The sequence below is a fragment of the Lissotriton helveticus genome, chromosome 6, assembly GCF_964261635.1.
Source record: "Lissotriton helveticus chromosome 6, aLisHel1.1, whole genome shotgun sequence".
In the NCBI taxonomy this organism is placed as follows: Eukaryota; Metazoa; Chordata; class Amphibia; order Caudata; family Salamandridae; genus Lissotriton; species Lissotriton helveticus.
Genome location: NC_136067.1, coordinates 190,960,090 through 191,104,268, shown reverse-complemented (window position 1 = coordinate 191,104,268; position 144,179 = coordinate 190,960,090).

Genomic DNA, 144,179 nt, shown 5'->3' with positions numbered 1-144,179 from the left:
AACAACCACAAGTGCTATCTGCTACGGCAAATGTACAACCAAAGTCCAAAAAACAAAATTGGCCTCAGAAACAGAAACAGGGGAAGCAACAGCAGCAAACGCAGGAATCTTATCCTGCAACACAAGTCCCTGCGCCAGCTGAGAAAGTTTATGATTTGCGCGATCGCACGATGATTAAATCACCTGATCGATTTCAGGTTGCTGATCAACGCTCTCCTCGTTCCTTTCAGGACTCATCGGCCCAGAAGACCGGTGGAGGAGGAGGCGGACGGGGACGTGGTGGCCAACAGGGACGTGGCCAGCCCCGCCAGACAGAAGGCGCATGGAAGCAGGAGGATTCTACGCCTAAGAGACCGCAGTTTGCGAAAAAGAAAGTCGCAGCCTTAACAGCGCATCGATATGCCACAGATAGTGAGAACGCGGCTTCGGAATCTGACGTGGGCTCTGACCTTGCTGGACAGCGCGGCGGAGATAACCATAGTCAGAGAGGCGCTGCGTCCACTACTGAGGGTGACAGCGACTGATGTCTACGTTGTGATAGAAACAGCGGATACGAGACTTGCTCCCCCTGAAAGACTTTATGAAATTGTCCTGTTAATTGAAGGGGACATACAGCGTACCGTTAAAGGTGTATTTTGGGAAAATCTGTCTTCTACATATGATATTTTACTTTCGGAGGCTGACTGGCCCCCACCTTTTGTGCTCGCGGCGCCGCGAGGGGAGGAGGTGATCCTCCCCAGTTTCGCGAACACTGTCTCGAAAGAGCATGCGCAGCATTTTGCAGAAGAGTGGGCTCGAGCTCTCGCGCCGGCTCTGTACCGTAACCAATGTGGTTGGGATAAATTGTCGCCTTGCCACGAAATTCCGTTGCAGTCTCAGCCGCAGCCTCAACCTCAATATCCCATTAGGCGTGAAGCAAAATCTTCCGTCGCGGAAATCCTTGAACAATTGGAATATCAGGGAGTTATTGAAACGTGTGTGTCACCGATGAATAATCCCCTTTTTACTGTGAACAAACCTGACGGATCATATCGTTTGGTTTTGGATTACCGGCATTTAAACTCGCATTGCCGTAACTGTGCAGTACAGAATACTCACGGCTCTGCCCTTGTGTATAGTCTCGTGCGTAAGCGTTTCAAGACAACGCTTGACATATCCAACGGTTTTTATGCCCACAGATTGGACAGCTTTAGCTCCCAATGGACCAGTTTTACGAGCGCTGGAGTCCAAAAACAATTCCGGCGTCTTCCAATGGGCTATAAGAATAGTCCTGGTATATTTACCGCTCGCATTGTCTCTATTCTGGAGGCACTCGACCCTGATGCTTTTTCGTATGTGGATGACATATATCTCACAGACGACGATATTTGGGAGCATCTATGTCGTGTAAATTCTGTTGTTTGTAACTTCGCTGACATGGGTTACAAATTTAACTTTGCAAAATCGCACATTGCTGAACACACAGTGTTGTTTTTGGGCTATGAGCTCAACAATGAAGGTAGAGGTTTGGCTCCTCACTTCTTAGAGAAGTGCGCACAATTGCGCGCTCCTACAACACTGAAAAAATTACAATCTTTACTGGGCTTTTTGAATTTCGGAAGGACATACATTCCGGAATATGCCCAGCGTATCAAGCCGTTGTATGCATTAATACAACCTACTTTCTCAAAATCATGCTGGCTGCCTGAGCATTCAGCCATTTTGCAATCCTTGCAGGCTGATCTGCTCGCTTCTAAATATTTACTGACTCGTGATAACCACACCAACCTGGTAATAAGAATAATTCCTGGGACAGTGGGTTTCACGTACCTCACTTTTAATGAAGGAGACACAGTACCTATTGCTTACAAGTCACACTTGTACACTTCGGCTGAATTGCGATTTCCCACTGTGGAAAAGGTTTTAACTGCTGTACAGATGGCGATTCTTAAAGAACGAGCTCTGTCACAGGGGAAGCGCATGTTAGTGGTAACACCCTGTCCTCATTTGGAGGCAGTCACGAAAGCCAGTGTACCAAATTCTAAAGCTTTGCACCCACGGTGGATTCAATGGGCAGCGTCATTGACGTCCACGGATGTCACGTTTATTTTTGACGCCTCTTTACGGTCGCAAGAGTACTTGCAGTATGAGTTCGTTCATCCTGCTCCTCTGGCTATGCGACCTTTGGAGGACTTCCATTGCATCATTTACACTGATGGGTCGGCGCAGGTTGCGCAAGGCTCTAAACATGCCTACGTTTCCGCATGCGCTATTGTGGTTGGTGCTATGTTGAACGATGAATTCATTTCCAGGGAGGTACACACGTTGCCCCTGGGAGATTGCACTGCACAATTGGCTGAGCTTCGTGCTCTTTTACTAGCGTTGGAGTACGCAGATCAAAGTGTTACTACTCTGATTGTAAGTGATTCTTACTACTGTGTCCAGTCTTACAATGAGAACTTGTTCTTTTGGATTCAAAATGATTTTCATGATTCCAAGGGTAGCACAATAAAACATAAAATGATCTGGGTTCGAGTGGCAGAGCTTAAGGCTATGTTGCCACTCGTTTATGTGATTCATACTCTCGGTCATCAGCGCGTGGGAGTACACGCTGTTGGCAATTCGCTTGCTGATGAAGCGGCGAAATCAGCAGTATCTACATACTTAGTTGCAGCGGTTACTAGATCGAAAACCAAGATTGATAGCGACATCTTGGCGGCAGTTGCTGCCTCTGAGAAGGGAAGTAAACATCCTGCGGGATTCCCTTCGAAGTACAAATACCACTTAAGTCCCGAAAAGGTTCCTTTTGTGACAATTCCTGACGTTGGGGAACGGCTGATTCCCAACTCGGATCGCAGAGCAGACTTGATTACAGCGGCACATGAAGGTGTGGCGTCTGCGCATGCGGGCGTCTCGGCCACTGTAGCTCAATTACAACTACGTTTCTGGTGGCGGGGACTGTACAAACAGACGCGTGATTATGTCCTTCTTTGCGACATATGCCAGCAGATTAAACCTTCAACTGCTACGCGTCCGCCACAGACTCAGTTGTACATTTCTAATAAACCACTAGGTTGTGTTTATTTAGATCACTGCGGTCCTTTTTCCTCTGATACTGCGTATAAGTACATCTTAGTAGCAGTTGACTCATGCACACGCTTTGTGTGGGTATGGCCACATCGCAGCGCTGATTCACGGACTGTCATTAGAGATTTGCGTATCTTTATAGGGATTTTTGCCTGTGGTACCTTCCATTCGGATCAGGGTCCGGCTTTCGCCTCTAAGGCGTATAAGGATGCCATGACTTCGTTGGGGGTCCAAGTCAAGTTTTCGTCTCCCTACAGACCTGAGGGTAACAGTGTAGTTGAGCGAATGAACCGTGATTTAAAGCAATCTTTGACAGCCCGAGTTATAGGCACTGGCAGAAACTGGCTGGCTCACCTCTATGGCGTGCAGCGTGCTCTTAATAATCTCCCTAGAAGGTCTCTGGGTGGGCGGACCCCATATGAAATGCTCTTTGGCATCAAGATGTACGTCCCTGACCTTGACGGTCTAGACTGTGTGGTTCGCGCCATTAGCTTTGACGCAGATGAACATTGCAATGTTTTACAGAATCTACAAAAGACCAGAGACAGTCTTGCAAAGGAACATTTGCCCTCCACGTCGGATGATGCGTTGCAGATGCCGGTAGTTGGCTGGCTACCCCGAGTTGGCGAACTGGTTCGAGAGAAGATCGATAACAAGAAAGAATTTGGTCCTTCCTATCGAGCTCCGGTTCCAGTCCTTGGAGTGAAGGGCACAAGAACAGTCATTTTACCACCACTTCCTGGTCGTAAGGAAAACAGGTTTATTTCAATTGACAATGTCAAGATACACAGAGTGGCCGATTCTTCTTAGCATGACACCGGCTGTTTCCTGTCCTTCCATTGTGAGAAATTCAGTTATGCCCACTGCTTCTAATATTGAACCTGAAGTGGCCATCGAATTACCTGCTGTTTCCAGTCCGTTATTAAATAATTTACCCGGAATTAACATTGATGAGATAGACTATACCTACCCCACTGATTTGTCCATGCCTGACCTGCAAGCACGTTTAGCCACGGAATCCAGATTTTCATTTGACTCTGCTTCCCTTGCCTCGAAGAAACCCTCTCGAATTGCAGTTTATGCTAGCCTGTTTAAAAAACATTTTTTGATTCCCCCTTGGACATACATTTGGCTGGTCCTTTTTTCAGTTTACCTTTTTATGTCAATTGGTTTTGTGTTTTATTTTTTTCGAATCATCAATGGACACTATGTCGAGGAAAGAACATGCATTACTCATTTAAATGGAACTTTGGCCCCGCTTTCCTCGTCACATTCTACACACAGATTTAAAAGAGACTTGACTTTGGTTAACATCACAGCATGGCCTGTCCTTGATGGAATCGTGTGGGATGCAGTTCGGTTTCAGATTCATGGCCCAACGGAAGTCGTTAATGTCCCTAATGTACTTAGAGTGAATATGGGGGATGTGGTGAAACAAAACATTCGTTCTGATGACTGGGATGTCAATGCTGTAGAAAGTTTATTTTCTGATTTGCAATACTATGCTGCATTTGATGCTGAGGATTTATATTTAGAATCTGCTAATTATGGTGAATTATTTTGTTACCAACATTATGGCAATCACTTCTTACACAAAACATCATCCAGAAGGGATACTGTTAACTTTACTCAGTGGGAACATTGCCCAGCGCCTCATCAGGGGAGTTCTGAAACATTTCTGAGAAAGTATACTTACTTCACTGACTTTAATCAGTCCAATCCCGAGTCCTTTTATTTTAAGTTTCGAAATATGCCAATGTCCAAGGTTAGACTTACCGATACTAAATTGTTATATTCGAAGTCCTTCCTTGATCAATTAGTTACTGGAGGCTATGAGTTATGGAAGGATACAATAGACCTTAAATCAGTTTGGGGTTCAAAGGCCTGGCATGTACAAGGCACTGAGGCTTTGCACCGTGCATGTCTCATCCCGAATCATATGCTGTTTCTGAATGAAACAATTTCCCAGACCACATGCTTTGGATTGGCTACGTCTAAAAAATTAAACGCTCCTTCTTTCCCGGAGTTGGAGGAATATGATGGTTGGAGTAATTTTACTCAGTTGTCCATTAGAGAATTACAGACTCTACTTCTTAATTCCTCCTTTAACATTTCCAGTGTGAATCCTAAGGGTTGGCTGCTTTGGCACCGTAGTGCTGATTCTTGCCAACATAGATTTTTGAATTTAACTGACAGTTTTAAAACTGTTAGATCTGATCCCCGTTTTGACTTAGGTCATACTGTCACCTCGTATTCTGTAGGCAAATTGTGTCAAAACTGGCTGAAACATTCTACTTTACCTGCGGTTAAGAATCACCTTTCTAAACTAAATGCAGACGTGGACTTGAATGATTTCATTAAAGGCCCGGCTATTGGCAGGTCGAAAAGGTGGTTATATGGGGTTTACAATGAAATTTGGAAGCTATCACAGATTGAGGCTGCTACACGCCTTAGGGCTATTGATCAAGCAAATCTTGAGAAAGTGCTTGCAGTTGTTGACAATAGCATTAATGTGCTTTCCTCTAGAATTTATACATTGGATAATATTGTGTCGTCAGTCGTCGATATATTACATGATGAAGTGTCAGTATTATACCATGGTCAAAATCAATTACGATCAATCATGCAGTTTGCATGGACCCTTCAAACACTAAAAATGGGTAAAGTTCCCTGGGGGTACATGAACGTTTCTTCTTTATTTGCACCGTTTAATTTGACTGACAAACAACGCTTACTTTCAATGCGTGATGCTTCCTTTTCTATGTTACATATTGAAAGGTTAGAATCTTTACCTTTTTCCGTGGCTGAAGCCACTGCTGCAACGTGGCTTATCCACGGTTTAATAACGCTGCCTTTTGCTTTATATAAGTTTTCAAATTGCATGAAATATGTACCCATAGGTCGTTATGAACCTTTAGGTAGCGGTTTCCTTCATGAAGTCTGGTCACTCCCATACACATACAGATGTTTTAAGGATGACCAGGAAGTTTATCTGACAGGGGAGGAGTGCACTGAGACGCCAGATCATTCTTTAATGTGTAGACACATACAGTTACACGGTTCATGCAACAAGGACCGACCGAATATGGCTTGCGTTTTACAAGGCACGCCAGTTCCTGCTGTCATCCCCACGTTTAAATTATTAGAGAATGGTAGTTATTTAATGCTCAATAATGAAAACTGTTGTGGGTTAATTAAAGGTATAGCTTTCATAGTAACAGTAAGTGAGCGGGTTATTTGCTGCAGAAATTTGCTTTATCCTCCCACACGTGAACATAGGGAGTCTTCCATCTGGCCACAGATACCAACCTTGGGAGCAGAATTCAGCGGCATGGCAAGAATAAGGGCTCTTTTGTCCCAGAAAGAGGTGGCCTTGAGCTTGGCCCGTGAAACTTTCGTGCTTTACATTGCAAACACCCGTACAGAGGTTCAGGCTCTTTTGAATACTGATTTGCCTTTGCATTTCGGAGCGATGGTTCGAACTATCTTTAACGCATCCTCCACAAAAGGCCTTGCACATTTTTTTAAAGTTGTTAGCAGTGGTCTCGTGACTTCCTTTGAAAAGATTTTTGGAGTCATCCCTGCTTTCTTCCATTCTATTTTTTCATCCTTGTTTGGAGGGTTCCCATTTTTACTTGCATTAGCAGCTGGCGCGCTAGTGGTTTTTTGTCTGTTTAAATATGGATGTCCTTCCTGTGCAAGACCCCGCGCAACAGCTACTGACGCGGTTTCGCAACCGCATACTTGAATATTATGGCACACTGCCGTTGGCGACATTGAGCACTGCATATGGATTATCTTTTCGATTCTCCTACTTCACCTGTGTCCAGCCTGTATTTCACTGCCTGACCTGTGATTTCCATTGGGCCATTGATTTGTGTCTCTGCGGACCGGTTTCTCATGACGTTGATTTTAATCAGCTGATGAGTCCTATCATTGCTCACGAGTTGGTTTGTTCTGACGAGAGGATTATGGCCTTAGCAGTGGCGCATGGACTAATGGGTCCCTGGGATATATTGTCGGCAGCACAGACTTTCTTGGAACTAAGTTTTCTTGAAAACCCACCGAGCTGTCCTCTGATGGTTATAGAGGATCCGGTGCTGGGAGAACACGTATGTTCCTTTCATCTTTTAAATTGGATGGCTGAACTATTTTCGGATGAGGACAGTGAATTCCTATTAGAGGCAGTTGCTGCTTACTTTTCATATACAGTTTTATCATAGACACTGCCTCGGATTGACGCGCTGATTAATAGCATTTCATTGATTTTATTGACTTATTTGTCAAGAAATTTTTTATTTTACTTGCCTATTGGCTTGAGCCACGTTATATTTTTGGGCTATTTTTTAGCATTACTTTTTAAAGTTTAGTTTCGATTCATGCTCGTTTACTGTTGAGTTCTGCTCTCATGTGATGGCACTTCTGTTGTCATATTTAGTCCGTTCTCGGATCATGGGGGGGTGTCATATAGCTCCTGTATATCCTTATATCATGTTAAGTTAGCATATGTACATTTGAGGTTTAAACGCCATTTTTCTTTCTTGCAACTTCTGCACACGACACTTAATTGTTGACTTAGCTTTCAACCTAGTAGTTTGCCGTGGTGTATGTGAGAATAATATGTTATTGCTCTGATATCAGCTTTGCTTAATAAACTATGTCTGCACGAAGAGTGCTGAAGTTTCAGGAACAACACGATATGGAATTGTTATGAGGTCTGATCTCCACGCCTTCATAGTCATAACACAAGTGCAGCCTTTGCCAACTCTGGCTTCAGGCGGGATTGATATTGCTTTGCACGAGGCACATAGAACACACTTGATGCGGTGCACATGCAGAGAGAGCTGGTGTATGCTGATGTGAATCCTTCATGCTAGGACACTAAGGTATGGGCCCGCCCTAAAACAACCCAAAGAGACCTTCTTAGCTAATAATATAATATATGTGTTAGGGAGGGTGAGACATAAGTGTTGTTAACTCTTATTCATTACAGTATGTTGACATGCTGTCACCATTCGCCTTTTATGTCTTAGTAACTATGCTGGTAATTTTGCTACTGATAATAAGTATACTTGTATTATCTAAGATACTGCGCCTGAGAAGACGGCATTAGTAAATAAACATTTCAAATGCACATGTGTCTTCTTTACTCCATGTTCTGGTTTGTAATGATAACATAACGAAAGAGTGTTCATGAGTTCCACGTACCCTGAGGTACAGTAAGTTCATGTTCTGGTTTGTCTAAACATTGGGAGTTTGATATGTCCAATGAGACACTGTAGCTAGCTCGGTAAGGGGTGAGTGGGGTACTAAGGTGTGTTTTGGGTCACCCTAATTCGCCGAGGTTCCACTCCTCTGTGCACAGTTCTGTGTGAGAACAGAAACCCTGCGACACTGCTTCTGTCAAGCATTTACAGTGACACCATAAAGCCCCACTGGCGACGTTATGTTTTGACTGCTGATGGTAATAGCGCATTAAACTGATAGCTATATCATTTCCACGTCGTCTTAGATACAATTTAGAATTCTTTGTCACACGCTAAGGGTTTCTTTATTATTTATATTTGTTGATCTCTTTCAAAAAACAAAAGGAGATAAATGGAGTGGTTTATGAAACAGTAATGAGGTTTGTTCCAAATCACAATGCAGTGGGAAATTAAACAACACAGGGAAAGATTATTTCAGAAAGAACTGTGATGTTACCAGACGACCCAATAGGGGGATATCCTATATTAGCACAGTTTACATGGTGCAACTTGTAAAGATCCACAACACTGCAGTTGTTATAAATGTAAGAGCACCCCAACAAATGAACAAGATGATCCAAGTCCCGGCTCAACTGTATTTGAGTGGAACTACAACAATAAAATATAAAATGTCACATTGATACTGCCAAGAAATGAGAACTAAAGAGAACATATACACTTCAACACACTTCCTTTGTAGAATGCGACTTGACTGAGATTCAATATTCTAACATCCTCATCTTTAATTGCACCGTGAAACACTTTCAAGGCATTGTGTGGATCAGAAACGTTTGCGATTCCTCTGGATCTTGTCGGATCTTTTATTGCAACCACATCTCCTGCTCTAAAGTCATAACTTGCAACAGCCTTGCAATTTATTTTCCAATTTGCCACACATCTTCGTTCTCTGGTTGCACCATTGGCAATTTCCTGGTGATTGCTGTTTTCCATAACCAAAAACACCCAACCTAGATAAAGTTCTGTATCTCCTTTTCCCTCTGAATAATTCAAATGGTTACTTTCCTTTGGTTGAATGAGGATCAAATATGTAGGCATACAAAAAGTTCATCAATTCTTCCTTACAATTTCTGTCTGCACTTCCCTCCAATTGTAAGAACACTTTTAGAACCCTATTAAAACTTTTTTTAATTAAATTGTGGGCTCTTGTCAGTGAGGATACAATTGGGTATTCTTTCTCTACTGAACATTTTTTTAAAGAAATCGGTAATACTCTTAGTTTTAATACTACCTACAATCCTTATTTCAGCCAATTGAGAAAACTGATCCACGAGAGCCCAAAAATATCTGCTTGATCTCTCACCATTTAAAGGGCACTCAATGTCTAAAGCAACAATCTAGCAAGGTCTATTGGGCATTTTTCTACACTCCTCAGGTGGATTCCTCACTTTGTAAACCTTACCAATGCTCAACCAATTTTGACAGTCGCTAACCAATCTTTCAGCTTGAGTATTCATTCCAAGTCACCAATAGTTCAATCTAACTCTTGACTTGGTTTTGCTTATTCCTTGATGCCCTTCGTGTCCTAGCTTCATAACTTTCTCCTTAGTGCAACAGGTACTACCAACCTACCTCCACATAATATAGTGTCTCCACCAGGACACAAACCATGTCTCACCTTCCAAAACACATCCATCCCTGTGACTTTCTGTCTTGGTTCCCATCCTTTCACCATAGCTTCACCCATCTTTTGTAACACATAATCATCATGAAATCCATCCTTGTAGTGAAATTGCTCCTTCTATCACACTATACACTTTGACTTGTTCATCATGTTCATATTTGTCTTCCTCGACATCCAATCCAAGTCTTGAAAGACAAACCACAACAGTATTGCTGGGACAAGGGACATAACAGATGGCAAAACAATATTCCTGCAGCCCTACTATACATCCACCTGATGCACATGGAGACAGCATCAAGCCCTTTCTTACTTAAAACTTCCAACAAGCGCTCATGACAAAAAAAAACTGGTAATATTTTGATCTCACACAAAGTTCCGCAATTTCTTATTGGCTCTAAAGGTACTCCCTATTTCACAGAAGAGTAATTAGCATCTGCCCCATACACGGGTCTGGGAATATGGGTTATGGTCCTATGCTCTTCCTCCACTTCGTTTTTCTTCAACATAGCACCCAGACCTACCGCACTTGCATCTGTCATAACAAAAGAATGTTGAGATGGATCAAAACACTAAGGGCCTACCTTTATGACCAAAATCCTGGGTTTGACTTCTGACCGCTTTATTCCGATTACGGTGGTCGGATTTCAAACCGGCCGGTCATTCCGGCTGGCTTCCGATGGGCTCAAAAGCCCGTTGGCCAGTCGGAACCGCCACCATAATCCCATAAGGACGGCATTTCCTGTCGGAAAGTGACTTTGGGGGCCCCAAGCAGGGCCCCACTTCTTCAGCAGCCTCTAGCTGGGGGTCGAGGGGACACCTATGGTGACCCCCAGTAAATGTAAATGAGGTGCCTGCCACACGGTGCAGGGATTTACAGTGACTCCCCTTTCTCTATGGGAGCTTGTCCTGCGGCCAGTTTCCGACCACCTCACAAGCTCCCATGGGGAAATGGGAGTCTGTGACCGCTCCATGTGCGTTTGCATCGTAATTGCGGTTTCGCCGAACTGAGGTTGGACAGTCTTGAAACTTCAGGGAAGTCGGTCGGAAGAACCGCCGACTGACATCCTAATTAGAGCCTAAGTTATTGAAACATTCTCTATTTTTCAGGAAACAACATCACAACGCAGTCATTACAATGCACTACCATTACAACTCGGGTGTTACAACGCAATTGCATTTACATTGCATGCCTTTACAACACAGGCACTACAATGCATGTCACTACAGCGCATGCCATTACAATGCATACCATTACAACGCATGCCATTACAACGCATTATAAGGTACGTAATGGATTTTTTATTTCTCGGGTGGGTATGAGTTTTGGGGTACATGGGAATAGGAATTTTTACCCCTACACTATCCAAATCTTACGTCACTGTTACTCTAAAAGTATTTTGGGTTATAATGGTATGCTCTGTAATGGTATGCATTGTAATGGAATGCGTTGTAAATGTAGTTTCTAAAAATGCATTGTGATGGCATGCGTTGTAAAATCATGCGTTGTAATGGATGTTGCGATGTAAAAACTGCGTTGTAAATGTTTGCTTTGTAACATGTCCTATTCCTATTTTTCTTCACACTGATGAACTCTCTCTCGCACACTTCAGTCCACAGAAGCTGCTTCAGTTTTTTTAGTAACCCTCTCATATTGATAGTCGTAGAAGCCAAATTTGAAAAGATGTTTGCATGGAGCTCTAAAATTCAAGAACTAATTTGTTCATTTGAAGGATACTATGACTGCAATTCACCAAATACATGTTTTCTTTATTTATTTTCCTTTAAATAAATGCCTAATACTGGAATGTGTCCACGCATGAGTCATCTGTTAACCTGCTGAGTTAGACAGGATGTCTTTTCTCTGTCCAGATCTCTACAGCACTTATGAATGAGCATTGGACTCAAAGAACTATCGGCCAGATCTAGAGTTTGAAGGTCAGCACTCCATCAGGGTATCAAAGAACGTTAATCCACCACCCTGACAAACTACCGCCTGCCAAATTTAAAGATCACTGCTAGCCCAACAGTGATGTCTGTACCATGACAGTAACTTTCATTAGGGCAGTTCCTGTAAAGGTACAAAATGTTTGGTTACCAGCAAAACCTGTTGCACACCAATGGAAACAGTACAAACAGATGTCTCAATGGACATATAAAAGTTCAGTAATCCTTTTCTGTAGAAAAAAGAAGACGAAGGATAGTACGACTCCTCTTTTATTGTTGTGGATAGCCAGCCGACACATGTTTCGTCGTAAAGTGGTACAATACTTTAACGACTCCTCAGGGCTGTAGTTGAGAGGTACAATGCCACAGGTCGCTTAGCCGGTGATAGTTCCAACCCGGCCCGCTCGAGACCAGGTAACGTGATTTTCGATCGTAGTGTTAATTAGTTCAATCACGATCTAATTCGCGTCAAATTGGCTAGTCAATTGAGTGTAGGTAGTCTTGGTTGTTTTCTCTGATAAAGTTTCATGAGTAGATAGGACAGCAAATCACGCGGCTGTAGAGTATGTTCAAGCTTAAAAGCGGGTGTCCCGAATCACGGGAGAGAAGCCGACAGGATGGGTGCTCCTGGGCTGTAGTTCCGGGTGCGGACAAAATGTTTAGTTGGCCACAGCTGTCTGTTAGATGGCTGTTCACCAAACTTTTGTGATTTATTTTTTCAAAAACAAACTCCCAAAGTTGGAGTTTGTTATTAAAAACCAAAAAGATAATGATTTTCTAGATGTGGATGATGTCATTATTTATTTTTTCTGTCCCTAAACTCCAGGTTTTACTGGGCAGTGATGGACTGAAAAAGGGTACATCTAGCTGTTCACTCTCAAGAGGGTGTGCTGTGTAATGCCAATCCTCTAACGGCCCCTACTACATTGGTCTGTCGAAGGAAGCTTTCTACTGATGGAGCCAAAGAGGGCCACATCAACAGTAAGTAAATGGACCTCCCAATCCTAAATAAGATGGGCAGACCATCAGTTTGGTTTTTGCAAGAGAGTACGCTGTCTGTCAAACTCTAAACCACACCCAATTTTTCAAAATAATCAAACTTAATCTACTCTTCTTTGTGGCAATTCAAAATATCTGCATTCTGAGAGATACAGAATGCTACATCCATCCTCTGCCTAGTGGAACCTCATGAGTAACCACATCAATATGATGGTTTTTAACCATTCTGAATCCTCTTGTGTAGATGTCAGCATCAGGTAAACTTGGCCATCACCAACTAGGCAGCCTGCAGTGGACTTGTAACCAAAACTCAAAAGTTAGCAGTCTCTTAAGGTAATGTACCTGATATCTCCTGGGACCACAGACAATAACAATCATGTGCAACAATTCAAACATATACACTGGTTCTCATGTAAGAATGCACATGTTTGCTTACACACACATTTTCACAAAAGCATACACAATACACCTATGCTCCAGCCATCCCTACAAACTTTTACCCCTCATTAACATATATCTGCAGCACAGTGATAGTGCCTTTTTGTGCATTCCTTGTCCACAGACGTAAAGCAGGCCTTGCATCCTAAGGACTCAGTCATGCATTATAGGCAGCATTCAAGTGCAGCTGAGTGGGGGTTTATGCAGTCTCCGCTGTTGCTGACACTAGCATTCAAGCATGGTGTATTGCAGTAGCTTGAAGTTGCAGCCAGCTCGGTACCAACATTGTTTTCTTTGGCCTAGTTTTCATAAGTTTCCCAGACGAATTATGGAGCTGACTATGACCCCACCATGTCCCATCTTGTCACACTCAGGGCAAAGGCCAGGCAGGAGCTCTGGTTTCTGACCAAATTATGACAAAATGTGAAGAGAGCTGTTTAGGCTATAACTCATCAATGAACCTAACTTGTCCTGCCTCTAAAAAGCTGTAAAAGAGTGAAGTCAAAGCAGTGCTTAATTTAGTCAAAGAATGAGTGCCGATGCCCAAAGCTCTGCTCAGAAGCCCATGGCTGGTGCAATTAAATGTAGGTGGCTTAATACCAAGACGGTGTAGTCTTGAATCCACCTCATGCCTCTTTAATCCACTACCAGATACTCCGAGCCTCTTTATCTCACTCTTGCTGGTTCCTGTTTTCTCCATTATGACCGACCGTTTTTCCATCTTCTCCTTTTGTCGTCTTTCTGCTTTGTTTGTTTTCCCTCTCTGGCTCTCAGTAAATGTCTGAAGCAGAAAAATAAGTGCTGGTCTTGATAAAGGAGTGCATTGGGCCCCTACTGGCAACCACTGACTCAAATTAAGCACTGAATCAGAGCCTGGTCAGGGATCATGGCCTATCCTCCTGCCTGAGGCAAGGAAGACCAGTCTTGTCTCCAAAGTGAGTCTGAAATTAAGAACATGGAACTTACATCCATCAGAGAGAATCAGAGATCTGCACAAGAGTGCCCACTCTGTGCATTTGCTGCTCTGGTTGTGACACAGCATCACTTTACTGAATGATTATTGCCTTTACTCTGATCACACGAGTGAACTAAATCCAGAAAAGTTTCAAATTAGGCTGAAATCGGAATAGTATTGCTTGTGTTTCCATTCAGAGGGGACATGGCTTGGCTCTTTAGGCTGGACTGATTCAACTGAAGAAGAACCAAAGCTAATTTGTCTATAGTTAGTTAGTCACTGTATGGAGTGATGTCTTGAAATGAATACCCTCTTGACTGCCAGTGACTGAGACTTTTTGAAAGCATTTCACCAATCACCTGTTAGGTTTTTTGGTTTTCTCAATGCTAAAACAGGGGAACATAATTAATTTATGTCTGCACCTGTTGAAATTGGGCTATTCAATTCCCAAGGAATTCCGGATGAAAATCGCAAATTTCCGAAAGGGTTACAGAGAGATCTCTTTACCTATTAATACGTAAATATATGGGTTGAGATGTAGATCTCGGCTTGAACATACTTTTACGTTTTTAGTATTCTTGGAAGCTGAGCCCTAGCCATCCCTACGTTTCCAAAGGTACTTTTGGGAAAGTCATGTCTCCATTCCTGCAGGATCTTTTTTCAGCTATACAGAGTTCTAAATCACGTAGGAATTTGCACATAAGAAATGGGGCCACCTTTGCAAATGAAAATGTTTTTATTTAAATTTTAATTTCTTATATCGCGCTGGACTCAATCCCGTAAGGGTATCTCCGCGCTTTGCCAGCCAGAACATTAACAGAGTCAATGAGATATATTAATAGGACTGAGATGCTTCCTGGAAGAGGAGAGTTTTTAATGCCTTTCTAAAGGACAGATGGTTGGTGGTCATTCTCACATCTGTTGGAAGTCTATTTCATAAAGCAGGGCCAACTGAGGAGAATGCTCGGTCTCCCTGTCTGGATTTTTTTGTTGCAGGGGGTTTTAGGAGAGCTTGGTTACTTGAGCGGAGTGACCGGCTGGGTTGATACAGCTCAAGTGATTGAGAGAAGTATTTAGGACTATCCCCATATAAGCATTTGTGGACCGTACAGCATATCTTGAAACTGATGCGCTGCCGTATAGGGAGCCAATGCAGCTCGTCCAACAAGGGCTTAGAGGTAGTCCTTGCCGGTGCACTCATGACCAGTCTAGCCGCAGTATTCTGGACTACCTGCAAACGGCCTACTGCATCTGCATTTGCTAACGTCAGCAGGCCGTTGCAGTAGTCCAGGCGGCTAGTAACCAGGGCCTGTACGAGTGTCTTCCTATAGGTGTCAGGAAGATACGGGAAGACTCGTCTTAGAAGGCCAATGGTGTGAAAGCACAATCCTGCAATGTGGTTGGTGTGTTCCCTAAGGGTCAATTTTTGATCAATTTTTACCCCTAGATTTTTAACGTGTGGCTTTGATGTTGGAACTGGACCCAGATCCAGCGGCCACCAATCCGGAGACCAAAGAAGATTTGCTCTGCCGAAGAGCATAACCTCTGTTTTTGCAACGTTACATTGGAGGCAGTTTGCGGCCATCCAATGTGACACTGCCCTCATACCCTCAGCAAAGTTTTCCTTGACTTTAGGACCAAGGGAGCTGAAAGGGTAGAGGAGCTGGGTGTCATCAGCGTAGGAAACCGGTGTGAACCCATACTTCCGCACAATCTCAGCAAGGAGGGCCACATATACATTAAACAATGTAGGGCTAAGGCATGAGCCCTGTGGCACCCCCTTCGTGAGCACCTTCGAGGTGGAACGGTAGGGGCCCAGGCTAATAGATTGCAACCTCCCGGAAAGGAAGCTCTCCAGCCAGGATAATGCTAAGCCTCCAATCCCCACTGCCTGCAAACGGCTGAGGAGGATGTTATGAGACACGGTATCAAAGGCCGCGGACAGGTCCAACAGCACTAGAATCATGGAACCCCCTCTATCCTGTGACATTTTGATCTTATCAGTCACCGAGAGGAGGGCCGATTCAGTGCTGTGGTTGGGCCTGAACCCAGATTGTGATTGGTCCAGGCCCCCTGTCGCCTCGATAAAGCTGGAAATGATAGTGTTGACGTGTTTCTCAGCCAGTTTGCTAATAAAAGGGAGGAGGGAAATAGGGCGGAGGTTGGAGAGCTCTGACCAAGATAGGGTGGTGTTTTTGCGTATGGGGTTCACTACCGCTTCTTTCCAGGGTTGTGGAAGTTGTCCTTCGGCAAAGGAGAGATTCATTAGTTTTTGAATAGTGGGGCCTAGAGATTCCGTCAGGGGGAAATCATTTTAGCAGGAATCAAATCAGTGGGAGAGCCGGTCTTCATTTTACTAATAAGTATAGTCAAATCTTGTAGAGTTATTTCTGGAATTACATGAAGGGTATTCCCAAGGGTCACCGTTGGGGGAATTTCAGAGGCCTCAGTCTCCAACGGACCTGAGACTATCATGATTTTCTTATATATCCCCTCAATTTTATCTTCGAAAAACTGGGAAATTTTATTGCAAAGATCTTGGGTAAAAATATCCGGGCTCTCACAAATTACTGGGTTAGTGAAGGCCTGTATGATTTTAAATAGCTCTCGGGTAGAATTGCCTGCCTCTGTAATTTGGGAGGTAAGACTGGTTTTCCTCGCTTTTTTAATGTTTTTATAATAAGTGGTCATAGCTACCAAATATCGGTCCTTGTCTTCCCCCTTACGTGTCCGTCTCCAACGTTTCTCCAACTTCCTACACCCCTGCTTTTCTGCTTTGAGGGCCTCAGTGTACCATGTTTCCCTCTTAGCTATGGTTGGCTGTTTAATAGTTTTCTGAGGAGTCAGTGTGTTAATGGCTGTCATCAGTGTAGAGTTAAATTTGGAGAGGGATGTCTCAATGTCATCCGAGTTTAAAAGTACTGGCTGCTTCCAGACTTGTGTAAAACTGGCAGGAGTGACTTTATGCCATGGTCTGCGTTTGATGGGCTGCGTAATAGGGTGATTAGTAGGTTCAGGTAAATGTAGAAAAGAAAAATCTAACATTTTATGATCAGACCAGTAGATGTATTTAGGGGGATGACAATAAACGTTAGGGAGGGAAGTAAAAATTAAGTCCAAGGTGTGGCCACTTGTTGGGGTGGGACCATTGTAACGAAGGTGAAGACCCAGCAGAGCAAGATCTGTCAAAAGTGCTTTTGTATCAAGATGGTCTACAGCATCAATATGAAAGTTAAAATCTCCGAGTAAGATAAAGTTTTCATTAGTTTTCATGTAAGGAGCTAAAAGTTCAGTCAAGGCTAGGGAAAACTCAGCATTAGGTCCGGGTGGGCGGTATACTAGTGCCCCTTTCCAGTGTACCTTAGGGCTAGCTTTTAGGTGAAAGATCACTACTTCCATGGTGGGTAGCATTACTTGTTCTAGAACCCTAATATTCAGAGTGTCTTTATATATAATGGCGATCCCGCCTCCTACTTTCTCAGGCCGGTCCTGGCGAAGAATTTTATACCCCATAGGTATTCCTAAGGTGATAGTGGGGATAGTGTGGGGTTTAAGCCAGGTTTCAGTTATGAAACAAATCTCAGGTTTGATGCTGTGTATAGAGTCCCAAAGTTGTATATGATGTTTTGGGAGGGACCTTACATTTAATAAAAAACTTTTCCAGCCTTTTGGAATGTCTAAATTATCGCTGGGGCACCCAACTATAATGTTGGAGTGGGCAGCTTGAAACCCACATAAAATGCAGGAAAATGGCCCTTCGGGGCATACTGACAATCTGTTGGTGCATCTGTGTTTGCCCTGGGGTTGTAGGGCAAGGAGGGCATGTGATGAATACCTGATACAAGGGGCGGTTGTAGGCCCGTCCATGATACAAAAGCAGCAGAGTGGCGGGCCCCTGGCCCAGTTCTGTCGCGGACGGGCACAGACGGGCAGCTCTGTGGCGGGGCTGCGCGCGATCGCTGCGCGCTCAAAGAGGTGCGAGGGCTAAATAGCCCTGCGTGCAGCCACTAGAGCACTAACCGCTCCTAGTGGGACCGGAAGTGGTGTGAATGCCTATCACCCCCTTGCTAGACCGGGAGGTGGGAGGCAGCTACCAGCGCTTCTACCACGAAAAGGAGTGTGTCCTGAAGCGAGTGTTGTTGCGGTGAGGTGCGGGGAAATGCGGACTTTCGATTTCAATTTTAAAAATAAGGCACAATGTTAAATCACACACAATTTTAAAATAGTTGTAAAACGAACTATCGCAGTGTCATCTAATCACATTAGACTAGGAGCAAGTCTGACCAGCAAGCGGTATGGAGACACTGCCACCGTCTCCTCCCGCAGCGAGCTCCTCCGGTGCTCCGCCTAAATAGCCCTGCGTGCAGCCACTAGAGCGCTAACCGCTCCTAGTGGGACCGGAAGTGGTGTGAATGCCTATCACCCCCTTGCTAGACCGGGAGGTGGGAGGCAGCTACCAGCGCTTCTACCATGAAAAGGAGTGTGTCCTGAAGCGAGTGTTGTTGCGGTGAGGTGCGGGGAAATGCGGACTTTCGATTTCAATTTTAAAAATAAGGCACAATGTTAAATCACACACAATTTTAAAATAGTTGTAAAACGAACTATCTCAGTGTCATCTAATCACATTAGACTAGGAGCAAGTCTGACCAGCAGGCGGTATGGAGACACTGCCACCGTCTCCTCCCGCAGCGAGCTCCTCCGGTGCTCCGCCTAAATAGCCCTGCGTGCAGCCACTAGAGCGCTAACCGCTCCTAGTGGGACTGGAAGTGGTGTGAATGCCTATCACCCCCTTGCTAGACCGGGAGGTGGGAGGCAGCTACCAGCGCTTCTACCACGAAAAGGAGTGTGTCCTGAAGCGAGTGTTGTTGCGGTGAGGTGCGGGGAAATGCGGACTTTCGATTTCAATTTTAAAAATAAGGCACAATGTTAAATCACACACAATTTTAAAATAGTTGTAAAACGAGCTATCGCAGTGTCATCTAATCACATTAGACTAGGAGCAAGTCTGACCAGCAAGCGGTATGGAGACACTGCCACCGTCTCCTTTGCTTTTTTCTCTGCAAGGAACATATTTTTCCCTTGAGAAAGGTTTACCTCTGCATCCAAATCAAATCTTGGAGAAGTTGGAAGAGACAAAATGAGTGAATTTATTCAAAAAGAATTTCACGTTAATACATCAGGGATGTAGGAAATTGGGTTTTTGATTGAGAGGGGAGAAGACGCTACTCAAGCAGCAACCACAATGCCTTTCAGGGTGAACCACAAAGGTCACTAAATTAACTTATGCTTTACCCTCTGGTAACTTGGCACAAACGCAGGCAGGCTTAACATAGAGGAAATGTGTAAAGTATTTATGCAGCACACAAACAGAAATAAAGTGAAAATACAACAGAAGAAAACTCCCAAAACAATTTAGAAAATTAGAGTACATTTTACTTAATAATATGACACCAAAACGAATTAAATCCAATGAGTGAAAGAACTGGAGTTGTTAATGCCAAAAGCATTTAGTGAAAAATATCACCTAAAAGAGGCAGAGTCAAAAGTTATGGCCAATCACGGTGGAGTGCAGTTCGGATACACAAGGTGGATTGAGCCCTGTCTCCGCTTACCTTTCGACTTAGAAGAATTTTCAAGAAAAAGACTCTGAGGAGGAAAAGTTCAGCGTAGCAAGGTGACTGGTGGTGTCTGAGGAGGAGGCATCTTTGGCAGGGAGCCGCTGGTCAAAATCGTAGTGAAGAATTCTATTTTGGAACTCCGCCAATTTTCTGAAAGTCGAAAGTCTTTAATGGTATGAAGCTGCAGGCTGCAGACAATGAGGGCTCTACGAGGCCGGATACCCTCCCTGAGATTTCCAGCTGAACAAGATTTGCTGCTGTAGAGAAGAAGGTAGAGGGAGCCACTGCAAAGTCAGGCCAACCGGCGATGCACCCTGGGTGGATCAGCGAGCATGTAGGTCCTAGTCTCCTGTCAGTTTTCTGGCCATGTTTTAGTGGAAAATTTTCCAAATCCCATATTTCAAATTTCGACTGTTTGGGCACAGACAGCACCACTTCAAAGAGTCTAGGTTTGGATAAGCACCATTTGGAGTGCAGGACTCACTTCAAGCAGGGTGCAGGTGCAGGGTTCAAGGATGTTGGAGCTTGTTGTGTCCTTTTAGCTTAAACAGGAGGCCAACCACCTAGCCCATAGAGTCACTTAGGTAATCCTGGGTTCAAGCAGTAATCCAGGCCTTAAGCAGTAGGGCAGTCCTTAGGTAGTAGAAGGGCAGTCCTCATTGGTACAAAACAGGCCACAAACAGCAGGGAAGCCTCTTGAATACAAAGAAGTCCTTCTGAATGTCCTCTGCACATCCAGGTATGAACTGAATAGTTGGTCTGAAGTTCCAATTTGTATACCTTGTACCACCCTTTGAAGTGGGAGAACCTTCTAGATTATCATTCCACCTGGTGGCGGAAATGTCTTTCCTTCCCCTGCTCAGGTTCCAAGTGGTCTAAAAGAATGGTTTCAAGTTCCTTTACGAGCGTGCTGGAGACAACCCTTTAAAATGTAAGTGTGGCAGGCGACAGTTCCACCCCACATATCCTGGCAGGATGACCCATCTTGCTAGCACCTGCTCCCCCTTTGTCTCACTGTCTGGGGGTAATACACATAGTCCAGCTGCCAACTATTCGCAGTCAAGTGACCTAGTACACGGGGTAGACATACAAAATCTTTAGGACAAGAAAATGTCAACTTTCTGAAACGGGCATTTTCAGAATTGTGTCTTAAAATCTGACTTTACCATTAAAGAGGATTTTAAATTGCAATTCTTAAGAGAACAAACATGATATTACTACCTGTTACCAATCAAACGTTAGCACTCATTAAGTGTAATTAGGTGACTTAATGTTATTCCTTGGGAGAGGTGGCCATCCAGTAGTGAAAAACTAATTTGTGAGTTTTTCACTACCAGGATATGTGAAACTTAAAAACACATATCCAACCTTTGACATGCAATGGACCATGCTATTGACTGTTTAGGGCATATCTTAGGGGTGGTTCATATATATTAAAAAGGGAGGTTTTTGGCCTGGCAAAAAGTTTATTTTGCCAGGTCGAATTGGCTGTTTGAAACTGCACACAGGTTTCAATGGCAGTCCCGAGACATGTTTTAAAGGGCTACTTAACTGGATGGCTCAATAAGGTGCTGCTAATCCACGAGTAGCATTTAATTTACAGGCCCTGGACACAAGTTGTGCCAATTTACTAGGGACTTGTAAGTAAATTAAACTTGCTAATTGGGTGTAAGCCAATATTACCATCTTTAAAGGAGTGTACACAAGCACTTTTGCGCTGGTTGGCAGTCGTAAAGCGCACAGAATCCTACAGCCAACATAAACAAATTTCAGCAAACCGGAGGGAATCAGGCAAAATGTTTGGGAAAAGGCTGTCAGGTCTAACAGGGAAACAAGATGAACATATCTAAAATATTTTTGATTCTTAGATGCTCTTTAGTATTTAAAACATTGGATAACCTACATTTTATCATGAGGTTAACTCAGAATTTGCACTAGTTATTTCTATTTTCTTTTTCCACTCAATTTCAGCTGAACAAATAAAGACACACATTTTACTCCTTTCTCATTTAAGGTGAACATTTCTTATGGAGGATGAAAAGATGTTTTTTTTGTCCTTGATGAAGATTTTACAAAGTGAAACCCTGTATTATCTGTTTCTCCTTTGAGGCCAAGAGTCAAAATCACAAAATACAGCTGCACATTTGTGGGATGCAAAATGGTCTGTGCGAGAGGTCATCGTTCATGACCTGTAGGTGTGCCTTAGGGATAGCACAGCCTCCATTCACAGTCCTTGCGTATGCATTCTGTGGTTGTCCCTGGGGTCCCCCCCAATCTTATGTCTATGAGCCATGTGGGTAGGGTGGTAGCATTCACAGACTTCAGCAGACGCCTTTCCTTTACCTATACCACTCAAATCTTAAAAGGTCAGTGCAGTGCTTAAATTGTAAAAGAAAAATGAGTGCCGGGGCACAAGAATTCAGAAGGCAGCTTCCTGCACTGGCAGATATTATGGTTGCTGTATTCTAAGGATGTCTACTCTTACTTTAACTTCTTGCATCTTTCAACCATAACTCTACACTCCTGTCCCTTTATGTCACTCTTGTGGGTTCTTTTCATACCTGCTTTCTCTCTTTATCACCGTTTCCCATCTTTGTCTTCCTCCTTTTCTGACTTTCACTCTCTTATTCTGTGCGCCACATGTGCACACATACATATTTTAGGGGTGCAACAGAGTGTCCTTTTGGCAACCTTGCAACCTTGAAATTGCATTCTCAATTTGCGATTCTCTAATTGGTAATCGCAAATTGAGAAAGTCTTCCCATTCATTCCTATGGGCCTCCTAGCCCATAGGAATGAATGGAAAAGTATTCCTTATTTGTGAATCTCAATTTGCGATTTGCAAATAAGGAATATGTAGGATTCGCAAAATATTTAGCGAATCCTACATACATTTTGCGATTCTCTAATTGTGATTCTCTAAAAATCGCAATTTGAGAATCGCAAAAGTCTTTTTGATACATTTCCCCCCTGACCCCAAAATGAGTGCCAGTGAGCCCATCATGCAACCACTCACTCAAATTAGGCACCGGGCCAGTGTATTCACATTAGGAGCAGTAGGAACAATAGAGTACATGGAAATTGTGATCCTGGCTTCAGACATTTATGGCTCCCTATTAAGACTGTACGTCCTCCACTGCCAGCCTTGCACCACAGTGGTACGTGTGTAGGGTAGTGGGATGTGAATAGATGCATAACTCACCACAGCTCAGCATCTGCCCCACCTCTGGCCCTTCACTTTATCACCTGAGGAACTAGTAGGAATAACAACTCGAACTGGGAACAGGTTAAAATGTTGCCATTGTGTAGATTTATTGAATAACCCAGCGCCCATTTGAAAAATTTACTTTAGTTTTAAATATGTCCACTTAATATGCTAAATTGTGATATGCTAATACATTCCATAATCATATTCGAGAAATGGTAATACATCTTTTTTTGTCTAACCCAGTCACTTTTTATTGGATGCAGAAGCATTACAGAGTAATACATCTTTAGGTATAAAATGCTTGAGGTAGGCTCTCTGCATTCACCATGATTGCTTAGTCATGTGACTGTTTATTTCGCACCGGTGTGGGTGGAGTGTATTATTAAGATACGGGGTTTTGGACCAGGCATACCATGATGCTGAGCCCGCCTCCCCATCATCCTTTCCTAAGTGCTGCATTGTCTATGGATCCCGCTTGCACCGATGACCCAGATGCTGAAGAGGATTTCTCCTCGGATGCTGCGGATGCAGGCTCTGCCACTCATGGTCACTACACAGCTGTGGCTTAATCCATTCTGGCATGTGCTCTGCAAATAGCCCTTCCAAGGTCAAGCAATGACACTGGTAATGCATAGATATGCATTTGAACTAAGCGGGTGCACATTAGGGATGCTATTTACGGTGGGGGGGGGTTGGGTGGGTTTTACAGGATCACCACATTCCAATGACATTTTTCTCTGTATGTTTACTCTTCTAGGGCAATTACCAACGTTTCTCCTCTTTTACTGCATGAGCCTAGTGCACCCCCAGATCATTCACCCCCCCATGCATGAAGTCTAAAATAACCACAGGGCTATTTAGTGTAATTCTGACCCGAAGAGTATTTTAGAAGGGTGGGCTTAACCGGTGTAATAGTCACTAACGTAAGTACATGTAATTTCCGCATAAGTACTCAAAATTATGCGTAATTGTGTGAGATGCGTAATACAGAATTTAGTGCTATTTTCTTCAGTCAACAATAGGCCCGAGGATGCATTAAGAGCAAAGATAATAGAACTAAATGCTACAGGACACGAACAGCTGTAGCCAGCAGTCGGTCGCTGGCCTGTAGTTCATTTTTTCTGTGTTCATGCGATTTTGATTTTTGCCCCAAATTACTCCTAATTACTCAAGCGGGCGTAATTTGGGTGATTTAGCATCACAAGGGTAATGCAAAATTACGGAAATTACTCTGATTGCTCCGGCGTAATTAAAATCCCCAGATTCGAGCTCCACCGCCCTATCCGTTAGGCCAACTCCTCTCCCCATTTATCAGATTTATCTGTTTGTCATTGACCAAGTTCATTAAAATAGTTTAGGATGTTTTCTAAGGTAATCCATGATTTACCCACTCGTTGAAGTAATGGATTAGTTAGTGATCATTTATTTAATAAGTTCCAGATATTTGTATTTTGTATTTATTAGGCACAGGCTATCACCAGAGAGCATCTAGCCAATAATGTTAATACGGTTCACATGACACCAGAGGTTATAGTGTAATGATAACTTTTATATCTGCTGCACAGAAGGGAACAGCTAATGGCCTAATTACAAATTTGGCGGTCCACAGGTCCGACTGCCGTATTATAACGGCGGCGGTCTTACCTCATTAGGACCGCCACAACTGCCAGGGATCAACGATCCCTGGCTATGGCGAGGTAGTCTAAGGCCATAATGTGCTTTGTGGTGCCTGTGAGGCACCGCTTAGCATACTACGAGTTGGCTGTCAGCTACACATTTCATGGCTGTGAAGCCTCCTATTGCCTGGGGCCTTTGGGATGAATGCAGGGGGTCACATGATGTGCCCCCTGTTTGCATGCACCACCCTTTTCCAGCACTGCATGGACTTTACAGTTTGTAATCTGACGGGCGGCCGGCGGTCTACTTTGGTGGTGCGGGGCAGTGGTGTGCAGCTCTGCTGCCGCACTACCAAAGATGATATCAGGCCCTAAGTCTTCAGTTGTTTTCTGAACCGCATGAAAGATGTTTCTCTCAGTATGATCATGAGGACGTCCTCTAGGAACATATCCTGAGATTGATACATAACAAATAAAGGCTATAATGATGTAGGTATTCCTATGCCACAGTCTTTAGCGTTTATTTCACCATGAATTGAATTTGATGCATCACAACACAACTTACATCAGGTTAGCCACAAACGCACCAACTGCTAGAAACAGCTTATCAGGACATATCACCAGTAATGTCAGAAGCACCTATTTGTAATGAGCACCACTCTAACCATAATACACTGCATTAGGGTTAGCATGATTTGGAATCCATCAGAGTTCAAATAGAGGCGGCAGACCCAACTTTTCACAAAGTCATGCAGGGCATAAATAACTGACGTTGTCCTTTACTCCACCCACTAACCTTCAGCCAGCAATTACACTTTGTCAGATGATGGGAAGTCCTTGTTCCTGAAGTCTGAAATGCATAGGAACCATCGGCTATAGCCAGAACCACAGTATCTAAGCTTCAGGAGACTCGTGATAACTAAACTGTTGTTGGTTACCTTTGCCGACAAATCCGTGGGGTAAGTGGGGTGACTCAGTACCATCACCTAAGTGATCACATTTCACCTTGAGGTAGATACCTTGTGCCCGTAAGCTATGATCACCATTCACCTCTATGTAGAATTGAGTTCTAAGCAGATCAAACAATGTGTTCTTTTTAATTCTCTTTAATAAATAAATACACAAATAAATACATAAATATAGTTTCAGGAGATGGAGACACACCCATATAAACATTGGCAGTACAAATATTTGCTGATTTGTTTCAAGAAGCATTTCGAAATTAATTAAATTGCACCTTGATAATTGCATACCAGCAGGTAGCTGTCCGCCCAATCATGACAATTTGAATTACAAAACCCAACAAGGGGCAACCCTGTATTCATATGATCTTGGTTAGCAGACAAAGCTAAATACAGGGACTCCTCCTGCTATGGCCTGGGGCGCATCATGGGCATATTAGCGCTTTTGCTTGGAGTTACTAGTGCCCTGCAGCTGTTCTCCAAAGCAGCCATCCAGACTCACAGAGATCAATGCTATTGCGGGCTGACGTAGAGGGCTACGTGCAAACGTCCTTGACCTTTGTCCTGATGAAGATTCTGTCAAGTTTTTTTTACTGCAATCGAAATGTCAATGTAACTAGTGTTTTAGACTGTACTCTCACCAGATCGATTTTTATGTTACTATTACTATATTTTACAACCTATCCTGAATATTGATACCAACAGTCAAAATATTGTTGTCACTGTTTCTGTCCTGTATGTTTACACACTCTCAACACAGGTGAACTGTACCAACACTTCTGTCACAATTCTATAGCAAAAAATGTACTACTCTGTATATAAATTGTTGGTTCTATATAATGTTTTGGTCCATTCTTAAAACCAGATGGCTCCTATCTATTTGACTGAAAAGCTTACTAAACATATTCCTTCTCGCACACTGCGTTCGGAAGGGAAAGGCTTACTTGTGGTTCCCCGTATCAAACTAGCCAGACTAGGAGGCAAATCTTTCACTTAAATGGCTCCCACGCTATGGAACGCTATGGAACCAGCTGCCTCTGGATCTTCGCCTGATTACCAACTATTTGGCTTTTAGGAAAAAGCTTAAGACTCATCTTTTCTAGCTTCGTTCCCTTATGTGCTGCACCACCTTAGTCCTCAGCGCGGAGATACCCCATGTGGGGTGATTCATGCGCTTTATAAATGCTAAAATAAAATAAAATAAAAAAATAAAGTATAGTTGTGGTCAGTACTGTTTCCATAATCAAAACTCTTGGCTTTATTGGTGGCATTCATGCCCTTAGTTGGTATATTTAATATTCCTCAAAAGTATAAATGCATTATAAATTAATACAAGCAAACTCTCTAATGACCATACCGAAAATTTGTAATTAGTCTCGAAAAGGCACTAAATACTGGTTGGGTTTCTTTCTAAATGAAACTAATGTATTATATATGATAACTGATGACAAACTGAAATAAAATTCATTTGGAAATACTTTATGCATCAATTCAACAAATACTTGAATTGTTACTTTTTAGTAGGGAGTTGATCCTCTACAGTACAATGATATAGTATACTAGTCGGTGACCGTTCAGCCCTGCAGTACCACCACAAAAAAAAACAAAAGGGGTCACGCATCCTTTTGGACTAAACATAGGAGACAGTAACTTGTCAAAATTCAATGATATTTGGCCAATATCCAGGTTCTTTGGAAACTGCTGAAAAATGTGCATATTTCTAGTGTTTTAATGGGTCGGGTGTTTTTGATGGGTAAGACTGGAGTTTTGTCCCACATTGTTTTCAATATTTACTTAATTTGCCCCTTGGTATTTTAATTTGTAATAATGACACAATTCAAGCAAGGTGAAAACATTCATACCGGACCAGTGCAGCAAAATTCCAAACATTTCTACATTGTATTGAACTTTTGCAAATCTATTGTTTTTATCTTTGTACGTGAAATCAATGGACTTCTTTCACCTACCCAGAGAACTAACCCTCCCTGAAACAAACAGTCTTGTTGTTTTCCTTCAATAAGCGACAGATGCCTCGAGAGTGCATTTCCTCTCTTCCGTGGTCGCCGGTTGGAGATGCTCAGACCTGCAGTGAGATGAAGGCAATGCTTGCTCTGCAGACACTGCAACTCTGGACAGCTTTAGCATCCTTAATGTGGTGTTTGGGATGATCTGGGCCGCTCTCCTCCCCCGCTGACTTCATTTAGGATAAACCCGAGCTACGGTTGTTCTAGTTTGAGGCTAGCTCAGTGGGGCGACTGGACGCTCCCCGCCCCAGGCGCAACATATGCTGCTTCCCATCACTTTAATAGGCATTAGTTCCGCAGACAGCACTGGTCAAATGTACATTATTCACAATCGCTTTAATGCAAATACGCAAGGTTGCAGGAGAAAATATGTCACAAAGGACCATCTCCTCTGCTCCCATCGGAAGAGCAGTCTATACATCATTCCCTTTACCGCTGCAGAGGTGCACATTTTTGTATTATTAGTATTTGTAACCATTTTACAGTCACAGAAAATGTGTGGCTCACTCCACCGCTTTAAACTGTAGGCCTTGGACACGTGAAATATAGGCAGACGCTATAATTAAAATTAGGTTAATAGCCCTGATGAAAATTCCTGTTGACCACTTACAAATGTTTTTTTTTTCAGTCGAACTGCTGATTAATTCTTGACCTACAGTTGAGAGTATTGCAGTTGCTTTCAGGGACAGCTTACAAGTAATTATCGGTGTCCAAGTTGTCTTTTGGCTTCAGCATGAACCGTCGGTAACTGGTAAACTGATATTTTCACTGATGCATTCGTATGTAGACGTTATGGTTGTAATATTTAAATATATTATATAAATAAATATATATGTGCGTGTGTGTGTGTATATATATATATCTGTATATATTAAGCCTGGGCTGGGAACTCCGTTCGCAGACTTTTGGAGTCTTTCGCATTCCGCGCAGCTTGTGGAGTTATGAAAAACTCGCTCGCGCTCGCCTACGGTAAGTTGCAGAGAGCGAGTGAGGAAAATCCAACACTTGACCACTTCCCAGCGAGATTTCTCAACACGAGCGGTCGCAGATGGGGGCTACCACTCGCGCTGAGAAACCTTCTGTTCGCTTTGAGGAAGCTGCCGTTCGAGTAGAACTTCTACTTGAGTGGCAGAAAGAAGGAGTACCACTGGGTAGTTATAATTACGATTGCTTTTCTATAGACCTGGTGGTTTTTGGTTTTCTAATAACGTTGGTGCCATGCAATGCTGTTGTTTTGGTCCCTCAGGTGGGACACGGCGCTCTCCATGTAGGTGGTGCTTGTCCCCTGGCAGGGCCAAGCGCTTACTATTTTCTCCTCCTCGCACTAAATACGATTAATTAGAAATGCACTCACAGGGAATCTGCTGCAATTTCCTTTATTGTGCAAAAACCGGTTACAATACCGAATGCATTTCGGTCCTCTTCTCGGACCCTGATCACGGGATGTACAACATTTTACCTCGGGCATCATTTATTTCCACTACTCAATTCACTTCCTGTTCTGCCCCATTGCATACTGGAACATTTAGTCTTGGAAATATTTTAAAGTGACAATGTGCATTTTCTACAGGATATAACAACCTCTAATTTAAAATGGCAAGGTGATTATGTGCAAATATTATTAAAATTTAAAATTTTACAAAATAATGTTTTTTGTTTTTGAGGCATCATTCTACATCCATCCTAGTTCTCGGTATATGCCTTCATGTTTCCTTTATATTTATTTTCTATTATGGCTAATGTGCTCCATTTAATTTTGTAGCCCTCTAGTGAGCTGGGTTCTTGCCATTCTAAATTTATTTATTTATTTCTACTTTAGGTTGAAACTCCATTGTTGTTTTTGCAGCACTTGCTGCATATTCTGGAATGTTAAAGTCATTCTCCACATTGTTTATAGCTTGCAGTATAATTTTTAGCTCTCCAGTGAGCAGAGTCATATATATCTATGTTTTCATGAAGTTCAGTGTTCTCCTTTTCACGCAAGACATCATAGTGTGTACCCTCAAATGGGTGAAGTATGGCTTGATTTAGCACCAATCTCACTGCACACACTAATTTTATGTTTTTCACAGAACGCAGTATTTTCACCAGTAGCGGCTGCTACCGGCCAGGGGTGGTGGGAGGGCAGAGGTAGGGGAGGCAAATTATAATAAAAAAATGCACTTACCTCTTCTCCGTCGACCACGGCCACCATCTCTTAATTCTCTGTACTCCTCTCTACTCGGTAGGAAGCACCCAGCCTGCCAGAATCCCCAGAAACACAACACTGCCTTAGCAGCATTGTGATTGGGCTGAGCGCTGTGGTTCGGCACTCAGATAGGAACTGGCAGACTCTGTTTGTTCTCCACCCAGGCTGTAATGTAGACAGAGTGGAGAACATGCAAAGTGCGCATGACGCTTGGCTGGCCCAAGTAGGCCAGCCAAAGGGTCATGCGTACTCTAGGTGCAACCACCACTCCTTCCTCTGTGACGCACAGGCAGCCCAGGCCTGCCCCCCTGGCTTCAGCTGCAAGCTGAATGCAAAAAACAAAATGAAAATAACAAACGTTATTATCATTTTAGTTTTTGCATTCACCTTGCAGCTGAAGCAGTGGGGCGACCTTAACGGAGGAGCGGTCACTGCGTTTCACAGAAATCTAAAAGTTCAAATGTCCTTGGAATTCTTTACAAGAGTTTTTGTTGACCCCCCTAAAAAAAATGACATTTTCCTGACCATATTTTTCATGTTTGGCAATATATACTTTACAGTTCGTACAAATGCACATAAAGTTCCTCATCCTGATTTAAACCATTTGGGGTAAAATTTCTCATAGATAATAAATACCTTGATTCTTTCTGTCACACAAGTTTTTCACGATTGCCACCTCTTGCTAATGCTCAGATTTGTTCAATGCAATACCAAAGGGGTTGATGGATGGAGCGTTTGAGCAAATCAAACACTCACCCCAGTCAACTGATCTGGGTTCAATCCATGATCATTCTTTGGCTCACTCCACCACCCCAGTTCAGACATGGCCATATGCAAATCAGTCTGACCCTGTGCCTCATGGGAACAGTCCAGCCCGAACTGCCAAGGCATGTCTTCTCTGGACCGGAACCAAGCATCCTGGGACCGGTTTCGGGTTCATAACCCTCATCAGCAAGGCTATCTTGAAACCAGTGGCAAAGTTAGCAAGGGACCCACGTCAGGGCATACCCTGACAACTTAGGGCGAACAAAGCGATACCGAAGGGGATGATGGACAGAGCGTTTGAGCAAATCAAACACTCACCCCCAGTCAACTGATCTGGGTTCAATCTGTAGGAGAGTAGGGTCTGCTTCCTATGGTTACCCCCACTTTTTGCTGTGATCCTCTGGTTTTTCGACTTTAGTGTGGCTGTGGACCTGCTAACCAGGCTCACAGCTCAGCTGTTCTCTCTCTAAATTGATACCATGTACTTTAGGTACATACCAGATTGGTTACTGGGTCACCCTTGTGAGCCCCTGTATAGTGTACCATAGGTACCCAGGGCATAGGTGCACCCTAGGTCTACCAGGGACTGCGGCATGTATTGTGCCACCCCTGGTTTGCCTTCAAAACTGACACCATAGGTCTGTTCTTACAGCCTGGGTAAGGCGGTGTAATCACCCCTTACTTAGATATAGTATACCTATATCTATATACATATATAGACACAAATACACCTATAAGCCACTCCTATGGCAGACCTCGACAATCCTTGAGGTAGAGTGCTTGGTTTTATGTGAGAGGGTGCCCTAGCATGAACCGAGTCCCTCTGCAGCTTTCAGAACCATCTCCTTATAGCTGTTCTATGATATAGCCATACCAGATACTCTTAAGTGCATTATAATCCTCGCGGTTAATGCTAACTTTGGTTTGGCTTTATCAAAACATGTTGTGTAAGGTGTCAAACACTTTGTAATACTACCCCCCTGCCAGTCCTGGCAGCCGGGGTAGCATATAAATAACAAAACGGTATTGGAGGGCTAAAGGGACATTTAAAGACCAGTCTAAGTTCTATCCCCTCGAAGGAACAACATGAACTACAAACAAACTTAGAGGTCTAAATCAGAAACCTAATCTGAAATTCAGATTAGGTTTCTGATTTAGACCTCTAAGTTTGTTTGCAGCAGGGGTAGCATTCCACTCTTCTAGAGGGAAAAGACATGTAGTTACTGCTTTACCCGGTTAAAGTTAAACAGAGCCTCAGCATCACAAAATGGATGCTGCTACCACAGACACGAGTCTGCCCTCCTGCTGCTGGACGAAACTCCGGCAGGGGAGGCCTGGACAATAGGTTTCCTGTCCAGGGATGTGCTGGCACCTCCCCAGACAGGCTCCTAGTGTATTGGGGCAGGGAGGGCAGCATTCAGTGAATGCTTTCCAGACACTGCCTGGGACACACAACGTGCTCCATGCATTTCACAGTTCAAACCGGTTGCTGGGGCACTCAGACCCAGCTCTGGCGTGAAACTGGAAAAAGGGGAAGGGGTGTAACCACCCCCACTCCAGGTCCACCCATAGGAGGGACCTTAGAGTTAGTCCAACCCCTAAACTTACTATAAGTATAGAACTCCAGTCCCTAGGACTTTAGATTACCCTGGACGAAACTCGGCAACATATATCCTGGACCTTCGACATTCCATTTCGACTGGAAGACGGAAGAAATCTCCCTTGTGGTCAAGGAGTGACTACCCTGTTCAAACAGGCACCAACAGCATCTTTGCTGGTCTGCAGTTATGAGGCTCCCGCCGGATCCTGAAGAATCTGTGACACAGGACATGGACTTCCAGACATCTCTGACCTCAACCTTCGCTCCCAGCAAAGCTGAAACCCGTGGCGGACACGAGAGACGTGTGACCGGAACTCCTGGACATCCTGCATTTTGCTACCTGCACCAGCTTCTCAAGGTATCCCATAGTTGTGCATAGGGGTGCTTGAAGCCCCAGCCCCGAGCACCTTTTGCACTGAAGCTTAGAGGCCCACACTCTACGAGTGTCCCGTGGGCCCGCTTTGTGCATTTCAGCTCAATGTGTCTTTGCGGTTCCTAGTCCATTGGCTAGTGAGCCCCCAAGAAGACCAACCTTTGATTTAACTTGTTTTTCTGGTTGCTCCAGGCTTGCTCCAACTTCCCTGCAAAGGAGAAGTTCCACAGACCTTGCTGGTCTGCACCGAAGCTAATTTCAACATGCTGCATGGGTTGCGTTTGCCTAGGTTTGTTGGGTTCAATCTGATACCGACACTGCAGTCAACTAGATCCTTTGTGGTACAGCTCAAATCCAGCTCCTGGTTGTCGTCGACACCTCCTGGACCTCGTGGCTGAAGAGACAAACTTCACCTTTTCACCTGAAATCACCCGACATCTGGTGGCATCTTTCTATCCCCGCCTTGGTCACCGGCTTGTGGCCCAGACTCTGTCTCCTCTGCTTTCTGGTTCTTCACATCTCAGATCCACCCTTGGATCCACCCAGACACTTTTCCTCTGGTAGCCTGCAGCACTTCTTTGCAGCTCTCCATTTGAATCGACGGCGAATCCCGACACAAAAAGACACCTATGAACCTGGCTTCCCTGGGTGAGGTAACACGAGTACTCCGGTGCTCCCGTGGATATTGACTCTCCAAATGTCCTGGTCTAAAAGGGTTCCATCGGAGTTCACCTCCTTGTACACTTATTCTTTAAAATTGTAACTTGTTTGCTCTCCATAGAAAGTCAATGGTAACCCCCGGCTGTGTTTAGACACTGCACATGTCTCCCGTGGGCCTCCTACATCCTAACCTTTGGTTGTCCTGAGTAGCCCCAGCGATTCCACAGGCCCCAGGCCTGTTTTCTATTCCTCACGTGGTTCTTATACCACTATTTTAGTATATGGTTTGTGAGGCCCCTAGGGCAAAACGTATCCTGTGCAACTTATCGTATGCTAATTAAGTTCCTTGTATTGTACTTTTACCTCTGGCCTCATAAAGAGTGCAGAGGGGTTGTGTTTAGAATAAATACATATATATTTGATATATAACTTGTGTTGTGTGCTTTCATTTGGTACTCAAGAGATTATTGGTACTCAAGAGATTATAAATGGTAAAACAACTTGCTTAACTCGTCTCCAAGTCTCAGCCTGAAGGCTGCTCCCCACAGCTACCACCAGGATAGCTTTCTATAAGGTTGACTTTATAACCTACCATCAATAAGGGTCTATTAGACTGGTGCAAGGTGCCCACTAGAATAGTGGACATCATATACCAGACTAACATCTCACATAATCCATCATCATTCTTTAGCTCACTCCACCACCCCAGTTCAGACATGGCCATATTTAAAACAGTATGACCCTGTGCCTCATGGGAACAGTCCAGCCCAAACTGCCAAGCCATGTCTTCTCTGGACCGGAAACAAGCATTCTGGGACCGGTTTTGGGTTCATAACCCTCATCAGCCAGGCTATCTTGAATCCAGTGGCAAAGTGAGCAAGGGACCCACGTCTGGGCATACCCTGCCAACTTAGGGTGAACAAAGCGATACTAAAGGGGATGATGGAGGGAGTGTTTGAACAAATCAAACACTCACCCCCAGTCAACTGATCTGGGGGTAAGACCCATTGTTATCATTTCCATTAGCAATTCATTATGTCTGTGGAACTGGATATTCTTTTTTTCCAAGGAAATATTTACAGACCTGTAACCAGTATGGCGTTCTGTATAAAGCGAGCCCATCTCCATTGTCACAAGTTTATAGGTGGGTTTCCATGGGATTCCATCTAATCATTGTAAGAAATCTGTAGTGTCTCCTAGGTATGAACTAGGGGGCATATGTAGGTAGGCGTTTGCGATTCGCAAACATTGAAATTCACAGAGTTTTGGCGTTTGCGAATCGCAAACGCCCGTTTGGTATGTATGTGGCACTTAGCAAAATAAGGAATCGAAAAAATTGCGATTCCTTATTTTGCTTATAGCATTTAAGGAATCGCAATTTTGCGATTCCTTAAATGCTATGTTGGGGTACCTTAAAAATTGCGATTTTGGCATAAGGAATCGCAAAATACCACCTACTTCAAGTAGATGGTATTTTGCGATTTCCTTTAAAAATGCATTTAAAAAAAAAATCAAAGTGCCATGTGGCGCATAGACATGCCCTTAGGGCATGTATGTGCGCCACATGTACTTACAGGCACATTACAGGGGTGCAACAGGTGTCCTTTGGACACACTGGCACCCTTGGAATTGCGATTCTCAAATTGCGATTTTCTCACAGAAAATCACAATTTGAGAATGTATCCCCATTCATTCCGATGGGCCTTTTGAATGGAACACTCATTCCTTAATTGCGATCCGTAATTTGCTAATCGCAAATAAGGAATGTTAGAGATTCGCAAAAAAAATTCAAATTATTATCTACATTCCATTTTGCTATTCACAAATAGCGATTCCTTAAAAATCGCTATTTGAGAATCGCAAAATGGAAATTACCTACATATGCATATACATATTTTTTAAAAAATGCATTTTTAAAGGAAATTGCAAAATACTATCTACTTGAAGTAGGTGGTATTTTGCGATTCCTTATGCCAAAATCGCAATTTTTTAAGGCACCCCTACATAGCATTTAAGGAATCGCAATATTGCGATTCCTTAAATGCTATAAGTAAAATAAGGAATCGCAATTTTTGCGATGCCTTATTTTGCTAAGTGCCACCTACATACCAAAGGGGCGTTCCTACCTACATATGCCCCCTAAGATCCTTGACTAATGGTGTGAGGAAGAAGTCTATGTTATTGGACGTGGGTTCTAATATTGACACTTTTGGGGATACAATAGGTCTTCCCAGAGGGTTGTTCCTATTCTTATGTATTTTTGGGAGAAAATATATGGTTGCCAATACTGGCTGATCTGTTGATAAATATTTTGACTCATCCTCATCAATGACATCCTGATCCAGCCATTCCTTCAATTTATTCGTCAAGTGTTCTTGAAATTGTATCATGGTATTATATTTCAGACACTCATAGCAGTTTGATCCCTGAGTTGTGTATTCTCTTCTTTTATCTAATCCACCTTCTTCAAAATTATAATATTTCCTCCCTTATTTGCCAGCTTGAGTTCTATTGATTTATCTACTTGAAGTTGTTTTAGGGCTATTCTTTCTATTGGTGATAAATTGTTAATGCATTTGGTATTCTCCATCTTGTCTGGAATCTTGAATGACTGCCTCATGAAAGATGTCTATTTTATTACCTGTTGGAGATTAGGATAGAAATATGATTTAGGCTTTTTTCCAGTCTCCCCTGCTCCCATTGTCGGGACTTCATTGTCCAAATCTTCCAATTCATACTCCATTAACTCATTTTCCATTGTTAATAAGGTGGATCTGTCTTCAGCCAACAAGTTATTTTTGTGGGTAATCCTTATGATTTCACTTTGTTTTGATGTTTTCTCTTCAAATATGTTAGCTAACTTATTTCCTGAATGTATTTAAATATATCATTCAGAGTTTGTGCAATGTTCAGATATACAGTCAACGGACATTCAAACCTTTCTTTCATTGATTTATTTCCTCCTCAGTTATGATTCTTTCTGAAAGGTTTATGGGCCAGATGTATCAAGATAGCATTTTGCGAATCCCTAATTGCGAATCACAAGGATTTGCAATTAGGGAATCGCGAAATGCAATGTATGAATGTGTATAGTACACCTTTTGCGATTCCTAGGGGGCCGCAAATGACCTACATCATGAATATTAATGAGCTAAGTCACAAAAGTTTTCTTTTCATTTTTTAGGAGCAGGCAGTGGGACCACTGTCTGCTCTTAAAAATGGTTTTACAATCATTCACAAAGGGAAAGGGGTCCCTAGTAGACCCCTTCCCATTTGCGAATGAGTTACCACCTGCCTGAAGTAGGTGGTAAAATGCAAAATGCAATTGCTCTCACAAAACATTCATACATACTGATGCGATTCGGTATTAGGAAGTAACGCCATAAAGACGCCCTTCCTAATAACGAATCGCAAACCCATTTTGCGATTCAGTAACAGGTTACTGAAGCGCGAAAATAGGTTTGCTGCAACGGAAAAGCTATTTTTGCGTTCTCAAACAGGCAGATTCTGCAAATCTGCCCGTTTGCAAGTGCAAAAATTATTGATACATCTGGCCCTATGACATTTAATTCTTGTGTCCCATATGTTCTTATTTCCTGCCCTGTTTGGCACTGCCTCTCCTTTGAACTCCTGGTTTTACTCCTTCCTTGTCCCCTCTGAACTCTCCCTGTTTTTCTGACAATAAAGTATTGGATTGACCTACAAATTGTCACAATTATAGGCTCAGAAAAATAGCCAAGATATTATTATAGCACTGAAGTAACCTATAGCCAGCACATGTTTCACGAAATCCACATCCTGTCCCTTATGCTTTACACTTACTACTGTGGACTTTTCCCTTAAGGAGCGGAGGCAGGATTCTGAGAAAACTCGTGTTGGCTACTGCGTACTTCAGTGTTATAATGTTGTCTTGGCTATTTTTTTGAGCCTCTAATTGTGATACATTGTAGGCTAATCCATTGCCTTTGTTTGTTCATTTGTGGCAATAATTCGATGTCTGACATAATGTAACTCCGCTATGTTTATGTTTGAGATACCAAATATAAATAGCTAATGATCAATTTATCTTTGTGGTTCATGTGTTTTCATAGTATAAATTGTACTCCCCACTCCCCTCATTAAATCAATACATACTTACATACATACATACATGCAGAGACTACCATTCTTGATACTGAGGAGCATATTTATGAGGGGCTTGCATCACGTTTGCACCGCGCATTGTGATACATGCATGATGCAAATCTCTAAGTCAGATTTTTGAAGCCATGCAAAGCCAATTTGCATTGCTCTGTGTGGCTCATAAATCTGGAGTGGAGCAACGCAACACAAATCACTGCATTGCACTACTCTGCTTGGGAATCCTTGCACCATGATGCAAGGGTGCCTGCATTGATACTAGGCAGATGAAAAGGTGCCAGCGCATGGAAAAGGCAGGAATGTGTTGTATTGCCTTAAATACTTCATAAATGTGCCCCTGAGTTTCTTTGCATGTATTTAACTTGCTATAGGGCTGCATGGATCCTCTCCTAATTGTGTGATTTCGCATTTGTGGACGCTGCAATTGAAAATATCAGTGGTGTACAGTGGCTGCAAGAGACATGTATAGAAAGTAGTGACTTCCCCCCAGGTAGAATAAAAACCAATATGATCCTGTGTAATATAAAAGGTGCCTACTTAAAGCACTTCAGTGGTATGGGCCGAGTTTGTGCTATATAAAACAAAACAAAAATAGGAAGGTTGCTCTTGTTCTTTGTGACTAGAGATTGCACAGTGCCACACCACAAAAACTATTTCTATTGCTCTACCCTAAATAGGGTTAGTTCATGTTTGTTACTGTTATTTGTTTTTTTTGTTATGGTAGTAGGGCTACAAATACATTTCTTACACTTTTCATTAATGGACTTTCCTTGTGCGCTGTTTTAAATAGCATTTCACTGTGTCTTGACTCGTGCCATTGTTTTAATTGTCCACTGTTCCTCTCTCCTGAGACGAAAAGCCGGGAGATCTCTCTCTGTACTTTTTATCTCTCCGTGTGGGGGACTCGGTCTCTTACCTATTTGGGGGCAGTTGCGCACCTACCTGCATCACTTGTGGCCGCGCCGCTCTTCCCCTGCCACCCTCTTGCCGTGCTCTTCTGGGCGCCCCCCTCTCAGTCGATTAGGAGCCGAGGGACAGACGGGGAGGCTGCGCAAAAGTACGGCGGCCATCTTGGGTGAGGCAGGCTTGCTAGTCTGCGGACTAGGCTTGTGCCTCACGGGCGGGAAGTATAAATTTAGACGGGGATGGCTCCGCGCAGCAGACGTGTGCTGCGGACACGCCTAACCCGCGCCTAAGGAGCGCCTAAGGAAAGCCCGTCTGCGCCTGTCAATTTCCCGGAGGCGGACGGGTGCGGACGGGTGGGCGACCTTCGGACACAGCACCTTGGAGGATCCCGTGGCTACTCTGCAGCACACCTCCTGGGCTTCAGACAGTGTACTAATAGAAGCTGCATTGTCCAAGACCCCTGTTTTAAGGGGGATTTCCACTACACTGGCTGTGGGTGGTCATTGAAGAAAGTGTGGGCAGAGAGTGGCCCCGCTGTGTCAAGGTATCATGACACCCCGACGGTGAGACGGGGATCATCTGAACGCTTTTTCAGCTGCGCCCTATTAAACACTCGATCTGCGAGCAAACATGCTCAGGATCTGTTTAACTACCTTTCAGACTCTAATCCCGCCTGCCTTTTCCGTACGGAAACTTGGCTTGGCGAAGCCTCAAATCCAGATGTAGCCAATGCCCTGCCTTCTAACTATTTTATGTTGAGGAAAGACCGGTGCACAAGTAAAGGAGGGGGAGTGGCTCTGGTGATAGACAGACGATATGAGTGTTCTATCGTACCTACGGAAGACATCCCTGGGGCAGAAGCATTGGGATTCTGTCTGACACATTCACCCTCCCAATCTTGCCCGGGTCTGTTGGTCTACAGACCCCCAGGTCCTATCGGATCGTTTCACGAGGGGCTGGATTCCGTGATTTCGGTAATGAGTGTACAGTTTAAACACTTCGTTCTTCTGGCCGATTTTAACATTCATTTCGATGTAGCGGATGCGGCGGATACCATCAAAGTCTTAGACATCACTACTCCACTGGGCTTGTCACCCTATGTAGTGTCTCCTACCCACAACAAGGTGCATATATTGGATCAAATTTTCTACACTATGCCTATTATAGCGGCTCCCCCCCTTCCCGTGTTGTGGTCTGACCATTTACTGGTGACCTTTAATATCCAGTATAAAACCACCCTGACTATTAGGGACAATGGGTGTCAGCCCCGGATGTCCCATGCCCTCCATCGAGTAACACCGGATATGATTGAACAATATCTGTTAACTCATCCCTGTGCGTCGACGGGTGACATAGAGGAGGACTTAGTCCGCTTTCAAACGTGGCTCACACAGTGTTTGGGGGAATTGGCACCGCCTAAATGGCCCTCTAAGAACTCTATTCGAGCGTCTGCCCCATGGTCCACGCCAGCGCTCTATACCAGTCGACGGCTCTGCAAGAAAGCCGAAAGAGCATGGCGATCAAAATATCTGGAACCATCGAGGGAGGCCTATAGGTGCTGTATTAAGGCCTATCACAAGGAAATCTATTTTGCCAAGAAAGCCTATTTTGCTCGAAGGATTGAGGAGGCTACCAACTCCAGCAAAGAGATCATCCTGATTGTGAAGGAATCCACATCGCCAGCCTCCATCACTCCGAAGTGCTCCTTCTCAGAACCTTGGGTTACGCAAATGGCAAGCTTCTTTGCTCACAAGATCAAAAGCATCCAGGCAACTTTTCCATCTCTTGTGATAGGGCAAGTGTCTAATCCAGGACCCCATTCCTCTGTATCTGACTCGGGGCAGCGCAGTTTTTTCGAGCTTTCCTCCCATTGAGCCTCAAGTCTCACTGGAATTTCTTTCTAAAATGAAATCTGGCTACCCGCTGGACCCATGCCCTGCTAAGTTTCTAGCCAAAGTGGCACATATCATTAACCCCATTGTTAATCCAATTTTAAATCGTTCATTGGAGACAGGGATAGTGCCGCCTGCCTGGAAACAGGTGTAGGCTCTCCCTCTTTTGAAGAAATCCTCTTTGAACCCGCCATCCATGCTAATTACCGGCCTATCTCTTTGCTCCTGTTCCTGGCTAAGGTGGCAGAAAAGCATGTTCAGTATGTTCTCTCAGACTTTGTTGAGTCACACGGTGTCCTGCATTATACCCAATCCGGTTTCCATGCGAATATGAGCACGGAAACGGCACTGCTGGAGGTGGCGGAGGCTATTAAGGAGGTTCAGGACACCGGAGGGAAGGCTCTGCTGGTGTTGTTCGATCTCTCGGCGGCGTTTGACACCGTTCCACATGACCGCCTATTGGTTAGACTCTTGGAGATTGGCGTCGGTGGAACGGTGTTCAGATGGTTTAAGTCCTTCCTCTCTAACCGGCAACAGACAGTCTGGGCTCCTCCGTACTCGGCGGCAGTGCCGCCTCTGGAGGTGGGAGTACCCCAAGGGTCGATATTAAGCCCCACTCTTTTCAACATATATGTCCCCTTTGGCGGCGCTGGTTGAGTCATTTGGCGCCCAGATTGTCTCATACACTGATGACACTCAGCTTCTTTTCACATGTGGGAAAAATATGCAACTTTAACGGGGATCATACTAAAAGCTGTCTGGGTGCAGTTTTTGCCTGGTTTCAACTTAACCAGCTGAAATGCAACTCGGACAAATCTGAGGTTCTTTTCTTTGGCTGTCCTCCGAATCCCTGTTGGAAGTCCTGGTGGCCGGCGGATATGTTTCCTCCTTCTGCTGTGGCCTCAGTGGCTAGGAATCTTGGTGTTAGGATGGACAATTGTCTTACTTTTAAACTTCAGATTCTGAGCCTGGTCGGTCAGTGTTTCGGGATACAGAAAATACTAAGGAAATTCCTCCCTTTCCTATCCATCGCCCATAGGAAAACCACGGTCCAAGCTATTATAGGATCAAGGCTGGACTACGCCAACGCCCTCTACTTGGGTCTCCCGAAGTACCTTCTTTCACGCTTACAGGTAGTGCAGAATTCGGCCGCATGGGCAATCTTTGGCCTCGGCCATCGATCCCATGCTGCGGGACTGTTGGAGTCTCTTCATTGGCTACCAATTCAGAAACGCATTGAGTTTAAGGCTCTCACCACGGCGTTTAAAGCACTCCATGGCACTGGTGCCCTCTATCTGAGGAAGAGAATTGGTTTTCATCTCCCCTCCAGAGCCTTGCGCTCGGCGTCACTGTCTCTGACCACGGTCCCGGTAATTAGGCGTGCTCGGATCGGTGGGCGGTCTTTTAAATATCTTGCACCCCGGGCCTGGAATGCCCTCCCATTGTCCTTAAGAAAGAGTGAGAGCCTGCTGTCGTTTAGAAAGGAGCTCAAAACGTGGCTGTTTGGCCAATAAGTCTCCTTCTTTTCGCTGGGGCTCTGTTGTTATGGGTCTGATAGCGCCGGGACACTCTGCTAGAGTAGCTGAGCGCTCAATAAAACACCAGCTAACTTAACATAACATAACATAACATAACATAACCTTTACTTCTGAGTCGGGTTTTGTGAACAATGTCAGACAGAAAGGCACCATTCTACTCCAAAGAATATATTGCAAAGGTAATAAGTGGAACATTACTCTTTTCTTTCAGTGCATCTGTACCACTACAAAGTCTGAGACAGATTCTTATAAAGAAACTCGAAAAGGCTAAGAAAAAGCACATTAGAACAGACCTGCATGCCCGTATGCTCACGGAATATCTCAAAGCTGGCATTATCCCCCTAGGCTTGCAAGTTTGTAGCGTTCCAGGTATCTTTAGAGATGATAAGAAATTCAAAGGAGGGTTTTATCACATCTCTACTATGTGCTCAAGACATTGGATGGTCCTAGGCACTGAAACTGCATAGAACACAGCAAGGCAAAGCTTAAAGAAATTGCACTGTTATAAAGGTGCTGCTGGGTTGTGATAACTCAGAAGAAGCTAAACTTGCCCCTTGAGAAATGAAGCAAAACTATTTTAGAATTCAACACCAAAGAGCTAAAGAAAAAGACTGACAAGATCCAAAACGATATTAAAAAACTTTAGAGAGGACAAAGCATATCCCTATCTACTTGATAACTACTACACTGAGACACAGCCACCTCGTAGACAGGTTACCTGGGGTAGGTACAAAGATCAAAGACTAATCACCTTCTCAGAGTCGTCTGAGGGCTTTGATAGTTCAGAAGATCCAGGGGAGGGTACTAGTGGAGAGCCAGGCAACCAAGGCCTGGCCGGTTCTTAGGCCAGACACCGAGAGGCGGGGAACATAGAGATTCAAGAAAGGTCATGGAATCAACACTCAGGCGACCGCCAAACTGGGAGGAGCTACTACAAGTGGGGTCCGGAAGGACAGTAGGCTACACAAACACAACTGATACAAAACCAGCTGGCAAAAACCCAGAGGCACCATTACAAGTTTGGTTTGATAGGACAGGGGACCAGAGGAATACCTCCCAATGTGTTCCAATCTTTAATCTGTCTAATTATATACTATGTTCAGAAGAGATATCTTTACTCAGCAAGGGTTTGTCATTTGTCTTAACCAAAATTACGGACTACTTCAAGCTTCAATCAGAACTGCACAGATTTTTTAGATGAATTATGTTGAAGTACTTTTTTCGACAACAAGGACACCCCCTATTACCCTTGGCCTCCCAACTAAGGCCTAACTCATCATTTATACCACCTAATGCATTAATGTCCGCAGAGATACCAGCATTCAATAAAGCGGTGTTGAATGACACCAACATTCTCAAGACAACCAGACCCTTTACCCCGTTTAACATCACATGGTAAGAAAGACAGTCACTTAACAAACTCAAAAGTCCACTATAACTAAACCCGCAGACAAGGAGGGGGAATTGTTATACATAACAGAAATCACTAGACAGCTTAATAACACCAATCATTATAAAAAGCTTTCCTCGAGCCCCCTTTATGAGACCAGACAGAAAATTCTTGAGACCACTACCCAAGTCTTGGAATAAGGCTTCCTTACTTAATACACGTCTCTAAGGATTCCAGTCCTCCACACATTACCCAAGATCTACAAAAATGTGCCTACCCCCCGGGCAGGCCTATACTATCAGGATGTGACTCCCTTTTAGAGCCTCTTAGAAATGATATCAATATCGTCATCAAAGACTATGTACCACTCCTAGAATCATATGTACGTGACAGTACCTTCATGATTAACCTCATTGAAGGCCTTGACTTTGACCCCACACGAGCAGCATTAGTGACTATAGATATAGAGTCACTTTATACTAACATCCCACAGAGAGAGAGCATTGAAGTAATCAGAGGCATGCTCGATAGCCAACCTGCCCCAGTAAGTGTCCCAACAGAGTTTATAGTTGAACTCCTTGACATAGCCCGGACCACCAACTACTTTATGATTAAACGGGTCTATTATCAGCAGTGCTCCGGAACATCCAGGGGAGCAATTGTTGCACAAAATCTGGCAAATGTGTATGTAGGCCATTTTGAGAATTACTTTGTCACCACTGATCACAACCACTTTTTTGACAACATTTGAAGTTGGAAGAGATATATTAACTGTCTTTTTGATATGGAGAGGCCCCCAATTGGACCTACTGCTGTTTATACTATACCTTAACAAAAGTCAACCATAGCGACATGTGAGATCTTCTATGAAAAGGGCTTGGTTCGGCCCTAGAGAACATATATTAGAGACCAGTACTAAACCTATATCAAACAAGATAGCATGCGTCACAACATTCTGTCCAAAAACCAACAAGATAATCAAGATCATCAAAAAACATTGGCCCTTTCTGACAGCCATCAATTTTTTCAGGGAGCTGAAATATGGGGAGGGAGGCGGAAATATCAAGTATCACCTTGTTCATGCAAATTCCGATGTCACCAACTCCACTGACACTATTCTGTCCGCCTGTGGGCTTAGCCATATTTCATGTCAGTATACTACAAACAGCAAGACCTTCACACACAGACCTATACACACCATCTTACAACACCCCACTAACTATACATCAACACATGTAGTTTACTCTATTTGGTGCCCTTGCAATTTGATCAGAAGTCACAGAAAATCATGACCAGAATATTGCATAGAAGCGGGATTCGCTGCTCGATTGTGACAGCTCCTATGGTCTCACAGTATATGGAAAAGCACTAAACCCATCGGAAGACATAAGGTGGCAAATCATTGAGAAAAACTATCCCTCCCCCGGAGGTGGAGACATGGCATATATCCTCCAAAGACTGGAATGCAAATGGATAGACAAGTGTGATTCAATAGGAAAGGATTGAAGACTTTGGAGTAGTGATGTAAAATCATTGCCCTTCTGAACTAACTTCTTCGGCCACTCTACATTATGCTGAGCTCATGTACAGAATTTGATTGCTAGTCCATATACATTGCCTTTTGTGTTACAAAGCCTATGTATGTGCTTTTTATTTTGCATTATTATTATTTTTAATATTAAGGATGTGGAGGCATTGTGTTAAATAGTTTCTTGTTTGGAATTTTCATGTTTCTTATTCGTATTTATTTGTATTTTCTATGATGTACATTTGTAATTTGCTCCTCATGTCCCCTGTCTGGCAAACTCCGGGGGGTTCCCATTCTATGTATACTTGGGATATTTGCTTGAATCGTGTATCTAAAATATGTGGACTAAGATACCTCTTCGCCCATTAAGGGCACAACAGTATCATTCTCCTTTCAGATGCAATACTATTCTCCCTCTTTTCTTAGAATAACAACTGATCACTAGATTAGCTCCCTGTTAACAGCATCGTAGTCCCCCTCAGAAGATGCAGGGTTCGATTCTTGATGTTTCTGTTTTCCCATTTGACAATCATTGTCATTCTTCTATTTTTGTTAGTCATCTAATCTGTAATTTCTTCTACTTTTTGGTGTCCTGTCCGTTCAGGGCTTGATGACACTGAGAGTCTACCTTCCTCTTTGGGTGTGATAGAGCGCAACTTTGCTCTTTCATTTGTAGGGGTGCACTATAATCACAGTTAGTTCACATCCACATATAAGCTCTTGTCGTATTAACAGTAGGTTATTAGAACATGAATTGTAATGATGTGTAATTGAGGTGTTAGACATATTTTTCATGTAACCATAGAAATAACGTAGTCATTGTACGTGTTTAGATGAAATATTATTGTGTAAAAGTATATTCATGACTAATGAACGTTTTCGATATTAATGCTCATATTAAGTGTGGATAAGAATGGAACACATATGCGTGTGTTTAATCGTATATATTATTCTTATGTTAGCCAAATTCGGTAGACCTACCTTTCGTTTCTCCCTGTTTACTCTTCTGTTGAAGGTTATTATTTAGAATTCATGTGCTTGCAGAATTTTCCTCTATTTACATTTCTGCTGCTGGTGCAAGGATACGTCCTTGTTAGTTAGAATAACGTTTTTGTTTCAGGAGCCAGACATATAGGGATGAGAGGATGCCTTTGAACAAGCAGAGCTGATAATGTAGGGGGATGCTTTTGTGTCTGGAAATGCCTGGGAACCAAGGTCATCGAGCAAGAGTTGGAATACATCTTTGTTTTGTGGAAAGTTACCTACAAGGAGGTGCCTAATTAAAAGAATCAATCATGTGATCTATTTGGGGAGTAATTTTGGCTTTTCTTTAGGGGTTAGGGACAGAGTCTGGGGATTTGTCTTCTGCATTACCTAGAGAGGAGAGTGCATCTTAGAATGAGCTCTGTAGCTTTATGCTACATAATCCATATAACATGAGTGTGCTTCTTAGGAAGTCTTCAAGCTCTGACACCTTTCTGGGGATTTGCCTGGGGAAAAATGTTAAGTAGGGATGTCACATAGAAGTAGTGTAGGGACAGATTCATGACTTTTGTTTACAAATCACCAATGAAGAAGACTCTTGATGTGGTCTCTATAATCATTTGAGTCCTGATTCTTGAATTGGTTATTCTGTGCATGTTGCAATGTCTAAACTTCATCGTAGGTTTGATTTTGTGTTAGTGCCCATGTATCTTTACACTCTTGTTTTGAGGTGTTTGTATGTTCATCTTTTTTGGCCTTATAATAAATATTCTGAAAACTGGATCAGGAGTCTGTGTTCCTTTAGCATCATGGGCAATGGTAACATATAATTGGCAAATGATTTTCTCTCCCCTTCACACTTACAAAGCAGGTAACAAAGATCATAGGCCTGGGGTTCCAGAGTAAGCCTAGAACGTGGAACCCAGCTCCATCAGGTCCTGTTCCATGACACACCCACGGCATGCGTCCCCTTCGAGGACATTTTGTCGTGGAGCGCCTTGTCTATTTTTTCCGCTCAGATGAGCTGGGGGGTTCTGCATTGTCCTTCATTGGATCTCCGATGGGGAGACCGTTTCAAATGCCCGCTCAAGGTGCCTACTATCAAAATTGTGGTAAGAATGTATTTAATCTGCCTATATTATACCTTCTTGGCCCAAAGCCCAGCTTTATTCCATATATGCCTCTTTTTTTTATCAGCAGGCTTTATCCGAAGTATTACACATTAGCGTCCCTGATCTCCTGGAAACAGGGCTGCATCACTTGATTTAATATGGATAAGTACTGCATGCAAGTCCTATATTCACATTATTAAATATTCTACGAAACACAATAATTACATGCCCCATTGTTAGAATTGGGGGTCTCTGGTTGGCGCAAGTTTTCACTTGTGACAAGCAGGGACCGTCTCCTTTAAGTCAGGGCGAAGGATGACCCCTTAGAATTACCCTTGCTCACCCTCTAGGTGCGTGGCGTGAGCAGCCAAGGCTATCCTTCAGGCGTTATTGGGTTAAGCATTTGTAATAACACACACAGTAAAATGTACCAATCCCCCCACAAATGGACACCAGGCTGTGAATATATGAAAATTTGTTCCTTTATGTAAAAATATATATGCAGGTAAGAGTTATCACAAGACCAATAATAACGTTTTTAAATTAGGCCACAAGATTGTAAATAGGCAAGCGTTTCTCAGTTACAGTTCCAATGTATCTTCTGTCTTGTTCAACTCACTTGTAAACAGTTCTCTCAGTTCCAGTTATGCAATAATTGGGGCCTCTTGCCCCGTTCCTGGAAGGTATGGCGCTCCCAAGCGCCTCTGTGGGCTTCGCAGCGCTCCTCTGTGCTCCACACGGAAGAAAACCCCGGGCCCTACCAATGCTCACGCATCTCGCGGTGTGCTTTGAATGGAGACCAGAGAGGGGCCTGACAAACCCTGGGCCTTTTCCGGAGGTGGGGGCTGAGCTGCGGAGCAGCAAGCAGGCGATGAGAGGAGCCTGGAGGAGCCCCGGGTCTTTTCCAGAGGTGGGGGATCCTGGCTGCAGTGAGGGGCAGGGAGGCGATGAGAGGAGCCTTTTGGGCCAAGGCACAGGGAAGGCTGACGGGGAAATAAAACGTTGTGGGCCCGAGCCCGGTTTGAATTCCTTCCTTGGTGGGACGAGTTGTACACGGGCAGTGTGACTCGTCTCTGGCAGTGTCTCTGGCAGTGTCTCCGGGTCTTGTCTGCAGCAGGTGGGTGCACACAGGCGGGCGCGGCCCACGACCCCGGTACAGATGGTACTGGGGTCTCCCAACAGGGGGGCGGCGCGGCCTGCAAACTCCTCGGGTTGGCGAGCGGGGGCAGCAGGGCACGGTCCTACGTGCTGGCTGCAGTCCCGGCTTAGGTCACCGGCCTGAAGGAAATTCCAGCGGGAGGGGCGAGAGCACTTCAGCGCGCTCCAGTGGCAGGCAGGGGCAGAGGAGCAGGCAGCCTGACCCGGGGGCAGAGAGCGACTCCAAGGAGCGAGGCTCTCACGGGTAAAGGGCAGGCGAGCTCCCGAGTGCCACAGCCCTAGGAGGGGGCGATGAGGGGCGCAGTCTTACTCCGGCGGGAGGCACACATGGCTGGCAGATGGCAACGAGCGAAGACACAATGAACCCACTGGTCCTGGGGTTCAGTTAAGGGGGCAAGCTCAGTCAAGCCCTTGGAGAAAGTTTCTAGCACAAGTCAGCAAAGTCTTTTCAAAGTATTTTCCTCTCCTTCCTCAGCAAGGCAAGCAGCAGGCCAGTCCTTCCAGCGTCTTCTTCTCCTTCTAGTTGGGCAAAGGTTCGTTGTGGGAAACAGGATTCTGATTTACAAGGAGCAGGGCTCCTACTTTTATACAGCATTTCTTTTGTCTTTTCAGGCCAGGGGGGCCTTTGCATGACTTCATTCAGTCTCTGAACACTTGTTGGGTGTACTTCTGGCTTCTGCTTTCAGTGTGAGGAGCAGGCACATCAGACGTTCCACAGGAGGTGGAGCCAGCATTGTTTGGAAAGGGGCAGCCAGGAGTACCTTGATGACAGTGCTTCGCCCTTCCTGGGCCAGGTGCCGGCTGAGTCATCAGTCGCTCCCCAGGGGTGGAGCCAGCATTGTGGTGGCAGAGCACAGCCCTCTTAAGAGTCCGGGGGCACTCCTACCTCCCACTAAGGTATAATCCTTGCATTCACCACCTGTTATTCCCCAGCCCTGTCACTCACACATCCCAGACAGCCAGATACACATCCAGGCAGAGGAGGGCTGAAATGGTTAGGCAAGCAAATGCTATCTTTCTAAAAGTAGCATTTGCAAACACAGGATATTAAAATAAACTTTACTAAAAGAAGTATTTTATTATTCTGAGTTCAGGCATACTAAACTTTATTTTCTACCATGTTCCCTGAGCCTGCTGGGATTATAGTGTGTAATAATTCCAGCAGCCCATCTGGCCTAAAGGGAACAGGTAGCCTTACAATAGTGAAAAACGAATTTGGCAGTAATTCACTGTTAGGACATGCCACACTCATCAGAGCATGTCCTACCTTACACTTACAATGCACCCTGCCCTGGGGCCTACCATAGGGGTGACTCATATGAAGTTAAGGGAAGGTATAGGGGCTGGCAAGTGTGTGCACTTGCCCAGCCAGCATGACAGTACCAGACTGCACGCAGGTTCTGCAATGGCAGATCCTAGACATATTTTACAGGGCTGCTTCTGTGGGTGGCACAACCAGCGCTGCAGGCCCAGTAGCAGTATTGGCATTTACAAGCCCTGGCACTCCTGGTGCACTTTACTGGGGACTGACAGTAAATCCAATGAACCAATCATGGAAATCAATCACATATACATTTTGCATAGGGATAGCATACGCACTTTAGCACTGGTCAGCAGTGGTAAAGTGCCCAGAGTCATTAATCCAACAAAAACAGGTCAGAGAGAATATTGGAGGAAGGCAAAAAGTTCAGGGATGACCCTGCCAAGAGGGCCAAGTCCAACACCCATTCTTCTTGTTTTTGCAGGGTTACCATACAAACTGAAAGTGCAAATTCTGGGCATCTTGTTCAATCCCACAGGACCGCCTTACCCCAGGTTATTTCGGCTATATCAAGAGCCCATGGTAAGCAGCAGCAAATGAGGCATAACCCTTTCCTTTCATACTGCCTGCTTCCCTTTCACTCATTTGCCATATTCCTCTATAGGTCATTAGCCAGGACCCCTGCCGACCAACTCTTGGTGTTCATTTTTTTAAATAGACCATGATCAGCGACACAACCAGTATGTACCATTTACATCCTTTTGTTTTACCGAATACTTATACATGTTTCAATCACATATTACACATACCTCCTTAGTCCCCCAGGTCCATCTTTCAGTCCTGATGAGACCCTAGTATCCTGGAAAAAGGGTTGAAACACCATTGACAACAACTAAGAGATTGACCACAGTCATTTGTACAGAACACATTGTGTGTGTACTTATTCTTTGTGTCTTATTATATGGGATTGTACTGTCTGTCTCTTCAAAAAAAAAGCAATCTACTGTTTATGCTTCTTTCATTTGAGCTGTTCTTTAAAATCTTCTCACTACTCACTTCACTGCAAATGCCAATTATTTTATATTATGTGGCTCAAAATAAACTTCGATTCGGTTGAATCGAACTGGATAATGGGATACTGGTTGTTTGTCATTTGAATTTGAACAAAGATCAAACCTTTACAGAAAAAATGTTTGTTCCATTACAAATTGTTCTATGTAGAGTAAATCTGCAGAATTCCTGTGTTATCACATTGTTTTTTTAGATGAGTGCTATGTGAACACTTAAAAAAAATAATAATTGAAGTTTCCATAAATTAATAACCAAAGGTTTATCATCACAGTACAAATGGACAGATCGGCATTTTACATCAAAGGTAGCTCCACAGTGTTTCCGTTTGTGAACACAGGTAAAAGACAAAAAAGAATAACTCATCATGTACAATACATATTGACTTATTAGCTGTCAAGCTGGGCCAGTAAATAAGAAGTCAACGGACCCCATATGTCACGTGGTCGTGATACACTCTGCAATTCTACCGCATAACATGTAAGTTGGTCCCTGCAATACACCATATCCTGCAGCCAGCGTTTTCGTGTTGGTGCAGGCCTCCCGCCCCAGTGAATAGAGACTCTACGCTTCGCCAGCAGTAGCGCTATAGCCACCAGTTTCCTATGAATAGCTTTAATCTGTGTAACTTTTCCCAATAAACACATTTGCATCGTACACTCTATTGGTTCCCCCACAATTTCTGTCAAGGTTTGCGTAACTTGCACCCAGAACTCACTAAACTTTGGGCAGGACCATGCCAAGTGCTGGAAAGTCTGCATTTAGCGCAGTACATCGAACACAACAGTCGGGGTCTTGCAATCCATATTTATGTAGCTGAGCAGGTGTATAATACATTTGATGTAAATATTTAAAGTGAATAATTCTAAGGTTCCCATTTGCAGTTAACTGCCCCGTTAACTTGCAACACGACAGCCAGTCCTCCAGAGTCAATGGCTCCGTGAGAATAGCATTCCATTTTTCTAGCGGTCCTTCCACCTCCGTGGTCTCTTCTATTTGGGAGACACGGTACATTCGGGTGACCAACCTGCCTCTGGTTTGCTTGGTTTGCGGCTCTGCTGGAAAACTAGAGTACGACTCCCTTACAGCTGCTCTCAATCTGACATAGATCAAGATCATCATTGTAGTGAAGTGCCCTTCCTCTCTGATCTTTGAGATATCTATGAATTTCCCCTCAGGAAATACATTGCCCATTGTGCATAAACCTGCATTGTGTAAGACCTTAAGTGAGCCTGTCTCAGTCGTCACTGATAGTGCATGATGATGTGGAAGGGGAATAAGGCACCGTTCACACAAGTGAGCCCAGCCTAAATTTCAAATAGAATTCGAATGACTGATTATTGTAAGCCTATGCAAAGGTATTGAGCTCCGTTCCAAATCAATAAAGAGTGCTGGTAAATTTGAGTTTTATTTTTTTTTTCTATATTGCCCGGCTGATAAATATTCATTTTCAATTTGCAGGATCAGAGTTACATTCCTGATGGATTTTTGGGATTTGTTATTTATATGTGATCTGCTTCTGCCTCCCACATCACATGGTGTGGCATATCACAACTATATTAATAATTATGAAATATATTAAGGCTAATGAAAAATAATATAATAAAATGGCCAGTAAGAGCCCAATTGATTCGATTGGTGTATGTGTGTTTTATTTAGTGATGCAAAAACATATTCTGCCAAAGTGACCAAGGTCAGAAAAATAGTGTAAAATGGAGATGCAAATAATGCATAGTTCTTTAACTTACATTTCCAGGAAAGCACATACCTGACCACAGTCTGGGGTTCTATTTGTTTACTGAGCACTTTGTTACCTTGCATGGTTTTGCACCTAGCTTGGCTTGAACAGGAGTGCAAATGGTCCATGCTCGGGAAAATACCACTACATACATCATATGTACTTCACTGTCTTTTCAGTTAGAAAAACAAGGCTTATTAATGCTTAGCTCTGTTGGCAGACAGATTAGGAACCATTCTAACTGGTAGCAGATTATTAAAAAATTCCTAGCTATCGTAAAAGAACATTTCAATTTTCTAAGGACTAGGAAGCGAGGACTAGGCTTCAAGTTTCTCCACTTTATTACATCCAGCAGACATTACAAGCTTAAAAACATAACATAATAAACTACATTTCCCATGAGTCCTAGGGAAATAGAAACAATATCAGCATGTCGACCAATCTGGCGAGTCCTTTCATTCAACTTCCCCGAGAACACTCTATCCTCCTCTTTCTTCCTGCAAACACAGTAGAGAACGCCTTTACTCCTGTTCATTCAAATCCATTCCTGCTAAATAAAGGAGGAATTTTAACCGTTTGTATCCAGAAAGAAATTCCTTTCAACATATAAAATCATCTTACACAACGCCAAGTAGTGTACTGTCTAAGACCACAGCTTGATATTTATACATTGAAACTTAGATTACTTACGTAACAAATGTAGATACATGGGGAGGGATATCCAAATCAAGGATGAGCTAGTCCTTGCATCTGAGTCCTTAATAGAATTGAAACTTTCCTTTACGATAGCCAGGACGTTTTTAATTCTATGCCAGGACCAGAGATGAGGATTAGGCTAGTTTAAAGTCTACCACCAAAGAAGCCAGCCTTGTAACAGGCTTCAAGTAGAATCTTTTGAAGGTAAGCTCAATGACCAATCCGCAGCATTTAGTACATCTTCCGAGCTCCCAAAGCAAAGGCTTTTAGAAGCCATTGAGCCCTGTACTGAATGAGCTCCAAAGTGGGAAATATCACGCATGGCCCAACGGACCCGTCAAGTGATAGTAGGGGAAGAAACCGCCTAGTGTGACTTTGTGTTTGCAATGAATAGTTGTCTTTTGCCCTGTGGACGTATGTCTTCAGTCAATACCTCATAGTCCTTGAGTGCACACACAATTTGGAAATATCCAGAAAAGGATGGGTATGACACAGACTTTGAGTTGCATTTTGTTCTTCTAGAAATATGAAATGTAGCTCCCTGTGGAGTAAGTACTCTGCCTGTCAGATCCAGAGCGCTCACATCTGATACTCTGCCACCTAAAATCACATACAATGAGGTGGCCAATTTGGTTCACATTTGCTTCCTAGAGAGATACTTATTAGAAGGTCAAGACTTAAACAAATTCAACACTATATTCACATCCCATAAATATTGTGGTTCTGAGGGATAAGACAGTCTAATGCCACTGAGGAGTTGCATATGAGTGTATGTTTCCCAATCGGATGACCATCCACTGGGGCATGTCCTGTGAAGATGGCCAACCTAAAGGTATTATTATGCCTATAGGCCAATCCATCCACCGCTAAAGAGGGTCACTATGTGGACAACATACCCCCCATTGGATTCACCTGATGTTGACTACACCAACCTTACCATCAAGACAAGATGGAGTGGTATCTCTTGTTTGTGCTTTCTGCCCAAGCATTGGTGAGTAATGAGGCAGCCTCTGACGAAAGTCCTGGGATCATCCAGCATTCCCTTTAATCTGCCATGCCAATGTGACAAAGCAAATCCGTGAGCAGTAGGTGATGGTTATTCCTGGGGAATCCCAAAGGAGCGCCTGAGATAGGGGTAGGGGGATTGGAAAATCCCAGGTTCCATCAGAACCGGAAACCAGACTTGCATCTCCAAATCGGGGTAATCTCTACTAAACCACCTGCTGCTTTCGAATTTGGGTGGATAATCTCTGGATAATCTCAAACTGAGGGAAGGCATAATCTTTCACTGTGCTCCAATCCTGGAGGAAAGCATTTACTGCTATTGCGCTGGGATCCGGACACCAGCTGCAGTACCTCTCCAACTGATTGTCCAGACACGAGGCACAGATGTTGATCGAGAATGGACCCCATTGGTTCTGGAGTTCCTGAAATATTTGAGGCTGGAGTCTTTCCAAGGATGGGATGCCAATCTGCTACTTGGTTGGAGACTTGGAGACTCCTGGAAGATGTTCTGCTGACAACAAAATCTGGTTGGCCAGGCAGTACTCCCAGAGGTCGTGAGCCAAATCCGACAGATTTTTTAATCTTGTCCCACCTAGGTGATTGACATAACGGACCGCAGGTCTGTTTTCCATCTTGAGAACAACTCATCATTGAGTCTTATCCATGGTCCAGCATTGCACTGCAAATTACCCTGCCATCAGCTCAAAACATGTGTTTGACTTGAATGACCTGTTATGCAGAGGAACAGTTTCCTCCTGTGGAAAATGTCTGCATCGTGCTCCCGAACTCGAACCACTGGCATCTGATTCTATTACCATGTTGGGTTGGGAGCCGAAGATGGCACGGCCAATCCATGCCTCTATATGGAAAATTCCCCGTTGGATCTCTGTCAGAAAGAGGAACAAACTGGGAGAATGTGAGACCCTTGCACAGGTGAGAGATCTTGAGGCGCTGAAGAGCTCGATAATGCAAAGGAACCAGAAAAATGGCCTGCATTGATGAGGATTGAAGACCCACTATTCTGGCTAGAGGGTATAAAGAGATCGTGGTTTTGGATAGAGTACGTTTGAGCTCTTTTTTGATCTTAGAAAGGTTTCGAGAGAGAAGTCTTAGAGTAGCGCTGATTGTATTCACCAGAAACGGAATCTTCTGAGAAGGGGAGAGAACTGACTTTGTTTAGTTGATCACAAATCCAAATGACACCAGTAAATCGACAGTCATCTGTAAGTGATCAATCATATCATATCATTTGTAAAGCACACTACTCACCCGTGAGGGTCTCAAGGCGCTGGGGTGGGGAATGCTGCTACTGCTCGAAAAGCCAGGTCTTGAGGAGTCTTCTGATGGTTAGTAGGCCCTGTGTCTGCTGTAGGGGGATGGGGAGGGTGTTCCAGGTCTTGGCGGCAAGGTGGGAGAATGATCTGGCGTCGAAGGTCGCTCTTCGGAAGCAGGGGACTGTGGCAAGGGCGAGGGCGAAGTCGGCGGAGCGGAGCTGGCGGTTGCGGCGTAGAAGCTGAGTCGTCTGTTGAGGTATGTTGGTCCAGTGTTGTGGAGTGCCTTGTGTGCATGGGTGAGGAGCTTGAAGGTTATCTTCTTGTTGATTGGGAGGCAGTGCAGGTCTCTCAGGTGGGGTGTGATGTGGCTGCGGCGAGGGGATGTCGAGGATCAGGCGTACAGAGGCGTTCTGGATGCGCTGGAGCCGTCTCAGGAGTTTGGACGAGGCTCCTGCATAGAGGGCGTTTCCAAGTCCAACCTGCTGCTGACGAGGGCCTGGGTGACCGTTTTTATCGTTTCAGTCGGTATCCACTTGTAGATCCTGCGGAGCATGCGGAGGGTATTGAAGCAGGAGGAGACAGCGTTGACCTGTTTTTTCATGGAGAGGGTGGAGTCAATGATGACCCCTAGGTTGCGTGCGTGGACGGTGGGTGTTGGGGCGGTTCCCAGAGTGGTCGGCCACCAGGAGTCATCCCAGGCCGAAGGGGTAGATCCAAGGATGAGGACCTCCGTTTTGTCCGAGTTCAGCTACAGTCGGCTGTTCCTCATCCATTCAGCGACGGCCTTCATTCCTTCGTGAAGGTTGGTTTTAGCGGTGTGGGGGTCTTTGGTGAGGGAGAGGATCAGCTGGGTGTCATCGGCGTAGGAGATGATGTTGAGGCCGTGCCAACGGGCGACATGGGCGAGCGGTGCCATGTAGATGTTAAAGAGAGTTGGGCTGAGGGATGAGCCCTGGGGTACGCCGCAGATAATCTCGGTGGCTTCGGTGCGGAAGGGGGAAGGCGGTGTGTTCTGCCAGAGAGGAAGGAGTTGGTCCAGTCCAGGGCCTTCTCTTGGATGCCGGCGTTGTGGAGGCGTGTTCGTAAAGTGTGGTGGCAGACCGTGTCGAAGGCAACTGACAGGTCCAGGAACGATGAGGGCTGCTGTTTCTCCATTGCCCACAAGGGACTTGATGTCATCGGTGGCGGCAATGAGGGCAGTCTAGGTGCTGTGGTTGCTGTGGTTGCTGTGGAACCCAGACTGGGAAGGGTCCAGGATGTTGTTCTCCTCGAAGTAGCGGGTCAGTTGTTCGTTGACGGTCTTCTCGATGACCTTTGCCGAGAACGAGAGCAGGGAGATGGGCCAGAAGTTCTTGAGGTCCTTGGGGTCCGCCCTGGGTATCTTGAATAAGGCGTTGATTTCTGCGTGCTTCCAGCTCTCTGGTAAGGTTGCTGTCTCAAAGGAGGTGTTGATGACTTTCCAGAGATGGGATGTGATGGCTGTGCCGGCTTTGTTGAATATTTGGTGTGGGTATGGGGTTGAAGGTGTCGTGGATGTCAGCAAACTTGCAGTGGAAGAAGGTGGCCAGCGAGTCACACAGGTCTTGCGAGAGTGGGACGTCGTTGGTGTTGGAGCTGGGGTTGGAGAGTTCCTTCACAATGTTGAAGAGCTCTTTGCTGTTGTGCGCGTTGTTGTCTAGGCGGTCTTTGAAGGAGGCCCTTTTGGCAGATCTGATGAGGTGATGGTGTCTGCGGGTGGCGTTCTTGTGGGCTGCGTGGCTGTCCGGTGTTCGTTCACGGAGCCAGATCTTCTCCAGCTTTCGGCAGGTTTGCTTGGAGGCCCGGAGGTCTTCAGTGAACCAGCTGGCTTTCTTGTTGGTGTGACTGTTGGAGGGTTTCTTGATCGGGGTGAGGGTATTGGCGCAGTTATTGATCCACTGTCTGAGGTTGCGGGCGGCGGGGTCGGGGTCGGGGTCGGTGGGGTCGGCGGGTGGGCTCTGGGCGAGGGTGGTGGTCTTCGGTGACTTTGCTATAGCAGCGGTGAGGCATCTGTTGGGTGCGGTGGTGCGTGGTGGGTTTCTTGAAGGTGAAGTGGATGCAGCGATGGTCGGTCCAGTGGAGTTCGGTGGTGTGGTTGAAGGAGATGTGGAGGCTTGAGGAGAAGATGGGGTCAAGCGTGTGACCGGTGGAGTGGGTGGGTGTTGTGACGAGTTGTCTGAGTCCGAGGTTGGCTAGGTTGTCAATCAGGGTGGTGGAGTTGGAGTTGGTGTTGTTATTGTTCTCAAGGTGGAAGTTCAGGTCCCCGAGGAGGATGTAGTCTGTGGAGGCGAGGGCATGTGTGCTGACGAAGTCAGCGATGGAGTCGCTGAACTGTGGTCGGGGTCTGGGGGGGTCTGTAGATGAGGGTTCATCTGATGGTGGTGCTGGGGTCGGTGTGGATCTGGAAGTGCAGGTGTTCGGCGGTGCTGAGGGTGTCGTCGGTGTCGGTCGAGACTCTGAGAGTGTTCCTGTGGACGATGGCGATTCCTCCTCTTGCTCCGTTTGTGCGGTTCCTGTGGGTGATCTTGTAGCTATGGCTATGTCGGGTGCAGAGGCGGGGTTCAGCCAGGTCTCTGTCAGGAAAGCAATATCTGGGGTGGTTGAGTCGAGTAGGTCCCAGAGTTCAACGGCGTGTTTGCGGGCGGAGCGGGTGTTGAGAAGGATGCATCTGAGGTTGTTGGGTTCTTTCCTGGTCGGCAGCATGGTGGGGCGGATGCTTGTGAAGCTGCAGTTCTGGCAGGTGAATGCTCCATGGGTGCGCTTCGGGGCGGCCAGGAAGCAGGTGTGTGATCGTTCGTTGTTGAGTGCATGGAGGGTTCTGGCATCGTAGCGTTGTCGGGCGTTGTGGCATTCGCGGGGTCCAGGGGTCCTGGCGCTGGGCGCGGTCCAGGCGCGGACAGGCGCAGACAGGCTTGCCTTAGGCACGCCTTTGGCGCGCCAGCGGCCCGTCTGCTGTGTGGCCTCCATATGAGGGGATGTGGGAGGAAGGAGCAGCTGGGAGGTGGGAGCAGGGCGGGAAACGGGCGGGCCGTGGGAGAACTGGGCACAGGAAGGAAAAACAAGTTTAGGCAAGAAAACAAGTACAGGCACAGAGGAATAAAAACAAGTCTGGGCAAGAAAGCAGGTGAGGCACGGGTAAAAATACAAGATTAGGCAAAAACAATGCAGGCAGAGCCGTGCAGCAGAGTGGGGAGCGACCTGCCTGCGAGCAGGGTCAGTGATAGGACAGACGTCTGGGACACTGGTTCAGAATCAGAATGTTTTCCAGGTAGACTATTAGTCTGACACCTAGAGATCTCAGGTGTTCTACCACAGGCCCTGATAAAACACCTTGGTAAAACACCACAGAGAAAAAGACAGACCGAAAAGGATGGAGGTAAATTCAAAAATCTAAGACCTCCACTGGAATTGTAGAAAGTGTCAGTGAGGCAGAAAATAGGGATCGTGAGATATTCATCCCATATCTCCAGCCTGACCATTCAATCCTGAACTTGCAGCAGATCCGTGAGGAGATAAACTCCTTCCATCTTGAGGTGGCGGTATACCAACCACTCGTTGAATTCACTCATAATTATGACTAAGCGATGACTCCCATCCTTTTTCTCTACCAACACTAAATTGCTGAGACAGCAATGGGGTGAAGGGAAGCTTATACAACTGCCCCTGTCACTAAAAGAGTGGTTATCTACCCATCCACCAAAGTCATCTTGTTAGTCGGAAAGCACAGAGGTTTGGGATGAGAGTGTTGGGTAGGAGAGTCATAGAATTATATCTGGAAGCCTTGGATCATTTGAAAGAACTCAGGCATCTTTGGTGGGGGTTGCCCAAGTGTGGGAGAAAAAACCCAGCCTGCCCCCAATTTTGATCCCTTCTGGGTTTTGGACACTCAACTTGTGGGGTATTATAGGACCCATTGCCTCTTCTTCTGGCGTCTCGCCGGTGGGGATTACTTCTTGTTGGGTAGAAGTTCCCAAATATTGGTGGGTCTTGCCATTGTCCTCTGCGGAATCCGCAATTTTGTAGGAGAACAAGGCTCCAGCAAAAATACGGTGCGTAAATATACGTTTAATTGAGGATTGGGCCTTATCAAGGGAATTGAATGTGTTAACAAATTTCCCTAACTCCTTCACGAAGTGGTCTCCAAAAAGATTGCCCCCTGTAGTAGGCCCGGCCTCTAAGGCGGAGAGTTCTCCCATCTTAGGATCTATTTTTATTAGAAGTGATCTGCGCTGCTCCGTGGAAATTGCGCAGTTCGCATTTCCTAAGAACATTATTGCCCTATGCGCCCAACTGGAAAGCGCATCAGGTGATACCAAGGAGCCAGAAGCTGTGGTGTCTTTATCAAGGATCTTTGCTAATAGACCCATAATATCTAGCTATTTATACTAGCATGACTGCCAGGAGCAATCAAACCTTTATTACGGCTCTTAAAAACGTAGCGAGAAAGGTAGCCATTTTCTCACCCACCTCTGGCATAAGGGCTACTTTCCCATCCAATGACGGCCTGGGACATTCTGCTCTAAGGCAGCTCTTCACCTCCTTGTCTAACGGCTTCCACAATCTGGTGGCTGTGTAGGATGCCACCGTAGGGGCCGGGATCCATTCCACCAATCGTGGATCCATATTTAACATATACGAACCTGGATCCTGGGGATCTGTATTAAGGGTGTTAGGACCTGCAGCAGGAGAGGCCCGAGAAGGGCTTCAGGGTCTGCCTGATTCCCCATTCCCATCAGAGTTGTGGGTCGAGTCATCCAGATTCACCAGGTTTGGGGAGTCCGGAGTGAAAGAGGGTCCCCCTGAATTAGTAAATATGGAGGATTAAGAGTCCATAAAAGCCCTCTTCAAACAAGCAAACACATCTATAACCACTCCTTTCTCCACCTCGCGCTTCCTTATGAGCTCTGTGGCCCTGCAAGTTCTTTCCTCAGTTCGAGGGGTCTTTGGCACTGTGCCTAGAGTTGCTGCATTTTCTTCTCCAAGAATGCCACCAATTGCAAAACCGCTCTAAATATTGACACGTCCATTACTTGGCAAAAATGATCATCAGTAGGCAGGTATGTAATCTCCTCTTAATAATCTTCAAAGTTCCTACAGGTCTGGGACCAGTCCTCCCTCAACGGTATGTAGGGAACTGTATACCTGCATTGGGCAAGTCACTTTTTTCTTTTAAACCTGACGGAGTCTTACCTGCTAAAACGGGTGTTCCTGTCCCAGCAGTGGCTCTAACTTTGATCGTGGGGATTTCCCAGTGAATACAAACACGCAAAGCCGGAACACACTAAATGGAGCACCTCAACTTCAAATTGCATTTCACAGAATATTTCACCCTCAGCGGGTTTCTTGTGTACCGCCCGGGTCACCAAGCCAACTTTGCAAATAACATCAAGGACTTCATCACTCCTTAGTCCTCGGCAGTAGCGCTTTCATACTCATAGGAGACCTCAATTTTCATCTTGAAGACTCTGCTTCCCTTCTTGACAACTTCGGGAACCTGAGACTAACCCAATGCATCATGGAGCCAACCCATGCCGCTGGATACATCCTAGACAACTTTGCAATCCAAACCCCAATACCTGTCATCTGGACAGACCATGCCATAATTGACATACATCAATCCAAAAGAGGCCTCATAGTGGCCACAGCACGCTGACACTGGAACAACCTAACAGAGGTGGACTGGACGACACAAAAGGCAGCAGCACACAGGGTGGTTAAGCAAGAGAATATACACATTCTAAATGTGGCATTTTCAAATACACAACATAAAAAATATCTTCACTAAAAGATGTATTTTTAAATCCTGAGTTCAGGCATACTAAACTCCATTCCGCTATCTTATCCCAATGGAAAGTTATGTTTGTAAGATGTTACAAAGCAACTCCCATGTTAGCCCATGGGACAGATAGCCTTTCAATAGTGAAAATGACATTGGCAGTATTTCAGTATAAGGACATGTCACACACACCAGTACGTATCCTACCTTTTACATACACTGCGCCCTGCCCATGGGGTACCGTGGGCCAACCTGAGGGTTGCCTTACATGTATGAAAACGGAAGCCTAAGGCCTGGCAAGCGGTTGCACTTGCCAGGTTGATATGGTAGTAAAAACTGTGCATAGACTTTGCAGTGGCAGGTCTGAAACACATTTGAAAGGCTACTTGAGTGGATGGCACAATCAGTGCTGCAAGCCCACTTGTAGCATTTGATTTACAGGCCCCGGGCACACACAGTGCACTGTACTATTGACTTCATAGTACATGACATATCAGTGGCGTAGCTATGGGGGGGCGAGGGGGGCGGTCCGCCCCAGGCGGCACTATGTTGGAGGTGGCCGGACTGTGCCTCAGCAACATCGAAATCAACACGTGACGACACCGACACTAAATCATCATTGTCAGCCAAAGTGCGTTGCGCAGCATAACTAAGCTTTGAATGGCCAGTGTGTGGAAGTGCTACTGGAGTGCACTCACCACCTGAGCCTATTTTAAAAGTGTACCTTCCCGTTTCGGTCCGCGGCCGTCAATCTGGTAGACCCTGCAAACATTTATCATGCAGTCAGAGCCCGCCCATGACAGACTTGTAAACTGTCCTGTTGTTTGGCGCGCTCACGCTGGGTGCACCAACGCACGTAGTGACGTGCATGAATGCATCCAGTGACTGACATGACACCTCAACACAGCAGGCCACCACAAGCTGTTGACTCGAAAGCCAGTGGTTCCCGATCTGCGCCGGGACGCCCCTGTGCACCGTTAAAACAATCCAGGGGTGCCACAAGCAAATGCACATCAATTTAACCACTGCACTAATCCCTTCCTTTTACATCGCTGCTACTTTGCTCTACGACGTAAATTGAAACTCGTGCTTTGTATTCAGCAGTAGCTGAAGTTTTCCTTCCGGTGTACTGATCTCTTTAGTAGATCACAGCAAGACAGTACCGGTCTTGAAGTGGACAGTGCTGACGCTCCGATGTATAAGTTGCGCCATCTGGAGAGCCACTGCCAGCATCAGCCAGAGGTAGCCCACAAAGGTCGGCTTAATGGCCGTGCCAAGCGCGGATAGCATGGCCCAGGCAGCTGACTTGCAAAGGTAAGAAAGAGTGTGTGTGCTCAAAGTGCCTGACTGTTTTATTAGAAAGGAGCAACGTGGAAGCCCTTTACTTACCACGTGTTTGCTGTTGCCAAGTGTGTGGAGCCTGCAGGTGGTGATTTTGTAAACATAGTGGCATTATCTCATCCTGTGTTGTTAGCAATGAAATTGATTATTAGTGACTTTCTGAAGAGTTCTGCACACTTGCTCTGCAGTGCTAAAGCGAGGGTATACCATGTACAAGTTCTGAGAGATAGAATACAAAAAACACATTTACACCAAGAGCAAGAATTAGAGTTTCTTGCATTAGTGGACTGCTTCAACTTAGCATATAACCAGTTTTTAAACTGTCCGTAATTTTTAGCCACAACTTGAAACCAACTACTTGTAGGAATCAACATTTTTGATTTTCGTATTTAAAATGATTTTTCCCCCTTGGCTATTAGGTGTTGAATTTCAGCATTGTACAAGTGCACACGCAGTTGGGGTCTTTCAGATTTTCCTAGAGTAACACTGTGCTCCGAGATGTTAGACTTGCTCCCAGTTACTGACACTCAAGGTATCTTAATATGCTGTTCCCTTTAGGCTTTCTTTTTTATTGAACACAATCGCATTGCCCTGCTCAGAGTTAAGAGCATGCTTTGGATCTGCAATTATGAATGAACATATTCTAAGAAGCAAATAGGTCAGACTTTTGTTGTAAGGCATGTTATGTAACACAGGTGGACATAATGATGATTGTGGTTTGTGATTTATTTTTGTACATCTGTGTTTGTATGGATTTTTGAGTGCATAACAGATACATTGCTTTAACCATGTAATATATACATAGTTGAAATTTGGACTGATAGTGATACAGTTAAGATGGGTCAGTTAAATTAAAACATGATCACTTTATCAACATAAAACAAGCTAGAATCGTAAAATTTGTTGAAAGAAAATTTGGATGGAACAATAGTAGAGGGGAGTTGTATATATATTCGTTCACACTTTGAGCATTAGTGAGAAATTGATCCATGCTTTTGTCTTGATATTTAAAAAGCTGATTATAGTGCCCATTAGTGATCCATTGCAAAGTCAGTTTTAGGAGCTGCTCTGCTTAAATCCATGAGTGGCTGATACGTTTAAAGGAGTTGCATAGCCTGAGATTTCACTGATCAATGGTGATATGAGAGCCCAACAGCGCGTATGATGAAGAACTATTAGCGGAGATACGTGTCTCTCGGACCTCTTTCACGTGCTCACCATCCTTTTTCCCCAACACCCTTCCTCCCCAGGGGCGGCAATCTGAGGGATAGCCCCGGGCGCCACAAGCTCTAGCTACGCCCCTGTGACATATCCGAATCACGGAAAACAAATCCATAAACACTTTACATGGAGAGCATATGCACTTTAGCACTAAATAGCAGTGGTAAAGTCCCCAGAGTCCTAAAACCAACAAAATAAGGTCAAAAACAGGAGGACAAAAAGCAAAAAGTCTGGGGGTAACCCTGCTGAAAAAGCCAAGTCTAACACCAACTTATAAACAACTTATTTCTGTTGAAAAGAGCTGGAAATGATAGAAAATATTTGAGCTTCTAATTAATGCCACACACACAATGTCTACCTTGTCCTTAACTATCTAATCAATGCTGCATGCATGCTGTAAAACGGCTCAAATTAATTAGTGTGTCACACACTGAAACACCTAGCTGCTATGACACCTGTGCATTTGTCTTGCTTTCAACAACGATCAAAAGCGGAGCGGCTGCACATATTTGCAGGTTGCTGTTAAAAAAAAATAGCCCACTTGCAAGGACGACTTCAAGCAGACAATCAGCAAGCAATCAGAGCCATTCAACTGCAAGAAGTCCAGGTATGCCTTTCTTTTCACAGCGCGAGAAACAATCACAAAGAGCAGCCTCTTATTTGATTTCTGTCAGTAGGCCTTTTCATAAACTGTTGTGAAAACAATCTCTGTATCGAGGAAGCAGCACACCGAGAAACAAGCCTCAATCACAGGAAGTTGTCTTTTTTTCCCCTTGGCTTGCAGCCCAGTACCGTAAGAACTAATTAAAAACAGAGGCACGCTGCTCTGAGGCTCGACGTTTGGGTTTTACAATAAGAGTAGCAAACCAGGGTTCCCTAATGAGAATAGTTGGGAGAGTTCGTTTTCTAGCATCGAACAACTGTGTCAATTACTGGCACTGCAGCTCAGGGCTAGCAGGCACGCTGGGAAGCGAGTGTTATTGCAGTGCATATTGAAGGCCTGCTCTGATGCATGCCCTTTACATGTGACTTGGAGGCTGGTGCAGGCAGCTGGCACTTGACAAAATGGAAGGAGGCTGATGGCACTTTGCTTGCTTCGTTTGAGACCACTAGGTATGCTCCACGTAGAAAACAAAAGTGCATCTTTCATTGACATTGGGTAGTGAAGCCTTTGAATTTAAATAAATACAAAAAAATCTTCGCATTAGAAGTAGGGGGTGTGCGAAATTTAAGTAATTTGCATTTGTGTAATTAAGCAAATATTGGGAACATTAGATTACGTGTAATTGCACGAAATGCAAATTCGACATTTGGCGCTATAGCATAGTGCAAAATGCATCCTCAATAATTTTGCATGCAAAGATGCATTTTGGGCTAAAAAACATAAGTGCTAATTCAGCACCCACCCGCTTTCTGGTCATTTACATTATTCCTGTGTTCAAAAACTACATTTTTAAAGCAATATAATGTAATTTCTGGAATTTCACATAACAAGTGAAATGCAAAATTACCATGATTACGACGCTATGAATGAACTTCCACCAAGGCCTACTGGAAGATTCTATATTTCAGATGAAATCAATATATTTTACTTTCAATTTACCATTATGCGCAAAAGAGAATATTAGTTTAACATCAATCTAACAGTTTGCAGGTGGTCCATATTGGGAAAGAAAAAGATATACAGGCAAAGTATACAGGCAACCTCTGAAAAATGAACATTTTTTGATCTTGCATGCCACATTGCATCCACTGCAGGCAGTCTCCCTAGTGAGAGATGGGTTGCCAGGGATCACAACTGCATATCCTAAGAGACCCGGTGCAACGCCAGTCACCTTCCTTGCATTCCCTGGCTGCTCGTCATCCATGGCAAACTCTCTGATGCCCTAAAATCAGTCACAGTGTGAGCAGTGCTTGATTGCACTACTATACTGAATCTCTGTCGGCAGAGACATGATGATGATGGCCTTCAAGCTGGGCCTGGGAGGGGGAAAGAACTTGGCTAACTCATTGCTTTGGTGACCCCGAGCCAGACTGGCCAGTACAGTCTTTGATTTGATACATTGTATGTATCTGCTGTGGGACTGGATCAGGAAGCTGAATGAAGGAGCACTAAATGCACGCGGCATTGCTGGACATGATTGGACAGTTACTAACTACACGTGCTGCAGCTAGCAGCACATTGGTGTAAGTGCAAGCCCACATTTGCTGCACCCTACCCTAGCTGAGGATGTGGTGCCTGGTGCGGTATATTTACCACTGAGTTTGGGACCGCCAACTGGGTGCCAGGGCAGTCAATCTGGTAGGAGTGTAAGAGCTACCAATGATGACGGCCCTGGCAAAAATTATTGTCTAGCCCCAACGAGGCAGTAAAAGCAGCGCTGACACGGCATGGCATTGGAGTCGAGTCGTACTTTTGCCTGTTGCGTGGGTGCTGGAAACCAAGGCTCTGGAGTGACTTACTAGAAAAGGGACTTGAGTGACTTGCTTCACTTAGTTTTCACTCTCTGACTGAGTAGGTCTGCTTGGGAGGGCCGTGAGGCAAGTGAGGTCATGTGAGAGTGAGACTGACTGAGTCATTACATCGACTTGACTAGAGTCTTGAGTCTCTGACTCCCTATGTGGTGGTACCTGTCAGGTGACTCCTGGGAGCTGCGGGCCCTAAGGAAATCTCTAACAGGAGCAACAAGTAATGTAAGATAAGAATATCTGTTTTTGGAGTCGATACAAGATTTTCAAATGCCTTGTAAAACTTTAGAAATGATTGTTAAAGAGCACACATTTCAGGTTCAACCAATCTAGCCATCGTTTGGGTGATGTGAATAACACATTAATTGCCATTGTTTTCTGGGAATTCACGCCAATGAGTATAGGAGAGCCGGCATGCTGGTGGGAGGAACGGGCTGACATTAAACACGTCATTGAACATATCGACCTGGATCCCCTGTCCCAGCATTATCGCTGACTTATTATGCAAGAACATTTGATGACTGCACTTTGATAGCCCATGTCTGGTTTTCATCTCTTATATTTTAAGAGTGCGATTACACTCCTTGTGAATTTTTTTGATACTATAGCAGATTACGTATCTCCCCTCATGTATTGAGGCTTTGAATGTTATTGTGTCCTATACATCTTCCATGTTGATCACTTCTTCATGCAGACCAAGATGTTTTTATTGAACTACAGTGGATGCTCTTTCAATTGATATTTTTGTCCTGATGATGACCCTCGACTGTTTATAGCGTTGAAACGTCGTCGACGCCAATAATGTGGCTTCAATAAATGAGGATACTATTGTTTTTTGGTGTACTTCTGTTTTGTTTAGAAATCTGTCTTTGTGATTTTTTCTCAGCCACTATTTGTTTACAGCTGTCACTGTTCACAATTGTAACACCGTCTGTGTTACTATATGATCGCCCCAATTATTGTATTTAAATATGTTCTTTTCTTGATAATATTAAAATGTATTTGTGAACAATTGAAAAGATTATCTGTACATGGGTATTGTGTGTCTTAGAAAACCAATATTTGGGTAGCATACTTTCTCCTTTTTTCTTGATTTCTATTTTTAGACTTTGAGGTTTTCCTTTCTTTCTTTAAAAAAAAAAAAACTTTTATTTTTCCAAGTGGCGTACCTGAACCATTGTTTGGACTACATTGTAGCTACAGCATGCACATTCTGGCCAGGGACTGGCCAACAAGACATTGTCTGTTTTGAACACCACCAAGGTCGGAATGGCTGTACCGGGTCTCGGGCAATGGGCGGGCATTTCCAGATGAGGCTGGAAGGGTGGGGGGCAGGTTTTGTTAAAGGGTCCCATTTTGTAGTAGTGCAGCAGTTTTAAAAGCGCGGCAAAGGTCCTTGTATATTCAGCCTTTTTTGGGCAACAATAAAAGTGTCAAGTTAACGTTGGTGATTTATTAATGTATCTGCTGGAGAGAGAGGGGAGTTTTGTCTAGTATCAATTTTCACTTATATACGGTAGGGTTAACATGTCTGCTGCAAAGAACGTGTACCATGCATATTAAAGAACAATGTTTTCTGTGGCTAGCTCAGTGGGTTACTTCTTTTGTCACAGAGATTCTGTTGTTACTGTGCAGTTCATAAGGTACATCCGTAATCTAGCAAAGTGAGCTATGAACTGCCATCTAAGAGCTGCATGCACGATGCATAGTACAGGTTAGAAAGTTATGTTGTTTTCCCGCTCTTTCTATCCTTATGTTGCTAAAGGTGTGTTTGGGTAGGAATAAATTCTTATTATTTAAGTCAACCTTAACCACTGTGTTATGTTCTATTCTGAATCCTGAGTTTGTGCTTCTGCAGACCAAGCACTCATAAAAAGTGTCTACCAGTATGGATTACATGTGAATCGTACACTTTGTAGTCTCTTTTGCCTTATGTAACATTTTCTATATACTGATTTTCACCTGTATGATTCATTGTCGCTGTATGTGTGTGCGATGGATTTTGAAATCGTGGAAAGTTTTGCTGTAGGAGCAGTGATTGGTGGATTCATTATTAAATGTGGACTGTAACATTGGCATTTGTTAGGCAATCATTCATGCCTCTGGACATGCTGGCTTTTAGATAACATGTTTGTTGCTGGTAAGGTAGTCTAATGCAGAACAAGCATATTATTGATCAACACAAATACTGTACCAGTGATGTGTATGTTTTCTGTAGAAGAAATTAATGATAGTAAACTTGGAAAGGTCCAATGGCTCCACAGGTTTAGAAGTATGTATACAATGTCATGGAAAGGAAGGTTGCTGGGAGAACTTGACCTGCAATATATAGCACTGTTATCAACGTTCCAAGACTGAGATTTGATTACATTGTATTCTAAGTTTCTAAAACAAATGATAAAATGAACGTGTTTTTATTCCTCTTTTGTTGCTTTGTGTTGTTTACTCCCTCCCCTCCTTGTCTATGTTGCTTCTTCCTTTCCACCCCAACTCCCTTGTCCGTATTGCTTCTGCCCACTTACCCCCCCATTGTCCTTGTTGCCTCTTACCTTCCCATCCTCCCATCCTTCTCCCTTCCCGCCTACCACCCTCATGTGGTCTGTGTTTCCTCTCCACTTATCATAAGGAAACAAAAGTGCTAAGATATGGCCAGGGCTGACTGCATCATAGCGCTTTTTTATAACTTTTATAAAGTTTAAAATAAATAACTTTGCTGCACAGCAGTCACACTGCTCTACAACATGACTAAAAGGCATTGGCAAAGGTTGTAGCTTCCCTCTTACCCCCCCCATTGTCCATTGTGAAATTTTTTAAATATCTTTATGCAATGCCCCATTTAAGCTTTTGTGCATATGTGCTAGTTCAGGAGCGGAAGAGAGGCGAGTTATGGTATTTAATTTGCATCATATATTAATAGTTGTGAGTGAGGCAGCAGATTTAAAATATGTTTATTTCCTTATAACCAACCAATGTAAGGATCTCAGAGAAGGTGTGGAGGTGGTACCAGAAGGGAGATTGCAAATTAGATGGGGTGCTATGCTTTGAACTTGAAGTTTGGATAGTTGGGAACAGCGTTTACAATGCAACTTTTACAACGCAGTACCTTTACGACGCAACCATTACAACGCAAGTCATTACAACGACTTGCTCTGGGGGGCGCTCTAGGATAGGGAATTGTTTTAATTTACTATCCAACACCTTCCCTACTATCCGCGAGGACTGGAGTTGGAATAGTAAACTAAACTATTCACTATCCAGCGCCCCCAACGCAAGTCGTTGCAACGACTTGCGTTGTAAAAGTTGCGTCGTAAAGGCATGCGCTGTAAAAGCATGCGTTGTAACGACATACATCCTTGGATAGTAATGTCTCATTTGCAGAAACGAGTAGAGTGTTTACATTGTCTAAAATGCTGCTAATAAGTGTCTGCTTCAAGGTTTTCCACGCTGAAAGAGGAAGACAAGGAAGAGCTTGTTTCCGTTAAAATATTATAAATATTTTTTTAACAATTAATAAAAATGATGACCCTACACTTTGTCTAAGGGTGATCTCCACCTTGGTAGCAAAGACCTCCGTTTAAGTCCATAAAGTCAACAGTAGTCACTTTACACTCGTAAATTCTGAGTTACATGTCTCCAACCAATGAACTGTGGGGTTAGAGACATGTAGGTCTGCAATGAGATGAAAATGTGTAATTGCAAACAGTGAATAGCCAATATCAACAAGCCAAATTAATTTTGCGCCAGTTTGCAGGTGGTGTTTGCATCTGATTTACCTTCATGTACATTAGAAATGGGGCATAACGGGTGCATATGGCAATTGTGCCTGTTTCATGCAATCTGCCATCACTTATACAGAAGCTTACGTGGGCAATCCCTGAAGCTATTACATGATGGTATGTGTTATTGAAGCCAACAAGGGAGCACAATTTACACTCATCTTCTAGTCAGTAAAAATGCTAACATGGACGTAAATTGTGTTGGTGTCTATTTTAGCCTGGTCCCATGGGTCTCAGTGTCTGTAATAGCATTTTGATCATGGAGCTATTAATAACAGGAAAGTTTCCCAAAGAATTGCAAGCAACATCATATTAAAAAGACTAACTACACCCACGTGTTAATACTTAAAAATCCACAACTTTAGGCCTGATTAAGATGTCGGACAGAAACTTTCCGCCTGACATTGACTCGGAATCGGGACCGACCAACTCTCGGTTGGCGGTTCCGCCTCCCGATTATGATGCGACCGAACAATGTTTGGTCGAATTCACATTTTTTGCTATGGGTGCTTGTGTTCCACCCGACAACCGACCGTAACACAGGCCCCGTGGGGAAACGGGGTTTGTGTGTAAAACCTGCACCCTGCCGCAGGCACCCCACGGGTTCCACAGGGGGTTCCCTTAGGTACCCCATCGGCCCAAACCGGAAGCTGCAGGATGAAGGGGGCCCTGCCAGGGGCCACTAAAGTCACTTTCCGACAGACTTTTCATGTTCAACAGGCCAAAGTGGAAAGTCTGTTGGAAATTGACATCGTAATCCCGATGTCAGAAATGCTGTCCATTGGGGTGTACGATGTGGTTCTGACTACACAAATCTTCTATTAGCCGGTCGTAACCGATTTGGAATGACCGCGCGGTTTACCTTCCGACTGCGAACATCATAATGGGTCGGGCGAATTGTAAAAAGACCGAGTCTGTCGGAAGGGTTGACACGGTCAAGAAGTATCTGATTATCAGGAGGAGTCTTTCCGCCCGACATTGTAATAAGCTCTTTTATGTTGAATTTGTCTCCCACATCTTCATTCCTTTCCTCCCCCTAAGCTGACTCCATGGACCAATGCTCTGGAGACAATGCGTTAAGACAGCGCTAATGTGTCTCTTCATGACAATTGTTTGCATAAAACAAAACACCGAAATTAAGGACATTTCAGTCGAATCAGCACTAGATGGCACATTTTTATTTACAAATTAGGATTCTTGATTGGTGCAGATTTCTAGTCATAAAATGATTTCCCTGTAATAGAATAAAATTGTTTTAGGGTAAATTGAAATATATATAATTTCAGAAATATGTCTACAATTAACTGTTTTCTGGTTGACTTTCATGGGGTCTTTTTGGACAGCTCCAGAGGATATTGGGGGCTGTACTATTCATTCCCTCCCTCTTCTCTCAGTAGAAGAAAAATACATTTTCAATTGGTGGCAGAGGCCTTTACTACTGGCATTGAAAAAAGGTTTGCCTTCTCTATGCACCTCTCAGGATTGTTCAGGTTTAGATATATATAACCAAATAAAAAGATACTATAAGAGCTGCAGACATACCGGTAGGTAACACCTCCTGGTGAAATACCAATATTGAGGAATTTATTTGCTTCCTTGGTAAATTAATACATACCCATTCCGAATTTCACAGGTACGAATGATAGATTATGTGGTAATAAGAGTGCCAACTGGATAATTAGAGGACCAGTCGGTGGACATATATACCCATGCTCACTTTCACTTATCCACAAGTGCACACATACTTACACCCATTCATTCCCAAGCACAATGTGTGCACATACTCTCATCCGCCCAGTCATTCACAAGCACACCCATTCACATACTCACAGCCACCTCACAAGCACACATGTCCACACATACTCACACCCACGCAACTCATTCACAAGCACACATTTGCACACACCCATTCGTAGCACACTGGCGTAAATACATATAAATTCATGCCTTAACACATACACACACACTTTCAGTAAAGCACTTACCAGGCCACAACAGTGGGTGGTAGGACAAAGGACAATGGCTCAGTATGGAGCTGGTGCTTTGGGGAGAGAAGGAAAAAAAGGAAGATCCTGGCATCTTTTCTCATTGGCTAACCTTGTCATGGGTCAGCCAATGGGAGGAAGGCCTTCCTTAACTCATCACAGAGTAGGGTCAATCAGTTAGAGTTGCTGATCACACTCCACTCGTAAAAGTTGGGAAAGTGGGTTGTGAGGCATCATTGACAGACAGTCAACCCTAAGCACTTCAGGGCTTAAAGCTGAAGTATCCTGGGCTTACTCTGTGAGTAACACTACCTCTCATCATGAGTGGTAGGGTCTTCCCCCTTACTGGGCTAATGATATCACTTTCCTCAGGGTTGTGATATCTCTAAACCAGCAAACCTTGCCTTAGGCTGCCTTAGCCTGGCTGCCTGATTCTGACATGATAAGTGTCTGTTTAGCTGATTTTTGCTCAGACTGAATGGCACTCGTGCTTTGGAAAAAGAGGGGTTAGAGCCTCAGATCCCCTACTGATGGGCTGCCACTGGGTAATACAACACAGGTTTAAGTGCTTTAAGAGAAGATGTCAGATGATTTTGTATTACCAATCCACAAATTGTGGCAGATTTTACCTTGCAAGATTTATTAAGCAAAAACCCATTGGATCTCTGTGAAATTTGTTTATTAATTGTAATCCCATTACAGGTGAAAACATGCATTTCCGTGAAGATTACTGTAGCTCCTCAAATGCATGGAGCATCAATGAAAAATGTTGTCCAGCAAAATAGGCTGCCTCATTTGGCTATAGTGGAAATTACTATTCACATCTGTTATTCAGAACCACAGACATATTTATATGCCATCTCCAATCCCAGGGCTTCAACAAACACCATACCTGAGGTTCATCTACCGATAACATCATGGGCTATGTCAAAAAGCATGAGACACAATTTGTTCATCATCACCTCACATTTCACTCTTCCAATCTGCCAGTCTAGAGACTGGTTACTAGGAGATCGGATTATTTGACCAACCTTCCTATTCACCTACCTGACTAAAGGGCCGTATGTATGAATTTTCTATTCACAAGAAGTGGTTGCAAATTGCTCACTCACTTTTTGCGAATGGAAATTATTTTTGCGATTTGACCAAGTTACTAAGAGAATGCTTCACAAAATTCTGAATCAATTCAACCTACCTCATTAATATGAATGAGCTGGTCTCAAATTGAGCCCTACTACGACAGGCTGGAGTCACAGTCATGGTGGTCTGTTGGGAGTCAGTGGACCAATATGACTGTGATTGTTTTTTTTTTTTAAGTAATCATTTTTTTAAATTAAGCCAGTTTTCACTAAAAGTAGTGAACCTTTTTATGAGTAGGCAAACCCGTTTTTGGAGTAGGCAGTGGTCATGCAGACCACTGCCCAGTCCCGCTAAATATTTTTGCCAATATTCTCAAAGGCATGGAGTTCCTCTGGTAGTCCCTTCCTGTGTGTGAGTAGCTTACCATTAATTCTGAATTGATGGTAAAATATAAAAAAAATGTGTGACTGGATTACGGTTGCAAAACATTAATACATACCTTAAGGAATTTGTATATGGAAACTATGCCCTTAACAAGCCCCTGCAAAGTAGCAATTTCTTAATGAAATATATGGGCCCACAAGCCTGCTATATCTGTTTGGAGTCTTCTGCAGGCAGCAGAGGCTGGAGGTGAATGTTGCTAAAACCAAATTCATGGCCCTGCATGAGAGCTATCGAGGTGCACCCTCACTGGAAGGAGTAAAGCTTGAAAGGGTAAAGACATTTGAATATTTGGGTGTCAAATTGACAGATAATATGCCATGGAATATATAGATGAATAAAAGTACACTAAATCTGCTGCAATATGGTTCTGGGACATTGAGTTCACATAGATCTGCTGAGGCTAGGTCAGTTTCACCTGCATTACAGATTTACAATATCCAACCTGGGGAAGCAGCCTTCTGCGGTGTGGAATTATGGGAAGATTTAAAGGTCCCTATATTTGCCAAAATGGAAAGGAACTTCTTTAAGTCTTTGATTAACCTGCTGCAAAGCACCCCGTTCATGCCCTTAAATGTAGCTTCGGGAGTCAAATCTGTTTGGCAGAGAGTATACCTTAAACATTCACTCTTCTGGTGACAAATCCGTCATACAGAAGAGCTGGCCATCCATAGAGGAGCACTTGAGGAAATATTGAGTCCTGATAGCCATAGCTGAAATTTGTATGATCCAAATTATACGTTAGATCTGGAAGAATAGTCAGATAAAAACCTCTCATATCTCAGACGAACTCATTAAGGGAAAATATTGGCTATATATAATAGAAAAGGACCTCTCAACCTCAAGGTATGGATTCCTCTCTAACACATTTCTAGAGTTTAGGTGGCATATTTATGAGCCCCTTGTGCCACGTAGCATCAATTTTCGTGCTGCTCTAATGGCACAAATCACAAAATCATATTTATGAGGCCATGCAAAGCCACTTTGCGTGGCTTTGAATGGTGTCATAGATATGTAGTGAGTCAAGGCAGTGCAAATTGCTGCGTTGCCTTACTCACCATTGGGGAGACGTTCCATGGGCATTGCAGTGGATTTTACCACCCAACACCCCTGGATTTTGATGTTTTCCCAGATTTTGCAAAACCATGTAAACCTGGGGAAGCGACAAAACCTTTATCTCGCCTCGTTTTTCCTCATTCCCAACAGTGCGAAATCTTGTTCAGGGTTGGAGGTCTAAGGGCAAAAAAAAAGCAAGTCATTTTTCCTCGTTACGCCTCACCTTGGGTGGCGTAAGGTTCTGGTGCTTCCCCAGGTTTACATGTTCTTGTAAATCTGGGGAAGTGTCAAAATCCATGGGTGTTGCATGGGAAAACCCACTGCAACGCCCATGGAACACCTCCTGAGTGCAGAGTAAGGCAGCGCAGCGAATTGCGCTGCCTTGCATTACTGCAAATCTATGAGGCCAGTTAAAGGCATGCAAAGTGGCTTTGCGTGGCCTCATAGATATCAATCAATCAATCATAGCATTTGTAAAGCACATTACATATCCGTGAGGGTCTCAAGGTGCTGGGGGGAAGCAGCTACTGTTCAAAGAGCCAGGTCTTGAGAAGTCTTCTGAAGGTCAGAAGGTCTTCGGTCTGCCGTAAGCGGATGGGGAGGGTGTTCCATGTCTTGGCGGTGAGGTGGGAGAAGGATCTGCTGCCGGCGGTCACTCTTTGGATGCGGGTGGGGGTCTAGAGGCTGAGTCAGCTGTTGAAGTACGCTGGTTCGGTTTTGTTGAGTGCCTTGTGTGCATGGGTGAGGAGTTTGAAGGTTATCCTCTTGTTGACAGGGAGCCAGTGCAGGTCTCTTAGGTGGGGTGTGATGTGGCTGCGGCGAGGGATGTTGATGATCAGGCGTGTGGAGGTGTTCTGGATGCGTTGGAGGCGTTTCAGGAGTTTGGCCGGGGCTCCTGTGTAGAGTGCGTCTCCGTAGTCCAGTCTGCTTCTGATGAGAGCCTGGGTGACAGTCCTTCTCGTTTCGGTGGGGATCCACTTGAAGATCCTGCGAAGCAGGAGGAGAGTGTTGAAGCAGGAGGAGGAGACAGCGTTGACCTGCTTCATCATGAAGAGGGTAGAGTCGAGGAAGACCCCTAGGTTGCGTGATTGGTCAGTGGGTGTTGGTGGTGTTCCTACTGCAGTCGGCCACCAGGAGTCGTCCCAGGCCGAAGGGGTGGATCCGAGAATGAGGACCTCTGTCTTGTCCGAGTTCAGTTTCAGTCAGCTGTTCCTCATCCAGTCGGCGACGGCCTTCATGTCTTCGTGGAGGTTGGTTTTGGCGGTGTGGGGGTCCTTGGTGAGGGAGAGAATCAGCTGGGTGTCGGCGGCGTAGGAGATGATGTTGAGGTCATGCCGTTGTGCGACGTGGGTGAGCTGTGCCATGTAGACGTTGAACAACATTGGGCTGAGGGATGAGCCTTGGGGTACGCCGCAGATGAACCCGGTAGCTTTGGAGCGAAAGGGGGGAGGCATGTGCTCTGTGTTCTGCCGGAGAGGAAGGAGAAGGTACAGTCCAGGGCCTTGTTTTGGATTCCGGCGTCGAAGAGGTGTGTTTGTGGTGTGCGGTGGCAGACTGTGTCGAAGGCGGCTGACAGGTCCAGGAGGATGAGGGCCAGCGGTTTCTCCGTTGTCTAGCAGGGTCCTGACTCCTGAGGTCATCGGTGGTGGCGATGAGGGCAGTTTCGGTGCTGTGGTTGCTGCTGAACCCGGACTGGGACGAGTCCAGGATGCTGTTCTCCTCGAGGAAGCTGGTCAGTTGTTTGTTGACGGCGTTTTGGATGACCTTCGCCGGGAATGGGAGCAGGGAGATGGGTCGGAAGTTCTTGAGGTCCTTGGGTCCGCCTCAGGTTTCTTGAGTAAGGCTTTGATCTCTGCGTGCTTCCAGATCTCCGGGAAGGTCGCTGTCTACACACCAACCCGCCAGCTCCACTTCACCAGCCTCGCCCTCGCCACCATATCACGGATCCGCAGAACCACCACCGGAGGAAGATCCTTCACCTACCTGGCGGCCAAGACCTGGAACACCCCACCTACGACTCACCCAGGACCATCTCCCCTTCAGGAAGCAACTCAAGACCTGGCTTTTCGAGCAGTAGCAGCTCCCCCCCCCCCCCCCAGCACCTTGAGACCCTAGCGGGTGAGTAGTGCGCTTTACAAATGTTCTTGATTGATTGACTCTCTCAAAGGAGATGTTGATGGTTTTTGGAGGTGGGGTGCGATGGTGCTGCTGGCTTTGTTGAAGATGTGGTGTGGGCAGGGGTCTTCCGGGGATCCGGAGTGGACGGTGTTCATGATCTAGGTGGTGTAGTCGTCGTTGATGTCGGTCCAGGCGAGCAGGTGGGTGGTGGTTGTGGGAGCAGGGGACTCCGTGGTTACCGAAGTAGTGCTGGTGTTGAAGCTGTCATGGATGTCTGCGATCTTGCAATGGAAGAAGGCGGCCAGCGAGTCGCACAGGTCTTGTGAAGGTGGGACGTCGTTGGTGTTGGAGAGTTCCTTCACGATGTTGAAGAGCTCTTTGCAGTTGTGTGCGTTGTTGTCTAGGTGGTTTTTGAAGGAGGTCCTTTTGGCAGATCTGATGAGGTGGTGGTGTCTGCGGGTGGCGTTCTTGTGGGCTGTGTAGTTTACCAGAGTTCGTTCACGGGTCCAGTTTTTTTTTTGTTTTCGGCAGGTTTGTTTGGAGGTCCGGAGGTCTTCAGGGAACCAGCTGGCTTTCTTGCTTGTGTGGGCGTTGGAGGGCTTCTTGAGCGGGGCGAGGGTGTTGGCGCATTCGTTGATCCACAGTCTGAGGTGGCAGTGTTAGGGTCGGTCGAGTCTGCAGGTAGGCTCCGGGCAAGGATGGTGGAAAGCTGGTATTCGGTGACTTTGCTCCAGCAGCGGCGTGGCAACTGTTGGGTGCGGTGGTGCGTGGTGGGTTTCCGGAAGGTGACGTGGTTGCTGCGGTGATCGGTCCAGTGGAGCTCGGTGGTGTGATTGAAGGAGACATGGGAGCTTGCAGAGAAGATGGGGTCAGGCGTGTGGCCGGCAGAGTGGGTGGGTGTGGTGACGAGTTGTCTGAGTCCGAGGTTGGCGAGGTTGGCGATCAGGGTGGTGGAGTTGGTGTTGTTGTTGTTCTCGAGGTGGAAGTTCAGGCCCCTGAGGAGGATGTTGTCCGTGGAGGCGAGGGCGTGTGTGCTGACGAGGTCGGTGATGGAGTCGCTGAACTGTGCTCGGGGTCCGGGGTGCCTGTAGACGAGGGTTCCACTGAGGGTGATGTTGGGATTGGTGTGAATCTGGAAGTGCAGGTGTTCGGCGGTGCTGAGGGTGTCGTTGGTGTTGGTTAAAACTTTGAGAGTATGGACGATGGCGATTCCTCCTCCCACTCCATTGGTGCGGTCCCTGTGGGTGATCTTATAGCCTTCCAGGAGGGTTATGGCGATGTCGGGTGCCAAGGAGGGCTTCAGCCAGGTCTCCGTCAGGAAGGCGACGTCTGGGGTGTTGGAGTCCAGTAGGTCCCTGAGGTCCACGGCATGTTTGCGTGCGGAGTGGGTGTTGAGAAGGATGCATCTGAGGTAGTTGGGTTCCTTGGTAGGTGGGTTGGCGGGCCGGATGCTGGTGAAGCTGCAGTTTTGGCAGGAGAAGGGTCCTTGGGTTCGCTTCGGGGTGGCCAGGCAGCAGGTGCGTGATCGTCCGGTGTTGAGTGCGTGGAGGGTGCTGGAGTCGTATCAGAGGCGGGCGTCGTGTCATTCTCGGGGTCCAGGGGTCCTGGCGCTGGGTGCGGTCCAGGCGCGGATGGGTGCAGACGGGCTTGCCTTAGGCGCGCCAGCTGCGCACGTCCGCTGCGCGGCCCCCGTATCAGGGGAGTTGGGAGGGAGGAGCAGCTGGGAGGCGGGAGCGGGGCGGCGAATGGGCAGCAAGGGGGCCGGGCCGCAGGGACGCAGCGGCGGGAACGAGTGGGTGAGGACGGCGGGAAAAAAGGAGAAAGAGACAGGGCACAGTGCAATTAGGAAAATGACAAGAGGGGAAGAAGCAGGTTTAAAATGGAGAAACACAGCACAGCAGACAGGAACAATTACAATTTAAAACAACACAATGCAGCAGCAGAGCAATGGGCAAAATACCAGCAGGGGCAGCGCAGTAGCGTGGGGAGCAACCTGCCTGGGAGCAGGGTCGAAGGTCGCTATATATGATTTTGGTATTTGCACTGCAGGAGCGTCACATAAAGTGACTCTTCAGCGGTGCAAGGGGCTCTTCAATATGCCCCCAAGTTTCCTTTTGTGAGTCAGAACATAAGTTTTGTGGAGAATAAGAAATCTTTTACAGGCTAATTAAAATAAATTTAAGAATCTGATCTAATGTTTCTGGGGACATTGGGTTTATTCATGTTTGTCAGACATTACAAGTCCATTTGAGAAAGGCAAACCCCATAGTGGGTAATTTGAAGACGTTTGCAACAGCCACATTATTTGAAATAAGAAAGCTAAAATGACCACCTAGTTGCATCTAATGAAGCTAATAATGCAAGTTAAAGATAAGGGGAGCCTAGATTGAATTGGTGTCCCTGCAGCTTGGGCCTGATTACAGCATCAACATATTACGCTTGTTCTTGCGGCTTTCATGCCATGCAGCCCCAGGCGCTTTATAATAAAACATTATTTACAGCTCAGATAATTAAGAACTGGCAAAGTTAATCAAGAAAACTTAAGTTCAGATTTAAAAACCATTAGTTTAATGGAAATTAGCTGCCCGAATCATGCATCAGAGTGTCGCCAAGTGTGTGCCTTCCATACTCAAATTAAAGTGAGAAAATTAGAAATTACAGTTTTCTCGTGTTGTCAGGGGATGGGGGTTACACATTTGGAGGGGCAAGGGTCCTATTTTGAGAAAGCCTGCAACAGTTTCTGAGAGGGCAAATCAGTTTAGCAGAGGTTGACTGCCTCTGAATCCTACAAAGGGTTGATTTGGGCTGAGTTAGGACCCCCATGACCCAGTTGAAGAGCTGGGTACCTTTGAGCCATGTTGGCTACAGTGGCCTGGGGTACACCCTGAAGCAACTACTAGACTAGGTTATGAACATCGAAAAGTAGGCGTAGCCCGTGCAGGTAAGAGCGGCGGGGTATGGGGGAGTTGACAGATGACGACGAGGTAAACTTAAATAAAAGTTTTTTTTAAAGCACTTACCTTGCTCTCGCCGCATTGCCGACTTAGCAATGCGGCGAGCGCAAGGTAAGTGGTTTTCGTTTTTGAAAATATAGGTTTACCTCATCATCTTCTGTCGACTTACCCCCACCCCGCCCCACTGCTTTAACCTGAATGGGCCACGTCCGTAGAAAAGAAAGAAAAGTTGGCTTTTAGAAATCTAGAATACAAACGTGATCTTTTCATGCAAGCAGCTGCCTATTGTTCCTTGGGGGCACTTTCTAAAGGGCAGCTACACTACTGGCAATTATCTAAGGGCTTACTTTAAACCAGAAACTAACCTGGATGGCGCTACCACCCGTATTATCGGTAAGCAAACTGGCCAGCCTGTAACTAGTGGCAACTGTCATTGGAAATACTCACTACTGCATTTACTCAGTAGCATCACAGGTAGACAGTAGGTAACATCAACTCTTGCTGTTGAATGCAACACACAGAGGGGGAGAGTTACTAAGATTTTACACCGTGTTTGCATCACAAAAGTGATGCAAATCGGTGCAAAATCTTTTTTTCCCAATTTACTTTCCTGAAGGTAATGCGAAGCAGCGCACAGAGCTGCTTTGCATTACTTAGCGCCAAAGGGGCTTACTATGGGTAGTGCTTGTGTGTTCCCATGCAACCACCCAAGGTTTCTGATGCTAATCAGAATCAGACAGCTTAACTGCGTCCAAATCCCAGTGCCACGACTTTGCTAACTTCTTCAACGAAAAAATTGCCTCAATTGACCGATCTTGCAGCAATCTTTCCGCCCTGTCAGAGTTGCACCCTACTGCTTCTACCCTCCCAAGTTCATCAACGGCAGCCATTCGCTGGTCTTCCTTCCAACCCATCCAAACCGAAGCGATAAGCGATCTCATTGCCATCGCTAATCCCTCGTCGCACTCCTTTGATCAGCTGCCCTCGAGACTGACGAAAGACCTGAAACTTACTCTAGCCCCTATCTGGGCCAAGATTATCAACGGCTCCTTGAGCGATGGTTCAATCCCTGACTGCCTTAAACTAGGTCAAGTCACGCCACCCCTAAAAAAACCTGGCCTCAACCCTACGGTCTTGAACAACTTCAGACCAGTGTCAAACCTGCCGCTCTTATCTAAAATCTTGGAAAAATGTGTGCTATCTCAGCTAACACAACACCTGGAGTTCTTGAATCTTCTTGACCCACACCAATCTGGGTTCAGAAAGGGCTGCAGCACAGAAACCGCAATCCTCAACGTGATGGATGACCTACACAGGTCTCTCGACTCCAACCAATGTAGCCTCCTCATCCTCTTAGACCTCTCGGCAGCGTTCAACACAGTGGATCACAACCTACTACTCAATGTCCTTCAGAAGAGAGCGGGTTTGGATAAAACTGTTCTCAAATGGTTCGCCTCCTTTCTCAACAACCGCACTCAAACTATCAAAATTAAAAGCTACAATTCGGACCCCTTCCCCATTACTAGAGGAGTCCCACAGGGGTCAGTACTCTCTCCACAACTTTTCAACATCTACATGGAGCCTCTCACTACAATTCTAAGGAACTCCAACATCCCCTTTCACCTCTATGCGGACGACACACAACTCTACATGGAAACCAATTCGATTGCAGACATCCACAGACTAAATGACACACTCACAGAGGTCCAACACTGGCTCTCATCCAACCACCTCAAACTTAATGAAGAAAAGACAGAAGTGCTCCTCATCTCAAACAAAAATGAAAATCCCCAAATACTCGAATGGCTCAAAGCTTTAAACGCCCTAAATGTTCCTCTTGTTCCTACAACCTCCGTCAAATCACTGGGGATCACTCTGGACCCAAAACTGGACATGAAAGATCACATCTCTAAAACTGCCAAAAGTGCTTTCCTTAACCTGAAACTTCTTTACAAACTTAAACCCTTCCTCCCCTTGAAAGACCTGAAACAGGCCACTCAGGCACTGGTACTCTCCAGGATTGACTATGGCATTGCTACTCTGACTGGAACAGCCAAATCTCATCTAGGTCCTCTGACGGCTACCCTGAATGCAGCAGCTAGAATGGTCACAGGAACTAAGAAATATGAGCACATCTCCCCGGCTCTCAAGGACCTGAAATGGCTTCCTATTAATCTTCGAGCCAACTTCCGCACAGCCTGCCTCACACACAAAGCCCTGCATACAGGTAAACCGGAATATCTGGCCAATAAACTCAAGAGAGCCGGTCAGTCCAGGACCCTCAGAAGCTCCAACACGCTCCTACTCATACCTCTGAAACCACAAAAACACAAAAGATCTAACAGGTCCTTTGCGGGAAATGCTCCTAAGATATGGAACTCCATCCCCCAACACATCAGGATGACAACCTCCTTCCTAAAATTCAAGTCACTACTCAAAACCTTCTTTCTTGAGCGAGATGGATCGTAACGAGAATCACCGTCTAACTTTAATAGTTCACTGTCTCTTTGGTCCCAGCGAGAACCTGATGACTCTCCCTTGTTCTCCGCTATGTCGCCCTCATGCTGTCAATGTATAGACTTTTACTTCCTACTATGCTCTCCCATACCTTCCCTACCCTGCTCGACCTACCTGTTATGTTGATGCTTATTTGTATCCGTTGTGAAGCGCTCTGATACCTTCGGGTCTAGCTAGCGCTATACAAAACTTAAATAAATAAATAAATAAATAATCCCTATTTACTAAATAAAGTAGACAGGATTTAGCATCAGAAAACTGCACCCTTTTGAAGTAGTTTTGTAAGGAAAAACAGGAGTGTGACCCATAAACAAATCGGGATTAGGGTTCAAAGGTATAAAGGTAAAACAATATCCCAAAAGGTATGAATGAAAAGGCAATTTATATTGCATGCACAAGGCATTTCCTGGATCAGAAAAAGGAGACACTTGTTCAAATGATTTAAAGTCAAAAATAATTTTTTTGTATTTTGGTATTCAAACAAGGCAGGAAAAAATCATATAGGAATAGTATGTACAGCACACAATAAGATAATTCAAATGACAACCGAAAATACTTGGTGCTCAATATGTACAAGTGATGTGTGGCAACGCAAGTGAGAAAGTGAACAGCGATGGACGGCGCAAGGTGAGCGAAGTGAAATATTTACAGTGAATAGCTCAAAATGTGACACAGAATCAGTGACTTTATGTTGCACAATTCGCAATTTAAATGGAGTCACAACAAGACGCGCCTATAATTTGTGCTGTGGGGTCGACGACGTTTCGGTCCTTAACCAATGTGGACCATCTTCAGGACGGGGTTGTCTCATTTCAGGTGCTGTGAGCGGGTAAAGTCTCAGCCTTGATCCAAAGGATCCGGCGAGGTTCGTCCGACCGCCCAGGAACTGAATCTTCTGGAGGTTTGGAGTAGGCGTCACAAAATGATCGCGGCAATTTAGTATTTCGGCAGCCAGGGACCTGGAGGATTACATGGTCCGAGAACGTAGTAAATCCGAGTAGGCGTACCAGCCGAGGGTCAGGGAGCCTGCGGTTAGCGTGTAGATCACTCACAGAGTCAAACGCTGAATGCACAAAAAAACACAAAAAAAACGCAATATAAAGTCACTGATTCTGTGTCACATTTTGAGCTATTCACTGTAAATATTTCACTTCGCTCACCTTGCGCCGTCCATCGCTGTTCACTTTCTCACTTGCGTTGCCACACATCACTTGTACATATTGAGCACCAAGTTTTTTCGGTTGTCATTTGAATTATCTTATTGTGTGCTATACATAACTATTCCTATATGAATTTTTCCTGCCTTGTTTGAATACCAAAATACAAAAAATTTATTTTTGACTTTAAATCATTTGAACAAGTGTCTCCTTTTTCTGATCCATGTAATGCCTTGTGCATGCAATATAAATTGCCTTTTCATTCATACCTTTTGGGATATTGTTTTACCTTTATACCCTTTTGAAGTAGGCACAAGGAAGGGGAAATGCTTTCATTTCTCCTACTTTGTACTTTACAACACACATACAAAGAGGGAAAAGGGATAAAGCTAGTCTAAGCATGGTATTTTGTACTGGAAGGTTAACCTTCCAGTACAAAACCTATGCTAAACTCATGGAGTCACCCTTGCAGCAAGGGGAAAAGGTATATCCGTGGCGCACGGTGGCTGATTTGAGGGCCGGTGCTAGGGAAAGGGGTGGAGAGAGCCATATCTTTGTAAATATGGCGCTCTCCTCTCTCCTTTTCATGCAGCGCAGCATTAGCAGCTGCTGGACTGCGCTGCATGAATAAGTGTTACATCTGACCCAGAGTTCACTATAAGCAGGGTGTGTGCTGATGATGGTAATTTTCAGTAATAACGTCAAGAAGGGCTCATTAGTGCTAGTAGCTGCTACCCCAGGCTTGCTATTTGGTAACCCTCCCTATCCTTGCTACCACTGGTTTTGATGAAACTACAGCAAGGTGTGAATTAGGGCTGGGTTTGCTAATTCACTGACTGGCAACATCCAGTCAGGTTTTAAGGATATTCATAATGTATATTTATGAGAAACATTTACCCACACTTACGCTGAGTGAGGATTATGAGCATACACTTTTGTTAGCTTGAAGCCTCAAAAGGACTTTACTATTTGGTGAGTCCACACTCCCCAGCCTTGGTTGCAATTCACTGCTAAGAAGAAAAGGAAATTTGTTAGGATCTGGGCTCATCTAAATACAATTTTAATTGTAAATTGAGAGTAGGTCTGAACAAACTACCCATATTTCTTATCAAAGTATATTCAGTACTGTAAAAGGAGTAAGTTGCATGAGACCTTGCCGGTGACAGCTTGTAGCGGTACTTGATGTGTTTCCCAGGGTTTGAAGTGCATCACGATTACACAAGATGTGTTTTGACCAAAGATCAGTGTATGTTGAAGTAGGCTAGTCTGATTTTCTAAAAAGAAATGTGATCTGTAGATTACATACATTGAAAACAGAAGCAATGATGTATGTCATTTTCCTAGAAATGCACCCGAAATATGGAACTCTCTCCTTAGAGATTTACGATGCAACCCCTCCTTCTCTTGATTCAAAAGAGACCAGAAACTCCTTCTCCTCAACAAATACTTAAACCCCTTCTGTGCTCGTGACGGAACTACTCCGTCACGAGTCACGGACGCGCTGTGCTGGTGACGGAGTGGTTCCGTCATGGCGCGGCCGCCCTGCCCACACTGCAGTAATTCCGCGCCTGCGCGGCAGTTCTACTGAGTGGGCGATGCCATGACGGAACCACTCCGTCACAAGCACAGCGCGCCCGTGGCTCGTGCCGGAGTGGGTCCGTCAAGAGCATGGCAGCGCCACACTGCCAACCCTCCCCCCAGCGCCGCGGCGGAATTACCGCTGCGGCCAAGGGGTTAACACATAAGCAAACTGAACTCTGTTCAAACATCTTTCTTTCTAGGACTGGATCCTCTGTGACAGTCAGTTGTTTGTTTGCTTCCAATGTCTATTAGGTCTTTCTCTCCCTTAACCCATACTGTTCGAATTGTCCGCATATGGTAACCACCCTCATTGCCTAACTTTTTCCTTGGTATATATTTTTGTGTGTACTAGAATCTAATGTGTCTTGCATCATATGCTCAGTGACTTGATTCTATTATGCTGTTTACGATCATTTAAAGCGTTCTGATACCTTCACGTCTAGCCAGGCCTATATAAAACCTATATATAAATAAAATAAATAAATTTGTGTTGTTTCATTATTGGACATGTTTTGAGCCAATATGCTGTAAGTAATGTAAATGATCAAGTATTTTTTTTCAATTTACTCATAATGTAATCATAGTGCTTTTTTTTAGAAAATGTAAGATTACATTTTATTAAAAGTAATTTGATTTTGTGTGGGCGCCTGTTTAAAAAAAATCATATTAAATAATGTTTTAAACAAATTTGAAAAAATGCATTGTATTAAAATGTACCACAACCCTCAATAGGAGGCAACTGCACCAGAATCGACATATTCTTAAGCTTCACTCGCATACAAATAAACAGAGTTGTGTATACCATTGGAATGATGTAAGCAGATGTAGAGGCCAAATGCTAAAGTTATTACATTGTTGTCTGAGCAAAATAATTGCAATTATACAGTCTACAATATGCACAATGGGACTCTTAATCAGGAATATCTTTCAGGGAGCATATTATTAAGAGCAACTCGATGATTCTAATTAAAAACAGTATTCTCTCTAAAGCCCTTGATTGTATAATTACCATCATAGACACCAAGCACACCTGATGTATCAGTGAAACAATGTTTGTCTCTTAGGGCAATATTTTAATGTAATTGTAATAATTACCATTCTAATTAATAAGGTAACGTGCATTTGCTAGCCCAATTCAAACATTTATTTGTACACCTACACATATATTGTGTACACAAAGTAGCCTTTACATGGGCATATTTCCGTTCCTCACATTGTTTTGCGAGTATAGGAGACTTTTAGGTTTGAGTACATTTTCTAGCATGGGCTGCAGGTTGGTTGGTTGTGAGTGCTGGGGGGGCATCGGCAATAGCAGGTGAACACTCGCACGTTTGTGGCTATTCACAACATGTTTTCAGAGGGCATCACACAGTGAAAATGTTTGACTATTTACTCCTGCCAAAGACGGATTGGTGTCACTACAACGCATGCTTTTACCACGCATGCCTTTACAACGCGGTTTTTACCACGCAGTCCATTACAACGCATAATGCTTTTAGGCGCTGGATAGTGAATTATTTAATTTACTATTCCAACTCCAGTCCCCGTGGATAGCAGGGAAGGTGTTGGATAGTATATTAAATACATTCCCTATCCTAGAGCGCCCCCCAGGGCATTGCGTTGTAATGGTTTGCGTGGTAAAAGTTGCGATGTAATGGTAGTGCGTTGTAAAAAATTCGTTGTAACCGTGCTACACCCCAAAGACAGGCTGAAATACATTTTCAGGCCGATAAAAAGGAGGAATCACTCCCAAAATTGTCAGGTGTGGAGGTAAGTGTGGTTTCTAGGGGGAAACATTGTCTCGTTCATGAAACAAAAGAAATAATCAATAAAACATTGAAATTGTTGTGTAGTTTTCCATTTACGCATGTGGAGATGTGGGATTGCTACATTTATGAATGTGTAGGTGCTGACCCCACTGAGCATTCATGGGAAGATGCTAGAATTGCAGCTTCATATGACTACTACTGGAATTTTTTGTGAATTCAAGAAAGCAGAAAACCACTTAGTAATATACCTTACAAGGGCCAATTCCTTAATTTCTCAGTAAGTCATTGTCCTCCAACCTAATATGTACAGCGAAGAGAAGATTGCCTGGCTTTGGCAGAGCAGGTTCTTTGTGTAGCCACCTGTCCACAGTGGTGACATATTCCACTATCTGAGGGTGGATTGGACTTGGCTTCACAGTTTCTGATGATATTTTGGACTGACATTTCTCAAAGTTTTTTCTTGAAGTTCTGGGTCAGCCAGTGTTTCCTTTGTCACATCACTCATTTTATCCTTGCTGAAGAGACAAAACCTGACTGAAATATGCCTGGGTTGATTGTGTTCCATGCCCAGAAAATGTGATCTAGAATTATATGATAGATTGTACCTTTTGGGACGAGTTCAAGAGTGATTTTCATAAGCTTGGTCTCTGTTTGCAGTGGTATGGAATGTGGACCAGAGTATACATTTGTGGCTGAGATACGTCCAGGCTTACATTCATTGAATAACTGTTTTTAGCTATGATACACTCTATATACAAGTCCATTCTTGTCTTCCATATCTCTCTGTGCCATTGCCCTCTAGCTAGCTCTCACTGATGATGTCATACAAGACAAAAGCGTGTATGATGGAACAGTCCATACTGAACTCTCTGGTGAGTCCCCCTCCAGAAGGGAACACCAGCAACTGAAAACCGGTTTCAGCCTTATTCTGCCTTGTCAGAGAGGTATAGCTTGCATCCTATGGCCCTGGGAGCAAGGGTCCCATGTCTGGGCATAATATGTGTCACTTAGTGGCTTTCAGTGTTTTGTTGGCTCTCTTTAAAACAACTCAAATGCAATGCTGGGAAGAAAGAGCTCCTCTTCTTCGGTCAGAGAGCAGAGGTATCTTGGCAGTCTTTCTGGCCATCTGATGGGCATTAAATTTGATGGACAACTGCTATTTCGCACCCAAGTCAATTCGGTAGTGGATACTTGTTTTGCCCGGCTACATATGTTGCGAATGCTTCTGTATCTTCTGTCCTTTAAATCTAGACAGCAAATGATTCAAGCCCTGATCACATCACGGTTCGACTATGGAAATGGATTCTACATGGGCCTACCTGTCTACCTGATGGATAGGCTGCAGCTGGTCCAGAACGCAGCTGCTCGAACACTATTCGGGTTACCCCGTAATTCTCATGTAACATGACTTCTTCATGGTCTTCACCAGGATTATTTTAAGATCTTGCTTTTTACCCAGAAAGCTTTGTACTGAAACTGGCCCGGGCTATCTAAAGGCTAGAAATAAGTTATATACCCTCAGAGAAACCTTCAACCTGCAAACCTTTGTCTTGCTAAAGTTTCGTGGGTTATGAAAGCAAGGTCCGGGGACAGATCTCTCTCCTGGGCCCATCTCTGTGGAATAAACTTCAGCTGACAATCAGATGCATCAAGGCTATCCCGTGTTTCAGAATATGCTCAAGACTTTTCTAGTCCCTAAGCCCATCCCTCTTATTCCCTCAGTTTACCCTTCTTCTGCATTAGCGCCAGGACACTCCTTGGAGTAACAGTTGCGCTCTAGAAATAATCTACATAAACATAGGACATTACATCAAACACACAAAAAGTGATGGCTGTAATGCTTATAAATTGTCTAAACCACTGGAAATGGCTCCAGGCAGCACTGCAATCCATTGTGTTTTGCCCACTGTGCTACATCTCCAATATGCAAATAAGTGCTGATGCTGCACCTATTGGGAAGAGTCTATCATGAACTGCCAGCACCCCCCTAGAAGAGAACACAAGCAATCTCAGAGCGGCGTCAGTCCTATTAGGCTTCGTCAGTGAAGCATAGCTTAGAGAGCGAACAATGAACCCACATCCGTACATATGCTTGGGCCACTAGTCTATGCTCATATGAACGGTCATAGCTCACTGTGCCACAATACTCAAGCTACCAGTCAATGATAAACAGGAGTAAAAGGCCAGAATGTATTTAAACTTCTGTGACAGAAATATTAGATTTATAGTTTTACACTCAAAATGATCTATACCATTGGACCTATTCATGTCCTTGGGTTGATTAGGAATCTTCAGAACTCATGGGATTTACAATGTTTAATTAACAAGTCTGTCAAAGGAGAGTGGTGCTAGATATGAACAGCACAATGCAGCATTAATGCTATTTCCAGCACTCTATCTCAAAGGTCTCTGGCTCTGACGTCAGCACTGGACATTTCAATAGCACTGGACAATTCTACGGGCAAATGTCCCAGTTGCTGAGTTTCCAGGCTTAAAATAATAACATTGATCTCAAAATACCATCACGCAAACAACAGGGGTTGCTCCTATGTTAAGTGAATGATAGTGTTACAGGGAACCAGGAGATGTGGTGTGCAAGTCAGTGGTAAAAGGCTAAGATTGAGAACCTGAGGTTCAGTGACCATTGTAACACTTGTCAGTAATAGAGGATCGCTTTCATGATCATAGGTACTTCTTCTTATAGATATAGACGACACTAACACAAAAGGAGCATGTCAGAAAGTATATAATCACTTGTGTACTGCTCAGAGGAAGTAATGAATAGTTCTGCTCTTGCCCTAACTAGACAAGATGTTCATCACAGTGTACGCCAGGCATTGTAGAAGCAAAGGAACAAGAGGATGCACGTAAGAGAAAGTGTGCCCTCCCCCTCAAACTGGATAAGATGACTAAAATCAAATTGTCTATTGTCATAGAATGAGGTTAATAGAGAAGGTAAGATTTGCAATAGGAAATTAGCTTAAAATGTTCAAGAAGATGCCAGTTTGGAAGAATGTTGAGTAGGAGACAAAGTGGAGGATTTTGCTAGGTTTCAAAGTTGCCTTGTATTTTTATTAAGTGCAGTGGCAACAAATGATGGACAGAGTGCTGACTAATTCAACATTCACTCCCAGTCAAGAGATCTGGGTTAAATCCATCATTCTTTTGCTCACTTCACCACCCCAGTTCAGACACAGCTATGTGACCCTGCTCCTCATGGGAAAAGTCCAGCCCGAACTGCAAAGCCGGGTCCTCCCTGGGTGGGAAACAAGCAACTTGGGACCGGTTTCGGGTTATTACCCCATATCAGCCAGGCTAGCTTAAATCCAGTGGCACAGCGTGCAAGGGACCAAAGCCCGAACTTTGAGTGAATTGCATAGACTGGGACCTAATCAGTGACTCTGTTAGAAAGGTTTTGAAAGGCCAGTATAGATGCAAGGGATGGTGAAAATAACGAAAGGGAAATTTTGTAGGAGTATCTTTTGAAAATGGCTGCTAATATTCACATACCTTTGTTGGATAACTGCATTCTGCTTTGTGAAACAATTGAACTGTTCATAGAACAATGCAATCTACCAGTGAATATCCGTCTATCAGTGGAGGTGTGGGAGAAGGGGATTGTGGTTGTGAGCGGATGATCGGAACGTTCTTTTTCCATTCCATTTATTTGGGCACTGCTTTGCCTTGACATTGTCGCGCTGCTGCTCTGTCTCAAGGGCATTCAGAGGTATCAGCTAGGGACCCGCTTATCCTGTCAGTGTTTTTAAAGCTAAGGCTTTTAATTTTTGCTGAATTTTTTACTTGCCTGTCGGGGAAACGCCCTGTACCCGCTACGGCCACTCCAGCCCTGACTTTGTATGAAGTTCACCCTTTTCCATTGTTTCATCTTTTAATTTCTTTGTCAGAATATCATATTCAGAAATATCATCTGACATACATATTGTGTGCTGAGCTAAATATCATTTAGAAAATATATCTCCCTCCCCATTAAGTGTAGATTTCCTACTATTAACTCAAATTGGGTGATATTTTGGACAAGCTTTTTACGTCTGGCATTAATATTTTGGTACCACACCATTTTAGAAATATAGTAACTTTAGCTGAGCTGCCACTAGAGACCATGCTTAGCAGGAATCTTGTCATTTCCTTGTAGCCTCTGATGCCTGACTTCTTGCATATGTTGAACAGAATTTTGTTACTCAGGCCTTTTCTACCATTGGCAAAAGAACAGAACATGACAAAGATTTTCTTTTTGACCGGTGATGGTGCTGCATAAAGTCTTTTCTGCAGGATCCCATCTGCTTCTGCAGTCATTTGGGTCGATCATGTGGAATATTGCCAGAAAGAATAATCTTTCTCCTGATTTTTTATTTATAATATGTGTGCTTGAACATGGAAAATTGAAATAATAAGGTTTCTGAGGAATTTAGAGTTGCTTTACAGTTCTTTTCTTATACAAATATACAGAGTTGTCCAGAACCAGTTTGTGCATGTGTAAGAGTTTTTTAAAGTACATATTTTGTGTGACAAATAATAATGAGTAATCTTTTTTGGGCATACCTTCAATAAATTGGTATGAATGCAATTGAAACGACTTTAATATATAGTTTAGGTGTATTTTTTTATTAACATCATTTAGTTATACCACATTTTGTTGAAACCAACATGCTAGTTAAATGTTGTTTCTGTCTCTCTTTCTACTCCTGTACTCACACCCTCACATCGGGTTCTCCTGCACATCTTCTCTCCCTACAGACTGCGCGGAGCATAAAGACAACTGATGTAATGTTTTTTCATCAACATAAATACAAGGGGCCTTTTAAAATGAAACCTTTAAAATACTAGGTAGTATGTAACTTTCCGGGTTGCTTCTGCTGTGTTTTCGTGGTCCTGTTTAGTTTCGCACATTCATGAATAGCTTTTGTTAAATGTCGCAGGTTATGTTCAAATCATATCTACATGACGGTTTCATTAGAAAGTAGTGGTCTTAGAAAATGGGAAAATGCTAACAAATAATGTCATTGATGTGAAATACTCTGATTCACCAAAGAATTGATACATGTGCTCATGCAAGCTGAACTGTGCTTTAGCTAATTTTCTGTTCAAAAATTGTGTATAAGAACCCCTTCATTGTGACGGAAGATTTTTTAACTTTACTAGATGCTAATGTCCGAACTTTTCTTGGTTTTTCTGCTCATTTGTGACTTAGAATAATTTATGACTTTTGACTATTCTGTACAAACTTTGCACTTTGACCCTTCATGGTCCATCACCACCCCCTTTTGTACCGCTCTTGGCCACCATAAGTGTGGCAGGGTATGCTCAGACGTGAGTCTCTTGCTCACTTTGCCACTGGATTCAAGCAAGCCGGGCTGAAGACGGCTGTAATGCCAGAAACCAGTCCTTGTAAGCTTGTTTCCGGTCCAGGGAAGGCATGGCTTGGCAGTTCGGGCTGGACTGTTCCCATGAGGCACAGGGTCAGACTGATTTGCATATAGCCATGTCTGAACTGGGGTGGCAGAGTGGGCTAAAGAACGGTGATGGATTAAACCCAGATCTTTTGACTGGGTGTGAGTGTTTGATTGGTTCGGATGCTCCGTCCCTCACCACCCCCTTTTGTACCGCTTTTGGCCGCCATAAGTGTGGCAGGGTATGCTCAGACGTTAGTCCCTTGCTCACTTTGCCACTGGATTCAAGCAAGCCGGGCTAAAGACGGCTGTAATGGCAGAAACCGGTCCTCGAAAGCTTGTTTCCGGTCCAGGGAAGGCATGGCTTGGCAGTTCGGGCTGGACTGTTCCCATGAGGCACAGGGTCAGACTGATTTGCATATAGCCATGTCTGTACTGGGGTGGCAGAGTGGGCTAAAGAACGGTGATGGATTAAACCCAGATCTTTTGACTGGGTGTGAGTGTTTGATCGGTTCGGATGCTCCGTCCATCACCACCCCCTTTTGTACCGCTTTTGGCGCCATAAGTGTGGCATGGTATGCTCAGACGTGAGTCCCTTGCTCTCTTTGCCACTGGATTCAAGCAAGCCGGGCTGAAGACGGCTGTAATGCCAGAAACCGGTCCTCGGAAGCTTGTTTCCGGTCCAGGGAAGGCATGGCTTGGGAGTTCGGGCTGGACTGTTCCCATGAGGCACAGGGTCAGACTGATTTGCATATAGCCACGTCTGAACTGGGGTGGCAGAGTGGGCTAAAGAACGGTGATGGATTAAACCCAGATCCTTTGACTGGGTGTGAGTGTTTGATTGGTTCGGATGCTCCGTCCATCACCACCCCCTTTTGTACCGCTTTTGGCCACCATAAGTGTGGCAGGGTATGCTCAGACGTGAGTCCCTTGCTCACTTTGCCACTGGATTCAAGCAAGCCGGGCTGAAGACGGCTGTAATGCCAGAAACCGGTCCTCGGAAGCTTGTTTCCGGTCCAGGGAAGGCATGGAGTGGCAGTTCGGGCTGGACTGTTCCCATGAGGCACAGGGTCAGACGAATTTGCATATAGCCATGTCTGAACTGGGGTGGCAGAGTGCGCTAAAGAACGGTGATGGATTAAACCCAGATCTTTTGACTGGGTGTGAGTGTTTGATTGGTTCGGATGCTCCGTCCATCACCACCCCCTTTTGTACCGCTTTTGGCCGCCATAAGTGTGGCAGGGTATGCTCATACGTGAGTCCCTTGCTCACTTTGCAACTGGATTCAAGCAAGCCGGGCTGAAGACGGCTGTAATGCCAGAAACCGGTCCTCGGAAGCTTGTTTCCGGTCCAGGGAAGGCATGGCTTGGCAGTTCGGGCTGGACTGTTCCCATGAGGCACAGGGTAAGACTGATTTGCATATAGCCATGTCTGAACTGGGGTGGCAGAGTGGGCTAAAGAACGGTGATGGATTAAACCCAGATCTTTTGCCTGGGTGTGAGTGTTTGATTGGTTTGGATGCTCCGTCCATCACCACCCCCTTTTGTACCGCTTTTGGCCACCATAAGTGTGGCAGGGTATGCTCAGACGGGATTCCCTTGCTCACTTTGCCACTGGATTCAAGCAAGCCGGGCTGAAGACGGCTGTAATGCCAGAAACCGGTCCTCGGAAGCTTGTTTCCGGTCCAGGGAAGGCATGGCGTGGCAGTTCGGGCTGGACTGTTCCCATGAGGCACAGGGTCAGACTGATTTGCATATAGCCATGTCTGAACTGGGATGGCAGAGTGGGCTAAAGAACGGTGCTGGATTAAACCCAGATCTTTTGACTGGGTGTTAGTGTTTGATTGGTTCGGATGCTCCGTCCATCACCACCCCCTTTTGTACTGCTTTTGGCCACCATAAGTGTGGCAGGGTATGCTCAGACGTGAGTCCCTTGCTCACTTTGCCACTGAATTCAAGCAAGCCGGGCTGAAGACGGCTGTAATGCCAGAAACCGGTCTTCGGAAGCTTGTTTCCGGTCCAGGGAAGGCATGGCTTGGCAGTTCGGGCTGGACTGTTCCCATGAGGCACAGGGTCAGACTGATTTGCATATAGCCATGTCTGAACTGGGGTAGCAGAGTGGGCTAAAGAACAGTGATGGATTAAACCCAGATATTTTGACTGGGTGTGAGTGTTTGATTGGTTCGGATGCTCCGACCATCACCACCCCTTTTGTACCGCTTTTGGCCGCCATAAGTGTGGCAGGGTATGCTCAGACGTGAGTCCCTTGCTTACTTTGCCACTGGATTCAAGCAAGCCGGGCTGAAGACAGCTGTAATGCCAGAAACCGGTCCTCGGAAGCTTGTTTCCAGTCCAGGGAAGGCATGGCTTGGCAGTTCGGGCTGGACTGTTCCCATGAGGCACAGGGTCAGACTGATTTGCATATAGCCATGTCTGAACTGGGGTGGCAGAGTGGGCTAAAGAACGGTGATGGATTAAACCCAGATCTTTTGACTGGGTGTGAGTGTTTGATTGGTTCGGATGCTCCGTCCATCACCACCCCCTTTTGTACCGCTTTTGGCCGCCATAAGTGTGGCAGGGTATGCTCAGACGTGAGTCCCTTGCTCACTTTGCCACTGGATTCAAGCAAGCCGGGCTGAAGACGGCTGTAATGCCAGAAACCAGTCCTCGGAAGCTTGTTTCCGGTCCAGGGAAGGCATGGCTTGGCAGTTCGGGCTGGACTGTTCCCATGAGGCACAGGGTCAGACTGATTTGCATATAGCCATGTCTGAACTGGGGTGGCAGAGTGGGCTAAAGAATGGTGATGGATTAAACCCAGAACTTTTGACTGGGTGTGAGTGTTTGATTGGTTCGGATGCTCCGTCCATCACCACCCCCTTTTGTACCGCTTTTGGCCGCCATAAGTGTGGCAGGGTATGCTCAGACGTGAGTCCCTTGCTCACTTTGCCACTGGATTCAAGCAAGCCGGGCTGAAGACGGCTGTAATGCCAGAAACCGGTCCTCGGAAGCTTGTTTCCGGTCCAGGGAAGGCATGGCTTGGCAGTTCGGGCTGGACTGTTCCCATGAGGCACAGGGTCAGACTGATTTGCATATAGCCATGTCTGAACTGGGGTGGCAGAGTGGGCTAAAGAACGGTGATGGATTAAACCCAGATCTTTTGACTGGGTGTGAGTGTTTGGTTGGTTCGGATGCTCCATCCATCACCACCCCCTTTTGTACCGCCTTCATGGCATTTATTCTGTAGTACTTGATTTTTTAGCTTTTTGTAATAAAACCCTTCACATTTTCCCTGCTCTAGAACTCAGTTCTTGAGTGACCCCAGTTACTTATTTTTGTTACTCTGCTAAACTGATGATGGGTGGGTTGTACTTTAACACAAGATCTACAGGAGTGGAACCTCCTGAGGTAAATTATGGTGTTCTGAAAAATATTGGAGTGTCGTGATTATTTGGCTACACTCCTAAAAACTGGGATACAGGGTTCTACTTTGACACATGCATTCCTCCACTAGGTTGTTTGTTGCTCTTTTTCATAAACACATTTTTATTGATTTTAAAAGGAAAATACCAGCCAATCATCAAGGTTCCATGATAACAAATGGATGTGTACAATAGTCTGGACAATCCAAACGTAAAGTACATGCAAATCAAAAGGACAGCATCTGGAGAATCCCCTACAAAACGAAACCAAGCCCCCAACCACTTCCCCCAAACCCTACGGTACTTCTTGGTGCAACCACTCGCTGCATACTTTGTTTTCTCCTGTGCAGCGCACCAGTCTATACCTGCCCGCCACTACCCCACAGTGGGAGTGTCAGGACTTTACCAAACAGAGGCTATAGTGTACAACAATTTTTCATGTCTGGACCCATCCAAGGATCGCATGGTTCGGGTCGTGAGGAATCTCTCTCCCCAGCACCTCAGTGAGTTCCCCCTCGATGTCTCCCCAGAATCACGCTAAGCGCGGGCATGACCACACCATATGGAGAAAGTCAGCTGGCTCGTAGCCGCACCTTGTGCAGGCGGGGGTCAGCTGGAACCCCGCTCGGTGCAGACGTGCCGTTTCAAATAGGCAGCAGGTAAGAACTAGAGCTGTATCATACGCAGTCTGGCAGAGGCCGTGACTGTCCTTTGCACCATAAAGCCATCGCGCCAGTCTTTCTCTTCCAGGGAGCCCACCCATTCCTCCCATTGGGTCCGCAGCCGCTCAAGTGAGGTGGGGGTATTGTTAAGGAGTATCCGATAGATGCGGGAGATGCCCCCCCTTCCCAGGTCCCTCCGTTGAACCAGTCATGCAGCACAAGCAAGCGCGTTGCCAGATAATATAGGTATAAATGGGTTATCCATAGACCCCCGTCAAAGGAAGGTGTCTGGCAGACACCCAGGGCCAATTGGGACCTGCCCCTCCCCCAAAGGAATTTGGAAGCCAGGCTGTCAAGCTCCCGGAACCACGCTTTCGGAAAATTAAGGGGAGTGTTTTGAGGCATGTAAAGGAATCTGGGAAGAATCATCATTTTAAAAAGCGCAACTCTTCCCATGGAATTCAGAGGCAGTGGCTGCCATTTCAACTGGTCATTTCTAACCCGTTTCACCAGGGGAGTGCCATTAAGAGCCAAGCTGAGTTCAGGGAGCAAAGACACACATATCCCTAAGGACTTAAACGACTGGCGGCGGAGCGGTATGGTGGAATGCCACAACAAAACACTCTCTGGAGATGTGGAGGGGGACCAAGACTGACTTATCCAGATTAAGCCTGCGATCTGGAAGGGTTCGGATAGAACCCCATTCACCAGGACACGAGCCCTCGTGAGCATACAGTACGCGGACGTGACCACGAAAGCGGGGTCCGAAGCCCATCTCAGCAAGGACGTCGTCCAAAAAACCCCAATCCACCGAATCAAAAGCCTTCTCAAAGTCTGCCAGGAGAAGTGTGAGGTAGGGGGTGAGTAAATTGCGTTGGGCCAGGGCTGAGTGGAGCCTCCGGCAAACAGTAATGGGTACTACGGGATGGCATGAACTCGCAGTGGTCTGGATGGACCAGCATGTGTAAATGGGGTTTGAGGCGCTGAGCGAGTATCGTGGCATAAAGTTTTAGCTCTGTGTTAATAAGTGAGATGGGACGATAGTCCACGCACCGAGGCGAGGGTGGCTGGGATTTAGGCAGGACCACAATGGTGGCCACATCAGTGTCCGGCGGAAAGGAACCCTTCTCCAGTGCCTAATTGAATAGCTGGGCAAGGTGTGGAATCAACGTCTCGTGGAACAGGGCATAATACTCATGGGTGAGGCCGTCAGGACCCGGCGTTTTGCTGGACGAGACAAGGGCAATCGCCTCTCCAATCTCATCACGGGTGATGGGGCGGTCCAGGTCCACCTGCACTGCTAAATCCAGGTGAGGGAGTCGACCGTATCCAGCTCACAGCATGCCTGAGAGAGACAGGGATGGAGTCCGGGCCGTATAGAGCTGGCGATAATACCGAGCAAAGGCCTGGGTCATGCCGACGGAGGAGTTACGAGCCGTCTTGATCTATGATTTTGGGGATTATACGGTTCGCTCTGGGGTATGTGGCCAATCTGTGGAGGAGGGAGTCGTTCTTATCTCCCCATCCATACACCCTAGCAATAGAAGAGCGCCAGAGGAGTTTAGCCACATCCATAGACAGTTGCCGAATCTCTTCTCGCAGGTGGGCGAGGAGTCTCACGTCTGAGGCATCAGGGTTCAGGACGGTGGACCGTTCAGGGCGTAAGGCCTGTTCCTTGCGTGAAGTGAGCTGGTCCAGCTGCGCAAGCCCCTGACCTTTGAGTTGCCCCTTGGCCACTTTACGGATCGTGGCCTTGTCAGCCTCCCACAGAGTACCCGGCAACGACACCGACCCCACATTGGTCTGGAAGTAATGTTGGAGTTCCTGTTCTACCACTTTCCAGAAGTCCTTGTCTTGGAGGAACCATGCATTCAACCTCCAGGTCTGATGCATTGAAACAGGAGGGGGGCCCACAGTGAGCATCACCGGAGAGTGGTCGGATATACCCCATGGGAGGATTGTGTTATCCTGGAGCCTAAGGCAGTCAGTCGAGGGAATGTAAATGATGTCTATACGCGCGTGTGTGTGGTGTGCGTCTGAAATGTGAATGAATTGCCTGGATCGCGGGTGCCACGTACGCCATGCATCACAAAGACCAAGGGATTCAGCCCAGCTCGCTAAGTGCTTCGCATGCGCCAGTCTGCCATGGGAGGGGATCCCAGTCGTATCCAGATCCGGGGAAGGGACCACATTGAAGTCACCCCCCAGGAAGGTGGAACCCGGGGGCAAGAAGGCCAGGAATCCAACGGCTGCACCAAGGGTCACGGCCAGCTGCGCTGGAGGGGAGTATAATCACACCAAGTTAAGGGGTATGCCGTTCAGAGTGCCGGACAGGGCCAGGAAGGTGCCCTGGTCATCATGAATCACACGTGTTGCCACGAAAGGAAGGGAGTGTTGTACCAGAATCGCAACCTGGCAAGATCTGCATGCGAAGCCCGAGTGCCAGACCCTGTCATGCACATAGCGTGTTAAAAAGGGGCAGTGATTGCCTAATAGATGCGTCTCTTGCAGCAGTATACTTCAACCACAAGACGCTGCATGTAGCGAAGTACTGCGGTACGCTTGAGGCGGTCAAGGGAACTATTGACATTCCAGGACAGAAGATGCAATGATACCCCTTGCTGTAGTATATCAGCCATCTTGATAGACCGTCCCGGAGAGGGGGGGATTGGGGGCCCAGACGTCAGCTACCATGACCCCTGAAGGATAAAGTGTGGCTTCCTGCAGAGTGCTGATGTGAAGAAACAAGGAGGAGCTGGTATGGTGAAACAATAAGAGAACTAGGAACAAAGAACAGAAAACTTGGGACAACGGTCCACCCCATCCTCACCCTACCCCCACCCCACACCCTATACTTCAGGAACAGAAGCATCTGTCGCCCTAACAAAACCACAATACAGGACCATACTAAAAACGCTTGGCACCAAACAAGGCATAGAGGACCCCTCCTCATGACAGAATGTCCATTATCAAGACCAAGAAGAGAGAAAACAGTTTATGTTGGGTGAAGCCTCCGGCCGCGGAGCCAGGCTTGGTGGGCAGAGGCAGACTCAGGCTGGGTTGCTGAGAAGCATTGGGCTGTGTGAAAGGTCAGTGTCTGGGAGATCAGGCATTGAGGAGGCTGGCGAGGCACCCCGCATCCCAGGCGGCCAGAGGAGCCAGAGTGCCGCACTGCCTGAAGGTCCCCCTGGGATGGCCCGGTCGCCTGGGCAGGATTCAATGGGGAGTCAGATCGGGCCCTCCTATGCCCACGGCGCCTACGTGAGCGGTTGCATTGGGTCCTTGGTTCTGGTGAGCCTGTGTAAGGGGATCCGCTTTCCGCACCACCCTGAAAAGGAGACTAGTCAGCATGGGGGCCACCTGTGCTCCCAGTCTGGCTTGCCTGTATGTTGGTGCTTTTGAAAACAAGCATATATACAACCAAGCAGCACCATTTTATGAGAATGTGATTCACTGGTCACGATTTATCGATGAACTGTTGGAGTTCATTGCATGGCTCAATTGTGGGGACCCAAATCTGAAATTCACTCACACCATGAGTCAGCAGGAATGTGCCTTCCTTGACATCACTATAAAATCAAAAGAAGGTGAACTAATAGTGGATCTATACGTAAAACCGAGTGATCGGAATACGATGCTCCACTATCATAGTGACCACCCAAGATGCCAGAAGTATAACATACCGTTTGGCCAATTTTTGCGGCTCCGTAGAAATCGCACAAACAAAAAGGACTTTGAGATCCATGCTGAAAAATTAAAAATGAAGTTGAATGACAGGGGTTACCCTAAGAATATTATACAGAAAGCTTACAAAAGAGCCAAATACTATAACCGCGATGCATTATTTGAAGAAAAGACTGGAGAAAGAGAAAAAGTGGATAAATAGTATTTGTCTCCAATTACTCTGTAATTAGCAATAAAGTAAAAAACATTATAAATAGAAATTGGAACTTTCTTCAAGATAAAAATACTGCGAGGATAGAGAAACCATTGTTCTCATATAGACGCAATAGGACTATTAGGAACAGACTAGTGAGAACATATAAAGACAGGAATGAGGCCCACCAAACTAGTATCACGACCAATAAGAAACTGATAGGCACCTACCCATGTAGTACATGCGTGAATTGTAAATCGATAATTTCTGGTGAGAAGATCACATTAAACAAGAATACACATACTGCCAAAAATATGTTCAATTGCAAGACCCAAAATGTTGTTTATCTAATAATGTGCCCATGTGGTTTAGGCTACACAGGGGAAACTAGTAGAGAAATGAGGATAAGATTGAACGAACACAGGTCCGCGATCAGAATAAAAAAAGGAATGCCCCCCTAACGGACCACTGGGCAGAATGCAACCACACTATAGACGATCTCCGTTGGTGCATCTTAGAAAAAGTGATTATTTCTAGGAGAGGGGGTAATGTAGACAAAAAAAGAAAAATGCGTGAGCAGTATTATATGTGTATGTTTAAAACTCACACTGAAGGTCTTAATAACCGTGAGGAGTGGGAGAGGATGTACAGATGAAGCATAATTCATAAATATACATTCTCAACTTAAGAATTAACATATTCAAAAGAATAATTCTAGGATGAATCGTGAGGGGACAATCAAAAATAATAAACTAAAAATTAAAAGATACGCATAACCCACCGAATCAACCAGTACTTCACTGTTTGATTCGTGCAAACGAACGCTCAAGAGGAGAGCATAAAACCTGCCCAGTATAAATACATGTGGATAATATGACGAATAGCGATACTTTAAGATAATAAATCAAAATAAATATGGATTGTGCATAACATGAATTCTCTCACGTAAGCCAACATATTCAATAGTAAAACAGTTATTTTAGTGTATATGATTGGTAATAATCAAAAGAATATAGGACATATGCTGCATCAGTCGTTAAATACATAGGATTTGACTACACTATAAAATGGCGGCCAAGTTAGACGGTGGGTTTAACAGGACTGTGATGTATTCCTATAGGTACTGTATCGATTCCCCTATTCCTGACCCTGGTTTGGTTAATAATTAACTAGCAGCCATCCAACGGTGCAAGAACCGTTATCTGATTAAGCCACACCACGGCACAGAAGCGCGTTATCTGATTAGGTCATAACGCATGCCATCTAATTAGACAAGCGATATTCCTCCAGCCCCTGATAAGGCATACGGAGTTCTCAAAACAAATCAAACCTACAGCGACCTGGGAAATTCCCATAACCATTGTTTTGATTTCACCGAGAACTTCAGCAAAAGAATGTGCGAACGAGCCCGTTCATATGACATCCTTATTGACGTATATATGTCCATCCTTACGTCAATCTCGGCACCTTTCAGGTATAAATATTACCGACATTGCCTTAAGCAAACACATGCGGTGGTGACGAGATTGGAGCAGCGAGACGTGCCGAGGAGCCCAGCAGAGAGCGAAGCCCACAGGCGCTGCCCCGCCTTCCTGACGCGCTGAGAACGAGACGCTGTCTTTCTCCTGCCGAGAAATCCAGCTCCGGCGCTTCCATGCAGCCCTCGCAGGCAGCTGGAATATCAAGACCTGGGATAAGAGATACCAGCCCTCCATCATTCTAGATCTCAGGTACAGAACTGAATAACCCCTTGCAGAGAATTCTCGAATCAGTCCCTTGGCAAAACAAACTTAACTTAAACTGCTACTTATCTACTCCCGCCCACGTATTAGGCTTAGGTCAGGTACATTGGGGTAGGCGTGGTTAGAAGCACCAGTTGAGTACGATTAGTCAAATGTATATATGTATGTATCTATTTTATCCATTTTAAAGTATCATATGGCTCAGAAACCATATCAATGCTTTTACAGTATTATTTTATAATTCTGTCTCTACTGTATGCACTTTACTTAACTACAAGTATTGCAATAATAGCGATTCATTTCTCTTGTATGAGAAAAGAGACTGATCAATAAATAACATCTTTTATTGAACCACGCCCATCTCTTATTTCTCTACAAACTGGTGAAACTAAGAATGCACGTACCGACTGAGTAAAATAAGTTGTCTATTGTTTTCACACGACTCTAGAGATACACTCTTGATTAGGGGAGAGCAAAGTTGTCATGTTCTATGGTTGTCAGAAACTAAATCCCTTCTTGTCTATCCAGGGAGGTTAAAATCCTCCTTGTCTATTTGAGAAAGTTTCTAGTGAACTCTGAGCTAGCTGGCAAACACAAACCTTTAAGTCTAATATCGTCGGTAGAAGACCTAGTTAACCTCTGCCCTAGGTCTATACTATTGAAGATATTATTCCAATGCGCAGAGCCTATTGGGATAATAGGAACTACACTACATGGCGCCCAACCGTTTGGATAGGCGATAAAACTAACGCAAGACATTAGAGTAACTCAGTCGTGCTTTTTCACACAGAACCCCTTTTTTCCCATAATACACCAAAGACGTCTGGAGTGGGTGAAAGGTCATATCCGCCAAACCTCGCAGGAGGAGACTCCTATGTATGGTTCATGGTTTACTCAACGTTGAAGGATACACTGTTCCCAGATATTGTGCATCTAATCTTTGTTTCCATAGAAACCTGATCTGCAAACAAACAGAATAACCTTCTTGACAATAGTATGTCAGAAACTGAAGAAGAAAGGGAGACAGTTAGACTAGCAGCTGAACTCCTAGAAGCAGATAATACTCTGCAGCAAAATGACCCGGATATAATACTCATCCCGGTCAACATAAGAAAATCTATAACCCTAAAGCTTATAGAAAATGGACTGACACCAAGAGGTGGTACAGTCATATTCGTAATTGAGGCACACGAATATCGGCAGACAGAGGTATTCTATTCATGGATAAACTTTCCAGCAGCATACGCTGTAACAAAGGACTTCCACTATTACAAAATAGAGGAACCTCCTAGTGAGTACACTCCTTTCGAGGAAGTGGAAATACCACTCAAATTCCAAGAGCACCTGCTCTTGTTTAATGGCACCCTAAAACATAATAATCACATCACCAGGCTCGGTCCACTAGGTAGACCAGGAGCAACGTGGCCGGTCCTAGCCGGATACACACCACATCCAGACATTGAAGAAATGCCTGCACCAGAACTTTTAGCACAGCTAAAACAATTAATAAAAATACATAGACAATTAGTCCAATATGTAATGCGGACTTCAACTATCCAACCAGCAATTAAAATTCCACAGTTGACCAGTCATCAGGGGAACACAAATAAAATTACACCACAGAACATACAGTCCTGTCTAGGTAAAGTACCCGCAAAACGGGAACAAATTCCTTTCTGGCTAGCACAAAAAATAACTCAAATAGAGGCAGTGTTTCCAGATACCACCCCTGTTGAGAAACATAGGATTCTGACTATCTGTCTTCCAATGGGAATCGCACCACATGTGGAGGACTGTGACACTTGGGGAACAGTCTTTGCTTCCATTTACACAAAAACACATGGTGTACCATCCATGTCAGTAATACCAGATGTGCTAAAACAGATTCAAGATGAATACGGTCCAGAACCCGCTTTAACTCTCGGTATGAAATTACTGAAAGACTTCAAGCAGGTCTCTTCAATATTATTAGCCAACATAAAGGGAGAAGCAGCAAATGTGGCGATTCGCCAGAGGTTAAAAGAGACAAATATAGCAGACCAACCATCTGAAATTGCCAGAATCATAGAAAAATCCAATGAAGAACTAGGAAGAGATAGTTTGGGTGGAATACCAGTGAAACCTCAACTAGTTGAAAGTCCTGAAAAGGTATTTATAAAAAATAATTTAAACACTCAAAAAAAGAGCTGGGATGGAAATAAGCAATCCAATCCTAAAGAAAAAAGATTCCAGTCCAGAGGAAGGTCTCCTCGGCGGAGAGAAAGATCTCCTGATCAAGGATGCAAGTCTCCCCAAAGGGAGCCCTCTGTGAAAAAATACAACCTTAGAAATAGGGATAAAATAAAAACACCTGATAGATATCAAGATATTGATACACGTCCCTCTCAATCTTTTCAGACTTCCTCGCAGAAATCGGAAAGAAGAGGACGATCAGAACACAGGGAAGAGCACGTCAAGTCCAAAGACAGAGAACCTGCTCATCTGAATAAAAAATTAAAATTTCCAAAAAAGAAGGTAGCCAGTATTAAAGTAATCAACAATGCCGAGAATACTCAGGACACAGCTGAAAAACGGAGAATGGGCTCAGACAATGCTAGACAGCGCAGCAGAAGTGAGCATAGCTCGCAAAGTCCTTATGAATCATCTGGAGACAGTGGACACGAATGAATACATTCAGGTGGAAACTGCAGATACCAGAGTTAGCAAACCTCATAAAATATATGAAATAACATTGCGTATAGAAGGGGATAAGACTAGAAAAATAAGGGGACTATTTTGGGATAATCTGTCCAAGGGCTATGACATCCTTCTAGCTGAACGAGACTAGCCTCCAGAGTTTGTCAGGGAGTGCCCACATGGCGAAGAAATAATTATGCCTGCCTTCTCAAACCATATTCCAATTCATAAAAAATATACACTTGCAAGAAAGTGGGCAGTAGCTCAAGCCCCTGCCTTATATAAAACTCATGTGGGATGGGATGAGGACTCTCCTCCTCACAAAATCCAGTTAAAATCACAACCTACTGCACAGAGGCAGTACCCGATTAAGCAAGAAGCTAAAAAACAGGTAAAAGAGATCCTAGATCAACTTGAATACCAGGGGGTGATTGAAACTTGCACCTCACAAATGAATAATCCTTTGTTTCCTGTCTCCAAGCCAGACAATTCATATCGTCTTGTTTTGGACTACAGACACCTTAACTCATGTTGCAAAACATTTGCAGTACAAAACTCGCATAGTGCTGCACTAATGAATAACATAGTGCGCAAAAAATACAAAACCACATTAGACATTTCTAATGGATTCTTTTGTCAAAATATAGCACCAGAGAGCAGATATTTGACGGCGTTCTCAATAAATGGCACGCAGAAGAATTTCTGTCGTTTGCCCCAGGGGTTCAAGAACAGCCCAGGATCATTCTCAGCGAGAGTAACAGAATTACTACAAACATATGATGACGAGGCATTATCTTATGTCGACGACATCTATCTAACAGATGATGACTTGGATACTCACTTGAAGAGAGTGAACACCATAATACTTGGGTTCGCAGCAGAGGGTTCCAAATTCAACTTTAAAAAGTCAAGAATTGCCCATCTAACAGTCCTGTTTTTAGGATATGAACTATCAAGGAAGGCAAAAGCCTGGCTGACAATTTCCTAGAGAAATGTGCTGTAATCCAAGCACCTAGAACACTGAAAAACTTACAATCAATTCTAGGCTTCCTAAACTTCGGAAGAACTTACATTATAAATTATGCAGAGAGAATTAAACCTCTCTATGATCTAATAAAACCAGATTTTAAACGAATCAATTGGACTCAAAAACACACAGAAATTTTGAGATCGTTACAAACAGATATGTTAGTTAAAACAAAACTACAAACACGTGACAACACACGCAACCTTGTGATTCGAGTCATCCCAGGAAGATGCGGATTCACATACCTGACCTCTAATGAGGGAGAGAAGGTACCAATAGCATACAAATCACATTTGTACACAGAAGCTGAAAAAAGGTTCAGCATTAAAGAAAATATTGTTCATGCGGTTCAAACAGCTGTAGTAGAAGCAAAATACCAAGCAGACGGTAGACAGGTTACAGTCAGAACAGCAGAATCAGCTTCTGAGGCATTAACAACACCATGTAATTTACCGACAACTGAACTGAATCCAGAATGGATACAATGGGTAAATTCTGTTGATACAGACAAAGTAAAATACTATTTTGACCCAGAAATGAAAGAATTAAAATATCTAGAATATGAAAGAGAATACCCTCTGCCAATCGACATTCTGCCTTTACGACAGTACGCCTGTGTAATATATACAGACGGGTATGCTCAACCCTCAGTTTGGGGAGAGCTGGCTTACAACGCCACATGCAAAATTGTAAAAGAAGTGTGGCGCGGAGGTAAATTAAGACTTCTACTTACAAAAACACACTCAGTGGAAAATAATTCAGAACAACAAACGGAAATAATTTCATTAAAAATGGTGCTAGATAATGCCGATCGCGAATTCCCGACACTTATTGTGTGCGATTCGTATTACTGCGTCAAAACCAACAATAACGATTTGAAGAAATGGATTCAAAACGGTTACAAAGATGACACAGGTGCCACAATAAAGCAGAAAGCACTTTGGGAACAATTAGTTCTTTTAAAGAAAGAACTACCAAAAACTCACGTGATACATTCACTGAGTCATCAGCGTGATGGCGTTCACGTTGCAGGGAATTCATTGGCTAAGACAGCCACAGCGGGAGCAACTAAACCGGCTTCCGTAGCTACAAAAAAGCGTACAGTAAAACACATTGACGGTGAAACTGTGCTGGCGGTGAAAACGTCATCAAAAGGCGACTGCTCAGCGTTACCGATCAATTATCCACTCAATTATACATACATAATCGATGCAAACTCAGTCCCTTTTGCTCGAATCCCTGGAGTGGGGGATAGAGTAATTCCAAACACGGACAGGAGAGGCTTGTTAATAGCAGACGCACATATGGGTGAGGGTCTCAGACACCTTAAGCAAAAAGATTCTCTGGAAGAATTACAATCAGTGTACAGGTGGCCAGGCATGAGCCTGCATCATCACATTTTTGTAAAAAACTGCCCAGACTGCAATAGAGATCGCAGTGGCGAGCGGGGAGGACTATTGCCATGGCATTTCACTCCAGATAAACAACAACAATAAGAAAGCACCCATCATGAAAAAAGCGCTATATTAACATAAAAAGACTAATTTTCACTTATAATGTAGACCCCAGCGCTCGGCTGACGTCTGGACTGTTATAAAAGGATTTGCAAGTCTATAATGGCATATACGCTAGGAGCATGCTACGTTTTGACTAATGTATTCCTTTTAGCCCTCAAGCTTATGGGGAAGCATGGCCAAATGAGCATTGCATAGCGGGACTCTTCTCACTTCCTTCCTGAGGGATACGGGATGGTTTAAAGAAAAAACCAAGACATAAAGCAATCTATAACTAAAAGGTATTAGGTTCGGGAGCTGGGTGGGTGAAGCATTTAATAGGTGTCCAACATAGTCTAAATAACCTGCCAAGGAATTCTCTGAAAGGGTTCAGGCCGTACGAACTATTGTTCGGGACTAGAATGATGATCCAGGATCTTGATAGTCAGACTTCAGTGGTTAAAGACAAAAGCTTTGATATCAAAGATCGTTTGGCTATTTTACAGGACTTAAATGAAACAAGAAAAGACCTGAGCAACATAAAGCTGAAACAACAGCCAACAACCACTGAAGAGAAACCACCAGTCCCAGCAAGGCCTGTCTGGATTCCAAAAGTCGGGGATCTAGTCAGAGAAAAGATCGCGGTAAAGAAGGAATTTGGGCCTTCTTACAGAAAAGCAGTTCCTGTCTTGTCTATCAACGGGACAAGATCAGTAGTACTACCGCCCCTTGCTGGTAAAAAGGAGAACCGAGTTGTATCCATCGACCTGGTTAAACCACAATCATGTGGCCGATAACAAACAGTAGGCCAAGTGGACTCCCAAGAAGTAGCAGAACACCAATGTTTGCTACGAATACAGAGGCTCAAACTGGAAGACTGATCACCTTTGGAAAATCTACAGTGAATCAACAAGGACTATGCAACAAAGCAATGGAACTTGAACCTCTTAAAACCCAAATTAAAACTTTTCATCAAGAAACAACAACCTATGATGATGTAACTGCAGACTTTGCTAATGAAAGAAAGCAAAATCCAAAAGCAATTGGAACAATTGACAAAACAGCATCCGGCTACTTCATCAACTTCGATGATTCATATGAAGACCTGAGTGAAGCAAAGAAACAGCCATCAGCAAAAACTTTTAAAAACAAAGCTAAAGAACTTTTGCAACAGCTGAAAGAAACCTATCTGATTTCTCCATGGATTGAATTTTGGGTGGCCTTCGGTGCATTTATCCTCATTCTTTGGCTCATCTTAGTACTATGCTTGGGACATTTCATTGAAGGAAAATATGCTAAAATGGACACAGCAAGCCAGAAAATCAACTTGGTCCTTAAACCACACACATCTTCACACATCGAGAAAAGAGAACTTTCTTCAGTGAACTTCACAGCCAATCCTATACCAGGCGGTGTAGCATGGGACAAAACTGATTATGAAATCTATGGTCCAGTTGAAATCCTGAAGTATCCACACCAATTCTAGATCTCATTGAGTGACTTTGTAAAACCGAGCACATTTGCTGATGATTGGGACTTTGAAAGTATTAATGATATGATGTCTGATCTTGTGATGTCTGCTAAATTTACAGAACATGATTATTTGCAGGGTTCGTCTAATTATGATCAGATGTTCTGCTACAACCACTATGGTAACCATTATCTACATAAATCTGCACAACCTAGAAATGTTTTGAATTATAACCAATGGGAACATTGTGCTACTCCTCCAAAAGATAGCTCGAAAACATTTTATGATAAATATTCATACTTTTCAGGGTTTAACATAAGTAATGCAGAAACATTTTATTTCAAATTGTCAAATAAGACAGGTATGAAGACCATGCTTACAAACACAAAATTGATATATTCCGATTCATTCTTTGAACAAATGAATACATTTGGGTTTGATTTCTGGAACAATAATATTGAAGCAAAAACTGTTTGGGGTACAAGAGATTGGCAAGTACAAGGTATAGAATCATTGTTTAGAGCCTGCATGATCCCAGAACAAATTATATTTTTGAACAACACTATTCAACAAACTACCTGTCTTGGCTTAGCCAAAATCAAAGATTTGAACAAACCGTCTATTCCAAAGCCAACAGTGAACAGTAATAGCTCTAAAGATGTTGAGATAGACGTAAACCATATTTTAAACCAAAACAGAACAGATCCTGAATGGAAAAAATGGTTGATCTGGCCCACAGATACAAATAACTGTCAAGACAGATTCCTGAACAAAATACAGGGGTTCACATTGACTAGGCCAGACCCTAGATATTCCCAAAGACAACATCCAGGGATAGTAACCACCTACAGCGTGGGCAAGCTCTGCCTTCAATGGCTACAAACGTCCACACTGGCTGAAATTAAGCAAAACCTAACTTTACTTACAGAAGGTGCTGACTTGCGTGATTTCATATTGGGACCACGCAAACAGCGTCAAAAACGTTTCAAATTGAGACAGCAGAAAAAATACGGGAAATTGACCGTATTAATTTGGAATCACTTTCTGTGGTGGACAATGGGTTAATGACTCTGTCCTCCAGAATATATTCTCTGGACAGCATTGTGTCTTCAGCAGTCGATATAATATCGCAAGACCTACTGATGTTACAACACGGTCAGTCCCAATTGGGTTCTATTGTACAGCTTGGCTGGACGTTACAAAATCTGCGTTCTGGCTATGTGCCTTGGCGTTTAATCAACACAACGTCATTATTTAATATCTTTAACCTTACTGATAAACAAATCAGTTTGGCGCAGAAGGGTGCTGACTATACAATTCTGAGCATTGAAAGACTGGAGAGATTACCATTGACAATGTCAGAACGACCTGTCATTGAATGGATAATACATGGAATAATAAATATTCCGATAACTACTTTCCAGTTTCAATTCTGCCAAAAATATATACAGGCAGGCCAGTATGAAAGGTTGGGTAAAGGGTACATTAAGTCAATATGGAACTTGCCCTATACACACGAATGTGTCAGTAATAAAGGCCAGAAAGTGTTTCTCAGTGGCAATAATTGTGCAAAATCACTAAGCGGTACACTTCTGTGTCAGGGTATTAGTTTGCACGGAGCCTGTGAAGGGACTTCAAATAACCTTTCATGTTACCAGCTAGGCACACCTGCAACACAAATAGAACCATTCTTTAGGAGACTCTCGAACGGGAGTTGCATTCTAATAGTAGATCGCAGATGTTGTAGTTTGCTGCCCGGAAAACCTTATCTCATAACTGTGACTAGGAAGGTCATGTGCTGTGAACATGTATTGTTCCCCAGCGATTCTCCAGACAGGGAGGCAAGGTTATGGCCCGATTTGAAAATTGCTTCTATTCGAATAGATACTTTAAGCAGAATGAAGACTGTGCTCCTACAGACGCCGACAAGGCTCACGTCATCAAAAGAAACGTATGATCTCCAAGTTGCAAGGACAACAGAAGAGATTCATTCATTATTATCAACTAATTCCCCCATACATTTCGCAGAAATACTGAACGAAATCTTAAATATTTCTGATACCACTGGTATCTCCAGTGTATTTAAAGCAGTGTTTTCGGGTGCTTTAACTCCATTCAAAGCCATCCTGGGTATTTTTCCAGACTTTGTCCATTCCATTTTTGGCGGACTTCCTCTCCTTTTAGGACTAGTAGCGGGTATTCTATTTTTGATCCTGTTATTTCGCTATGGCAAACCATGTCACAGACAAAACACCTGCGACAAGGGAAGAAATGATCCTAGCCATTGGCTACCGGGACCGGGTAACTAAAATCCTTGGACTATCCCGGCTTAGAGACCTGAACATGACCTGGTTTCTTTCATTTAGACCAATGTGGCAAAGTTGTGTTATGCCTGTATTAAGATGCTTGCTATGCGGCGAAGAATGCGTGTTGGACACCTGTCTGGCACTACAATCGGATGTGCCAATGGACGCAGATACCTTGTTGGGTCCGGTAACGGCTCATGCATTGCGCTGTCCCCAGCGGTTACCAATCCTGATGACGGCATTCGTGGAGTCTTCACCACTACGATTGAGGGGTAGTGAAGTACAAGATGAAAGCAGCATCAATCAGGTACGACCTTCAGTCAGCTATGCTGATCAAAACATCAATGGAGGCAATCGTGCTCAGGCTCATGAATGCATGGTAACAACTTTTTCCGAATTAGTGGAACTTACGCAAGAAGCTGTTGACAGTTTTTTCAATAGTCTAAATGATATGATGTTTTCACCGGAGCAGCAGGAATAACTTTGAGCAAACTAGCACTTGGAGTTCCTCACATCCTGAATTTGGCCTTCAACTTTTTAAAGAAAAGCGATATGAAAAATGTTCTCATCATTTTTTCAGACTGCGAGAACTTTTTCCCCAATTCCAAAATATTTACGATTTTTGGGACACTTATCTTCTGCTTAAAGTAGACATTATTCTTAGAGAACTAAATTTCTATTTTAGGTAGTCAAGAGACATACGCTATCCTCTAGCACTATTATACATAACTTTATGATTGTGATGAAATGGTCTTGCATTCTTTTTTCTGTATTAAGAGCCATTTCATATGTGGTTTTCGCATTTATTCATGCTGAATTTAAAAATATGCATTATATGTTTAGCATTATTAGACTGCTTGTGCATATAGTACATGTGATTGTGTTTCATATATTTTATAATTCCAATTTTCTGAATACATATGATTGTATTTTGGGGTGGTATGGTATACACAAACGCTACTGGTTTCACTATGCCTAGATTTGTAAATATGGACATAGTCTACGTGGAGTGGGTGTGATGTATTCCTATAGGTACTGTATCGATTCCCCTATTCCTGACCCTGGTTTGGTTAATAATTAACCAGCAGCCATCCAACGGTGCAAGAACTGTTATCTGATTAAGCCACGCCACAGCACAGAAGCGCGTTATCTGATTAGGTCATAACGCATGCCATCTAATTAGACAAGCGATATTCCTCCAGCCCCTGATAAGGCATACGGAGTTCTCAAAACAAATCAAACCTACAGCGACCTGGGAAATTCCCATAACCATTGTTTTGATTTCACCGAGAACTTCAGCAAAAGAATGTGCGAATGAGCCCGTTCATATGACATCCTTATTGACGTATATATGTCCATCCTTACGTCAATCTCGGCACCTTTCAGGTATAAATATTACCGACATTGCCTTAAGCAAACACATGCGGTGGTGACGAGATTGGAGCAGCGAGACGTGCCGAGGAGCCCAGCAGAGAGCGAAGCCCACAGGCGCTGCCCCGCCTTCCTGACGCGCTGAGAACGAGACGCTGTCTTTCTCCTGCCGAGAAATCCAGCTCCGGCGCTTCCATGCAGCCCTCGCAGGCAGCTGGAATATCAAGACCTGGGATAAGAGATACCAGCCCTCCATCATTCTAGATCTCAGGTACAGAACTGAATAACCCCTTGCAGAGAATTCTCGAATCAGTCCCTTGGCAAAACAAACTTAACTTAAACTGCTACTTATCTACTCCCGCCCACGTATTAGGCTTAGGTCAGGTACATTGGGGTAGGCGTGGTTAGAAGCACCAGTTGAGTACGATTAGTCAAATGTATAGATGTATGTATCTATTTTATCCATTTTAAAGTATCATATGGCTCAGAAACCATATCAATGCTTTTACAGTATTATTTTATAATTCTGTCTCTACTGTATGCACTTTACTTAACTACAAGTATTGCAATAATAGCGATTCATTTCTCTTGTATGAGAAAAGAGACTGATCAATAAATAACATCTTTTATTGAACCACGCCCATCTCTTATTTCTCTACAAACTGGTGAAACTAAGAATGCATGTACTGACTGAGTAAAATAAGTTGTCTATTGTTTTCACACGACTCTAGAGATACACTCTTGATTAGGGGAGAGCAAAGTTTTCATGTTCTATGGTTGTCAGAAACTAAATCCCTTCTTGTCTATCCAGGGAGGTTAAAATCCTCCTTGTCTATTTGAGAAAGTTTCTAGTGAACTCTGAGCTAGCTGGCAAACACAAACCTTTAAGTCTAATATCGTCGGTAGAAGACCTAGTTAACCTCTGCCCTAGGTCTATACTATTGAAGATATTATTCCAATGCGCAGAGCCTATTGGGATAATAGGAACTACACTACAGGACCTGCACGTCGATGTGAGCGACGTAATCAGGAAGTGCACGACGATGTAGGGTATGAAACCCGGAAGTATAAAAGAATAGCGAGAGATGGTCTCTTTTCCTTAAGAGCGTGGAGACCGGTGGCAGCACAACACGATCCATACAGGAGGTAAGCGAGTGCTAGATAGTGATAGAGGATCTCTCCCCCGCTTTATTTCTACTGTGTACTTTGATTCACTACGTAGATAAAGGGCACGAGCAACCGAACGTTGCTAATGCCAAAGTCCCCTGGAATAACACCAGGATTGTAGTACAGTTGGGGTCTGGAGAATTACTTAAACCTGAACAGATATCTATGACCCAAAGAGTCATGCATGAATACTGGTAATTAATGGGAAACATACCAGGGGACCCGAGGGGCGATTAATATACCTACACACGGGCGTCTTGTTTGATTCAAAATTCATGTGGCTATGAAAGCAACCACAACCAGTACGAGTAATTATTTTTGAATTGAGAATAAGACGTACAAAAGCATGTGATGTTATATAATAAAAACATAGAAATGGATTTATGGAAAAATATCAGGGCAAGATTTAGAGTGATAATAGTAATTTTTACTCTAAAACATGCACTTTTATCTATAGATAAAATGAAAACTGACTTCGCCTAAGGAGTAGAAAAGAACACCAAAACCCGAGATCTGATTTCGATCTACCACAGGTGAGAAACCGAATGATGAAAACAGACACAACTACGTAATAAAGTATTAGAGAGCACTAAAAGTGGCTGTTTGTTTACTTTATACAACAGGCAAGATAAATTCAAACGTATGCCTGACGAGCCAGAAAATAATAGGAGACAGAACCAGATCTGAGATACAGTAATAATGTTAAGGTGAGTTAGCACGACCTAAATACAATATATGAAACAACAGAGTATCTCTAAACTATGTGAGAACAACTGGCCCTATCTATGGTTTTAGAAACTGCATCCCAACATGAAAAGCAATAACTAAGAACACACCGGTCTAGACGAACAGAAAAGGAACTACAGGTGTGTAGAAATAAAATAAAAGAATATAACACCCCTTGGTAAATATGAGTCTCCAAGATATAGTGATGTTCTATAATTCCTCACAGGTCGTAATTGACAAAAAGCGATCTAATGATAAATCATCCCAACAGAAAGTGTGATGTGAATTTCTGGAACCGATAAGTAACTGTGCATAGATAACACAGGTATGTCTTAAGTTAAACTATCTCTTACTAAGCACATAGGAATAGGACAAGGATAACTATAACATTAATTCATCTATAGGTCCTTGTCGATCGAAAATAGTCATATGAAGAGAATCCTGAAAAGGCTATGAATAAGAACGTATTCGAAATTAATCCATGAATACGGACCTGAATTCTGTCAGGTATGAAATGTATGATTGTGTAGGGTGTGTGGATTAAGGGGTAACCGCACTAATAGATGAATGTGAAACTGAAGGGGTGGGGATGATACCACTTGTGTCTAGTAACAACCACAATGGACAAATAGATAATAACCACAATTGGGCAAATAGGAAAAATGATGATGTATTTTTAAATGGAAATGTAAGATCAATGTGCAATTGTGAAAAAACATGTTTCCTTACTCTGGATTCTTCTATCCACAGATTTATGTTGTTTTAACTGTCCTGAAGAAGGTGGGGCTAGTTGCCTGATCCACCGAAACGCGTCGACACCCGTATCGGGTTTTTATCTATGACATTTTATCTGAATTGTATTGTTATATGTTTTTTTATTTATTAAAATTGTACTAAATGATGTAATGTGAATTGTAATTGAGCAGTAGGCACTGTATTAAAAAGCGGATTCTGCAAGTGATACTGTCCAAGGATAAAATCCTATTGCCCTCTTTTTTAACAAAATAAACAGTCCATATAACCTCAGTTATTGGTCTATGCTGAATCATTAGATACCTTTGTGGTTCGATTACTAGACTTTAGCAATTTCATAAATATGGGTAAGAGTGTGTGAATATGTGAATTACAATATCCCTTTCTCCCAACATAGGGACAATGTGTCTCTTTTAATAACTCACTAATAACCCAGGGAATACTTATGAATTTTTAGCTTTCTCTACCCAGTTCCCTTGGGTCCAGAGGGTACTCTCTTTCGTTTGTGAACAATAACAGTACGGCTAGTAAGCCGGAGAGTGGTATATAACCAAGTGTCTAATTAAAATGGACACAATCAAAACATTTGGCTTTACAGAAGACCAATTCTCAAAAATTATTGGGAGCGCAAAGGGGACTAGTGCGTCAATTATTTCTGACGGTAACTCTGAGAAATGGAATACCTTTTGGAAGTTAAAGAAAAAGGTAATACGTACCGAATTACATTCCGAATTTTTAATTGAATACTGCAGAAAGGGCATAATTCCGGTGAGCCTACAAGTAAGGAATGAGCCTGGCCTATTCGTGAAGAATGAAAAATTTATTGAACATTGGACCCTTATAGCAAACAGATGTAGTAGAGACTGGATGCTTTTAATAATAGAGACGGCACAGGAATACATACTCATAGAAAAAAGAGATTTAGACAAAATGGAGGCCGAAATTAAAAGCAATTACAGCAATGCTTTAGAAGAAGCAAAGAAAAAACTAAGTGAGATAGCGGAGGATGTAAACGGGTACAGAGATTACCTAATCGGTAAGAAAACCAACAAGTTACAAAAAGACATAAACAGATACAGTACTGAAATAGTATATCCATATACAAAAAAGGATTACTATGATACACCAATACAAGAAATGAATCAACATGAAAGCAAGAATTGGTATCCTTATCGTCCAAGGGGACAAAAGAAAAATGTAAGTTTCTCAGACACCTCCTATGCGAGTACTGAATCTGAAGAAGACTCACATAACGAAAATAGAAATAGAAAAGAAGGTAACCAAGCACAAAATAGAGATCAGAGACCTTTTTTAGGGCACAACCAACAGAGAGGGAACTATGTACCACGTGGGAGGGGTCGGGGCAATTACCATCGACAAGCACAACAGGCCAGACCCCCATATATGAACACACGCAGCCAGAAAAGATGGGATTGTTAATAAATGAAAAAGCACCAATTATTAATCTATCTAAAAAGGTGCTCACTGAGAATGAACAAAAAGTCTTAAATTTAGGATTAGGATATGCACCCATTTCTAAACCTAATGCTTATGAAATCTTGAAAGATGTTAAAAGTTTATTTAGGAAAGTGAGGTTAAAAATTTTTGGGGAAGATAAAATAAGACCGGATAAGAGTAACCAATCAGGTCTGAAACCACCTTCCATCTGGACTCCAGCTAGAACTATGGTGAACAAAAATGTGGAACTTTTTGAAATAGCGGTAGAGAAAGACATAGAAAACCTTCTGCAAAAGGAGGTACAACTGTATAACAACAACCTATCAAAAGAGTGCAGGGATGCGCTGAATAATCTTGAAACATGTGACACTATAACGATAAAATCAGGAGATAAGGGAGGCAGCATTGTACTAATGGAAACAGAAAACTACCGAGACAAAATGCTCTCCCTTTTAACAGTAAAAGAACACTATAGACCCTCATCACAAGAGGAGTGGCGTAGCCTACAGAGACACATCAAAGGGGTTCTTGATATGGCAAAAGAAGATGAAATTATTTGCCAGGATGAATATGGTTTTTTGTTAAACACCCATCCGGTAATCCCTGCTATATACTGCCTCCCCAAGGTGCATAAATGTCTTCTGAATCCCCCAATAAGACCCATAGTTTCTAGTCTGAATTCCCTAACAGAACCCTTGAGCATATATGTGGACAAATTTCTTAGACCGTTGGTAGCCCAACAAAAATCGTATATTAAAGATACAACTGAAATAATCAGGAAAGTGGAAGGGATGAAATTTGATGATCAAAAACAGTGGCTAGTGTCACTAGACATCGAATCGTTGTATACTAATATACCGCAGGCAGCCACAGTAGAAACCATTAGTAACCTGTTGAAAGATGAGAATGGAGATCTGACGGACCACTCCACTTTCATAGTGGATCTAGTGGACATAATTCTGAGGAACAACATTTTCCACTTTGAGGAAGATTTATTTTGTCAGATAAAGGGGACCAGCATGGGGGCCACCTGTGCTCCCAGTCTGGCTTGCCTGTATGTTGGTGCTTTTGAAAACAAGCATATATACAACCAAGCAGCACCATTTTATGAGAATGTGATTCACTGGTCGCGATTTATCGACGGCATCTTCTTCGTCTGGGAGGGCGGAGAAGATGAACTGTTGGAGTTCATTGCATGGCTCAATTGTGGGGACCCAAATCTGAAATTCACTTACACCATGAGTCAGCAGGAATGTGCCTTCCTTGACATCACTGTAAAATCAAAAGAAGGTGAACTAATAGTGGATCTATACGTAAAACCGAGTGATCGGAATACGATGCTCCACTATCATAGTGACCACCCAAGATGCCAGAAGGATAACATACCGTTTGGCCAATTTTTGCGGGTCCGTAGAAATTGCACAAACAAAAAGGACTTTGAGATCCATGCTCAAAAATTAAAAATGAAGTTGAATGACAGGGGTTACCCTAAGAATATTATACAGAAAGCTTACAAAAGAGCCAAATACTATAACCGCGATGCATTATTTGAAGAAAAGACTGGAGAAAGAGAAAAAGTGGATAAAATAGTATTTGTCTCCAATTACTCTGTAATTAGTAATAAAGTAAAAAACATTATAAATAGAAATTGGAACTTTCTTCAAGATAAAAATACTGCGAGAATAGATAAACCATTGTTCTCATATAGACTCAATAGGACTATTAGGAACAGACTAGTGAGAACATATAAAGACAGGAATGAGGCCCACCAAACTAGTATCACGACCAATAAGAAACTGATAGGCACCTACCCATGTAGTACATGCGTGAATTGTAAATCGATAATTTCTGGTGAGAAGATCACATTAAATAAGAATACACATACTGCCAAAAATATGTTCAATTGCAAGACCCAAAATGTTGTTTATCTAATAATGTGCCCATGTGGTTTAGGCTACATAGGGAAAACTAGTAGAGAAATGAGGATAAGATTGAACGAACACAGGTCCGCGATCAGAATAAAAAAAAGGAATGCCCCCCTAACGGACCACTGGGCAGAATGCAACCACACTATAGACGATCTCCGTTGGTGCATCTTAGAAAAAGTGATTATTTCTAGGAGAGGGGGTAATGTAGACAAAAAAAGAAAAATGCGTGAGCAGTATTATATGTGAATGTTTAAAACTCACACTGAAGGTCTTAATAACCGTGAGGAGTGGGAGAGGATGTACAGATGAAGCATAATTCATAAATATACATTCTCAACTTAAGAATTAACATATTCAAAAGAATAATTCTAGGATGAATCGTGAGGGGACAATCAAAAATAATAAATTAAAAATTAAAAGATAAGCATAACCCACCGAATCAACCAGTACTTCACTGTTTGATTCGTGCAAACGAACGCTCAAGAGGAGAGCATAAAACCTGCCCAGTATAAATACATGTGGATAATATGACGAATAGCGATACTTTAAGATAATAAATCAAAATAAATATGGATTGTGCATAACATGAATTCTCTCACCTAAGCCAACATATTCAATAGTAAAACAGTTATTTTAGTGTATATGATTGGTAATAATCAAAAGAATATAGGACATATGGTGCATCAGTCGTTAAATACATAGGATTTGACTACACTATAAAATGGCGGCCAAGTTAGACGGTGGGTTTAACAGGACCTGCACGTCGATGTGAGCGACGTAATCAGGAAGTGCACGACGATGTAGGGTATGAAACCCGGAAGTATAAAAGAATAGCGAGAGATGGTCTCTTTTCCTTAAGAGCGTGGAGACCGGTGGCAGCACAACACGATCCATACAGGAGGTAAGCGAGTGCTACATAGTGATAGAGGATCTCTCCCCCGCTTTATTTCTACCGTGTACTTTGATTCACTACGTAGATAAAGGGCACGAGCAACCGAACGTTGCTAATGCCAAAGTCGCCTGGAATAACACCAGGATTGTAGTACAGTTGGGGTCTGGCGAATTACTTAAACCTGAACAGATATCTATGACCCAAAGAGTCATGCATGAATACTGGTAATTAATGGGAAACCTACCAGGGGACCCGAGGGCGATTAATATACCTACACACGGGCGTCTTGTTTGATTCAAAATTCATGTGGCTATAAAAGCAACCACAACCAGTACGAGTAATTATTTTTGAATTGAGAATAAGACGTACAAAAGCATGTGATGTTATATAATAAAAACATAGAAATGGATTTATGGAAAAATATCAGGTCAAGATTTAGGGTGATAATAGTAATTTTTACTCTAAAACATGCACTTTTATCTATAGATAAAATGAAAACTGACTTCGCCTAAGGAGTAGAAAAGAACACCAAAACCCGAGATCTGATTTCGATCTACCACAGGTGAGAAACCGAATGATGAAAACAGACACAACTACGTAATAAAGTATTAGAGAGCACTAAAAGTGGCTGTTTGTTTACTTTATACAACAGGCAAGATAAATTCAAACGTATGCCTGACGAGCCAGAACCAGATCTGAGATACAGTAATAATGTTAAGGTGAGTTAGCACGACCTAAATACAATATATGAAACAACAGAGTATCTCTAAACTATGTGAGCACAACTGGCCCTATCTATGATTTTAGAAACTGCATTCCAACATGAAAAGCAATAACTAAGAACACACCGATCTAGACGAACAGAAAAGGAACTACAGGTGTGTAGAAATAAAATAAAAGAATATAACACCCCTTGGTAAATATGAGTCTCCAAGATATAGTGATGTTCTATAATTCCTCACAGGTCGTAATTGACAAAAAGCGATCTAATGATAAATCATCCCAACAGAAAGTGTGATGTGAATTTCTGGAACCGATAAGTAACTGTGCATAGATAACACAGGTATGTCTTAAGTTAAACTATCTCTTACTAAGCACATAGGAATAGGACAAGGATAACTATAACATTAATACATCTATAGGTCCTTGTCGATCGAAAATAGTCATATGAAGAGAATCCTGAAAAGGCTATGAATAAGAACGTATTCGAAATTAATCCATGCATGAATACGGACCTGAATTCTGTCAGGTATGAAATGTATGATTGTGTAGGGTGTGTGGATTAAGGGGTAACCGCACTAATAGATGAATGTGAAACTGAAGGGGTGGGGATGATACCACTTGAGTCTAGTAACAACCACAATGGACAAATAGATAATAACCACAATTGGGCAAATAGGAAAAATGATGATGTATTTTTAAATGGAAATGTAAGATCAATGTGCAATTGTGAAAAAACATGTTTCCTTACTCTGGATTCTTCTATCCACAGATTTATGTTGTTTTAACTGTCCTGAAGAAGGTGGGGCTAGTTGCCTGATCCACCGAAACGCGTCGACACCCGTATCGGGTTTTTATCTATGACATTTTATCTGAATTGTATTGTTATATGTTTTTTTATTTGTTAAAATTGTACTAAATTATGTAATGTGAATTGTAATTGAGCAGTAGGCACTGTATTAAAAAGCGGATTCTGCAAGTGATACTGTCCAAGGATAAAATCCTATTGCCCTCTTTTTTAACAAAATAAACAGTCCATATAACCTCAGTTATTGGTCTATGCTGAATCATTAGATACCTTTGTGGTTCGATTACTAGACTTTAGCAATTTCATAAATATGGGTAAGAGTGTGTGAATATGTGAATTACAATATCCCTTTCTCCCAACATAGGGACAATGTGTCTCTTTTAATAACTCACTAATAACCCACTAATAACCCAGGGAATACTTATGATTTTTTAGCAGTGGGCCGAATGGGACACTCCTCCATGGCCCAGGTACATGCATCTGCCGGAGAGTCAAAGAACAGAGTTTTATTGGCAAACACCACCCGGAGGCGAGCCGGGAAAAGGAGTTGGTATTGGATATTGAGGGCTCCTAGCTTCTGCTTGACCTCATCAAACGAGCGGCGCTGGCCCTGAACCTCCCGAGTGTAGTCTCGAAAGATCAGGATCGGATGATTCTTGTAAGGTAGGCGTTGCTGCTTGCAGTCTTCAGCCAAGAAGGAATCGCGGTCTTTGTAATTGAGGATTCTCATTATGACTGGACGGGGCGGTGCGCCCACCAAAGACCTCGGGGCTAGGGACTGGTGCACTCGTTCTATTGCAAATCAGGGGAAAAGGGAGCCCTCTGGGAGCCAGGATCTCAACCATTTCTCAACGAAGTCAGCAGGGCGGCCCTGCTCCGCCCCTCCAGAAACCCCACCAGGCGAAGATTGTTGTGGCGCGATCGATTTTCGGCATCCTCGGCCCTCCGATGCAGCCCCTGAGTGTGAGCCTGGAGGCGCGCCACCTGCCCCTTAAGCTGCTGAAAGTCGTCTTCCACTGATGATATATGGGATTCAGTTTCAGTAATCCGGGCCGCGGTGTTTTGGAGGTCCTGCCGAATGAGGGTCATGTCCACCCGGACCTCTGCTTTCTTGCCTTCAACTGAGGATTGCGAGGTGTGGATGGCCTGCAGCATGGTGGACAAATCTGATGGTGGTGACTCTTCCTTTTTGGTTGCACCCCGTGGCCCCACTTTCAGTGGTTGTGAAGCAGTCCATCCTGGTCTGGGTGGTCAGGGTCTCGGCTGGTCCATTCTGGCCCATGGTGCCCCATGGGGGCAGATGGGAATTCCCTCTGAGTGACTCGAGGCGCACACGCTACAGGCTGGCCACCCAGAAGGCCCAAGGTCTAAGGGGCCATTACAGGTGGAGGTAGTGGGCCCACTGAGGCCGCCCGCAGCTGGACCAAGATGGCTGAGGCAAGGACACCCGGCTGGAAGACGTGGAATTTAGGTGCAGATCTCCAGGCTCTGAGATAAAGCCGGGGGGGAGGACTCACTGGAGGACCCTCTCGCCACTCGGGAGGCTCGGTCAAACACCCCCAACTCCCCCGCACCGGCCCAGGAGGAAGGGGGCGGCGACCAGCAGCAAGGCCAGCCAGAGGAGTCCCAGGCTCAGGGAATCCAAAGGAGAGCAACAAAAGCTTAGGCCTTCAGGGAAAGGGGCCCAGTGTTCAGGCAGGCCACCAAGGAAGGTGAGAAGGACAGGAGCCGTACCCCAGGGCTCCACGGGTGGGCCCAGGGTGGAGGAGGGACCGGGAGATGACCCCCCTCGCTGCTTGATAGACGCGTCCGGTCACAGTATCTCCGAAGCACCACCCGAGATGCTGGGCGGGTAAAGGCAGCATAACTAGCAGGTCAGGGGGAGCGTGGGCCCGGTGCAACCAAGGCCGCAGGCCCGAAGGCGGGAGGAGCAGAACACCGCCGACCGAAAAAGCGGCCAATACTACCTTGCCCCGGTGCTGGGTAATAAACTGCAGATCTTAGACTGGGCTGCCCGCGCTCACAGAGGAGGTCCCTCCTATCCACCACAGGACTCCCTACCGCAGCCGGTGATGAAGTTGAGCCGGCCCCTCAGGACGTAAGCACCCAGACCGACGGACGAGCCATTCAGCTGTGCACCCGCGCACAGTTCGGGGCGGACGGCGGCCCCGGTGACTGTAGGATTCTCCTCCTTACAAGCCGTCACTCCACAGCCAGCCTGCCGCCTGACACAGCGGCCAAAGGGCGAGGCTGCCGTGGGGAACCCAGGAGATGGCTGCATCAGCTCCCAGCGAGGAGAGCCCATCCGGCGGCACCTCGTTGCGCACAGTCCGTCCGATCTTCCAGCCCCACCAGGCCTCCAGACCCGCACTCGCGGACAAGTGCCCCGGGGAAAGCAAACACCGCTTTGGTGCCCAAAGCACACCGTCAGGCCCCCTCAAGAGAACTCCGTGTGCCTCCGTTCACCGCCCCATGCGACGGAGCTCGGGGGATCCCGGCACCCCAGAGTGCAGCGATCAGCACGGCCGCACCGCCATCTTGGAGGCCAGCACCCGCCGAGCAAGCAAGTCACCTCTGGATGGCACCTCACCGCTGGATTTCAGCCGCCAAGCAAGCAGCTGGGTGCACGGCAGTCTCCCAGGTGATGAAATGTTGGTAAGTGACTCTCTCCTTGGCTGGATGACAAGCGGATGGCGGAGGGGCCCGGGGACACACTCAAGGTGCGACCGCCATCTTGGCTCAGCAGACTCCGCCTCTAGTTTGTTGCTCTTAGGCACCTGTCAGCTGCATGTTAACTCACTGTGTTGCTACATGTCAGAACCAGGGGTGTAATGCCACAATCATCTTCAAAAACAGCACTTTGTACTGCCTGAATAACAAAGAAAGTGAATTTCCCAAATTTTCTAAAGACTCCCCCAGAATGGTTGAGGATGTAGTACCCACACAGAGTAACATACTTTCCACATTTAGGCATTTTGTTATCTTCAGAATATGTGTCTTGATCCTTTCTCTGCACTGTTTTGTCTTTACTCCCCTGCACACCTCCACTATGTGGGCACTCCAGTTCAATGGGACACAAGATTCACTTTAAAGTAAGAGAAACACCTGACTTCTTTCGATAGTTGTCCCTCTCGAAATTTCTTGCCTGTGTGGTTAAATGTCACCAGGACATAATTTATGCTTTGGTCATATTTATTTTGATGTTATTTTCTTCACATTAGTCTTCCAGTATCTTTAGCAGAGATTAAATGACAAAAGTATGGGCGAATTTTGCGGATCTGCGGTCCGCGAATTCACGCGAAATAGCAACAAAAAAACGCGAATTTGCGGATTTTCCCGCAAACTTGCAGATTCTTTTTGCGATTTGCACTCTACTCAACTGGAGTACTTTCTACTGGCTAATCAGTAAGTGCTACCTCGTTGGGTAAATGTATAGTGATTTTCCTACACTGCTGCTGCGTTAAGGACTAGAAGATTTGTCTCCACTGACCATGTGTGCCTGTAACTTTGCCACCGCGCCAAAAGGTGCCGAGGTCCATTGAGTGAGCTGTCCATCATAGTTGGGAAAGGGCGGGAAGACGTTTAATACCGCTAGTGTGTGGTGCGGGGCCAAACGAGCGGGGCTTCTATGCGTGTCAACATGCCTCTTGTGTATAAAGGGTCAGAGAGCGAGCAGGGCAGCAGGTGAGGAGAAAGCAGCCTCCTGGTCACAAGAACTACACAGGGATTGCACTCGAGAAACTCATGAATTCAAAGACCTCCGTCGAGTATTACAGCAAATTTTCGACGGCAGACATGGGGTTAAAGCACACTTGCCCAGCTTCGACCGTGCTCACTAATGTTTTGGGCTGATTAAATGAATTTGAGCTTCAACTCGGGCACCTGCTTTATTTATATCTGTAAGTGCTTCCTGTTGAGGTTTAATTTTTGGCCCACAGGAAGCACTTACAGAGTTAAGGCAGGTGCCCGAGTTGAAGCTCACTTTGTAACCATTTTAGAATGGCGCCGGCAAGCTGCCTGAGTTGAAGTTGCAACTTGCAAGTAAGCAACTTCAACTCTGGCAGCTTGCCAGCGCCATTCTAAAATGGCTACAAAGTTAGCTTCAAATCGAGCACCTGCCTTAACTGTAAGTGCTTCCTGTGGGCCCAAAAAAAAATCCGCCCGCGAGCGGATTTGCGGATTTTTCGGCAATTTTGCGAGATTCGCGGATCGCAAAATTGCCGAAAATATGCAAATTTCGCGAGCGGAACGGATTTTTGGCCCACAGTTAACATTGAGGGACATATGTCTCATTATTTCAAGCAACGCAATGCAGCAAGACAGCTTCCTGTGCTTCGTAAAAGGGAGAAGGCAGGAATGTGCCTTATCTATCAAGATATGGCACATTTCTCCTTTCTGCCTGTGCTGGCGCACAAACTGCTGCCTAGCGCCAACATTAGGACCCTTGCACCATGGTGCAAGGATGCCTGTGTTGCAGAAAGGGACACCTTCCTGCACATAAACAGTCCCCCTCTTTCTACATGTTCTGCAGAATGTAGCACATTCCTAGATTTACCAGCTTTGGTAAGTCATGCACCAAAAATCCATGGGTGAATATGTGGGTACACCCATGCTTCACGCTTGGAATGCCTTTATGGGGCTGTGTAACACAAAGCAGTGACTTGGGCACCCATGCGTTACTGCAGATTTACCAAGCCAAGGAGGGTGGCCTTGCATTGCTTGGTAAATATCATTCTAGATTTTGGGTCACACTTACACTACCTTGCGTGTTGCAAGTGTGACGCAAAACTTTGATAAATATGCCCCTGAATGTGCACATTAGTGGGACTAGATCGTTCATGCCTCAAACTCAACACAGACAAAACAGAGGTGTTCATCTTCGGGAACAACACCTCCCCTTGGGATGACTCCTGGTGGCCAGTGGAACTGGGCCCCTAGCACACTCCCACAGACCATCCCAGAAACCTTAACATCATACTAGACAATAAACTCACCATGAAGAAGCAGATAAACGCTGTCTCCTCAGCCTGCCTCCTCACCATCCGCATGCTCCGGAATATATTCAAATGGCTTACCATCAACAACAGATGCACCGTTACCCAAGCCCTCATCATCAGCCGCCTGGACTCCTCAAATTTCCTCTATAGGGACATCAACGCACATCTACTGGGCAGACTGCAAACCATCCAAAACGCTGCAGCCAGGCTCATCCTCGACCTCCAAAGAAGAGCCCACATCACACCCCACCTCAGAGTGCTCCAGTGGCTCCCCGTTCAGAAAAGGTGAGAGTTCAAACTGCTGACCCACGCATACACGGCCCTGCACAACAAAGGACCAACCTACCTGAACCACAGACTGAACTTTCACCAACCCGGCAGAAACTATGCTCTACCTCACTCTCGCCTTCCCACATGCCCCTCTTCAGCATTCTTAAAATACAGTGAATAGACTGCCGTTTGTAAGGATAATATATTTTTCTATCTGGTGTTGCAGAGTTTAAATCTAGCCTGCTGAGGCTAGACCTTCAAAATAAACCTAGAATGGGGTGACCCACTGTGCATCTTCTATCCACTCCTGGACATTTTCAATGCTATTTTTGCAAAGGCATTCCCAGCAACACTGATAAGGCTAATTGGTTTGTATAAAGTAGGATGTTTCTGCACAGTTTACAAGATCCTACAACATTTCTTTGACAGCAAGTTATTTTCTGATGCGTGCACTTTAATAGGATTTCATAAATCTGGTGTTAGAAATCGAGTTTCTGGTTAGCAGAGGTATGCACCCTGTCCAAGCAGGAACCCCAATCCTAGTTAGGATCAGTCAAAAACACCCTTAATTAACCTGTGCTCACCCTCTGGTAGCTTGGCAAAGAGCAGTCTGGCCAACATAAAAAGCAATGGGTAAAGTATTTATGCAATACTACAAAGTGTAAAACAATGAAACACACCACAAAATGATACCACACCTAGTTGGAAAAATAGAGATTAATGTATTTAACAAAACAAGAGCAAAACAACAAAAATCCAATAAGTAGAACTGAAGTTATGAATTTTTAAAGAACATCCTGAAATTCAGGGGCATATTATCAAGACCATCGTAAAAAATTCTCGCCGGTTTAGCAGCAGAAAACTGGCGCTAAAACGGTGATAATGCACTTGATAATATGTCCTTGAGAATTCCATTAGAAGTCTGTGTTCTGGTGTGAGCATGGCTTCTATTGGAATTCTCCAGGGCATATTATCAAGCCAAGTTTTCTGCCGCTAAACCGGCGATAATGTTAACGCCGGTCTTGATAATATGCCCATAGTTCTTAAATGCTTAGAGCAGTCTAGCACAACCAGATAGCCTTGACTGGCACTTTATACTTTTAACTTGCACTAGACTGCATCAAAACCAAATGTTCAGGCCCACCGCAATGGAGCGCTGGTCGGAAACAGGGGAAATCCATGTTCCGCTGAAAAGTACCTGCATGTGTCAACGAAGATAACCTAACATGTGAGACGGCGGTGGACATCTGCGAGCGGTCGGCAAACAACGTGGATACAGCGGGAACAAGAACCAGTGCTTCCCAGGACGAAACATTGGTGAATGTAGCGGCGGACACATCAGGAGAGGAGCGCCGATATCTGAGATCCGACATACGTTAAGGGAATGGGGTATGGCGAGAGCGACGAGAGCGGAGGATCCGGAGGGCGCTGGAGATGCAGCGGAGCGATGAAGAGGAGCTGAGACGCCTGCACACGGTGATGCCGGGAGGCGGAGACGCACAGTAGCAGAGGACGGTGGGAGAAGCGGAGGTGAGAGTCCGTTAGAGGGCCAAACGAGGATAGACCCTAAGCAGATCCTCGCAGCCACTGCCACGCTACACTGACACCAAACAGTAATCAGGAGAGGAGATTAAGGCGCTAACGGGAGGAACCGGAGAGTAAACAACGACGTGCCTGACCTTAAAATGGCGGCGACAATGGACATGTAGAGGCTAAGTCGAGGAAAACATCAACGGAGAAAAATTTAGGAATAGAGTCAAGAACATGAGGAAAAACAACAAAAGAATTAAAATGGAAATGAAAAAAGAGGACAATTAGGATATAGAAAAAAGAAAGAGACTCACAGACAAGTGAAAAGTAAAATCGGAAATGAAAAAAGGACTATGAGAGAGAAAAGAGAAAGGAAGAAGGAGCCATAGATAGAGAAAGAGGACTAATATTACAAGACAAAGAGAAAAAAGACTGTTACCACACTAAAAAGACTGTTACGGTGGCGGACATCTTGAAAGTACTCTCAATAGCCGAATTGAATAGGGAGAAGGGCATATAAGTCTCAATTCATTAAAAGATAACAGATTCCAATCACGAGTTAATCATGAATAAATAAATACAGATATCGGAGGTCTAAAGGTCACTAGAAGGTGAACACAGACGTAGAAATTAGACAAAACAAAAGTAATATAAATATACATCTAATCAAACACACTCCATACCAACCAAATATGATGGACGATTATTTAGAACGAGACGGCACGAACGCACATATCATTAAATACCCTTCCAATCTATCTAAGAACGCAGCTAAAAAGTTTAAACATAATCTACTAAGAAAAAACCCAGACACGCTAGTCTTGGACCCATCTTTTAACAAAGATAAAGGAACGATTATAAACGATTTGATATTCTTCACTAGAAGAACAGCGATATGGCGCAATATCATCACAGAAATGCTTAATATAAAAAGTATAACTAACATACCACATGGCACAAAACTTAAGAGCCAACCATCAACTAGAGGTAGAGCGGACCTATGCATAACGATATATAAGAACGGTTTAGTGCTCATACAAGCAGCGGACAACGAATTAAACAAATTTGACAACCTGTTTTCAACCTTAAAAGGATGCGTAATGAAGACAAGTTCCCATACAGAACCGACCACACAAGATCACACCATGGACCATCACAGAGCTGCCAAGTCAGGTTGCATACCAGACACAAAGTCAGGTTGCATACCAGACACAAACCTCCAGGATCAAATACTTCCTACAAATCAAGAGGTCATAATCGGAATAAGAAGATCGCAGCTGAGGAGGGGCGAAGCAAAAGCAAAATTGGACACACAATGTGCAGACATAAACAGGGGAATATCACAGATGGAAAACTCAACACAACTCCTCAAGTCTAGAAAGGACACAGGAAGACTTGAAGTGGATACACCGAGCGCAAATACCACCCAGAAACCCTATAAGAGGGTAGAAGCAACATCTAGCATCATAGACAGGTCATCGCCAGCGAATAGGACACCAAATGAGAACACTGAAATTGCGGATATAGAAGATAACAAGGCTGTTCACGACATGGACCTAGACGGAACAGACCACCTAATTAAGGATGTTATCGAAAGCAACACGGCGGTCCAAGACATGAACAGAGAAGGAGCAGACCACCAAAGCAATGACGATATCGAAAGTAACTCGGCGGTCCAAGGCTTGAACAGAGACGGAGCAGACGACCAAAGTAATGATGGTATTGAAGACAACACGGCGGGCCAAGGCTGGAAAGTGAACAGAAACGGAACAGACTACCAAAGTAAGGATGTTAGTGAAGACAACTCGGCTGTCCAAGACTTGATCAGAAACGGAGCAGACTACAAAATTATCGATAAGAAGGGAAGAGATCAGAGGAAGAGGTCAAAACTCATACCAGGAAACCCAAAACAAGGGCATAGAAATAGGAAAATGAACAAACTTAATACCTCATTACAAATTCGAAGAACAATCAAAGAGCTTCAATCACAAATGGGCAGGATTCTATGCACGGCCCAAGAGATGAAAGAGATGCTTGAAATCACAGTGAGCACCCACAAAAAAGTCGAACAAATCCAAGAAGCATTACTTAATCTCCAAATAGAGGGAAATAAGATGGCATTGCCCCTATCAAACAGGCAAAATCGACCTGACAGGAACATCAATCAGCTAACGGAAGAAGAAACGCTATCCTTACTTCGGGAATACGAAAACACCGACAAAGTTAGAGGGGAGAAAATCAAAACAGTCCAGATCGATGCTAACAGAATAGCAAGAGTCAATGAAAGGAAAACCAATCTTAACAACCTACAACAAATACAACTAACTGCGAACTCACAGAACGAGGTCACACAGAGCACAGGGAAACCGCTAAAATGCCTACTCCTTAATTGTAGGTCGGCAGCAAAACACGCATCAGATATAGCTGACCTTATCATGAACAAAGAAATTGATGTGTCAATTCTGACGGAAACGTGGCTATCAGAATCCTCATCTCCATATATGGACCTACTAGTTCCCCCACAGTATAGGATTGTGAGACTCGATAGGCCAAAAAAGTTAGGAGGGGGGGTCGCCTGCATTTACAGATCTGAAATAGAAGTAAAACTAATTCCATCAGAACCACTTGAATCCTGCGAACACCTAAATCTCAGGATAAGATCAGAAGATAATCAAAATTGCAATCTTCATGTACTCTACCACCCTCCAGGTAATAACACTACCTTCATAGACAAGGTAATGGAAATCATCACCAGCGAAGCCAACTCAGAAACTAATAACATTGTCCTGGGGGACTTTAACTTACACTGGAATGACAAAGACGACAAACAGGTCAACGCTCTGAAAGAACTTCTAACAGAGTTAAATCTTAACCAAGCATGCACAGAGCCAACACACGAAAAAGGAGGCACGATAGACTGGATAATATCAAAAACTAACAATACCTCAATCATATCAATTGAGCCATGCGACTGGTCAGATCACCATGCCATAACCTTCCTGATAAAAAATCTGAAACGGAACAAGACCTTACAACCCACCAGACATAAGAAATGGATGCGAGACATGAAAGATCCGAATATGGCCTTATTAGTGGAAAGCTGTGAGAAGAAATTGATCCCACCAAACAACTTGCAGAGCGTAGAGGAACTTACTGATCATTACACTAAAACAGTAACGAATATAGTCAACACTACGATGCCACTAAAAATGAAAAGAGTCACAGAGAAGACAAAAAACCCATGGTTCAATGAAACACTTAATGAAGAAAGGAGGAAACTAAGACTAGCGGAAAGGAAATGGAGACAACGACCATCATCACCCGAACTGAAAGCACTCAGAAGAATAAGAAGCGAATATAACAAAAAGATACTAAACTCCAAAAAAGAATTTATCAGATCTGAACTAGATAACGCCAAAAACAGACCGCGGAAATTATTCGAGATTCTAAAACAACAATCCAATAAATTAGCTAAAACCAGCCAAGAAACCACAAAAACGCAAATAAGCTGTGAAGAATTCTCAACATTCTTCACAGAAAAGGCAAGCAAGTTGGAAAGAGAGCTCAGGAAAGAAGCTGACAACATTGGCAATACGTACAGACAGAATCCCAATATCACCGTAGAAAACACCATTGAGAGGACTAAAAACAAGGCACAATGGGAGAACTTCAAACTACTGGATCAGAATAACATAGCCAGAACACTATCTGACATCAAACCTAACAATCACTATAATGACCCACTACCATCAAAATGTGTCAGAGAAATAAACCACATTGTGATTCCCATCTGGACGAAAATAATAAACGCCTCTCTATCACAAGGGATCCTTCCAGACTGCCTAAAAACAGGTCAAGTCGTCCCTATCATCAAGAAACCGACAGCGGACCCAGCAGATCCAAACAACTTTCGCCCAGTGACCAACATCCCTATACTTGCCAAACTCATAGAGAAATGCGTACAAAAGCAACTAAGTCAACACATAGCTAATTTCTCGCTACTAGACGACTGCCAATCAGGATTCAGGACAGGACATAGCACAGAAACAGCGATCCTGCATATTGTTGATGATGCACTACAGGCACTGGACCGTAATCAAACATGTCTACTTATCCTTCTGGACCTATCATCAGCATTCGACACGGTAAATCATGAAAAATTACTGAAACGACTCCATGACAGGATGGGAATGGCTGGAAATGTGCTTAAATGGTTTGACTCATTCCTGCAGAATAGAACGCAAAGATTCCTGGTCAACCAATCACTCTCACCTACATGCCCTAATTCAATTGGAGTTCCACAAGGCTCTACATTATCGCCATCACTGTTCAACCTTTACATCGAACCACTCACTGAAATCCTCAGAAAGTCGAAAATCTCCTACCACATGTACGCGGATGATACCCAGATATATATCAAGATCACATCCAGGGAAGATATCTTGAGAATGAATGAGACATTAAAATTGACACTACGATGGCTAGCTGACAACCATCTAAAACTAAACACACAAAAAACGGAATTCTTGCTAATATCCCCACCGAAGATACACACACAAGTGAAGGAATGGACCAACATGATTACAGCATTAAATTGCACCCCTACCCTAGTGGGCTCAGCGAAATCACTAGGAATCACACTAGATGAGAAATTAAACATGAAATCCCATATCAACACAATGGCAAAAAGCGCCCGCTACCATCTGAACTACATCAGAAAAGTGAAACCATTCATATCCAAAGCAGACCTCAAACTAGCAGTTCAGGCTCTTGTTATCGCGAGGATTGAATATGGATGTACGACGCTAGCGGGGCTTCCAAAAATTTCAACAGCACCCCTGAAGGCATGTCTCAATGCGGCGGCAAGACTAATCACTGGATCAAGGAAATTTGACCACATTTCGCCACACTTGAAGGCATTAAATTGGTTACCATACGAAGCCAGAATCCAGCTAAAAATAGCATGCATAACACATAAGGCACTCCACCACAAGACACCCAACTACCTTGCTCAGAAAATTAAACTATCTGGAGGGAACAGACCAGCCAGGAGCACAAAGGAGCTTATGTTGAGACCTGCCATCTTCTGGAAGAAGAAAACTTACGACAGAGCTTCCTCAGGAGCAGCACCTAGAATCTGGAATTCACTTCCTTCTAACATTAGAAAGATTGAAAACACTATATCCTTTAAGAGGGAAACTAAGATCTTCCTAATGAGTAAATTCCTTCCATAGTCAGAACATGGGAAGACAGAAGGCATGCGCATTGGCAGGAATTGAAACAGACTCAGGAAATAAACATTCAGGATGGTCGGATTCAGTTACACTTTATATTGTGCTATATATTAAGTCATGGTTCGTACTTATGTTGATATAATCTATATTCCTGTAGAAATTTGTTCTTATATTTTATGTGCCATATATATACCTACCTCTTAATGTTGTGAAAGTTGCTACAACGATACAGATTATAACTACCTCATGTAATGTGAAGCGCTCTGATACCCAAGGGTCTTGTTCGCGCTATACAAAACTCTAAATAAATAAATAAATAAATAAATAACATAACATGCGTATTTGTAAAGCGCATATTCACTCAAGGGTGTCTAGGTGCTCAATAAAAGAGGTTTATTGTTACCCAGCTCAATGGTTCGCATTTTATCAACCTCAGAAGGATGAAAGGCAGAGTGGACCCGCTGGGATTTGAACCTGGGAACATGAGGTCAAACACATACCCCTATAATGTATGCCGCCAGACCTCGCTGATCGGATGCATGGAGCATAGGAGGTGATGCATCAGTGCAGATCCCTCTGAATGTAGGTGATGCATGGGTTCAGAGCAGCGCATGTAGGAGATACGACGTCGGCAAACCCCAAGATGTAGGTGACGCATCGTCGAACCGCTCTGGTCGAGGATGCATCGGGAACTGGAGGTGTAGCGCTGCACATTTGCTGTTGTGATGTCTTTGGTCCTTGCAGCAGCGGCAATGCATCAGCGCCAAGAGCACTGCTCTGGTTCCAAGTCGCACAACAACAGCGATGTGTCGGTTTTGGTAAATGCAGCACTTCCTACCCACTTCCGAGGGCCCAGGACTCGATTGGTACTGCTTGGCAGGAGAAGACTCCCAGATGGCAGATTCCAGGTGCTGTTGGTTAGTGGAGTGAAGTCTTTAATATCCCTGACACTGCTAACAGAAGGAAAGCAGACAAGCCCTTTGAGTCACTTTGGTTCTGGGTTGGGGAGATGCAGGTCCAGTCCTACCCACTCATAGGCAAGAAGGTAGCAGGTCCTTTCAGCAGCAAAACAGTCCTTCTTCCCGGCAGACTATACTCAGGTCCAGAAGTGGTATACCCAGTTGTGCCTTTGAAGTGGGGGAGATTTCAAAGAGGGGCCTCTGAAGTGCACAGAGTCCCTGCCCTTCCTGCTCTGTCTCCAAACTCACTGCAGGGGGTGTATGCAGCCCTTTGTGTGGGGACAGAACACAGCACATTCAGGTGTAAGTGTTAGCACCTCCCTCCCATCCTGCCCAGGATGGCCCACCAGGATGTGGATGGCCCAGCAGTCACACCTTAGCTCCCTTTGTGTGTGACTGTCTGGATGGAATGCACAAAGCCCAGCTGTCACCTAACCCAGTGTATTCAGGATCAGGCAGACGGCACCAAATGGCTTAAGTAAAAAAATGCTAACTTTCTAAAAGTGCCATTGTCAGAATTACAATTTAAAATCTGACTTCACCATAAGTTAGGATTTTAAATTGTGATTCCAGAGACACCAAACTTGAGGGTCCCACTCCTTCCCAATTGGAAATTACACGCATAAGAGATAATAAGGTAATCCCAATGGTAACCTATAGGAGAGAGAGGTTTTGAGTAGTGAAAAACGAATTAAAGAGTTTTTCAGTACTAGGACATGTAAAACTTAAAAGTACATTGCCTACTCTTTAAATACACTGCACCCTGTCCCTGTACTGTCCATGGCCTACATTAGGTGTGATTTATATTTATTAAACAGGATGGTCTGGGCCTGGCAAGAGGTTTAACTTCCCTGTCCGATATAGCAGTTTAAAACTGCACACACAGGCTCTGCAGTGGCAGACCTGAGATATGTTTAACGGGCTACTTAAGTGGGTGGCACAATCAGTGCTGCAGGCGTACTCGTTGCATTTAATTTACAGGCCCTGGGGACATGTAGTGCACTTTACTTGGGACTTATTAGTAAACTGAATATGCCAATGGTGGGTAAGTCAATATTACCATGTTTTAAGTAGAGAGCACATGCACTTTGTACTGGTTAGCAGTGATAAAGTACTCGTGCCCAGAGTCCTAAAGCCAGCAAAAACAAAGTCAGCAAAACAGGAGGTCAGATGGCAGATGGGACAATCGCCTCCCCAAGCACTTGACTAGCCAGCCCCAGTGACTACCTACCGATGGGGGGGCTGTGCCCACTTGGGACACTTGGCATCTCCCTTGAAGTACCTTTCCTGTTGGCACTTAAAGCACTTCAGGGATACCTTCTCTGCAGACCTACTGTCAGAGAACCATTCATCTTTCTTCTCAGTAGTGCATGTTATTCCTGACCTGAAAAACATTTTTGGGTCCTTTTAGAGAACTTCTTGGTATTGTTCTCCCCTTCCTGCTTCTGATAAGAGCCCTGCCCACCCTTGTGGTGTTCCCCCCAGATACATTATTGTGGACCCTGATGCTGAGCCAGTGGTCTGCCTCTTTTACAAGCACCATAGGGTCAGTGAGCTTTCTATCAATCAAGTGCTGGTGCAGATCAGGAAAATAATTACTAAACATGTGCTCTTTAGTAAATAGATCATACAGCCCCTTGTAATTATTCATCTCACTGCCCATCATCCAACCATCCAGTGCCTTGCACAAGAAATCCAGAAAATCCACCCAGGAATGTTGGGGCAGTTCCTGGCTGTCCCTGAGCTTGAGTCTATACTTCTCTAGGGTCAGCCCATACTTCCTGATTAGGACTTCCTTCATGGGGGGATACCTCTTCCTGTCCTTCTTCTCAATGGCAGTGGGGTGTCTGTCCCCTCACTAGGGATATGCCTCCACAGACTAGTCCAGGATATTGTCCATCTACAGGGCAATCTCATAGGCTTCACACCACTGATCAATGAGTTAATTTGGTCTTTTAACACCACAGATTAGGGTGCGCCTTAGCGTGCTCATACCGCCGTGGGGTTCTGGTCCTGACGAATGCCTTGTTAAGAGCAAAAGAAGGCAGAAACATGTTGACCATAAACTTTCTTTCATACTAGGATGTTTCTTGTTAATTTAACCAGTTGTTGATCATTCACCACACTTGTTTTTACTTGTGCCTATTTTTCCACAAATAAAGCTTTTTGGGTAAAACCAAGTCATTTTTAACCCCTTTTCACTCACCTTTAGTACACTCACATCACAAAAAATACTTGCTCCGCTGTAGTCAGGCGTCGTAGCACACCGGATAGGCACTCGGCCTCTCTGGTGGGAACCCAATGATGAAGCATGTTACCAACCAGGTTGGTGAGTGAGGGTTCTTTTAAATTTTGTTGGCTGCACTCTTTTGTTATTAGATAAACCTATGTTACCATGTTTTAAGTAGAGAGCACATGCACTTTAGCACTGGTTAGCAGTGGCAAAGTGCCCAGAGTGCACATTTTCAATAAGACAAACTTAACATACTACATTGAAAGTGCAAAACTTTACGTAAGAAAAAACAAAAATTTAGGACCTTTCTTGGATTACAAATAAATGAATCAATATCCAAATATAAGACGAAATAGTTCTAATCAAACGGAGCAATCAACCAAAAATAATTGACAAATTTCATTGATAGCAGAAATGAATTCAAACTATCACAAAGCAAGAGTTTGGTTTCCTTATATTATTATGCTCCTTTGTTGTGCACTTGAATTGGTGTTGTAAATAATTGTATAGGTGTTTGTAAATGTTGTACAGAATAGATCTCATTTCTTCTTTTCATACATAAAATGTGTTAAATGAAAACTAAAACAAATTTAAATCAAAAGGTATAAATAAAATACCGGTGCAAACAAAAATCATTTGTGTTTGACCAATAAGCAAGAATAATTAGAGCTTAAAAAACAATTGTGGTATAGGCAACTTTGTTGTTTATTTATTGTTATATAGCCCTGCCTAAACCACATTCTTAAGGGCCTAACTCCCTAGTTTTCCAAACTTTCTAAAAGTGGCATTTTCAGAATTGTGACCTAAAATCTGACTTTACCAACAAAAAGGGACCTAAAATACAATTCCTCTCACACCAAACATGACATTTCTACCAGTTGCCAAAAACATGCTATCATGTAATAAGGTAATTCAAAGTTATCCTATGGAAGCAGTAGACTTTGCAGTAGTGAAAACTAATTTAATGTTTTCATACTACCAGGACATGCAAAACTTAAAACTACATGTCCAACTTTCAAATAAAATACACCCTGCCCTATGTGTAAAACGTTCCTTGAAGAAAGGTACTAGTTGAACCACCAGATAGCACAAACATAGCTGGGATTAAAATTCTGTCCACGATCTCCAACAATGAAGATGTAAATCTGCATATTTGATACACTAGGGTGAATATTGGCTGGAAGGGAGAAGTAAGCTAGTGCTCGCTGACCACTTCTGTATGAGAAGAGGGCATAGAATCCGTAGTCAGATCTCCAAGAGAAATCACCGATCACACCTTCACCCTTAGATTAATGTTGTATTGGTGGGGCCTATAAACCTGTAAACTTTAATATCAGGCCTCCTCCCTGCCTTTTTGGCACTCTTACCTAATAGTGTAACATCATCCCTAATCTAAATCCATGTGATGATCTATTCTGCTAAAATCCATTTCAATCTGTGTATCTGTGTTTTTCAGTGTGTATGCAGTCTTTATCGAAGCATTCAACCTTATGGGCCAGATGTAGGTCACCCAATTACCGACGTTCGGCTGTTACAGACCGGTATTGGGCTTTTTAGATGTAGGTGGCATTTTTGTAGGATTCGGTATTTTACTGAATCGGTAATTTAAGGATTCGGTAAAATACCGAATTCTTAACATACCGATTAGGTAAATTACCGAATCCAGGTTGTAGGGAGCACTCAAGTTAGTGCATTCCTCAGTTAAGGATTCGTTATTTACCACCAACTACAAGTTGGTGTTAAATAATGAAAACCTTTGAAAAAGCATTTTTTTTGCTCTTCCAACAGTGCCATGTTGCAGACATACATGCCCTTAGGGCATGTATGTCTGCAACATGTGCACCCATACACAATTAAGGGGTGCAACAGGGTGTCAAAGTGACACCCTGCCACCCTTCAATGTTTTCCCCCTTTTACCGAATCGGTATTTACAGATTCAGTAATTGACATGCATTCCTATGGGCCTCCAGGCCCATAGGAATGAATGGCAATTACCGAATCTGTAAATACTGATTCGGTAAATACCGAATTTTACAGATTCAGTAAAATTTACCGAAAAATTACCCACATACTATTTACCTATTCTTAAATTAAGAATAGGTAAATAGTATTTACCTACATCTGGCCCTTTGTGTGGGCAGTTTGTAGGGTCCCTTGCCGCCCACTACAGTGTCTCATGGTGAAGGTATGTTCCCAGAGTCACTTTGAGTCGGTGCAGAGGCACTTGCGCATCCACTCAACTGCCTTGCCCTCATCCTTATGTGGGATCAATCTCTCAGTTAGGGTCATGATCATGCATGGATTTACAATCATTCATATGTAAAAGCACCACCCCAAATTAGGCTGAGGAGTGCTACCCATTTTTTTTTATCTCTATCTCTGGAAATTCTCCCCCGCCCCCACTTTAAATAAAATCACAACATATAGCATTGTCATAGATAGCAACAAGACAGGGTGATAGCATGGCTTGGTTGTATGCACTCTTCCCCAGCCAGTTTGATTGTGGTTCCATAATACTGTTTTGATGCTCAGTGAAGAGAAATATTGACGGTATTTTGAAGTAGAAAAATTGCCCTGGAGACTAATTAAGAGAACTGATGCACTTTTAGGTTTCACCTACTTTCCTTTGCAGTATTGGAGCATGTAATTACTTCTTTCCATGCTAATTTCAGATTCAGTATTCTCCTCGCCTTCTGAGGCAGGTGTCCTTTCTGTAGCATGTATATGCTATACTGAACAGAATGCATGATCCTCTTGCTCTCAGTTAGATTGATAAGCAGATGTTAAGCTGATGTGACACAGCTGCTAGTGCTGAGCCAGTGAAAACAGGTCAAGGTTATTAGGAATATTCCAGGTCTGCCACATTGCTTTAAGCAAAAGGGCATCTTTTACAACAGATTGTTTGGTGGCAGAGGACAGCGTATCAGCTTTCAGTACACTTGTGTGCATTCGCATGCACATACACACATATAAATATATTTTCGATTTTATTAAGCATTGTAACACTATTCATTGATGCATCACAGGCGTCTGTAAATCTTTTTTGCTGAAAACCTATCACAGCTTGCAGATATGTCCTTTAGATTTACAAATGAATGGATTTTTTTGCACTTTACATCTTTATTTGTTTGCTTGTTTGAAGGATTTACAAATCACTGCACATTACTTTTGATTACTTCAGAGCTGAAACAAAAAGAGATATAGCTTGCTTGTTGGATGGGTGTTGGACCTGGTCCTTTCTGTAGCATCACCACCTCACTTTTCCCTTGTCTGCTCCTGTTTTCTAAATTACTTTTTGTTGCCCTTGGGACTCTGTGCACTTTACCACTGCTAACGAGTGCTAAAGTGCTTGTGCACTCTCCCTAAAATGTGGTAAAATTGGGCTACACATGTTTGGTACATTTAATATACTCATAATTCCCTAGCATATGGTATGCATGTACCCAGGGCCTGTAAAATAAATGCAACTAGTGGGCCTGCAGCACGAATTGTCCTACCCACTAATGTAGCCCTCTAAAACATGACTGGGCTGCCACTATGGCCTGAGTGCAGTTTTAAGCTGCCATTTTGACCTAGCAAAATAAACATTTTGTCAGGCCTAAACCTGACTTTTTAATACATATAAGTGACCCCTAAGGTAGACCAGAAAGGCCAATAGGGCAGGGTAGGTTGTATTTAAAAAGTAAGACGTGTTTGTAAGTTTGACATGTCCTACTAGTGAAAAACACATACATTCGTTTTTTACTACTGTGAGGCCTACCTATCGTATAGACTTACATTGGGTTGCCTTATAACATTTAATAAGAGCTAACATTTGATTGGGAGTAGGTAGAAATGTCATGTTTAGACTCAAATGGATAGTGATTTCAAATCCTCTTTAATGGTAAAGTCAGATTGTAAGTAATAATTCTGGCAATGCTGCTTTTAGAAAGTTGCCATTTCTTGGCCTAACTGTTTGTGCTTTCTGCCAATGTGCTGGGTTATAACAAAGGAACTCAACACTAACCTATTGTCCACCCAGACGTCGTGGAGTGTTTACAGGGGAAGGTAAGAGTTTTCCAGAACCAGATGTGGGGGTAGTATAGGTAATCCCCTACTTCAAAGGCTGGCATCAAGTATAAACATTAGTGCCTCAGGACACTTTTTCAGTACACTCTTTGACCTGTGAAAGTCTTGAGAAGGACTGCCTTGTTCCTGGAGAACTACCCTGCTACATCAGGCCGGCCTTGTTCTCCAGAGGAGTGCCCTACTGCTACCATAGGACTCACCCTTGTGCATGAGGCCTGTCTTGCTCCCCTGAGGACTGTCCTGTTGCCTGAAAGCCTGACTTCCTGCTGCTTGAAAGAGAACTGGACCAACTCCTTGAACCCAGAGCCACCAGAAGCAACTCCAAGGGCTAGTTGGCTAGCTTGCTGAGTCAGCTGCATGGACATAACAAGCTCCAGACACCTCCAACCCTGTCGCTTGCCTCTGCTGGAGTAAATCCTAGCCCGCAGGTGGTGCCCCCCCCAGGTCCTGGTCCCTTGGAAATGGTGTTAGAGGTGCTGTTCCTGCCTAATCTTAAAGCTTGGACCTTAATTTCATCAAAAAGTATCAGAAGAACTGATAGGAGACCCGGCCCTACTGCCTGCAGATATGCCTAAGGTGCATCACCAGACGGCCTGATTTTGCCATACCTCCAGATACGGTCTTCTCCACAGCAGCAAATCCTGATCAGAGGGGCCTCTCAGAGATGTTACCCAACCTTGAGGAGTCATCATTGGCTCCATCCTGCAGCTTCATCCCACTGGAGGTTTTTGACCTCCAAAAGGCTGTGTACATCCGAAGGTAAAAATCTTCACAGTGCCCGACAGTGACAGACTTCCCATCTATGACAATGACCTCTTCATTCTGGAAGTCCAGTTTTGCCTCTTGAGCTTTTGCCTGCCATCATCGATTGCTTCACCGAGGAGTCATCCAGCGGCTCCCCAACATCGCCTCCTCGGAAGCAGCCTGCTGCTATGCCACGCTGACCTCTACCTTCTCCTGGGTTAATCTTCAAAAAGAAATCAAAGTCTGAAAGTAAGCAGAGATCGGACCCAATTCACTTTGTATACCTGTCACACGCTCCAGGGTTGTCGACCTTAACTTTTGGCTTTGTTCCAGTCTCATGCAATCCGATTTCTGCGGTTGGCACTTTTATTTTTTTGGAGCTTGATTTCCCTAAAAAGGTTAATAATTCATAACTCCAGTTCTCCTAATTGGATTTGATTTTTTTGTGTTAATTTATTGATTAAATGTATCCTATTTTTCTAAATTGGTTTGGAATTTTTCTTGGGTTGTGTCTTCACTTTATTATTGTTTGTGTGCTTCATAAATACCTTACATAGTGTTTCTAAGTTATGCCTGACTGCTTTTGAGCCAAGCTCTACCAGAGGTTTAAACACATGTTCATTTACTGACTTTTGTCTTTAGCCCTGACAAGGATCTTGGTTGTTGCGTGAGTAGGGCTCCACCCCACTCAACTAATAACACAATTTCTTATAATTGGCAACTTACCTTCCAATCTGGCAGGGTAAGTAACTATGTCTAATATTCTTTAGCATGACCTGTGTTTAAAGTTGTTCTCAGGAGGGGGCGTGGCTTAGCCGAGCAGCAAGATGGCCAATCGATAAAGGGGCTCTGCCGGCCAAAAAACAAATCTGTCACTAATCCTGGATATTGAGTCTGGCTGGTAGACAAACTAGGCAGCGTCAATAGCAGACAGCACTCTGAGTCCTACAGGCGAATCCCAGACCCATAGATAGCAAAATACCCTAGCTGCTGGCAATGGACCAGCATGGGCCTATACGGGGCCTAGCCAGTGGCCTGAGCATCAGGGAACTGAAGTGAGAGCAGTGTGATTGGGCTTCGGTGAACTATCGAGGGACACCTATACTGGGCCCTGGCAGAGATCTGACAAAAAGATTATAGCAGTCAAGGCTCTGCGAAGTCAGAGGTTCCCCCTCTGGACACGAGTAGCGAAGTCTCCCAGCGAGGTTAGACGGGTACGCTGTAGGCCGACGTGGCTGTGAAAATAAAGAAGGGCCGCTGGTGTGAGCCTGTTTTCAACCGGGACTTGAAGAGTGGAACATGCAGCAATCATAGCACGGGAGGAATTCAGAATTCACCACTTCCGTGCGGAGAAAGATCAAGCCAGCAAGAGGGAATGTATAGCCCAGCGAGGTGAGAGGTGCGCACTAAAATCTGCCGCAGCTGCACCATCAGGAAAGGCGTCAACTAGTGAAGTGTAAAATGAGGCATCAAAAGACACAGGAAGGACTATGAACTCACCTCATCCAGGCACAAAAGGATCAAGCTAGTGCAAGTTTCTGTGACCCCCAGTGGGGTGCGAGGTGTGTACTGAAAGCTGCCACAACCAGGAAATCAGGAGGGATGCAGCGGCTGGCCTGAATCAAACAGAGACCCGAGCAGTGGCGGACGCGGCGTTATTGATTCGGGAACAACGTAGAATCTACTATATACAGAAGTGGGAGCATAAAATCGGGAAGTAACAGGACAATAAAAGGCGTGCCATGTAGAGAAGGGCCTCGGGTCATGCCGGCCGCCGAAGTCAAGGTGGGTGAAGCGCATGGCGACTGCCTACCCCAGAGAAGTGGCATAGCTGCCCATCCGCAGGCAAGGTCCAGCTCTGAGAACTTTCTATTATTGGAGAGGGGAAGGCATTAACTCACCCCAGCACTCAATAAAAGCTGACAACCCGGCCCAAGAGGCACTGAAGAGGGCATACCGGTGGACAGGGCACCTGGGCATGCGTTGAATAGATGCTGGCATCTGTATAGCGTGAGTAAGCTCAGGCATTTATCGTAATAGCTGAGTGGGATGAAGCGGCGGTCCAAGTAATAACCTACTGACAGACCTTACTAAGCCAGGAAACATGGTCTGAGGAGGGGCCCACACACTGCACAAATAGTGATGCATTTCGATGTAGCTGATAAATGAAAGATAAAGAGGCTACACACAACCAAACAGAAATTAGCCCGTAATTACATGTGTACTGTTGAATTGGACACAAACCTCCTCAATTGCTAGACACATGGCACCATCTTAGCGTGGAGTGAGGCTGCCTGTGACAAACCTGGCGAGTAATAGCAAGAAAAGAAGCAGCAGGCATTGCAAACAGGGCTAGGCCAGAGAAGTTGAGAGGCGCAATACAACGCAACGGCACACACATAGATTGGCAAGGCTGATATTTGGGCAGTAATCTCCAAGAACAATCTAGGCCCAGGCTGATCGGGAGAGCCATTATAAGTCTGGAAACGTTGTGTGCAACCTTGCCAAACTGAGCAGCTACACGCTTGCCAAAGTGGGGAAAAACGACGCAAAGCAAACCAAACTGCCATTTGAAAATAAGAGACTCACGCGCACAATGGAGGGGAGGAACAATAAGCAGCATTGGGTCCTAGAGAAGAACCTGAGCAGCAAGAAGATGACCTACGCAACATAGTCCTAGAAGTCAAAACCAGCCTCAAAGCGAATGACACACAGCTGGACAAATTTACCGCCCAATTGGATCAGGTGTAAAGGAGGGTAGACATGCATGAAACTCGCTTAGACCAACTAGAAAACAGAGCATCGGATGCACATGACTACCAAGTACAATCAAAGGAACACTTACTGCAAATGGAGAAGGTCTTAAACATATTCAAAGCGAAAAACAAAGATTTAGAGGCCCACTCTAGATGTAACATTGTACGCATCACTGGCTTTCCAGAGACCACGGCAATACCCAAAATGGAGACATGTATGGAGGGGCTACTAAAGGAACTGTTTGGTCAAGATCTGTCTGTTATGCTTATTGTTGAGAGAGCGCATTGGTCACTGGCTCCCAAACCCCCAGTTGGAGCCACGCCCAGACCAATACTGACTAGGATATTAAACTACAGAGACCATTGCACAATTCTGCGACTAGCAAGAGAAAAAGGAAGCATCACACACCATCACATATCTCCTTTTACCCGGATTTCACGCCTGTAGTTCAGACGGCCCACCATGAGTTCATGCCGTCTAAGCGGCTCTTGCAGCAGACAGGGCCGCTTATGCGCTCCTCTATCCTGCAAAACTGAAAATAACACATGCAGGGTCAGCACACTACTTCACAGATGCCAAATCGGCCCTTGAATTCGCTAAGCACATAGGCAATCAGAAAGGTCCACCTACCCAGCCACTAAGTGAAACAAGCAAAGCTGCCCTGAGCAACGACGACTAAAAACCAGCGAGAAGACTATACCAGATAAGACTTTAAGTAGGTTATTTGCTAATGGTGGATGCAAGAGAGAGTAGCTTGCCATGCAGGCCCAAAAGGAAACTGTTCTATGGCATACTGCCAGGTCTGCACAAAACAGACCAGATTAGGCTCATGGCTATTAACTCATAGTTCGGCCACCTGGCACAAGGCGGGTTAGTAAGCCGGTGACCCCATGCCTCTAGGAGAGCTCCCATAGGACTATACAATTGTTTGCAATGTAGACCGTTATATGGTTAGGGGGGTGGGATTCAATGCACTACCTGTTTGGGAGGGTTGGTGTGGGAGGTGGTAAGGGTGGGGGAAATGTTATCATTATTTGGAAGCAGATAGAGACAAGCAAACCAGTAACTGACACTCAGATGCTCGTAAGGTGTGCGCGACACAGACTAGGTCCAACACAATTCTTATATACAAACAATCCAGTTCAGTATGTTGATGCGTCAGACAAAGGCGATGAACAATCAACAAGTCATGAGATGAATGTTTAAATCTGTAGCCCACCTGATGAGATGA